General features: G+C 42.4%; 2 protein-coding genes across 3 annotated transcripts; one reads left to right on the forward strand and one right to left on the reverse strand.

Annotated features, from left to right (window-relative positions):
* Positions 1 to 21302: 21302 nt before the first annotated feature.
* Positions 21303 to 91843, forward strand: SLC7A14 (solute carrier family 7 member 14). Its single transcript, XM_022572440.3, has 7 exons — positions 21303 to 22375; positions 51869 to 52105; positions 53663 to 53880; positions 62507 to 62653; positions 65192 to 65400; positions 67575 to 68452; positions 90684 to 91843. Exons 1-7 carry the CDS (start codon positions 22072 to 22074, stop codon positions 91004 to 91006), a joined length of 2316 nt encoding a protein of 771 aa, XP_022428148.1. The 5' UTR covers positions 21303 to 22071; the 3' UTR covers positions 91007 to 91843.
* A 24491-nt stretch (positions 91844 to 116334) lies between these two features.
* CLDN11 (claudin 11) lies at positions 116335 to 130446 on the reverse strand. 2 transcript variants are annotated; one of them, XM_089910874.1, is made up of 6 exons: positions 129976 to 130446; positions 126262 to 126426; positions 125509 to 125511; positions 119796 to 119893; position 118582; positions 116335 to 117072 (listed from the first exon to the last, which is right to left on the reverse strand). In XM_089910874.1, exons 1-6 carry the CDS (start codon positions 130199 to 130201, stop codon positions 116840 to 116842), a joined length of 726 nt encoding a protein of 241 aa, XP_089767000.1. In that variant the 5' UTR covers positions 130202 to 130446; the 3' UTR covers positions 116335 to 116839. The 2 variants fall into 2 exon arrangements, with proteins under 2 accessions (XP_089767000.1, XP_022428179.1); XM_022572471.2 differs by lacking the exons at position 118582; positions 119796 to 119893; positions 125509 to 125511.
* Between the last annotated feature and the right edge of the window lie 13733 nt (positions 130447 to 144179).

Raw genomic sequence — 144179 nt, forward strand, 5'->3', positions numbered from 1 at the left:
AAAAATCATTTCTCCTTAGCTTAAAAAGCCAGGAGCTGCCATCTGACTCATGGTTAATTTCGTTCTGGTCATTCTGAATTGTGTTACTGACGTCACGGCTGTGCAGTGCAACATGTAATACAATCAATACTCTAATCACTCCTAGCCATGCCCAGCACAGTCCTTGGACAGAGGAGAAGAGTTTATCCTCTTCTTGCTCTTGTCCTCTTTTTTTTTTTCTTTTTTAGCTCTGAAATCTGCAGTTCTCCCCAATGACTGACTATCAAAGTCACACCACAGAGGGGTTAAAAACACCGGAGGGAAAGTTACTGGAAGCATGTGCACCAGGATGTTCACAGTGCCGTCTGTAGGCAGTGGAATTCATGGTGATGGATGTTGTTTCTTTTTATTTAACCATATTTCTTATGATTTTTCCAACTAGTGTGTATTAATTTTGGAATGAAAAAAATCTTTTAAAAATGTCAAATCATGCAAAAAAAAAAAAAAAAAACTTTTATCAGTGGCTTGGGCATCAGAACAGTAGCAGGAGAATTGGTGTCCAGGGTTGACTCTAGTTCCAATGTCTGCAAATAAGTAATTTAAACACAGCAGCTGCCACTTCAGACAAACTTATTCTTCCAACTGTTCCCTGCCCTCTGGCTGCTTTTAGTTCCCCAGAGCTTCCTCATCTCTCCATAGCCTCTAATTATTTTCCATCAGACATTTCCACTTTCCTTGAATATATCACATGGGGCATTAGGGTATTAAACCGCCTCTTTCCTAACGCAACAAAAAGGCTTTGCCCCATCATGGAATTTCTAGCATTTGGAAGACTTTCTATTGTTGTTGTTGTTGTTGTTGTTGATGATGATGAAGTTGATATTTTTACCTGGAAGCTTCCTTTCCTTACTCTCTTGAATTACACATACAGACCCCTGTCTGTCTTCTCAAATAAAGGTATATGTGTAAATAAGTGATAATAAATCTTTATGAGCTGCAAAGCTAATCAATGCCTCAGGAGAAACAGAGCAGTTAGTTTCCTGAGGAATAAGAACTTAGGGGAGTACCCTGAGAAAACCATAATTCAAAAAGAGTCATGTACCAAAATGTTCATTGCAGCTCTACTCACAATAGCCCGGAGATGGAAGCAACCTAAGCGTCCATCAACAGATGAATGGATAAGGAAGATGTGGCACATATATACAATGGAATATTACTCAGCCATAAAAAGAAACGAAAATTGAGTTATTTGTAGTGAGGTGGATGGACCTAGAGTCTGTCATACAGAGTGAAGTAACTCAAAAAAAAAAAAAAAGGGTCATGAAGAACCTAGGGGCAAGACACAGACCTACTAGAGAATGGCCTTGAGGACACGGGGAGGGGGAAGGGTAAGCTGGGATGAAGTGAGAGAGTGGCATGGACATATATACACTACCAAATGTAAAATAGATAGCTAGTGGGAAGCAGCCGCATAGCACAGGGAGATCAGCTCGGTGCTCTGTGACCACCTAGAGGGGTGGGATTGGGGGGCGGGAGGGTGGGAGGGAGATACAAGAGGGAGGAGATATGGGGACATATGTATATGTGTAACTGATTCACTTTGGTATAAAGCAGAAACTAACACACCATTGTAAAGCAATCATACTCGAATAAAGATGTTAAAAAAAAAATAAAAGAACTTATGGGAGTACTGAGGATTCACTCTTGCAACAAAATTCACTGATCCCAACAGTGTACCAGGCAGAGTGCTTCAGACTGAAGTGGAACCAGAGATGCCAAGATGAACAAAGCCCAAAGTCTAAGCATGTTCCTTGGGAACTCAAGGAAGGGCACCGCCAGCTGGACAGGGGACCCACAAGGCTTCCAGAGGAGCTGATAGAGCTGGTTCTGGAAAATGAATGTGATTTCCTAAGAGCTGTCAGTGTGCGCAACGGAGGGGCAGCGAGTAGTGGCAAGGCCAGTTCCGTAGGCCAGGTGGCGTGCAGGACAGGGATCTGGAGGGTAATCGAGCTGATGAGCTATGCTGGAAGGCTTGAACTTCATTTCACAGAGCATAAGGAGCTATTAAAAGCTTTTCAGCAAGGAATAACCTGGAAAGACTCATATTTTAGCCATGTGGGAGATGCGCTGGAGAGGCAGAGAAGGAAAAAGGCTGAAGGTACAGAAGGTGCCTTTAGAGAAGTGGTTCTCAATGGGAATATTGCTTCCTGAGGGATACTCTAGAAAGTTATGAGACATTTTAACTGTCAAAGTGACTGGAGGGCACACTGGCATGTAGTTGGCAGGGGCTAATAATGCTAGATGTACTGCAATGGGCAGCATAGTCTCACAGGAGGAAGAATTGCCCTGCTTCTCACATGACTTTCAAATGCCCCACTGGACAAACATACAGGTGAAAAACCTGTTGACAATTGTCTGAGCCCAGAACATAATACCGTTTTACATGCAAATACTATGCATAAATTTTATAATATGCCATAAAGACAGGCATACAGATCAATGGAACAGAATTGAGAGCCCAGAATTAAACCCTTACATTTATGGGCAAATGATTTTGACAAGGGTATCAAGACAACTCAATGAGGAAAGTATAGTCTTTTCAACAAATCGTGCCGGGGCAGCTGGATATCCGTATACAAAAGAATCTTATCTCAAACCATATACAAAAATTAACTCATAATGGATCAAAAAAAGACCTAAATATAAGAGTTAAGACTATAAAAGTCTTAGACAAAAACATAAGTGTAAATGTTCATGACCTTGGATTAGGCAATAGTTTCTTAGATATGACACCAAAAGCATAAGCAATAAAAGAAAAAATAGATAAATTAGACTACATCAAACCCCAAAACTTTTGCATTGTAAATGATACCATCAAGAAAGTAAAAGGACAGTCCACAGGATAGGAGGAAATATTTGCAAATTATATATCTGATAAAGATCTAGTGTTCAGAATATATAAAGAACTCTTAGGTCTCAATAATAAAAAGACAAATATTCAATTTTAAAATGGACAAAGGATTTGAGTAGACATTTCTCTAAAGGAGATATGCAAACAGATAATAAGCACATGAAAAGATGTGCATTAGTTATTAAGGAAACGCAAATCAAAACCACAATGAAATATCAATTTATACTCGCTAGGATGGTGGTAGTAAAAAAGATGCACAGGGGCTTCCCTGGTGGCTCAGTGGTTGAGAGTCCGTCTGCCGATGCAGGGGACACGGGTTCGTGCCCCGGTCCGGGAAGATCCCACATGCCGCGGAGCAGCTGGGCCCGTGAGCCATGGCCGCTGAGCCTGCGCGTCCAGAGCCTAGGTTTGATTTGGAAGTTCTCAGAAAATCACTTCACTCACAAACCCTCGTCGGTAGTATTTGGATCACCAACGGCCCACAACTTTGTTACTTGTGGCTGCTGAGATCACCCTGGGCATAGATGCAAGTTTGAATACTTCATTATATTGTGCTTGAGCATTTACAGTTTGAAGAGCATTTTTATTATAAATTAATTGCCTTCCAGTTCTTCATACTACGAGGGCATTATATTGATTTTTCTTAAATAATGTTTGTGGGTTAATTATATTACCTATGAATTTCATGTCAGTATAGGAATGGGTATGATTCCCCATCACATTAATAATGTAATGTGTGCTATAAAAAAGCTGGCACTGAGGCTAATAGAATTGAGGACCTTGACCTATTTTCAAATCAACCCCTCATTACACACATACCCAGTCACAACCATCATTTAATTATAACCCAAGATCTTCCTCTTTTCTTCATTGAAGCCTTCACCCATTAGGCCTCTGCCCTTGCAATTAAAAGATTTCCTGCAAAAAGCTTAAACTGCTTTTCTATCTTTGCTCTCATTCAGACTCCCCATGCCTCCATGGGTTTGGGGTAAGGTGATTTTTCCTGATTGATCTACATATGGTTTCTCCCCTGCTCATGTTTTAAAGTATAGTGTGGAAGTGACCACAGGCACCATTGTTTATTCTCAAAGGATGCAATCTTCATGTCACTGTTCAAGCCAAGTGCCCCTCTGTAGGATGTCAGGTGGGGATAACTGTTAGTATTCTTAATTTCTGAGATCCTAAATAAGTGTCACATTGGGGACATTTAAACAAATTTCCTCAGCTCTGGCTGAGTATAAAACCTGTAGAGGAACAGCCTGGAGAGGCAGAGAAGGGACAGAAAGCCAATGTCCAAATCTGGACCTAAGCTGTGTCATCATTAACAAGTCACTTTATGTCTCTAACCCTCTTTTTTTCATTTTTAGTTTAGGGATATTAATGCCTTACTTCCTGCCTTACGGACTTACGACAATTGAATGTGAAAATATTTACAAAGTGTTTTGCAAGGAATGTCAACTCATGTATCCATTCCTGTGTTGCCAGAAGTCCTGGCTTGGTGCTGGGGACACTACAGTGCCCAAGACAGATACAGCTCTGCCTTCATGGAACTCAAGAGACTAAAAGGGACAAACTCTAATGAATAATGACACAATTAATTCATTTATTCCATGGAGTGTTCAAAAGGAGAAGTGTGGGGTGCTATAACAGCTTATAGAGGTGGGGGATAGGAACAAACTCATTCATAGATCAGAAATGATGCTCAGGTGAGGCCTGGGGGTCAGTAGGAGCAACCTAACCAGAAGTTTCGAGTCTGGTCTGTGATTTTGTTTAAGATACGGATTCTTAGACCCTACTCCCAGAGATGTGGAAAAGCCTGAGGAGCTGTGTTTGTGCTTTTGGTTTTTTGAGTTTCCTGGGTGATTTCTCATGTGCAGCCAGATGTGGGAACAACTGACCTCAGCAAAGAGTGGGGAGGATCAAAGCAGGTAAATAGAACAGCTACTGCAAAGGCCCAGAGGTGGGATTGAGTCTTGCTGCTAGATGCAGACCAACTGCACAGGCAGAGGCATTTTCTGAAAGCTTCCAAGAAATGCAGAATCTCGGGCCCCATCTCAGACCTACCGAGGCAGAAACTGCATTTTAACAAGATGCCCAGGTGATATTTACATACATGTATGTACCCAGGAGCACTGGGTAGGAGAAGGCAAGAACTCTGGCTTATATATCTTGGTATTGTTAGCACCCAGTACACATTAGACACTCTGTAAATGCAGCCTGAATCAAGTTTTACTGATGCAAATTTTTATTTTATGGGAACTGCCAATTTCAGAAGCTGTTAATACTGGCGGGAAATGGGTACAGGCATATGATACTGAGGAGTGTGTAAAGTGCCACAATCTTTTGAAAGGACAATCTGGCAAAGGCACCAGAACGTAAAAGATGCATACCTAATTAACTGGGCAACTCCACTTCTAGGAACTTAGGGTAAGGGATTATATGGAAATGTCTGCAAAATATAGGTCCACTGTTGCATTGCTTATGAGAGGAAAATAATGAGAAGAGCTTCAATTTCTATTAAAAGAAGATTAAACTAATCGTTGAATATAGATGTTCCTCTGTGATGGAATTACATCCCAAGAAACCCATCATAGTCAAAAATGCATTTAATACACCTAACCTACCAAAAATCACAGCTTAGCCTAGCGTAGCTTAAATGTGCTCAGAACACTGGACTTCCCTGGTGGCACGGTGGTTAAGAATCCGCCTGCCAGTGCAGGGAACACGGGTTCGTGCCCTGGTCCGGGAAGATCCCACATGCCGCAGAGCAACTAAGCCTGTGCGCCACAACTACTGAGCCTGCGCTCTAGAGCCCGCGAGCCACAACTACTGAAGCCCGTGTGCCACAACTACTGAAGCCCGCGCGCCTAGAGCCCATGCTCTGCAACAAGAGGAGCCACCACAATGAGAAGCCCGCACACCTCAACGAAGAGTAACCCCCACTCACCACAACTAGGGAAAGCCCGTGTGCAGCAACGAAGACCCAACGCAGCCAAAAAAAAAAAAAAAAAAAAGTGCTCAGAACCCTTATATTAGCCTACAGTTGGGCAAAATCATCTAACACAAAGCCTAGTTTGTTATCAAGTGTTGAATATCTCATGTAATTTATTGAGTACTGTACTAAAAGTGAAAAATAGAATGGTTGTGTGGGTTCAGAATGGTTGTAAGTGTATCAGTTGTTTACACAGCGGCTGACTGCCACTGCTCAGCATCAAGAGACAGTGTTGTACCACATACCGCGAACCCAGGAAAAGATCAAAATTCAAAAGTTGAAGTATGATTTCTACTGAACGTGTATCGCTTTCACACCATCATAAGTCAAACCATTGTAAGTTGGGGAATGTCTGTACACATAAAATGAGCAAATCTTTGCAGCTCTTTAAAATGATGTACATCTACATTAACCGTCTCGATATCTCTGATACACTAAGTGAAAGAAGATCATAAAATCGTGTCTCAATTTTGTAAAAATATATACATATGTGTGCATGCATGTGTGTGTGGTTAAAAAGAAATAGTAGTAGTTTTAACTTTCTTTTTTAGATCTCTCTAAATTGAAATTATAATAGGTATATATTGTTTTGTTTCCAGGAGATGGAAAATATTATCACGTTCATAAAAGAAAACAAAACTCTCCACTTCAGAAAGTGGAACCGACTCTATCTGGCTTGTTGAGTCACCGCAGGAGATAGAAGAAGGAGCAGGACAGGGTTCTGATGTCCTGAGGTTGCTAGTTGCTCCATCCAGGGTCTTAGTGCATTGGAATCACCAGGGATCCCCCCATATCACTGATGCCAGGTTCCCAACTCAGACCAATTAAATAGAAATCTCTTGGGAGTTGGAACTGGCTATTGTTAGTTTTTGAAGCTCCCCAGGTGACTCAAATTGTTCTAAAAGATTCTAAGGCTGAGAATGTCTGGGGGTCTAACATGAAAGGCCAGGGAGATCTGTGTATCATCCACCTGCATGTGGTATTATTCATGGTGCTACAGCTCTCACCAACAATACTAGTTCAAGTCCAGCCTTTAGGCAGAAAAAAATGATTTGACAAGTAAAAGCCTGAACCAAATCACCTTCTAGAGCCAGCTGAGTATCAGTGTGAGGGGGCCCCCCTCTGATTGCTTTATTGGTGGACACACCAGGAAACAGCATGGTTTGACAGTGGAATTGCTCCTGGAGGTGGCTTGGAGGTCTGACTGGGAATAGAAAAAGCTTCTGTTTCAAAGTACAATGCTAGATTTCATATCTTGAGAAGTTATAAAATGCCTTATCCCTTTCTCCTCCTCTATCTGTACTACCACGTGAATTTGTTCCCTCTAAAGAAGTCAGTGGAAATGAGGACACTAATTGACGTCATTGCTCTGAATTTTTAAGTACCATCAGGTTGGCTGTAGTTGCATAACTCAGTCATCATTTGAGATCCACCGAGTCCAGGGTATGTCACAGGGGAACAGGAAGCATCAAGGAGACTCAAACACAGATGCCCTTCCTCCCCCTACCTCAATGTCCTAAGAGTCCTCCTCAGTCTCTTCTCAAGCTGCTTTCCAACGAACTCCTACTTTCCAGGTCATTGGAAATACTGGCTTGCCCCTCCCCACCAGGAAACATTAGATTCTGCCTCCTGTCTGGGAGTTGGATGAGTCTTGTCTCCAGATAAGACAGCGATCGCATTTTGTGATCAGATGGGCAGACTGTTATTTGAAAAAGTCACAGCATTTCTTCTCTTCTGGTGCCAGAAAGGATTGCCTGGGTGCTTGAGACCTGGGTGCACTAGTATTTGAATTTGGGCTTTCTTTATTGAATAGAGTTCTGTTTTCTCTGTTCATGCCCAATAGTTAAAGTGGGGTTTCCTATTCACATAAGTCCTAAGTCACTAAAGTAACGTAGAGGAAGGCAAATCAATGAAATGTTGTTAGTTATTGAGAGGTTACTGGGTACAAGACACGGTGCTTGGCTCACCATGGGTCAACATAAAGTTGATTTATTCAAAACTACGCTTTAGAAACATGACTGTCTCCCAAACCATACATGATTGTCTATCTTTTCTTTAATAATACTATTAGCTAATGGGAACCTAATCGAAAGAAGGTTTTGTTCTGTTTTGTTTTGGGGTGTTTTTCTTCGTGGGTGGGTGAGGAGTTCAAATTAAAGAGCAAAGCTGGAGGTTAATATAACTTTAGTACTTTTAACCAAAGGCTGTTTTGATTTAGGGGCATATATTTTGTTACCAATGGTAAAAGAATTAGGGTGGGTTGAAAGGAGGAATAACCAAGAAGAAAGAGACAACAAAATAATAATTTGAGGGAAGTCCTTACGAACGTTAAGAATGAGCACACTACTTATTACCAAGCTGTTCCAGTTTAGTCAATGAAACTCTACAGGGCCATGCCACATCCCCCAAACACGTTGCATGATGTTCTGTCTCAAAGTGCCGTTCTACTGTTACGGCATTAATAATGAAGGAAGGGAAAGAGAGACTCTTTGATAAGGGTGGAGGAAGAAAGATAGGCTTTCTGATCCGGTTTGGAAAGAGATGAAGAGCCAGGAGAGTGGATGGGGGTCAGAGGCGGGGGTGTATCTCTGGTGACCGCAGCACGTGGTTTTAGAGGCTGGCGGCCTGGCTCTTCCACGTTCCGGCTTCAGAATCTCGGATAAATCCTCAGCTTTACTGACACTCACTGTCCTCTTCTGGAAAGGATACCACCACCTTTCTGATGTTTTTTGGAAGTTATTAAACACAGGCTCTACAGCTATGTTTTCCAGTATAATGGCCACTAACCATATGTGGCTATCTAAATTTAAATCATTAAAATGAAATAAAAATTTAAATTCAGTTCTTCAGCTGTACTAGCCACATTTCAAACGCCCAATGGCCACGTGAGGTTATAGCTACCCTACCGGACATCACAAAGAACACTTCACCACCACAGGACTCTGCTGGACATTGCTGCTCTAGATGGGCCACTGCTCTGGAGATACAAATCCTGGGTTCAAATCCCATAACTGCCACTTAGTAGCTGTGTCACTTTGAATAAATGCCTTAACTGTTCTGTACCTCAGTTTCCTCATCTTTCATTTAGAGATGGTTAAAAATAAATCTCCCTCACAGGGCTGTTGTAAGAATAATATGTATATATATATATAAATCAGTTACAATTGTGCCTGGTACATAGTAAGCATCATATAAGTGGTGCTATTCTATAAGTGAATTGTTACCCAAGATAGGATATGGGCAGCATCTGGCACATAGAAGGAGATGGGCAAATATTTCTACCTGCCATGTGATGAACAGAAAAAGCAGAGAGGGAAGACCCTCTTTTTTAAGCACTATGTCTTGCATTTTAGACATATAACCATATGACCTCCCCGTTTTTAGCCTCACAATAAAAGACTCTCTTTTTTGTCTATTTTACCCTATATCCATTTGCAACAGAATGAAATCCAGAGTTCAAAATAACAAGGGGGCTGTTTTAATCCTTTTATGTGTCCCAAGGGGAGCTCACCCCTTTTTACTTGGAGATTTTCACTAACTAAATAGAATGGGGTCCTAGTCAGATGCAAACCACAGACAGGAAGGAATTACACTCTCAGCCCTTGCCTATGACAGGTGAGACCCATCAAGTGTTCGCAATACCTGGCTCTGAACACAGAGGCTCATTTGTTGGGGTACTCATCCGCTGTCAAAATATGACAGCGTTTGACCCGCCCTACCCAGCTTGGTGCTAGAGAGACTGTACTTCTTTATGTATCTCATTGATTCAGAATATAGTGAAATGGGTCTTCTGGGGCTGGGTCTGAACACCAGACACCATGGCCTTCTCTTCTGGGGTAGACAGAGAAGAGCAGGTCACATCTGGGCTGGCGTCTTCCGGGGAAAGGGGGGAGGTCAAAGGCTCCAGGGCAGCAGGTCCACCAGCCTAGCTTGGAAAAGGGACTTTACACTTTCTACCAAGCTTCAGATCTCAGAGAGGGCAACAGTCTCAGACACATCAGTTCCAAGTACAGGTCAAGGTGCATAGATGACCAATAGCCCAGATGGACCTGAAAGTCTGTAAACCATCTAATCCTCTACCTCAAGGAATATTTTTATTCTTGTTTATATTTGTTAAGTAGATTCTCCCATTTCTTTGTCATGTTGAATGAAAGGGTGTCTTTTCCCCTTCTAAATCATTCTTTCAGCCAAGACATTCCAGCATCATGGCATAATGGTTTCTTGATGTTGACTCACACTGACCAATACATGGTTACTTGTAAATATCATTCTATGATTCCATTTAACAGTAGACCCCATATTAAGGACTAAAAATGTACCAGCAGTGAAGATCTTCTAGAGGATGCGTTCTTCCTTTTAAAACCCCATTACACTAAAGAAGAAGAAAATCACAACAGCTTATTCCTAATAGGAGGTCACCATCAAGCTTGCACACTACTACACTCAACCCATGGCTCTCACTGCTATAAGATGAAACAAGAGTGTTTGGGGAGGACGTGAACAACAGTGTTGAAGGCCTCTGACAGCCAAGGGAGGGAGATGAGGGCTAGAATATGTCCATTGGATTTAGCAACACAGAAGCCACTGATTATTTCAGCAATGCACTTTTGGTGGCAGGGAACATACAGAAGGCAGAACAGAGAAGGCCAACGACTGACAAGATATGAAGAAGTGGGGACAGCCTGGAGGACAATAGCTGAAGTGTGGCAATACCTAAAGAGGGCACGGCAGTTTGGGGGAGAAGGGGTGTTTTTACTTGTTTCTTTTGTAAGATGAAACTATCGAGAATAATTTGAATTCTTAGAACAGTCCAAGAAATTATCAGAATTAGCTGCCTTTGGGGGATGGGGGATAGTCAACCTGGAAAGAAAGAAAACCAATCTAAGAGAAGCCAGGGTCACAGGACTGAGGTATTTGCTTTGGGGGCGGATTCTATCTTCCTGTATTGGCCTGAGCTTTGTGTAGCAACTGGGAGAATCCTGACTCCAGGCTCCTGGTAATTCCAATCTGCTGTGTAAGGATGATTCTGTAACCAAGTCGGAGCTTTCCTTGGAAATTCTCTGAAAATTCTATCTCCAAAGTGAAAAGAGTCATAATGATAATATTGGCTAATCTAATTCCATGAGGGAAACAGATCCTAAAACAGTTCCCCATAATGGAGATGCATGGAGACATAATTACAAAAACCAAGGATATATCTTCATTGCCAGGAACAGGAGCAGGCTGTTTTGATTTTCAATTAAACATTTTTTCCTGATTTAAAAAAAAGATACATGCTGACCACAGAAAAGATGAAAATAGAAATCATTCCTAATTCTACCACCTACTGATCCCTCCTTTTAACATTTTAACACTCTGCCTTCAGAAGAGAATGAAATTAAATCGTACACTGTACAGTTTATATCCGTTATTATTGTTATAGTTGTTTTAAATTAATATATTCTGAGTAATTTGTTATGTCATTAAATATTATTTTAGAACAATATTTTATTGGATGCTTAAAATTTTATTCTTTGAATGCCTTATAATCCATTTAACTCTGTCCCTATTTTTGGCATTTACATTGTTTCCAATTTTTACCACTATAAATGATATTGCAATGGCCCTTAAAAAAAAAAAAAAAAAGAACTTTTTTGCACCTGATTATTTTCACATGATAGATTTATTTTCCAAAAACATTTATGTCAGTTCACACTCCCACCGTCAGTGTACTGAAGTATCATTTCTTTGATCCATATTATTGAATATTTGTATTTGCATTAACAGTTGCTACTTAATGTGCTCTATGAGGAATACATTTGAATTCAAGAACTTGCAGTTTACAAAAATTTTAACTCAACAGCTTGGAAGCAAGCACTTTTAAGTCAAATAGCTTGTAGGTTGTAAATTCATTTAAAAGTCCCCAAAAGGAATCCGGCACTCCTCTGTGAGTTAAGTGCTATTGGCATTGAAATGTGCTCTTCCTAATGAACAGACATGCTGATAGTCAGGAAAGAAACCTGCCTCCAGAGAGGAGGTCTCTGGGCTGTGGATCCAGAGTATACCCCAAGGGCCTGCAGATCCACGAACCCTGAGTGGGTGCTATCTTCCAAGTAGACTCAGAAGCTAGAAATGAACAGTATACCCACAGGGCAAAGTGATCTCCATTTTCCAAAAACATATTAAATTCCAGGCTGTCAAGGTGCTCAACTGTTTTCCTCCCAGATGAAGGAAAAAAAAAAAAAAAAAGCAATGAAGCAAACTAAAAATTATACCTTCTCTTCTATGGTGCATACTCTATAATGTATGAGATATTTACTCCTCTGATTGGGTAAAAGACTGTTTGAAGTCTCCAAGGAGCTATTGTACATGAACCATCTATACCAAAAAGTACAACTGTAACCTTAACTAGACGTTAATGTTAAATTTTTTTTTTTTTTTTTTTTTTTTTTGCGGTACACAGGCCTCTCACTGTTGTGGCCTCTCCCGTTGCGGAGCACAGGCTCCGGACGCGCAGGCTCAGCGGCCATGGCTCACGGGCCCAGCCTCTCCGCGGCATGTGGGATCTTCCCAGACCGGGGCACGAACCCGGGTCCCCTGCATCGGCAGGCAGACTCTCAACCACTGTGCCACCAGGGAAGCCCATGTTAAATATTTTAATATTATAATATTGTGGATTTTTAATTCAGTCTTCCCTTGACTTAATTAATATTAAAGGATCAAAAACACAGAAATATAATTTATTTATAACTAGGTAATATAGATAATTTGGTTCTCCAAAGGGATTTGTGAAGGCAGTCAATGAGTTTAATCATTTGTAAAATCTGAGACTTGAATTAAATGGTTTCTGAGGTTTTGTGTTCTTTGATGTTATGCACAAAGGGTACTCAACAAAGGAAGTCATCTTACACTGTAATAGATGTCTCAAGAGAACACGGATTATTACAAACTCCTATTGTAAATTATATCTTTTATAAAGAAATATTTTATGCCAAATATTCTTTTTAGCTGTGGAAAAATCTTCATTCTACAAACAACTGTTGATTACCTACTGTTTGCCAGTCCCTGCTATGGTCCCTGGGGATTCGAGAAAGAAGGACACAGGCAAGTCCATACCTTCAAGGGGTTTACAGTCTAGAGAAAGGATACAGACAATGAAAACATAACTAAATAAATGTCAAGTAGGGATAAATTACTCAAAAATAAATGGATGGATAAATACATAAGTAGAGGACAGAAAGACAGATAGAGAGATAGACGATAGAACTTTTGAGAAAAAGTCTGAAAGAACAGGGCTACTTTTAGCCCAGATGATCCTGGAGGGCTTCTCTCTGCAGAGGTGACATTTCAGCTAAGACTGGAATCTGGAGAAAAAGAAAGCCATGCAAAGACCTGAGATAGGAAATTCCAGGTAGGGGAAATAAGTGCAAAGGCCCTGAAGCAACAGAGAATTTAGTGTGTTTCAAGAACGGAGAGGAGGTCAGTGGACCAAAAGGGAGGGTGGCAGGCAATGAACTCTGAGAGGAAGTAGACACCAGGCCGCTTACGGCCCTATAGGCCATTGTAAGGAACTTGGATTTTATTTTCTTTCCAAGACAAAACCATCTGGGGGGCTTTAAAGAGATCCAAGCCTTCAGGTGTATAACAATCTGTGGCAAGACACAACTTAACATATGCTGAGTTGGGGGAAGTCAGAGAAGAGGAGCCCCAAGTGGTTAACATACATTTAATGACAGATGAGATATGAGCTGAGTGCCAAAAGAACATGAAAATATGGATAGCTTTGGGGAGGCACAGATGGGGAAAGAAGCAAAGGCTAAGAAGTAAGATCTTGGTAGTCAGTGTTTACTTCGTCGTCAGGCCTGTCTTCCTGGCCAGCCTGGGAGCTCCTAGAACAAGGGGGGCATCTTCCTGCTCTTTCTGTCTCTGCATCTTGCACACTCGATGCCAGACAGTTAGTAGGTGCCCTGAACCCATTAAAGCAGATGGTGTGTATTGAAGACAGTACAAACCCAGAGCAAAGAGGGGCTGGGTATGTGGCGCCAGGCTTTGCTGAGAACCGGAAGTTCATGAGGCGTGTATAATAACCCACATCGATAAAATTAAGATCTGTCCACTTGTCTGTTTATTGTTCTATCACATACAAGCGGCCATTATCAAGACTTGAGGGATCTGCTTGAAATTATCTGACTTAAAATGCAGACTCTTTAGAATAGTAGAGATTTCCTTTGGGGGCACTGGAAGGAATCTCAGAGACAAGAATCTACAGAATAACTGAATCAAAGTACAAAGAGGCCTGGCTACGGGTTAAGACACAGTGAATAAGGAACACAAAAGGCGTTTCAAATATGGGCTCCAAACCCAAAGGCACAAAGGTATCCAAATTGCAGTTATGGATTTGTGAGGGAGCTTCTCCTATGGGCAACTCTATTTAGCATATGCAGGAAGAGAAGCTGCAGGGATGTATCTACTTAAGGATTTTCCTGAGCGATACTGAGGAAGCCAGCTGGTTAATAATGAAAAGTGTTGATGAGACTCCTACAAGACTCTTGCTTCTCCAGATTAGGATGAAGAAATTCCCACTGAAGCCAAGTCAATAGGAAAAGTTTTGAGGAACATTAAACACCCTCAGCTCCTTTAAAGGAACATTACCACATAGACAACTAGGTAAATGCCTCGCTTTCCTTTGGGGATCACCCCAAGCCTGGCATGACTGTGATATCATACAAAGAAAATGGAGGCAGCTCTGTCCACCTTCTTAAATATGGAGCAGTAGGAAGAGCACTGGCGTGACGTCAGGGGGAGGAAGGAGGGGAAGATGATGTCAGGTGGGGATATCCTCCCTGCCTGGGTGTTGGAGGAGAAAGTGACATATATATATATATATATATATATATATATATATATATATATGTACAACTGAATCACTTTGCTGTACACCCGAAACTAACACAACGTTGTAAATCAATTTAAAAGAATAAACATATATTTTAAAATATGTATCAGAAAAAAGACAGATGTCATTGTTTTAACACATTGAAATTTACGGCTGCTTTACCACTGCAGCAAAAGCTGATTAACACAGTCAATAACTTTTCAGAAACAGAAAAAGAAATAGCAAGCTTTGTAAAGGAAGCCGAAATGGTACCGCCTCTTTTGCATAGCTATTCAGTTGTCATAGATTCAAACTCTCCTTTAAAAAACATTCCAAGCAAAACAAAGCCAGCTGTGTCTGAGATCTCAATCAAACACTTAGCAAAGACATAATTGGGAAGGTTGGCAATCTGAAAATCAGGAACCCTGGTTTTAAAGCCAGTTGTACATCTGAGTGAATTTGTCAGGCACCAGCATTGTATGATTTAGGAGGTTCATGCGTGTGCGCGCGCACACTCACACACACACACACACACACACACACACACACACACACACAGGGCCAGACTGATCAAAAACATCTCCCTTACCACTCTTTTATGGTTCAAAAATGTCACCATGATAAACTGCAGCCTGCCCAAGAAGTACAAATCAGAATGCGATTGATCTAGAAGCCATACCATGTGAGACACTGCTGATCACTGAAGAAACTGAAGATGTTTAGTCTGGGGAAGATAAGACTCCAAGAGATATGTCAGTTGCTTTCAAAAACTTGAAGGCTTTCCTATAAACAGATTAGCCCTATTAATCAGAACAGATACAGAGAACAAAACTGGGGACAACAGGAGAAATTTACCAGGACACAGATCTCAATTCAATTTACTAGGGTGTTCTGTTCGGACGCCGCAGACCCTGGGATTCACATATATCTGACCTGTGTCTGGCCACCTCGTGTAAAATCATAGTGACTGACAGGCAAGTGACTCCACAGTTGGGAGACGAACTTAGAGCCATAACTGGCAAGTCTGGAAGAAACAGAAGAGCAACAGAAGCCAGGACCTCAGCAGAGAATCTGCCATCAAAGGCTCCGGCTAAGTGAGCCACCGTAAGCCACAAGCAAGAAAGTCAAAAGGAGGTCGTGCTTTCAGGGATAGGGTGGTGACTACAGGTGAATCCACCACGCCCTAGCCACCTTTGTGTGTGTGCATTTGGGGCAGAAGAGTCAAGGGTGTAAAGGAATGAGAGCAGATATAACATCCAAAGGTCCAAGCAAATCGGCTGAGGATACCCCTTTAGATAACAAAACACCGGAAAGGAGAAAGCCCTTCCCTAAAAGCATGAAGAAGGCAAGCATGAACACCTAGGAGTGAAATACCAGGGTGTACAGTCTGCAGCCATAGGATCCAGGGGAGCTTCAGCAGAGAAGAGCCCTGGGTAAGGGCTGGGCAGTAGGCCAAGGACCCTCTAAGAGCTGCCTAGGGAGGTGGGAGGGGGTGTCAGCAGTCAGGGACAAAAAGACCTGGTCATCGGCCAGAGGAGGGTGATGCTAGCAGGCTGCCACTTCCTGGCAGTCATGTATGCCAGACACTGTGCTAAAAGCTCCACACACGTTAACTCCTTCACTCCTAACTAGCCCTGTGAGCTAGTTAGCGCCCTTATTATCCCATTTTATAGATGGCAAAACTGAAGCATGGAGAGGCTCTTAGCAAGTAAGGGCAGAGCCAGACTTTGAACCCAGGGGACCTGGCTCCTGAATTAGGTTCTTAACCAGGAGCCAGGAGCTCAGCCCAGAGGAGAAGCAGCGGGGCTGGTGGGAAGGAGGGCTAGCACACGACCCAGGGTACAGGAGTTGGGGGCGGGGCCTCAGAAGGCTCCTTCAGATCCTGCAGTCACCTGGAAGGGCTCATCAAACCTGGCACTTTCAACTGCAACCTCCTTTTGCCTGGGGTCGTTGACTAGAAGAATTTTGTTGCAATCCTAACTGTTCAACCACGTGAAGGGGCAGCTTCTACCAGCCAATGTTCCTGCTGCTCCAGATGTTCCAGCAAAGGCTGGCCACCAGCTCACGGGAAGTGTCAGGAAGGGATTTTTGTAATCCCTTAGCGTATTTGCAAAATCAGGCAGGAATGATTTGAGGCTGTTTACTGTTTTGTTAGCCTTCGTTTCCTTCCTCTCTTCACCTCCGAACGCAGGCTCCAACCTAATTCAACAATCCTACCTAGTCGGTGAACTTCCAAGCCATAAAATTATTTTCACCCTCACACAAACCTGCTCTTTCTGTCATTATACTTGGAGCCCACTGAACCCTCAAACACCACAATGATGACTCCCTTCTCCCAGGGGCCCTGCAAGCCTTCCTTAGCTATAGCTGTGAAGTATTTTGAGAAACTTGAATGAAAGTGCTAGAGAAAGCACAACACACATTTATTGCTCATCTTGGAAAGACAAGAGCAATAAGCTTCCAAAACTCTCTTTGATTAACATAATCTGGGGGTAATGAATATGGATATTGTCAATAGTCACTTAGAAGCATGTTTTCTTTTGTACATTTTGTTCTCTCCAGTAAATTTCCAACCAAGAAAGGAAATGCCCCAAGCCCCTGTTTGCATCAATAAAGCAAGCACTCAGAGGAATTACATGGAGGGAATGGAGCCAGGAAGGAATTCTACCACCTTCAACTTTTATTCTAGTTGATTCTCTATGTTTTCACCATGATTTCTGATTATCTACCAAAGTGAAACTGTCACGTCCCTAACCAGCCTGGTTCTTTTCTCAGTGTCTCTGTGACAGTTTCTGATGAAGGGCTGATCAGGACAAATATCCCAAAGGGTATCTCCAGATCCACCATCACCGCCTGCAGAAGACTGCTGCTGAAAGGCCCAGTTACCTGCCCAGGAAGAGAAACAGGAAGTACCTGTCGGCCTTGGGACCCCACGTGGAAAATGGCAATGGGTCAGTCAAAGTTCTCCAGAGAAAGAGAACCAATAGGATTTATACAGATACATATGAGGGGATTTCTTACATGAGGAATTGGCTCACATGTTATGGAGGCTAAGAAGTCCCATGATCAGCTGTCTGCAACCTGGAGAACCAGGAAAGCTGGTGGTATCATTCAGTCTGAGTCGGAAGGCCTGAAAATCGGGAGGGGCAGGTGGTGTGAGTCCCGGTTTGGGTCTGAAAGCTCAAGAACCAGAAGCACCAGTGTCCGAGGAGAGGAGAAGATGGGTATCTCAGCTCAAGCAGAATCAGTGAATTCACTCTTCCTCTGCCTTTTTGTTCTATTCAGGCCCTCAACGGATCAGATGATGCCCACCCATGCTGATGAGGGGATCTTCTCTACTCAGTCCACCGATTCAGATGCTAATCTCTTCCAGAGACACTCTCACAGACACACCCAGAAATAATGTTTGACCAGCTATTTGGCATCACTTAGCCCAGTCAGGTTGACAAGTAAAATTAACCATCACAGGCAGTATCTGGTTTTCTACACCAGCACGTTAGTCATTACTCACAGGGCAGTGGACCCTAACCCTGCTGTGCTAGAATCACCTGGGGAGCTCTAAGGATCTAAGGAATCCCTATATCTATGCCACACCTCAGACCAATTAAATTGGGATTTCTGGGGCTGAGGCCAGGCACCATTGCTCCTGAAAGATCCCCAGGTAATTCCCCTGTGCAGCCAAGTTGGAGAACCACGGCTGCCCTCAGCAGCAGGTCCACACCTCACTCCCCTCTGTACTGATACATCTGTCCTGGCACTGACTCATCATCGGGCATGAGTCTTCAGTTAACTGCACAGCAGCTACAATGAGCTTTAAAAATGTAAATCATGTCACGTTGCCCACCTGAACAAAACCCTCCCATGGCTTCTCATGGCTCTTAGAGTAAACACAAACCCCTTGTCTTGGCTTGAGAGACGCTCAGCAGTCTGACCCTGTGCCCCTCAGGCAGGAAAGCCAGGAATAACAGCTTGGCAAGTGGAGCCAAGGCCCAGCTCTGCACTTATGGGCTCCATGACTTTGGAGAAGTTACTGGACCTCCCCGGCCTTCTCTGCCTCACCTGTAAATGCAGATTTAACTAGTTGACACATGTAAAGCTCTCACGTGGTACCTGAATCCTCCTCGTCACACTGTCCCAGTGTCACTCAGTTCCCAGAGCAGGCCACCCCATCTCCCCTCTGGCCCAGCTCTGCAAGACCCTCTCCCCTGACACCTGGCATGACCGGCTGCTTCCCGTCACTCAGGAGCCAATGCTGTGACCACAGAGACCCTCTCGCCCCTTCATCACCCTGTCTGACTTCCTTTATAGCCTGTATTCATTTGCATGGGCTGCTATAACAAAGTATCACAAACTGCAAGGCTTAAATAACAGAAATTTATTGTCTCGCAGTTCTGGAAGTCTGAGATCAAGGTGTCAGCAGGGTTGGTCCCTTCTGAGGGCTGTGAGGAAGGATCTGTTCCAGGGCTCTTTCCTAGCTTCTGGTGGTTTGCTGGCAATCCTTGGTGTTCCCTAGCTTGCAGATGCATCACCCTGATCTCTGCCTTCACCTTCACAGCTCGTTCTCCCTGTGTGTGTGGCTCTGCGTCCAAATTTCCTCTTTTTATAAGGACACCAGTTGTATTGGGTTAGGGCCCCATCCTACTGCAATGTGACTTCATCTTAGTTAATTATTCAGTACATCTGCAACGACTCTATTTCCAAATAAGGTCGCGTTCTGAGGTACTGAGGATTAGAGCTTCAACATATAAATTTTGGGGGGACACTACAACATACCCCTTATCCCTCTCTAGAATGATCTGGTTTTTATTTTTCTATCTGTGTGTTGAATTGTCTTATCTATCTTCACTGAATGTTATTGTTGATACTGTCTGATTTTTCTGCAATGGCCATGCTATAAACATTTGTAATATGAAAAATAAGTAAAGACAAGGTTTTCAGAAAAAAAAAAAACCAAAAAAACCTTCTCCCTTGCATTGTGATTTGGGTGACCATCATCTCCAGTTCTAGACTGGAAACTCCACGAGAGCAGGGACCGTGTCTTTGCATCCCTGAGCCTAACATCATGCCTGGCACATAACGGATGCTCAGTACATGCTGGCTGGGTTGAAATTAAATAGATATGTACATTGATTTCCCCACAAGAGCTCAAGAGCTCCAGTAGAGCAGTTGTTCTTGCAGCCTTCCTGGTATACATTTTCTCACAAATCTGGAAATCTTAAAAAAAAAAAATGCTGGCACTCTAGGCTTTTGAATGACTCTGGTATATACAGTGGCACTATCTAAATGTACTGATATCTAAGATGTCAAGAATTAACACACAGCATGAAGCAACGCTGCCAAATTTAGGAGGAAATTAAACCAGTAGGTCCATCACCCAACCCCTGTGAGCCAAACTGCTACATTTCACCTGATTCTTCTAATTAGGTTGTATCTACAAAGCTTTTAGAAGTGGACAAGTGTTACATTAAGTGCTAAGTTGTATTAATTAATAATATGGGTAGATTACACGGGCTGGAACTTGCTGTAAATGTAAATGTCCTAGGCTTATCGGCACAGTACTTGGAATCAATGTTCCAGATGTACTTTAAAAATTCTTTATAGAATTTTATGAAGCTTCTGGCTTCCAAAGAAAGTAACTTCATATAATCTTGGCATTTTCTAACTTGACAAAACTTTAGAAATCATCTAGTACAATAATTCTCAAGTCTATCAGACCCAGCACCTCTTTTTTGTAATACATATCTTGATACACCCCTCTTTAATATCCTAAAGCAAAATTCATGGGTAACCTGCCTGTATATAACATATTTCAGTATTTAAACACTCAGGCAAGTACAGCTGTCATCATGAGATGCTTGCACTATACGAAAAAGTACTGTAAACGTGCCACTTTCAAATGGCAGGCTGTTACAGGTGTGCTGAATGGGTGATGCAGCACCATAGGCTGCACTGAAAGGGTGTCTTCGTTTTCTAAAACAGTGATGAACTCCACTTAAGTTCAAAGCTAAAGAATTTACAATCTTCCTTCAATTTATTTATAATTGCCTTCCTGGAAAAGTCAAGGTACTTGTCTATTAAAACCATCCAAAATAATCTCATGTGCTTATATGTAAAACAGAGTTAGGTTTTAGCTTCAGATCATCATAACCAGAATTTTCACCTACAAGAATGTCCGGGGCTTCCCTGGTGGCGCAGTGGTTAAGAATCTGCCTGCCAATGCAGGGGACACGGGTTCGATCCCTGGTCCGGGAAGATCCCACATGCCGCGGAGCAACTAAGCGCGTGCGCCACAACTACTGAAGCCTGCGTGCCTAGAGCCCGTGCTCCGCAACAAGAGAAGCCACTGCAATGAGAAGCCCATGCACCGCAATGAAGAGTAGCCCCCGCTCACCACAACCAGAGAAAAGCCTGTGTGCAGCAACGAAGACCCAACGCAGCCAAAAATAAAATTAATTAACTAAAAAAAAAATGTCCGATATCTGAAAATGGTATGACACCATCCCACGCGTTTAACATCTCTGGGGCCCACCAACCAAATGCCATGAACACTCCCCCTACCCCAACCTCTGAGAGCAAAAAAATTCTCAAAACATTTTCATTTCATTTGAGAACAAAGTTCGAAGACAATCCCGTGGGGTGGCACTGCCCCTCTTGAGAGTCATAGATCCAATTTTACATCCTTATATAAAAAATGAGGATTTGTGTCCCCAGAGATTATGCCCAAGAATCACAGACCAAGTCTTGGCAGAGCCAGGTAAGAAGCACTTAGAGTTTGACAGAAGAGCATTCTCCACAGGCCAGGCATTGTCTTAAGCTCTTTTTAGACAAACACTAATTTAATTCTCACATCGACACAAGGCAGGAGGCTTGATTATCCCCACTACGCAGTAGAAACTGAAGCACAGAGACATGAAGTAACGTTTCTAAGTTCCCAGAACCGTAATTAGCAGAGCCCTGACTCAGACCACCCTCTTCATAACAACTATGCCACACAGTGCAAACTACGGACTGTCATTTAGGACTGGAGGCAAGACAAAGGGGGAAATGCAACCCTCCTGCATTATAAATACACAGGTTAGATCAGTTCTACCAGTTCAGTACACTGACCTCCATCAATGCCTTCAAGCCATAGTTTGTTTCCCACTTGGTCTCATCTACCTTTTTCTTGTGTTTTTCCTGCAGACATTCATTCCCAGGAGAAGTCTGCCCTGGGGACTTCTCGACCTTTCCTAAAAGGGAGATCCCTGGTCACTAGATGAGTTCCAGAAGCATCCACTAAGGCTTCTGCAGCCCTCTGCCATCAGTTGACCTTCACCACAACCCATCTCGCTCAGGATGAGTGGCTTCCTCGCCTCCCTGGACCCCCGGCGAGTGCAGTGGGGGGCTGCCTGGTACGCCATGCACTCCAGGATCCTGCGCACCAAACCGGTGGAGTCCATGCTAGAGGGAACTGGGGCCACCACAGCACATGGCACCAAGCTAGCCCAGGTGCTCACCACCGTGGACCTCATCTCACTCGGAGTCGGCAGCTGCGTGGGCACTGGGATGTACGTGGTGTCTGGCCTGGTGGCCAAGGAAATGGCGGGACCCGGCGTCATTGTGTCCTTCATCATTGCAGCCGTTGCATCCATACTGTCAGGTACGCATCTTGTGCAGGCGCAGGCCTGTGGAGAGCGTGCCTGCCGGCCTGTTACTGTTCGTCCCGCTCTCCTAGAGCATTTAGTGGTGAGATGAGCAAAGTGGTCATCATGCCCCCTTTTTGCCTTGACTATCAGGGAGTTCAGCGCTAGGTTTGGGCTCATTGTAGTAGCTTCCTTTTTCTTTGGTTTTTCGATCCAAATAAATATTCTGGTGCCTAGCCACTGCCCAACTTCTCATTCCCTGTCATGTCCTAATGGCTCTATTTTTATTCTGTCTCCCTTTCAGGAGAAGAAAGGTCAGTTCTTTCGTGGGGGGTGGATATAGCCAGGATATAAATAATAAATACTGGATCGGCAGAGTAGCAAAATGACAAGTCAGTAAATCTGATATGATTGGGATTTTATGATGTGGAGAGCGTGCCTGCCGGCCTGTTACTGTTCGTCCCGCTCTCCTAGAGCATTTAGTGGTGAGATGAGCAAAGTGGTCATCATGCCCCCTTTTTGCCTTGACTATCAGGGAGTTCAGCGCTAGGTTTGGGCTCATTGTAGTAGCTTCCTTTTTCTTTGGTTTTTCGATCCAAATAAATATTCTGGTGCCTAGCCACTGCCCAACTTCTCATTCCCTGTCATGTCCTAATGGCTCTATTTTTATTCTGTCTCCCTTTCAGGAGAAGAAAGGTCAGTTCTTTCGTGGGGGGTGGATATAGCCAGGATATAAATAATAAATACTGGATCGGCAGAGTAGCAAAATGACAAGTCAGTAAATCTGATATGATTGGGATTTTATGAGCCTCAAACTGGCATTGTGATCTCCAAGCAGGAGGAAAGCAAGTTAGGAAATAAAGCCATCGTGAGAATCACAAAGCACCATCTGCCACAGCATTTCAACAGACTGATGTTCTGCAGAGGTAGCTCAGCTAGCGCCTTCTCTCTCCTTGAGAAAGAATCATAAAACGCGTTTGCTTTTTTTAATGAAGTACCAGGACTTACATGTTGATAGTTTGTGAAATAGCTCTATTTCCTTTTCCTCTTTCCTCCTCTTCTCTTGAGTTGGAATCCACAGTATCTTCCCAGATGCTGGGGATGGGTCAATGGACACCTTGAAAAAGAAAGAAAAGGAAAACTTACTGCTTCTTGATGGTTATACTGCAAAAGCATGAGGCTTTGCTGGGTTTGGGCTTGGCAGATCACGTGCGTCAACTCATGTCTTGGCAGTGAATGTTGTGGCCTCTTCAAATGTTTCTGGAGAAGTAAAGATGCTAACCTACACTGGGAGTTCTGTGTACTAATGCACACCACCACAAGAAGAGTTCTACATTAGTATCGTTCATCCAGACTAAACAGTCTCCATCCATGTGGGATGCACAGACTAGGGAAACGCCATCAGAAAGTGCACTGGTTTATATCTGACATCGTTTTAATGTGATGAGGAAAATATTTCCAGGACCGATTTGATTTATCTCCTGTCATGGCTTATATCCTTGTTGGTCTTACCACTATCTTTTCCTGAAGTCATTCTCTAATATGCGTGAATATCCTAATATTTGAGATTCCTGCAGAATAGAGGATTTTTTCCTTATATATGAATAAATTCTGTGGATGCTCGAAATTCTATTAATATTAACCTGATTGCAATCATTTTCAAACTTGTTTGGCAAGGAAATTATTTGGGGGAAGGTGCCAGATTATTACTCACCATAAATTTATAAATCTAAAAATGTTAGCACATAGAACAGAAGAGCAGTGGTAAGACAAAAGGGAGGCATGTAACCAGGGAGTCCTACAGAGGATGTAGGGCAGACGGTTCAGAGTCCTGCCTGGTCAATGCAGACTGCACAGTCTCCTCTAGATCCCATCCTATTAAGGCCCAGTCCCCCAAACCATGACAATTCCCAAAAACGAATCCTTCCTTCTTATCCTTCAAGGTGCTTCATTACATTTAGAAATTAGAACAAGGCCCAGTCACATTCTGGTAGCCTGTCCCCCTGACGTCGTGCTCATGGGCGCTGTGTAACCTAGACTGGGGCTATGGAGGGAGTATTTACACCACAGAAATTTGCAAATGCTACAAATCAGAGTTTGTCTGTTTGCTGTTTGTTTTCAGAGAGTGAGTTGTTAAACATTTACCAGCACATCACTGAACCAGCTCCACCGAAGGCTCTGGTACTGGCCAGTAATCGGTGCCTTCACCACGGCACCAGGCACCAAAAGAAAGCCCTGCTTCTGTCCCAGTAGGGATGCCCCTCTCTGCACATGGCCTCGTCCATAACACTTCTCTACACTTTGTAACTGACATCTCCCAGCTGAGGCCAGCCAGAATCCTCCTCGAGCCCCCAGCCAGGGACAGGACCAAAATAACTGTGCCAAAGTTAGCATTTTTATATCAGGTTTCTTCAACCAGGCCTCTCACTCTATGATCCTTTGCCATTAAACCAAGGAAAGTCTCCCTCCACCCTCTTCTTTCCACTCCCACACCATCATCTCCATATAGCTTCTCTCTGGACCCAACTTCCCACTGCTTCTCCATATCTGCATCTATCTCCAGCAATAACTGCTGCTTGGTTGCAAGAGCAGAATAAAGAAAAAGTTGGGATTGACTAGATTTAGCTTTTCCTAGGCAGAGAGAGAGGGGGAAAAAAGCCATGGGACTAGGAATACTAGAAAAGGAAGAGGAAATACTGCTGGACCACACAACTTAGGTTGGATGAGAAAGGAAGTGAGAACAGGAAGGTAGTGGTGATTTACGAGAAGTGGTAGGATCGATGAAGACTGGTGTTCTCAATGAGGTCTGGAAATCACTGAAGTAAAAACAGCGAGAAAGTGAACTAGAAGATAGAAGTGAAGCCGAAGAGCAGGATGCCTGAAATTAAGATTTCAGAGTGGTAATCAGTAACGATAAGTTTAGACTTGGAACCTGCCTCAGCCACTGACCAGCTGTGAGACTCTGAGCAAGTTCCGTAACTTCTCTGAGCCTCAGTTTCTCCACCCTGAAAATGGTGACAATAATACCTACTTCATAGAGCTGTTGTAAAGACTAAATGAGGTATCTGTAAAATGCCATACAACACCTGGCATGTAGCACCTGTTAAGTGGTTATTATTATTTTGTGCCAAACCCTATATTAGGAGTTTGCCATACATCATCACGTTTAAGATTCATAATATCTCTTCAAAGTAGGTTTTATTATCTCCAGTTTTACATATGAGGAAACTGAAGTTTAAATAACAGAAACTAGATTTGAATTTATTACGCCAGCAATATCTCTCAACCCTGACTATGAATTTAAATTGGGGAATTTGCTTCTGAATAATGGATTGGGGGAGGGAGGCTCAGCTTTACTGAGTTATAAGTACATACAGTAAAGTTGACCCTTTTAAATATACAATTCTATGAGTTTTGACCAATACATACAATTGTGTAACCTCCACTACAATCAAGATACAGAAGAGTTCCATCACCCCCCAAATAATTCCTTCATGTTACCTCTTTGTGATTTTCCCCTCCTGCCACCCCCAACCCCAGGCAACCAGAGACGTTTTCTGTCTCTATACTTTCGCCTTTTCCAGAATGTTATATAAATGGACTCATTCAGTAGGTAACCTTTTGAGTTTAGTTTCTTTCACTTAGTATGATGCATCTAAGATTCATTCATGTTGTGTGTTATCAATGAGACATTACACTTTATTTCTGAGTAGTATCCCACCATATGGATATTCCACAGTTTGTTTTTTTTCTTTTCAATTTATTTTATTTTTTATTTTTATTTTCTGGTTCTGTTGGGTCTTCGTTGCTGCGCACAGGCTTTTTCTAGTTGCGGTGAGCGACGGCTACTCTTTGTTGCTGTGCGCGGGCTTCTCATTGCGGTGGCTTCTCTTGTTGCAGAGCAGGGGCTCTAGGCAGGCGGGCTTCAGTAGTTGTGGCAGGCGGGCTCAGTAGTTGTGGCTGGCGGGCTCTAGAGCGCAGGCTCAGTAGTTGCGGCGCACAGGCTTAGTTGCTCCACGGCATGTGGGATCTTCCCAGACCAGGGATCAAACCTGTGTCCCCTGCATTGGCAGGTGGATTCTTAACCACTGCGCCACCAGGGAAGCCCCACACAGTTTATTCATTTACTAGTTGAAGGACAACTGGGTTGATCCAGTCTGGGACCATTATGAATTAAGCCATTATAAATATCTGTGTACAGGTTTTTGTGTGAACACAAGTTGTCATTTCTCTTGAGTAATACCTAGGAGTGGAATTGCTGGGTTTTGTGGCAAGTATATGTTTAACTTTATAATGAACTGCCAGACATTTTCCCAAAGTAGCTATCTTATTTTTGATTCTCACCAGCTATACATGAGAGTTCCAGTTGCTCTGTTCTTTGCCAGCACTAAGAATTGTCAGGTGTGTTTTTTTGTGGTTGTTTTATTTGTTTGTTTGCCATTTTGGACGGTGTATAGTGATATTTCAGTACGGTGGAAATTTGCATTTCCCTAATTACAAATATTTTGAGCATCTTTTTATGTATTTATTTGCCATGCAAATATATTTTTTGGTAAAGTGTTCGAATATTTTTCTCATTATTTAATTGGAGTCTTCATTTTCTTATTAACTTTTAAGACTTCTTTATATATTTTGGATACAAGTTCTTTATTAGATATATGGTTTTGCAAATATTTTCTCTCAGTTTGTGACTCATTTTAAAATTTTTTAAATTTCTGTTTATTTCTTTTTTAAAATACTGATGCTCAGGCTCTATGCCCTAGAGATTCTAATTCAGTTGGGCTGGGGTAGAGCCCAGGAACTGGCATTTAAAAAAAATTCCCCAGGGAATTCTAATGTGCAGCCAGGGTTAAGGACTACTCCACTATAGGAACCAGGAGCTACCTCTGGAATAGCCATGACCTACAAGAAGAGGAAATGTATGTTAAGATAGGAACTATTTGGCCAGCAGATTTTTTTTTTTTAACATCTTTATTGGGGTATAATTGCTTTACAATGGTGTGTTAGTTTCTGCTTTATAACAAAGTGAATCAGTTATACATATACATATGTTCCCATATGTCTTCCCTCTTGCGTCTCCCGCCCTCCCACCCTCCCTATCCCACCCCTCCAGGCGGTCGCAAAGCACCGAGCCAATATCCCTGTGCCATGCGGCTGCTTCCTACTAGCTATCTACCTTACGTTTGTTAGTGTGTATATGTCCATGACTCTCTCTCGCCCTGTCACAGCTCACCCATCCCCCTCCCCATATCCTCAAGTCCGTTCTCCAGTAGGTCTGCGTCTTTATTCCTGTCTTACCCCTAGGTTCTTCATGACATTTTTTTTTCTTAAATTCCATATATATGTGTTAGCATACGGTATTTGTCTTTTTCTTTCTGACTTACTTCACTCTGTATGACAGACTCTAGGTCTATCCACCTCATTACAAATAGCTCAATTTCGTTTCTTTTTATGGCTGAGTAATATTCCATTGTATATATGTGCCACATCTTCTTTATCCATTCATCTGATGATGGGCACTTAGGTTGTTTCCATCTCCAGGCTATTGTAAATAGAGCTGCAATGAACATTTTGGTACGTGACTCTTTTTGAATTTTGGTTTTCTCAGGGTATATGCCCAGTAGTGGGATTGCTGGGTCATATGGTAGTTCTATTTTTAGTTTTTTAAGGAACCTCCATACTGTTCTCCATAGTGGCTGAACCAATTCACATTCCCACCAGCAGTGCAAGAGTGTTCCCTTTTCTCCACACCCTCTCCAGCATTTATTGTTTCTAGATTTGTTGATGATGGCCATTCTGACTGGTGTGAGATGATATCTCATTGTAGTTTTGATTTGCATGTCTCTAATGATGAATGATGTTGAGCATTCTTTCATGTGTTTGTTGGCAGTCTGTATATCTTCTTTGGAGAAATGTCTATTTAGGTCTTCTTGGCCAGCAGATTCTTAAGAGACTTTTGCCCTTGTGGCATCATCTCCCATGAGATGCAAACCAGCTTATAACATGAAACAAATCTAAGAGAGAGAGCCACTTTCTCTATAATTTGACAAGACCCAAAGTTACAAAAACTTCCCAGGGACTTCCCTGGTGGCTCAATGGTTAAGAATCTGCCTACGAATGCAGGGAACACGGGTTCAATCCCTGGTCCGGGAAGATCCCACATGCCGCGAAGCAACTAAGCCCCATGCACCACAAAAACTGAGCTCTGTGCTCTAGAGCCTGTGCGCCACAACCACTGAAGCCCACGCGCCTAGAGCCCGTGCTCCACAACAAGAGGAGCCACCGCAATGAGAAGCCCGTGCACTGAAACAAAGAGTAGCCCCCGCTCGCCACAACTAGAGAAAAGCCTGCGTGCAGCAACAAAGACCCAACGCAGCCAAAAATAAATAAAATTAAAAAAAGAAAAAAAAACTTCCCAGGCTCCTCCTACTGTTCCTGCCCCAACACCATAACTGCCCACAGCCCTATCACAGGTGGAGGGAAATTTATCAGAGGAAGCAGCTTGTGCTGTAACCTTTACCCTTGTCCAAAAGGTCTTATCTACTCTTAAATAGCTCAGCAGCCTACAACCAGACCCTGTGCCCATGCCAAACCTTAAAACCCTTTTGTATATACCAGACTGTATAAACCAGATAGGGGAAATAGTTTTTCTTCCTGGTTCCCACTGACAGCTTTGTTGCAAGATGAGGGATGGAAGGCGGGTAGTTTATAGAGGTTCTCTAGTTCACCGGCTTGGGATAAAACACAAAGCAAAGCCTCCGTGTCAGCGACACCTGGCCATTAAAAGTAATCTGCCCCAAGAGGCTCCTATGAATGGAACGTGAGTGGAGAAATAAAACTTATTTCCAGTTCTTTTAATATTAATAAAATTGAACCTCAAACAGAGTGTAGGTCTGAATGACTCCTAAGCTCTTGCACTGTCTACAACTACCCTTTCAGCCCATTTCTCAGGTGGTTTTGGTAAGGATTAAATGACAGTAAGCATGCATAGTATCAGTCCCCCGCCCGGTACACTGTATCAGTAATTTTTATCATCTGCTCATGAGAAATACTAGCAAGAATCTAATAAGATATGGTTTGGGAAAGCTGCATTGGGTACCTACCATATGCCAGTCCTGGAGCAATACCAAAAATAAATAAGAAATTGTCGGGGCTTCCCTGGTGGCACAGTGGTTGAGAACCTGCCTGCCAATGCAGGGGACACGGGTTCGAGCCCTGGTCTGGGAGGATCTCACATGCTGCGGAGCAACTGGGCCCGTGAGCCACAACTACTGAGCCTGCGCGTCTGGAGCCTGTGCTCCGCAACAAGAGAGGACGCGACAGTGAGAGGCCCGCGCACCACGATGAAGAGTGGCCCCTGCTCGCCGCAACTGGAGAAAGCCCTTGCACAGAAACGAAGACCCAACACAGACAAAACTAAAATAAATAAATTAATTAATTAAAAAAAAAAAAAAGAAATTGTCTCTACCCTAAAGGACCCATCATCTCCATTAATGGAGATGAATGCTAAACCTGATAAGTAATTATGGCAATAATAGTCATGATAATAATAATGATAGCAGCAGCTACCATTTATTGAGCACTTACTGTGTACCTAAAGAGTTCTAATTGCTTTACACATTATTTTACTCAACCTTCACAACAACCCCATGTGTAAGTGGCGTTATTTTCCTCATATTACAGATGAGATAAAGGAGGCTTCTGAAGCCTCTGGGAATTGGTTTAAGGCTCTTGTTTAAGAGGTGACAGAGCAAGGAACAGAGTGAAAGCAGTCTGACTCCAGAGCCCTCTCATAATCACTCTGCTACTGTATTAGCAGACTAGGATTAGGTTCAGTTGTTACAGCAGAAAACTAAAAATGAAAGATAATTTCACTTCTCTCTTGTACAACAGAAGTCTGGAGGGAGGCTGCTACTGCGGCTCTGCAGTCATGGGTAATCAGGCCCCTTGATCTTTCTGGTCTACCATCTGGATACTTGGCTTCCATCCTCAAGGTGACTGCAAGATCCACGATGGCTGCTGTAGCTCCAGTCAATTTGTCTGAGTTTTGGAAGGCAGGAAAGAAACAGGAAGTTGAGGCAGGTCATTTCCCACATTTCTGTCCCTTTTTAAAGAAGCTTTCTCATAAATCCTTTCCTCTAACTTCCATTTATATTGCTTAAAACCTGAACCCTTAAGATACAGCAAGTGAGATTGAGAAATGTAGTCTTCTGACTGGGTACATTACCCACCCAAGTATTATAGGGGTTCTATTGGTGGTAAAGAAAAGGAAAACTAGCTGTCACTGCCACATCTATAATCGATGCATAGCCCCTAAGCCCTCCAGTTTGCTGAGGTCAAGTTGTTCTGAAACATTTAAGTAAAATTTGTTCTGATTCCCAGTCATGTACAATCAGAAAATCTAGAGTCTCCCTCAATAAACCTAGAGAGTTGTGAAGCTTACTTCTTCCAGCTCTGAATCTCTGCTTCCATAGAGTCTCTGTCTCCACTCCATGTTTCATTGGCTTCTTCCCTTTTCTTCACTTCATCATCCAACTAGATGATACCCCAGTCCCTCCTGTCCTCCAAGTAACAGCAAGGTAAAGCTGTATGTGCAGTGAACTTTATGGAAAGTTTGGGCCAGAGATAGGAGATATAATGCAGTCCGTCCCAGCAGACAGCAAGCTTACGATGCAATACAGGCTACTCCAGTTGTCCCTGGCTTTAGAGAATGTCCACAAACCCTCTGTTCTTCTTGACTTCAGCCTCCAGCCCCATTGATGGGCAGCCTTCCTCCTTTAAACTGACCTTCTACTCCCTCACCTGCTTGCTGTCAAGCCCTAAAACTCTTGTTCGTATCTTATCCAGAGCAGTCTACATATCTTTCTATCGCCCTCCAAGTTCATCCTGGCCATTCTCCAAAGACTATCATCCCCTAACCAAAATGGTCCACCAGGATCATTCATTTAAACAAAGTGAGCTCTAGAAGGAGGGATTTGGGGACCAGGGCAGGAAGGTTAGAGATCATTCTGTAGTCATTGAGAAGTTCAGTGGTGTGACCAGATCCGTATTTTAGTAACACAGTGGGGAGAGGACAGAGGTGGGAATCTGGCTGTGTGCATATTGTACAGAACAGGCAAGAGACTACGGGGCTCTAGGCCCTGAAATGGAGGAAGCCTGGGATGGAGAAGAGGATTGGGGCATGGCTGGATGAGGGAGGGTGAGGGAGAAGGATAAATGCTCTTTCTAGCTGAGAAAAGGCACATAACAAATGAGAACGTTTTTGAGATAATGTCATTTGAACAATGGATTTACAATACCATCCTGGTGAAAGAAAGTGAAGGCAGAAACAGAAAACTCTAGTAAAGAAAGTGAAGGCAGAAACAGAAAACTCTAGTAAAGAGCCCCGCCACAGAACACCCCGAGGTACAGTAAACTAATCTTTGTGTTCAGAACACTGCATACGGTGCTCTAGTGTAGCGCCTCCTCTCCATCCCCACCAAGCCAGTGCAGGGCGGGGTGATTTTAGTTCTGCCCTCAGATGAGAAGCCAGGGGGTCAGAGGTTAAAGTAACTTCCTGAGAAGCAGGCAGATATTTCCTGGCAGAGCCAGAACTCAAATCTAAGATTGCAGGACTCCAAAACGCATGGTCCTCCATTTCAGCAAGCTGCCTCTGATATCTTTAAAGCAAAACACTCTTTCGCATTAGATGGGGATTAATAAATTGCAATGGGTGAAACGGTCTAAAAGGCAATAAAGGCCCATCACACCGAGTAGTACGTTTCTTGGCACTCTAAGCTTATGGTTCAGCACTAGGGTTGATCATTGTATGTCCTGCCACCCTCACTTGTTCTTTAGCATCTTCTCAACCAACATTAGGTGAACCCTGGTAACTGAATCCCTGGAGAGGCGGTAAGGGGAACAGAGCTCTTTCCCATAGACGAGGCTTCCAGCCGCCTCCCTGGGCTCGTTCTGCAGACCTTCGCAAAGTTTAAACAGAGTCTGCTCGTTCCAGTGTTCATCTCAGGTTGGATTTTCATGCCGAGGAAGATCGCTAAATATTTAGGATCTATTTAGATAGCCTGGTGAGTTTCTTTGTTTTGTTTTTCAGAACAGACCATTTTCCCCTCCCCAAATTGAAGCCAGACCTGAGAGGTGACCACCAGAAGGGTTGGCCCTTCTGCAACCTATTTTCAATGACCTAAGATCACTCATTCATTCCACAAACTTCCATTTATTTGTTCCCCCAAACATATCTGAGAGCTGCTCTTAACCACACTGGGGGGTGGGAGAGGCAGAAATGCAAAGTGGGTGAGAGGGTAGAGAGGAAATGCAAAGATGAACAAATTCAGGGCAGTCTCCAAGCTTATTGAAGACTAGCTCTCCAAAATACTGTCTAAATACACAGCTGTAGGTTGAAATCTTAAGAATGATAGCACCTGCCCCTGATGTTTTAAAGTCTCTAAGACAGAAGTTAGTAAACACTCAGTAAATGTTAGTCATTACTATTATTATTACTATTGTTTTTATTATCATTAGGCAAATTCTGTGCCCTGGGCACCATGCATATAGTACCTCATTTAATCCTCTCAGCCTCCCTGGTAGGTGATAGTAGCTTTCCTGTAGTATGCCCGATCATAATAGCTAAGCCACTGAGCACTGATAACATGCCTGGCACTAGCTGAACACCAGTTGCACAATCTTCTCAACAAATCCTACAAAATAAGTACCATTGTCAGATCCATTTAGCAGATGACAAAACTGAGGCTTGCGGGGGATGGGTGACTTGTCCGGGGCAACGAAGCAGTCAGCGGCAAAAGGCAAGTCTAAATTCGATTCTGCCTGCTCCAGAGACTGTTACCACCATGTTGCTCCATGCAGACACACCCCCTCAAAAAATTTAAAAACTCGCCAGAGAGAATCGAATGAATCAAGGAAACCCTCATTCTTATTAGGGTTTCAAAAGAGCCCGTAGCTCATTCTATTCCATTGATTAGGAGAGCACTTTTCTAGCTCAAAACTTCTGTAACCCAGGTCATGAAAATGACTTCTAAGCTCAGCGGCTTTCTGTCACCTGTCAGCCGTGAGAAGGGTGTTGTGAAGTGCATGTAGCTCTTCTATGTGGGGCTGGATTGACAGCCCTGTAGGAAGGATGTCAGTTACCAGTTCAGAAAAGGTGAGCACAATTTAATAGAAATATGCAAGTTTCTCAAATTGCTGATTGTGAAAATGAGTTTCCTCCAGCAAACCCAGGAGAAACTGGGCTTCTTTGACATCTTCTCCAGCACTTGCTGGGGTGGACAGGGCATACCGAGAGCCCCCAGCACAGCTGTGAGAGGGACTGGCCGCCGGCTCTGGGCTCAGCGTGGCAGGGGGCCGCAGAAGACAGGAAAGAACTCCAAGACAAAGGGCTTGGCATCAATCGATGCAAAGAAACAAGACAGGCACACGTGAAATAGTCATGAGAGCTGCAAGAGACAAAGCGTCTGGGTCAGGAGTCAGGACACCTGGGATCTAGTTCCAGCTCTGTCCCTCAGCAGCTCAGGACCCTGGAGCAAGTCATTCACGTCTCTCGACCTCAGTTTCCTCCTATGCACAATGAAGAGTTCAGATTAGATTGCCTGTGTGAGTTAGGGTGAAAAATAGAACTTAGGGAGTGGAAAGATTTGTAAAGAAAGGTCCAATGCCTCGACTCCCCACACACACATCCCAACACCACGTAGCAGAGGAGCACCAGGTAGCATCAGAGCAATTAGTCCCAGAGCTGATCTACCTCACTTCAAGCCCTGCTCGGCCATTTACTACCTGTGCAATTTGAAAAATGTACTTAACCTAGAGCTTCCCAAGCAGGTTGCCAAAAATTATAGGTGTGCCAAGGTATTGCTCCCTCAGCCCTCAGGGCAGCAGGAGGTGGGAGAGGCCCAAGGCTACTCACCGCTACCTGTGAACAGCCTCGTCCCTTTACACATGACCTCCTTCCCACATCCGTACAAACGTCGTCTTCTAGGTGTATTCTGTCAAGTGGAAAATACTGGGAGGTCCTGAGAACCTGTCTAGACCCTGGACTCGTTCTCTGTAATGGAATAATGATGGCCTCAGCATCCTTTCTATCCTGTGAGATTAAGATCGAGTACGTAAAGTGCTCAGTAGAGCTGGTGCACACAGTAAATGTTTAGTAATGTTTGCTCTTATTTTTATCCCTACTACCACTACTGCTGGCCAGATCTCCAACCTAACAAGGCTAGGTTCGTTCTTAGTGCAAATGAGCAGGCCTTGGTTCAGATTCTGAAGCCCCTCAGCGCACACCTAGTAAGAGACTCAGACCCGCCTCCTACTCACCCTTTCTCCAGATAAACCTTGGGCAAAAAGCGTACTTTTGTTCCTGAAGGTATTTGCCCAAGAGGAACTCTCATCTCTACAGGGACAGTCCCCTTCAAACAAGCTGTGCTGCAAAACGTACAAAAAAGCTGTGCCTCAGAAAACAAGTAAATAAGTACATAAGAGAATTACAAATTGTGGTAAGGGCTCCATGGAAATTAAACAGGGTACCAGTGCAAAGTACTCTCTCTCTCTGAACAAGTGATATTTAAGCAGCCTCCATTCTGTGCACTAAAACAGGGGCTAGAGGTGAGTCAGGCACAAGCAAGGATAAGCACCTGAGACAGGAGTGCTCATGGAAACTCACAGAGGAGTTACTCCTAGCACCAGCTCCTGCCCTTGGGGCTCTGGGGAAAGGCAGACTACGTGCAGAGTCTAACTGGCTGGCCACAGCAGCTCAAGAGCTCTGCATGCGCCAGCCATCAGCTCTGAACACCCTGCCCCACTCGGTGCCCCTCCTCACACTGCCAGGTCACAGAGGCTGGTGCTAAGGGCCCATGGCCAGCCGAGTGAATCAGGGAGGCCACCGCCCCGACCCCGGCAAATTCCACCAGCCCTGGCAAGGGGGTGAGGTCACCCAAGCAAAGGGGGTATGAAGAGAAAAGAACAAAGGGCAGAACTTTGTTAAACGGCTACAGTCAGATGGAGATGGAGAGATCAAAAGCAATAATGGAGAAAGAAAAATGCAGGCAGAGGGGGAGGAGTGAAACTGAAGGAAGAATATATTCCTACACATGGAGCTGAAGAAGGTGTAGGCACTGGCGTCCCAAGCGGCAGGGACGCTGATAAACGGCCTTTCGGGTTGACAGCCTGTGGACTGAAGCTGCCGATTTCTGGGGTACAGCATAGACAAACACCGTAAGACAAAGGGTAGAGCTGGCATGCAGAAGACAGAACGGCAAGCAGTAAAGTGAAACTCTGATTTAACAACCCAAGAAATGCTTTCATCCTAGACACAGTCTGTGCCTGTGTTTATTGAGTGTCCATGGGTAGCTGTATTTGCGTGAAAAGCAATGATTTGCTAGCACGCATCACAAACATTTCATACTCTACTTCACCACTGGCCGTTTACATAGACCTGGTCCTCAAAGTCCCTTGCAAAGTAGTTGAAAACATATAAATATATGTATACATTTACATAAATATGTACGTATACACATGCACACATAAATATATCTTTATATCCTATCAACTCTTCAGGAATTTCCTATTCTGTAATAAATTCAATAATAGTCCTTGGTTATTTATCTAGAGACTCTATTTACAAATACCCCAGTTTATAATTTCTGAGGCTTTTTAAAGAAAATAAACAATGCAATGAATTTCTCTTACGTATAAAACATAGATACAAATGCCTGCTCCTTTGCAAACACCTCTAAGCATGTTTTATTTATGAGAGCACTCGACACAATAAATCATGTCAAAAGCACTCAGTGTTTTCCTTGGAGGGCATGCCTCTGTCAAGAAGCCACCAACATATCCAAGCGATTCACTGTTCCATTCACCGGAGTTGTCTTGTAGAAAAGTCAGCTAAAATCCCACAACTGCTACTGCATTTGGTAGGGGCTGTCCAGTTGGAAGCAATCCATTAGGACCATCTAGGTGAGAATCTAGGAAAAACAGTTACCCCAGATCCTGGTCAGCTGTGCCCCAGTACTGTTTACCATGCACTCCATCCTTCCATCCTCATGGACCAGTAGGCAGCAACACTCACTCCTTAAAATACAAACTTCATACTTATGCCCTACAGAAGGCCAAATTCTTCTAGAGTTTGTGGGCTGGAGAGTAGAAAGGGCGAAGGAGAGGAAGAGAGGTGAAAGTGGTACATGTTTGTATCCCAGGAGGGAGGAGAACTATAATAGAAAGAATTAGGAGCTGTAACCAAATCCCCACACCCAGAAGATTCTCTCTAACAACTTCCTGAATCCTGAGTCTCTGGTCCTCCCTCTCTGCATGTTGGCCCATTTTGGAAAAAAGTCAAGATGGCACCCCTTTTAGGAGGGGTTTCTCATGTCTCTGGGAAGGTCCTCCACTGACAGCAGATCCAGGCCCACGAGAGATTCTCTGGGTCTCACCCTCCTGGGCATCTGCCAAGAACGCAGCCTGTCCCAGGGGAACCTGGTCCCACGTGATTGTCAAATGGGCTGAGGAGGCCACACAAGGGCTCAGGTGTGTTCTCTTAGCACTCTCTTTTAGTCCTGCCCACTAAATTCTCAGGGCAAGGGGGTGATGGCCTGGTCCCCTCACAGAAGCTTCTTAGGACTGTCATCTCTGTCAGTGCGACTTTCCTCTGCTTCAGAAACGGGGGCACTGCCTACTCCTGGAGAGATGAGCTGGAAAATCTTTGACTGGCTGTCACTTCAGTGCCTGCCCTCCTTGCCTTTCCACACAAAGCCTTTATGGCTCAGTCATCAGAGTCATCTGGACGAGGGGCAGTAGGTCTCATAAAGAAAGGTTGAACAAGAAACTGGGAACTTTCTCTTCACCCTCACAATTTCTAACAGGATTTGTGGAAAAGAACAGATGTTTCTAGATTAAAGATTAAGAACCTAAAAAGAAAATTATCCAGGTTTTGACTTAGAAGTGAATCAAGCACACATAGGGCTTGGTCTAGATTCTAGATGACTTCTCTGCCAATGCTGAGTCTCTAAAACCATCAGCCAACAATACTTGTTTCTAATCTCTTTTATCCCATCTACGAGGCAAAGGCTCCTGCATAGACACTCCAGAAGCTACTGCTAAGTAAAGCTCTCTGATATCCTTTTCCTCAACTGTAGTAACAGCCATAACTCCCGCTGGAGGAGTGCCTGGCCGTGACAACCTGCACAGTAGGCATCGCCATCGCCAGTTTCCAGATGGAGAAACTAAGGGTCAGTGAATTGGGTGAGTTGCTCAAAGCCACAGTTAGTAATAATTCTAGTTGCCATTTACCAAGCACTCACTTTGTGCGATGCACTGGGCAAAGTGATCTGTGTGCATTATCTCATTTAATTGTTATAAGCACTCTCTGGGTCTCTCTCCAGAGGCTGTGTGTCTTCTATGACACCTCACGGCTTCTCCTAAAGCAAAGAGGGGCTGCTGATGGAGGCCCCAACATTCCCTCGCACCTTACCTGAGCATCAGATGAGGAACCATGTACAATGGGCCTACCATAGGTAGATGCCCCAACACATGTGTCTTTCCCTTTTGTAACATCTTTTCCCCTGCAAGGCTCTCTTTGATGTTAACCCAAGGTCACCTACATAAAAATGTTATGAGCAGAAAAAAGGGCAGTTCTAGCCCACCTGCCATCTCAGCAATGAAGAGGGACCAATCTGGGCCAGAAGATGGACTCAGGAAAAGCTAACCCTGTGAATTTTTCAGTTGAAAGCAACCATATGATCTTTATTATTATTATTACCATCTTCATTATCACTGATAAAGCAATACAATTAATGTACACTAATGATGATATTAACAATAGCATGACCAGACAATATGATACTGGAATTCATCATGTTATGAAAACTGTACCTTCCAATAACCTCTAAAATATTTTCAAACGGGAGATCTAGACAAGAGAGTAAGCACATAGTCTGGTCTTATTTCATAAGTAAATTAATAAACCTCCTTGACCTATTTTGGGAGTCACTTCTCTGACTATGAGGACAGCTTCTTTCCTTCCTGTTTATATGTTGATATATTGGTGCAGCAGGTTGGGGAACTTTCCAGTTCTCTGCTTCCTACCCAACTTTAATTGGAGGCCTGTCAGGTTCAGTAAGTATAATAGTGTCACACACACCCTGATTGAAGATGCCACCCATTCCCTAAACACAGGCTTTTACTGTCCACCTGGGACCCGCTTTGGCAGAAAAATTATGGCATTCCCAGACAGACTGCTTTTCTTCCAGATGCATTTGTAAATATTGCCTGGGCTTCACTGACAGGTGATGGAGTGACCAAGGTTACTCAGGTAGAAGAGACGGTCGAAGTGGGAGGGAGAGAGAGCCTGATGGATTACTCCCTGAAAAAGAAACCCACAATTTTCTTGGCTGATCAAGAGCATTGGGAAGAGGACACTGGTGCAGGGTCGCAGGGGGCTGAACAGATGTTTCTCAGAATCCAGCAACGTGCTTCTCAAGGGGGACAGTGATGATGGGGATACTTCATCACCACCGTCTGGAGTTCAGTGCTGCAGGGAGCACAAATGTCTCCAAGAGAACTCACTCTACTTCCCTCTAGGGCCCTGTGATTTCTCCTTATACCCCACTCCCAACCTACTAGCAGTACTAGCAACCATATCAGTATATACAACACGTATAGCCCTGCTGTGAATTGATTAACGGAACAGAGATATTTTAAGAAGACTAAGAAAATGAGAAGGAAATGGGTAACAACGATCTCAGCAAAATGCCGTCTTTGGTGAGGACTTCCTTAAAGACATGTTTGGGTCTAAGTGGTGAGTTGCACTGGTGTCATCCAACAGCTGATTCCTTCCTGGGTCTATGAGACAGAGGATAATTGGCACTCAGGAGGAACTGACTTCATGGACAAGGCATCGCTGACCGATACAACACGTTCAAAACAACCAATCAGGCCTGTTATCTGTGGCCTGTGGCCAGTCACCCCAGGCAGGCTCCTCTGAGCAACACACAGGCTGGGACTGATCCCAGAGGCCTGAATGAAACTGCAGAGCTGGCTAATTGTTTTCCTGGACGCTCCTCTCCACTCCTTCTCGTACCTCCTGACGCCCTTTTCTCTATGGACAGTCCTTCTGGCTCTCTGAACACCTCACTTCAGAACTCAGGGTTGCAGTTCTTTAAAGCAGCCCATGCACTTTCCCCCACTCCCTACAACTAATATCTCCTTTCTTGTTTTCTTGTAATTGTTGCTTTTCTGGTCTGTCCTCGCCACTAGACTATAAGACCCACGGAAAAGGAACTGTATTCTTCCTATTCACCTTTAAGTCCCTAAAATCTAACATAGATGCATCAAGATGGCACCTTATAAATGTTTCAGATAAGTGAATGAATGAATTGGAAAGCTCCTAGAACTGGCTATCAGGAGACTTCCATTCTAGCCCCTGCTCTGTCATAACCTGAATATGCAGCTTCAGGTCTGGGGCTCGGTTGCATCCTCTATCAAGTAAGAAAGCCACCCAGATGAGCAGCTGATACCCCTCCCCCACCATGCGCTCAGTACAGCCTGTGGGTCCTCAGAGGATAGTCAAAAGCTCTGGGGAGGAGTGGGATGCGGGAGATCCCGGGCAGATCAGCCTCAGGTCTCCTACTCTCTCCTCAGACAGAGCACCCTGCTTTCACTTATTTATGTATTAAGCTCTCAAATAAGACTTTGTGGGCAGAGTGGGTTTTACAACCAAGAGAAAGCTTTACGACTATAGTAGATGAACCATGCGGTCCTTTTCTGCTAGATTCCCCCAACCTATTAACCAGGTCCCGCTCCCTCAACACTTGACCCCAGTCCATCTCTGCAGACCCATCATCTTCAACCCCCAAAGCATCCTATACGTCATTCCAGCTGTGTCCTTTCATCTGCCTGAGACCCCCCTTTCCCATTTTGTTCTGCCTGGGAAAGCCCAGCTCACCCTTCAAGATGCAACTCAACAGCCTCCCCACTTCGTTTCCCCGCTTCCCCGGCAACCAGAGAACCATGCTCCCTCAGAACCACACTCGCCCCACGGGGCTCCCAGAGCACCTCATAAATACCCTACAACGTTACGTACCAGCCGCGTGGAATCTTCCGGTTATTAAGCTCTTTCCCGATTAGAATATAGACGTCAGGAGACCTGCCTTACTTTCCGTTTAAGTCTCTGATACTCACCACAGTGCCTGATTTAGCAGGCACTAAAGGAAGGAAATTTAGGAAGTCCGAAGTTATTCAGGAAATCAGTAAATACGCTGATAAGTAAGTTAGGGAATTAGTCAGTATGTTAAACTACATGGTAATGGGAAAATCTCTCCTTATCTGAGTAGAGTAATTGGTGTTCAGGTGTAAATAACCACTAGATTTAATCTTCCCAGGCCCGAGTACACTTTTAAAAAGTACTTATTTGTCTGATGGCTTTCTTTGGTGGAAGGAAGAGGGAAATGTATTTCTCAAGTGGAGAAACCCTTCTCTACCTTTCACCTACCGCCAGCGGGATCTCTCTCCTTTACACCCTCTTAGGGTGGAGAATCTTTGCTTCCTGGTCCTGAGAAGGTACTAGAGAACCAGGGTGGGCAGGCTGTGAATGACAGGATGACATTAGACAGGGAGGAACATGTAGTGATCATCTTAACCCTTGGGCAGCGCTGTCTTAGGTACAAGTTTAGAAAGTTCAATATTGTTCGTAGGCTCCCTGGGAGTATCTAACCGAAGCCTGGCCTATTATACCTATATATGATAGGACCATAGACTCTTGGAGTTAAAAAGAAATTCACACTGAAAGGAACCAAACTTTTCTGAACCTCAAATCACACATTTGGGGTACTCACAAAGGGACTGATGGAGAATGTTTCAAATATGGAATCTTCTGGTATCTTGTCCCAATCCACTTTTCAATGTGTAAATCCTAAGTTTGACTGCTCTTCAGGCTGGGAATTACTCAATTTAAGCAAAAGTAGTTCTAGGTATGGAAATAAAACAGAACACTAGGGATATTACAAAATGAGAACAGGGGTATGTTTACAATATACTTAAGAGGTAGATAACCGAAAAGGATATCAGAGTTGCAGGCTATGAGGAACCATTCCTATTCTCTCTAGTCCTGCAGAAATGAATCCTCCATACTGCTCGAGGACTTGCCATCTCTGAACAACCTTAATGGGAAAACTTCCATCACGTTCTCTGCAGCATGCTGCCGCTCGCTGATGGCCATTTGCACCCCGACGTTGTACTCTCTATTGATTTTCTCCACCTACACGGTTATACTTTTGGAATCTATATGCCTCTCCCTCTCCAACCACTTGATGAATAGCCAAGGAATGCAAAGTCACTTTGATAATAGCATAAGGCAACTATGACTGGGAAGGTAACTCTGGGGCAAGAAATTTTTGAAATGCCTTACTAAATTGAGTAGAGATTGTTTATAGACTTCTCTCACATTTAGAATAGTGATTCTCCATCCTAGTACACCAAATCAACTTTAGATAATAAATACACTGCAATTCTTTTTCTACTGTTCTGCAAAGCAAACTAGAGATAATGTTACCTTCCTAAACACTAACTTCTTAAAAAAAAAATCACCATGTCCTCTGTATAGAAGACAAATGAAAGAAGAGTAATTTCTGATAAAAATAATATATCAGCATGTGAATGCTGGGGCATAAGTACGTTAGGGGACACAACAGAGTCATTGGTTGCCTGCCGTCATTTGTAGAACCACTATGAATGCAACTGCTACAAACGTACCTTCACATAGGTGTGCTGTTTGGTGCTCAAAGACCATGAGTCTTGAGCTGCTGCTGATGTGGTTTTCCCAAATGATGAGCAACTCCTGGTAAATTTTGAGACAAAACAAATTACGACTGTCCCTCAGTTTACCCAGTCGTTACATCCCAGGAAAATTCAATGTATATAAAACCATACCAAAAAAATGCTTTGTGTTAATATGTAAAATGAAGATAGATTCAAGCTCAGAAATCATAAACAGGTTTTGTCTTACATGAATGTCCACTGGGACCTTCAGAATCATGTAAGACACAGGACAATGCCTCATTCGGTGGGACAGTCCCACACACTGCAGAATGTCTAACAGCCCAGGCTCCCACCCATTTAATGCCATGAGTGCCCACAATAATCATGTGAACCACAGACACCCTCAAAGATTTCCAAAATTTCCCCTAGGAGGCAGTACTACCTTTCCCGAGACTACTGGCTTGCAATATTTCCTACAGGGTTTCCCCTATTGACCCAAATGATTAAGAGTTGCTTCTAGCTGTAAAACCAAAGAACAATAGCATGAGAAGGTAGCCTGAAGCTCATCTAGTTGACCCCCTCGTTTTACCCATGTGAGGTAAGTAACTTGCCTTTGGACACTCGGTTACCACATAATCTAGGATGAAAAACAAGGCTTCCCTTTCTGTTGTTTTTATTTCTCATTGAAATTAGAAAGATACCCTTGAATGTGTCTCATACCCTTGAATGTGTCTCTCTTACACATGAGATAGTTGAAACAAACATGAATGACTGACAACATTTTCCAGTTTTTTTCCAGGATACTTGGGGTTGAAATCACTCACTCCTCACCACTGAGCTTCAGTGACAAGCTGTAAACTTTCTAGTGTCCACCAAAAGCTTGGATTCCTGCATACAAATGAATCAGAAGGTTTCAAAAATAAAACCCCTCACAATGTGTTCAAAATGAGAATGTGTCCCAAAGAATGATTTATGGTAGCAGAAATTGTCTTACATGGTTAGTGGCTAATTGATTGTCCCACTGTTCTCCCCAAACTCTAGTCATCAGGATCCAATCAGGTTTGGGGAAATGAGTGACTAAGATTCTATACGTTCCTGCACCGTGCACAGCATAGGGCCTCTTCCTCCAATCCAGGAGATCAAGGGGCGGGTCCCTTCACAAGACCTAAAGAAGACTTGACTCTTCGCTAATTACTCTTGGTCAGTGGGTTCTGATGGTGAATTGGACGCTTTTTAATTTGTCAGATCAAATATTAAGGAGAGAACTTTGACTACCCAAACTTCATAATACTGGCTCTCCAAATTAAATTTGCAATCAAACTGATGCCCATTTCAAAAGCATTCCTTGCACAAATTCTACTTATAAGCCTTGTACATTATCAGGTGGTAAAGAAGGATGGAGAGAAGAAGCCCATAGAATATAAGAATTATTGGGTATACAGAGATCGGTTCAAGATGGCGGAGTAGAAGACCATGCTCTCACTCCCTCTATCGAGAACACCGGAATCACAACTAACTGTTGAACAATCATCGACAGGAAGACACTGGAACACACCAGAGAAGATACCCTACATGCAAAGACAAAGGAGAAGCTGCAATGTGACAGTAGGAGGGGCACTATCACAATAAAATCAAATCCCATAACCACCGGGTGGGTGACTCACAAACTGGAGAACACTTATACCACAGAAGTCCACCCACTGGAGTGAAGGTTCTAAGCCACACGTCACGCTTCCCAACCTGGGGGCCTGGCAATGGGAGGAGGAATTCCTAGAGAACCAGACTTTGAAGGCTAGTGGGATTTGACTGCGGGACTTCGGCAGGACTGATGCAAACAGAGACTCTACTCTTGGAGGGCACACACAAAGTAGTGTGCATATCGGGACCCAGAGGAAGGAGCAGTGACCCCATAGGAGACTGAACCAGATCCACCTGCTAGTGTTGGAGGGTCTCCGGCAGAGGCAGGGGGCAGCTGTGGCTCACCAAGGGACAAGGACACTGGCAGCAGAAGTTCTGGGAAGTACTCCTTGGCGTGAGCCCTCCCAGAGTCCGCCATTAGCCCCACCAAAGAGCCCGGCAGGCTCCAGTGTTGGGTCGCCTCAGGCCAAACAACCAACAGGGAGGGAACCCAGCCCCACCGATCAGCAGACAAGCGGATTAAAGTTTTACTGAGCTCTGCCCACCAGAGCAACAGCCAGCTCTACCCACCACAAGTCCCTCCCAAGGAAACTTGCACAAGCTTCTTAGATAGCCTCATCCACCAGAGGGCAGACAGCAGAAGCAAGAAGAACTACAATCCTGCAGCCTGTGGAACAAAAATCACATTCACAGAAAGATAGACAAGACGAAAAGGCAGAGGGCTATGTACCAGATGAAGGAACAAGATAAAACCCCAGAAAAAGAACTAAATGAAATGGAGGTAGGCAACCTTCCAGAAAAAGAATTCAGAATAATGATAGTGAAGATGATCCAGGACCTCGGAAAAAGAATGGAGGCAAAGATTGAGAAGATGCAAGAATTCTTTAACAAAGATCTAGAAGAATTAAAGAACAAACAAACAGAGATGAACAATACAATAACTGAAATGAAAAATACACTAGAAGGAATCAATAGCAGAATAACTCAGGCAGAAGAACAGATAAATGACCTGGAAGACAGAATGGTGGAATTCACTGCTGCAGAACAGAATAAAGAAAAAAGAATGAAAAGAAATGAAGACAGCCTAAGAGACCTCTGGGACAACATTAAACACAACAACATTCACATTATAGGGGTCCCAGAAGGAGAAGAGAGAGAGAAAGGACCCAAGAAAATATCTGAAAACATTATAGTCAAAAATCTTCCCTAACATGGGAAAGGAAATAGCCACCCAAGTCCAGGAAGCGCAGAGAGTCCCAAACAGGATAAACCCAAAGAGAAACATGTCGAGACACATAGTAATCAAATTGGCAAAAATTAAAGAAAAATTATTGAAAGCAGCAAGGGAAAAATGATAAATAACATACAAGGGAACTCCCATAAGGTTAACAGCTGATTTCTCAGCAGAAGCTCTACAAAACAGAAGAGATTGGCATGATATGCTTAAAATGATGAAAGGGAAGAACCTACAACCAAGATTACTCTATCCAGCAAGGATCTCATTCAGATTCGATGGAGAAATCAAAAGCTTTACAGACAAGCAAAAGCTAAGAGAATTCAGCACCACCAAACCAGCTCTACAACAAATGCTAAAGGAACTTCTCTAAGTGGGAAACACAAGAGAAGAAAAGGACCTACAAAAAAAAAAAAAACCCCAAATTAAGAAAATGGTAATAGGAACGTACATATCGATAATTACCTTAAACGTGAAGAGATTAAATTTGGCTGCAACCAAAAGACACAGGCTTGCTGAATGGATACAAAAACAAGACCCATATATATGCTGTCTACAAGAGACCCATTTCAGACCTAGGGACACATACAGACTGAAAGTGAAGGGATGGAAAAAGATATTCCATGCAAATGGAAATCAAAAGAAAGCTGGAGTAGCAATTCTCCTATCCAATAAAATAGACTTTAAAATAAAGAATGTTACAAGAGACAAGGAAGGACACTATGTAATGATCAAAGGATCAATCCAGGAAGAAGATATAACAATTATAAGTATATATGCACCCAACACAGGAGCACCTCAATACAGAAGGCAATTGCTAACAGCTATAAAAGAGGATATCGACAGTAACACAATGATAGTGGGGGACTTTAACACCTCACTTACACCAATGGAGATCATCCAGAGAGAAAATTAATAAGGAAACACAAGTTTTAAATGACACAATAGACCAGATAGGTTTAATTGCTATTTATAGGACATTCCATCCAAAAACAGCAGATTACACTTTCTTCTCAAGTGCGCACAGGACATTCTCCAGGATAGATCACATCTTGGGTCACAAATCAAGCCTCAGTAAATATAAGAAAATTGAAATCATATCAATCATCTTTTCTGACCACAACGCTATGAGATTAGAAATTAATTACAGGGAAAAAACTGTAAAAAACACAAACACATGGAGGCTAAACAATACATTACTAAATAACCAAGACATCACTGAATAAATCAGAGAAGAAATCAAAAAATACCTAGAGACAAATGACAATGAAAACACGATGATCCAAAACCTATGACGTGCAGCAAAAGCAGTTCTAAGAGGGAAGTTTATAGCTATACAAGCCTACCTCAAGAAACAAGAAAAATCTCAAATAAACAATCTAACCTTACACCTAAAGGAACTAGAGAAAGAAGAACAAACAAAATCCAAAGTTAGTAGAAGGAAAGAAATCATAAAGATCACAGCAGAAATAAATGAAATAGAAACAAAGAAAACAATAGCAAAGGTCAATAAAACTAAAAGCTGGTTCTTTGAGAAGACAAACAAAATTGATAAACCATTAGCCAGACTCGTCAAGAAAAAGAGGGAGAGGACTCAAATCAATACAATTAGAAATGAAAAAGGAGAAGTCACAACAGACACCACAGAAATACAAAGCATCCTAAGAGACTACTACAAGCAACTCTATGCCAATAAAATGGACAACCTGGAAGAAATGGACAAATTCTTAGAAAACTACAACCTTCCAAGACTGAACCAGGAAGAAGTAGAAAATATGAACAGACCAATCACAAGTAATGAAATTGAAACTGTGATTGAAAATCTTCCAACAAACAAAAGTCCAGGACCAGATGGCTTCACAGGTGAATTCTATCAAACATTTAGAGAAGAGCTAACACCCATCCTTCTCAAACTCTTCCAAAAAATTGCAGCGAAGGAACACTCCCAAACTCATTCTATGAGGCCACCATCACCCTGATACCAAAACCAGACAAAGATACTACAAAAAAAAGAAAATTACAGACCAATATCACTGATGAATATAGATGCAAAAATCCTCAACAAAATACTAGCAAACAGAATCCAACAACACATTAAAAGGATCATACACCATGATCAAGTGGGATTTATCCCAGAGATGCAAGGATTCTTCAATATACGCAAATCAATCAATGTGATACACCATATTAACAAATTGAAGAAGAAAAACCATATGATCATATCAATAGATGCAGAAAAAGCTTTTGACAAAATTCAACACCCATTTATGATAAAAACTCTCCAGAAAGTGGGCATAGAGGGAACCTACTTCAACATAATAAAGGCCATATACAACAAACCCACAGCAAACATCATTCTCAATGGTGAAAAACTGAAAGCATTTCCTCTAAGATCAGGAACAGGACAAGGATGTCCACTCTCACCAATATTATTCAACATAGTTTTGGAAGTCCTAGCCACAGCAATCAGAGAAGAAAAAGAAATAAAAGGAATACAAATTGGAAAAGAAGAAGTAAAACTGTCACTGTTCACAGATCACATGATACTATACATAGAGAATCCTAAAGATGTCACCAGAAAACTACTAGAGCTAATCAGTGAATATGGTAAAGTTTCAGGATACAAAATTAATGCACAGAAATCACTTGCATTCCTATACACTAACAATGAAAACTCAGAAAGAGAAATCAAGGAAACACTCCCATTTACCACTGAAACCAAAATAAAATACCTAGGAATAAACCTACCTAGGGAGACAAAAGACCTGTATGCAGAAAACTATAAGACACTGGTGAAAGAAATTAAAGATGATACCAACAAATGGAGAGATATACCATGTTCTTGGATTGGAAGAATCAATATTGTGAACTGACTATACTACCCAAAGCAATCTACAGATTCAATGCAATCCCTATCAAATTACCAATGGCATTTTTTATGGAACTAGAACAAAAAACCTTAAAATTTGTATGGAGACACAAAAGACCCCGAATAGCCAAAGCAGTCTTGAGGGGAAAAAACAGAGCGGGAGGAATCAGACTCCCTGACTTCAGACTATACTACAGAGCTACAGTAATCAAGACAATATGGTACTGGCACAAAAACAGAAACATAGATCAATGGAACAGGATAGAAAGCCCAGAGATAAACCCACACACCTATGGTCAACTAATCTATGACAAAGGAGGCACAGATATACAATGGAGAAAAGACAGTCTCTTCAATAAGTTGTGCTGGGAAAACTGGAGGGCTACATGTAAAAGAATGAAATTAGAACACTCCCTAACACCATACACAAAAATAAACTCAAAATGGATTAAAGACCTAAATGTAAGTCTGGGCACTATAAAATTCTTAGAAGAAGACATAGGAAGAACACTCTTTGTCATAAATCACAGCAAGATATTTTTTGATCCACCTCCTAGAGTAATGGAAATAAAAACAAAAATAAACAAATGGGACCTAATGAAATTTAAAAGCTTTTGCAAAGCAAAGGAAACTACAAACAAGACGAAACGACAACCCTCAGAATGGGAGAAAATATTTGCAAATGAATCAACAGACAAAGGATTAATCTCCAAAATATATAAACAGCTCATGCAGCTCAATATTAAAAAAGCAAACAACCCAATCCAAAAATGGGCAGAAGACCTAAACAGACATTTCTCCGAAGAAGACATACAGATGGCCAAGGGGCATATGAAAAGCTGCTCAACATCACTAATTATTAGAGAAATGCAAATCAAAACTACAATGAGGTATCACCTCACACCAGTTAGAATGGGCATCATCGGGAAATCTACAAACAACAAATGCTGGAGAGGGTGTGGAGAAAAGGGCACCCTCTTGCACTGTTGGTGGGAATGTAAATTGATACAGCCACTATGGAGAACAGTATGGAGGTTCCTTAAAGAACTAAAAATAGAATTACCATATGACCCAGCAATCCCACTACTGGGCATATACCCAGAGAAAACCATAATTCAAAAAGACATATGCACCCCAATGTTCATTGCAGCACTATTTACAATAGCCAGGTCGTGGAAGCAACCTAAATGCCCATCGACAGACGAATGGATAAAGAAGATGTGCTACATATATACAATGGAATATTACTCAGCCATAAAAAGGAACAAAACTGGGTCATTTGTAGAGATGTGGATGGATCTAGAGACTGTCATACAGAGTGAAGTAAGTCCGAAAGAGAAAAATAAATATTGTATATTAACGCATATATGTGGAACCTAGAAAATGGTACAGATGAACCGGTTTGCAGGGCAGAAATAGAGACACAGATGTAGAGAACAAACGTATGGACACCAAGGGGGGAATGCGGCGGGGATGGTGGCAGGGGTGTGCTGAATGGGAGATTGGGATTGACATGTATACACTGATGTGTATAAAATGGATGACTAATAAGAAAAAAATAAATAAATAAACATAAAAAAAAGAATTATTGGGTAAAGATGTGGATCCTGCACTACAGAGAATAAGTTAGTTACCTCCTAAGCCCTTCCTTATACTGCACTTAAAAAGAAACCTACTCTATGTGCAAACTCAACTCCCTTCAGGAGGAAAGAACACATAATTTACACAAGTCTGCCAAGCATCCAAGAAAATATCACCAGGTCTCACACTCAGCACTTACACACTCTATACTTTCCTTATAGGGTTCCTCAGGCCTTCCTTCTGACACCACTTCCTCTTAATTTTAGACTCACCCTAACAACTTAAACATCAGGTGTTGGAAGCAGCAATTTAGAATAGGAGGAGGTCAGACTGCTCCATGTAAGCCTTGTGACAGCAACAAGAAGAAACAACTGAGAGTCTGACCTCCAGGAAGTGGATGAAAACTATTTTACAATGTGGAGGGAAGGGGGATGACATAGAAATTCAAAGTAAGTAGCAGCCTAGGCCATTCAAGGTAGGGACAAGCAGCTTTGCTAGCCTTGAGAGCATCTCCATAATACAGGACAATACAGTAACTAAAAGAAAATTATGTTCAATATATTTTGTAGCAAAATTCCATATAACAATAGAATCTTAGATTGTCAGAGTAGAAAGACACTTAAGACAGCATCGCAGCCTAATTCCTTTACTTTACAAGGAAGGAAACAACGTTTAGGGGTACACAGGTTCAAGGTAGAGTCAAGACAAGAGGGCAGCCCAGCTGGTCCAGTGCTCCTTCCACATGGACGCCCTGACACTGATGCCACTGAGTGGAAGGAAAAGAGACAGTGCATCACATTTAATCATTCATTGTGTCCATGTTTTTGACATCTCTCTTTTTGCTTCCTTGCATTGATTTTACTCCCTTCAAAAGGAGAAGAGGGCTTCCCTGGTGGCGCAGTGGTTGAGAGTCCGCCTGCTGATGCAGGGGACACGAGTTTGTGCCCCGGTCCGGGAAGATCCCACATGCCGCAGAGCAGCTGGGCCCATGAGCCATGGCTGCTGAGCCTGCGCGTCCGGAGCCTGTGCTCTGCAACGGGAGAGGCCGCAACAGTGAGAGGCCTGCATACCGCCAAAAAAAAAAAAAAGGAGAAGAAACTTGTTCTCTTTAGTCACAAAAGAGTGGACAACTTTTCCCTGATTTGTGATGAGAGAACCTCAAGGTTGGCTCTTAACAAAATTGGGACTGAAAATAGAGTTTACTTTGAGTTCCCTTCTACCTCCTCCTATATCCCACTCCTGGTGTGTTTCCTCCAAGCTGTCTTATGTCTGTCCTTCCACTTGGTACCCCACCCACTGGCCCCAAATCCAGAGTTCCTAGTACAATGTAGAATATTCTCCCAACTTCCAGAAGTTTGGTGTATTCCCTGTCTCTTTCTAATTTGATCTCTAATTCTATAAAACAAAAAAATGAGGCAATATATCAGTGTTTCTCAAATATAAGTGGGGAGCTTGTTAAAATGCAGATTCCTGGTCTCCATCTCCCAAAACTACAATTCAACAGATGACTCTGGTGGAAGGCGGCCCTGACCCACTTTGGAAAACACATGACTTCTGCTTGCCTCTCCAGCCTCCCCAGGCACATCCCACTCCACCCAAAGCTTCATACGACTGTCTCTCCCCACCATGTCTTTGCCTCATGTTCTACCTTCTGAGTGCAATTAATTCCTCCGTATACCTCAAAACCAGCTGAGGCACGTGCCGTATCTCTGCTCCCCTTGTTCCTATACGTCTCTGGATTATTGAGCTTATACAGCCTACGATGTAAGCTGATTTCCTGGGATAGCTCCCCTTGAAGGCAGGGCCCTGCCTTACTTGTCTTTTTCTAGTCCCAGCACTTGGCACCTTCCCAAGCACACAGTAGGCACTCTAAAAGTGTTCATTAAATTATCTTTTGTATGTGCTGAATTTCCTAGTTAATAACTAGTCATTTATTTATATTTGCATTGTTATTACCCACCCACCCGCCAATATAGTACAGGATTTTCGAGGGTTGCTTGAGGCATCACTCTCAAATGAGGAACATCTTTTTTAACAGGTAAAAATGAAAGAGAAGAATGCTAGCATAATCTAACCCTGGTGCCATCAATTGTGGGGTCATAATGAGTTAGATCCATGTTCACTCGGGATATCTTGACACCTAAGGAACAATGACAGAGACACATACAATAACCGGGAGTTTTCCTAATGAAAAAGATCAGCTTCTAATAGTTCCTTAGAATTAGTTCTGGCATTCATTCAGGTTAAAAAGTTTTCCAGAAGTGAAGCTGGAACACATTAGAACTTTGAATTGATTCATTTATATAAAACTTTGCCTATTTGTTCTAAGATCCCAGAGATTTCCAGTATTTTCTACCCAATATGGTTAACCACCAGAAGTTTAGCTCATCTCCTGAAATCCATCATCCATGTGTGTGTCCCATGTGTCCCATGCAGGTGTCTGCTATGCAGAGTTTGGAGTCCGCGTCCCCAAGACCACCGGGTCGGCCTACACCTACAGCTATGTCACCGTCGGGGAGTTTGTGGCGTTTTTCATTGGCTGGAACCTGATCCTGGAGTACCTGATTGGCACCGCGGCTGGCGCCAGCGCTCTGAGCAGCATGTTTGACTCACTGGCCAACCACACAGTCAGCCGCCGGATGGCGGACAGCGTGGGGACCCTCAACGGCCTGGGTGAGACTGCCACAGACTCTAACCCCAACATGCAAACTTGCTGAGCCAAATAAATGGGTTCCTCTTTCAGGATGCAATTTGGCAAAATGTATCCAGGGCCTTAATACATCTTCTTTTGCCAAGTAATTCCCCTCTGAATCTATCCTAAGGAAATTATTCTAGTTTCCATAAAAGCTTTTTATGAAAAGATGTTCATCACAGCCTTATTTATAATAACAAAACATTAGAAACAGCTTAAATATTCTACAGTGATTACATAAACTAGGGCAGCATATTACAGAGCTAGCAATTAAAAGGAAGACCAGGAAGACTGCTGTAATAGCATGGAATATGTTTTTGATGCGATGCTGTATGACAAAGGATACAAACTGGACGTGCATCATGTTAATAACTATATAAAACTAATACAGGAAAAGGAACTATAAGGAACTTCTCCAGTGGTTTCCTTAGAACATTTTTTAAATTTTTCATAAATAAGCAGGCATTAATTTTTAAATAAGAAAATGTATTTCTAAAAGAAACAGAATGGATGAGTAACCGAAATGAGTGAATACTAAATAATCAGAAGCTCATGTAACAAATACCTTGACACTTCAGGCTCTGAGCCTCACTTACCACCCACTTTCCATCCTGATGTCTGACTATCCCTTTACATTCAAGGGAAGCTAAACAGTAGTTGAGGAGGCTTTGGGGTCTTGCCCCAGAACTTCCAGGGACTAATTCAGTGGCTGCATGCAAGTCATTTGACTTTGGTGCCCCTATCTCAGAAGAACTGACCAAAATGCTGAGCACCTAGATACCATGAGAAGATAAAAAATATGAAGACCACATTTTCTCAGTATAATGATTTCATAGAATCTTAGGTCTGAAAGTGTCCTCCAAAATCAGGTAGCCCGCCCTTTCACTTTACAGATGAGGTCCGGAGAAAGGAGGCACTTGCCCAAGGCCACACAGCTGGTTACAGGCAAGAGTTCAGCTGAAATCCAGGAGCGTGACTGCTGAGGCAGTGCCGTCTCCATTCTATAGAGGGCAGGAGTCCACTGGCCAACAGACATGACCAAAAAAGGCAGGGCATGTTCCCCGGCCATCTTCTCCACAACCACATTCACTCAAATGGAAAGAACACCCTTCTTCCAATAATTTTCAAAGACACGTATTTCTAAATTTGCTAACAGAGAAATTTATGGACTATAAACTAAACAACAATGAAGATAAAACAGTTCAAATAACATGTCAGATCCATATATACATCTGAATGTCCTGGGACAGTCCTGACTTTGGATGTTTCATGCGATGGTTCCATAGGCATTGCTGTAATTGTCATATCATGTGTCCCAATTTTTGGTCCAGGATATTAGGCCGCCTCACCTATATACCGAAACCTTCCCATTTGCAAATAGACACCTGTGGACCACAGTGGAGGCGAACACACACACACAGTTCCTTCTCCCTCCGTAACAAACTAACCACCTTTCTCTGAGCTGAGTGCAGATGCACCGGGGTAGGCCTGGGATTTTTTCTCCCTGGACAATATTAGCTCATGTCTTTCCACTCTAGGGAAAGGAAAACAATCATACCCGGACCTTCTGGCTTTGGTGATCGCAGTCATCGTCACCATCATTGTCGCACTGGGGGTGAAGAATTCTGTGGGCTTCAACAACGTACTCAATGTGCTGAACCTGGCAGTGTGGGTGTTCATCATGATTGCAGGCTGCTTCTTCATCAATGGGAAATACTGGTCTGAGGGCCAGTTCTTGCCCCACGGCTGGTCAGGGGTGAGTTCATTCCTAAATCCCAGTGTACCTGTTGCACGCTCTGCCTTCCACCCTGTGACAGTCTGAGACATACTTTCAAGAAAATGCTGCTTGTCTCATAACCTTCATGGCAATCTTTTCATCACCTTTTATCTGAATTTAATTGGAATGCTATGAAGAAGAGGTTTTTTTTTATTTATTTGTTTCACAAACATTTGAGATCCTATTTTATGTGGAAAACAATAATAGACTTGAAGTTTTGGTCACTTGCAATATACCTAATATTACGCTAAGTGTTCTGCATATAATATCTCATTTAACCTTCCTAATAACCTTGCAAGGAGAATATTTACATTCTCGTCTTACAGATGAAAAAAACTCACACTCAGAGAGGTCAAATGACTTGCTATTAAGCACACAGTGTAAGTGCTCAAGTCAGGACCCAAAGCCAGGACTGTCTGACTCCACAGCCTGTACATGAACAGCTCAGTCCTACAGAATCTCTCTACAGTCTATTCAGACAGTCCGTAAATACACAAGGCAGTAAAGGAGGCTGGGAGAGCGGGCAGGTGAGGAAAGCATGAGTGTTGCCTGGGTATGGAAAAAGAAAAGAACAGTTTTCAAATCTAATCCCAACATTTGACCTAAGGTGGAGAGTTCTGCTGAGGTCTGAGAGCAGAGAAGCCCACCTGGTGTGGTCTGTGGGTTGGCAAGAGAGTGCGCTGGACCAAAAGGACATTTTCAGATCTCATCCCTGTGACCTGATGGTGTGGTTTATGCTAAAGAAAGATGGGAAGGTCCGAGTGGCAAATTCTTTATACTGAGAAGTACTAGTTCTAAGTCGCACCTGGATTCTTTCTCTAGCACGACTAAAAATGCTTACTTTATGGATTTATTGGTAAAATTCACCAGCTCATTCTTCTTTTTTTCAAATAGAATATAAATCAGAGAATTTTGAGTTAGAAGGGATCACAGAGGTCACCTGGTCCCATCCCCTCACTTAACAGGTAAATAAACTGAGGCTGGGAGAGGCACACCCACCCAGAATCAGTGACAGAAGCAAGTCCAGGATTCCACCAATTTTGCTTTTGTAGATTTTGCTTACACTGGTTTTCCTCCAAGAGGTCCAGGGACCAGAAATAGCTCTTGGAGAACACTCAAAATAACTTCTGTGTATTCTAAACCATGCCACGCTGTTCAATGCAGAGAAACAAGCAAGGAAGCAATTTAAGCCAAGATTTCTAGTCTTCTGCTTATCAGTAAGAATTCTGCAGAGTTCATCCCTCCCTCTTGAAATGAATAAATCCTAAAACTGGTTAAAACCAGAAGAAGAGACAAAGAAACACTGTTAACCCCATTCTGGATTCCCAAGTCTATATTTTCTTATGATACAAATCGTTCCCTTCCTATCAAATAAGAAAACAACAAATTGTAATAATGAAAAAGAAAGAATGTTTTCCCAGAACTCAACTGCATTTTCATCATAGCACATGAAAATGTTCTCACCATTTTCTTAACAATGTAAGAAATTACTGGGTCATGGACCTACTACGAGACTTTGGCCAACAGTTAACTTCTGTGCTTTCAGGTTTTCTCATGTATCAAGCGGTAAAACTAATGACAACCAAATGTTTGCAAAAAAAAGAATAAAATCTTAGATGTTTTTATGTGCACATTGTGTGCTTAGCAACAGTGATCATGACAGGAGGAAGGAGTTAGAATTTACCCACTACCTGCTGGGTGCCCAGCATTCTGCTCTATGAATATTATCTCACTCTTAAAACAAAACTTTAAAGCAGGTGCTGCTATCCCCAACTTACAAATAGAGAATTCAAGGCTCAGAGAAGCTGGGTAACTTGCCTAAAGTCATTTAGCTAGTCGGTGCCAGGACTGAAATTCCCACCCAGGTGTGTGGCTCCAAAGTCCCTTCCACTACACTGAGTGCCTTATGTACGATGACCCCTCCCTTCTGAGCCTTCTTTAAAAAAAAAGTAAGAATGTAATTAATCTGACATGTCACATTTTCATTTCCTTTAAGCCTTCAAAAAGTCTTGGGGTCTTGGAGCTAGAAGGAGCATTAAGATGGGGGTATAGTTAAGCCGGCCCAGGCCAAATGTGCATTTTTACTAAGACTATATCATATCAAAGCAATTTGAAAACTCTTCTTAATTACTCAGATCATGTTTAATTTTCAAAATCTCCCTAAGAACTTATCTAAATGGCACACACTGTAGTCTAGGCCCCATGTGAAGACTGGAAATAGTCAATATCCTCTGTGTAAATACCCTTTGCCCATGCTGAAGAAGATGAACCAGTCTTTTAGCTCTTCCTTTTGTGCTTTGTTCTGGGGTCTTTATTCTCTTTAGGAGGATCTCCTCTCCCTGCTCAGGGGTTCCACATCCTTCCTCAGTCAGGAGCTGCCTCATCACGGAAGGAGCTAATCAAGCTAGGCTTAGGGGCTTCCCATTTACCCAATCCCAGGTCTCACTAGCTTCTACAGCAAGAAAAGAAAGTTGGAAATCAGGCATAAAAAAGAAAGGAAGGATGCCATCCCTAACAATTTTTTCCTTATGACATACTCTTTCATATACACTTTTCATTTAATCTTCACCACAGCCTTGCAAGATAAGTACAATGATCTCCACGTTTACATCAAAATAACTGAAGTTTAGAAAAGTTAAGATCACAGATCTAGACTGTTATAGAGTTGAAATTCAACCCCAGTCCTAGATGAGCCAAAGCCCTTATTTACTCCATTACACCCAGGTTTGCACGCATCGAACCAACTGTCTTTTTTGGCACCTTTGGCCACTGACCTCACTCCAACCCAAACGTGCTACCTGGAGTAGGCTTGTCATTGGTCACCAAAAAAGCTTGGCTGGGATTTTGGATTTTTCACTGCAAATCCATATTCCCTGCAAGAAATGCAAATATATGTCCTAGTGGCTGTGCCTAAAAACATCATCTGAGCACAAAGGACAGCCCAGTGTGAAGATGATGCTGACACATCCTCTCCGCTGTCTGCCTGGCCTTGGATTTCTGCGTTGTACATTTCCTCCACAGCCGACTGCCTAGACCTGTTCTTTCTTGACTTTGGTTTCAGGTTGCTTTTCCAGTCCAGCAAGGCCAGTTTGAATATGGAGGCTATTTTTTAAGATCTGACACCTTCTCACGAGCATGTCATCCACCAAGTGAATAAACACACTCCCTACTCTGTCATCTGACAATTGTCAACAAAATCGAGTTGCCTACTTGGCAGCTTCATGAACTTCTTCACTCCTTAAGGAAATTCTGACCCACCCCGACAAGGGAACTAGTGCAGAGTTCCAGTCCACTTTCTTCTTCAATCCTTTTAGGTAGGACAGGATGGAGGAAACCACTGTGGACAGAGTGGTTTATAAGGATACCATTACACGACTTGAAACACAATTTTCAAGGACTCTGAAAGAGTTAAAAAGCAATCCATCCTCTGGCCATGGACCCCTCAGAAGCCTACTCTTTCCCTGCTCCAACCACTTCCTTCCAAAGAAAATAGCATAAGGAATGGTTTACTCACTTACAGGTTCTGGGTCAAATGCTTCTTTGGTCTTGAAGAGCTTAAGAACAACAAACATTTTTTTTCCCTATATCAAGTAACTGCTGGCCCTCAGCTGAACCCCTGCTTCCATCTGCAATTCCTCAGCTCTTGAACATTGTTGGATGTGTATTCGCTATATGTTATTTGTTCTCGATGCTATCTTATGGTTTCTCTTTAACCAAATAAGACACTCTACCAGCACAAATAGCTCCCAGGAAAATGGTTCAGAGCAAGTATTTGTGGGGAATGCTGACAGCCTCCAAACAAAGGAAAACCTGTTTCCCATGTCTCCACATTTGAATCCACTTGTTGGAACGTATTAGCACATTCCACTGTCGCTGTGGACAGGCTGCTAATAGACCTGGAGCATGAGGGTGGAAGGAAATGCTGTTAAAGTTGGAGTTTTGTCTTGTGACCTTGAGAGTGAATTATAAAAATGTGCCTAATTATCTCCTAGGCACATCTGGCAGACACGCCAAGGCAGAATACAGAGAGCTGCCGCATCCTAATGCCTCTCAAATATCAGCAAGGCACGAGGACCAGCGTTTAGGGATCCCAGACGCTGAGTAGCAGGCCAGCAATGACATTCTTTTGTCAACTAATTAAGCAGCGGCCCGCCAGCAACCGAGGGACGTGCTGTTTCCCCACAAACCTCTGTAGAGGGAAGGAGCCATCTGGATCACCTGGCTGAGCAGCTACACCAGGTGGACTTTGGAAGACAATTTCCATTAATGTCATCAAATAAAAATCAATACTGTTTTTTTTTATTTATATAAAACATTAAAGGAAAGTTAGGATAAAGTACAGATGAACCCAGAAACACACACACACACACACACACACACATTCACCCACCAATTTAATTCACAGATGCTCACCCCTAGGTACCACACACATTCTTTCATGCATGGAAGTGTATCCTAATCGTAAATACCAGAGGCCGGATCTGAGATCTGGGCAGAGTGAAGTGGAAAGCAGTTTTAGTGGGTATTTGGGTAGAGACACACCCATACACAGTTTCATTTTGTGGTTCTTTTGTATTTACCAGAAATTATTTGCTTACAAGGAAGAAAAACTTATTCAAACTAACTCAGGTAAAAAGGTGACCCTATTTGCTAATTGTATTATCTTTTCTTACATAATCTGTTTATTTAATCTATATCTTGTTAGGCCAGAGTCTGTTTGATCTTGGCAGGTGCGCTGATTTTTCCCTATTTGCCCACAGTCCCCAGATCCATTCTCTACCCCTCATGCTCTGTTCTGTGCTCCAGAAGACCCCCTGCTGGTTGCTTCCTGTTGGTTTTAGCCAATGGGAGATATCATCAGATCAGAAGGTGAGAAGAGAACAAGGCCAGGGTATTTCTTCCTCACTTCTTCCCAGCCCTGACCCCTAGAGTGCCTTCACTGAAATCATTCATTTGAACCATCTGAGTTAAATTCCGTGTCCTGCCTATCGCAGTAGAACCTCCAGATGTCCTACCTTTGATCTGTTTAGTCTTTCTTCAACCATAATTTCTTTCTAGTTCTACACATGCAAGTTCAGGCTAATAGATATTCTCTTTGCAAACTTATTCTCTCTTCCCAACTTGATCATAGTTAATTTTCTGGTACCTAATCATTATCAGTAACTGCCATCCATTCTTTCATTCATCTGGGAAATAGCAGCATCCGTGTTTTACAAATAATATAGATATTTATTAATCTTGTTCAGTTTGTTACCACAGTCAAGGTAGCATTTCGGGTCATGCAGTGTCCTCTAGACTCCAAGCCCCAGGAAGTCAAGCTCAGAGTGCTTTTTGCACATAACTGCATCCACATCACCAAGCACAGTTCCTGGTTCTTGGGAGCAGTTAATAAAATGTGTCAAGTTCTAAAAGAAAAATAAGGAGGACGAGGAAGAGGAGGAGGAATTTGTGCCCTTGGTTTCATCTGTTCTAGAAAAACTTATAAAAGTAATAAAAATACTACTGATAAGAGGAATATTTATTAAGTACCTATTGTATTCTATGACTGTGGTTGACTGCATTATCTCATTTAATCCCTGGAACAATCCAACGAGCTAAACACAATTTTTATTTCCATTTAAGTGATAAAGAAAATGAGACCCCAAGGGGTTAGGAACTTGTTCTAGGTCACCAAGTTAGTACCTGGCAGAACCAACCTAGGTGTGCAGAATCTGCACTCCTAACCAAGTCCTATGCCACCCATTTGCATGGCTCTGTGATTCCCTCTGAAGCCTTCAAAATTGGAATGTGTCCCTCCAATTCTGTCTGGAGGTATCTTCCACTGAGTCTTCTTTTTCAGTTAGACATCCCCTGGTCCTCAGTTAATCTTCATATGGCATGGTTTACAGACCTCTCACCTTTTTCCAGGGTAGATTGGCCCTATAGTTCTTATTTAGGACCTTCCTACCCACCTATCCTCAGCAAGGAGCTCTTGCAGTATCTATGACCTTTCCATCCAGCACTGATCACACCAAGTGGGCATGGCACTGTAGCTGTGGGACATCCTAATCGGGAGCAATGCATCTTTAGACTGATTGTCAGAGAAGGTCACTGTATGATTTACAAGAGGGGTGTGTGTGTGTGTGTGTGTGTATGTGCGCGCGTGTGTGTGTGTGTGTGTGTGTGTGTGTGTGTGTACGGGAAGAAAGATGTTAAAGGAAGAGAAGACAGGACTGTTTTCTGGAAGCTGTCTTAAAGCAAGGCTTTCCTTGATTGGAGCAGCTTAGCGAGCCTACAGTCCCAATAATCATTCATCCCTGAACACCAGAGACATTTTTTAGACAAATGAAAACAAGCACGTTTCCAAACCTGTGAACCTCCATGTACGACGAGGTGAGATCTGTTTGACCTTCTTGTCTGGATGCCAAAGACACTTTCCACGTCCTCAAATGGAGGACTTCGCTGGTGTGAAATTGGGAGTTATCTCCTCTCCCAGAAAGTACCCCTCTGGTGACAACTGCTTGTTTGAGAAGTTCTTTCTATTAGAATAGATCAGGAGTTCTTAGATTTTTTTGTGTGCAGTGGACTCCTTGGCAGTCTGGTGAAGCCGATGGACCCCTTTTGAATTATGTTTATATTATGTATAAATTGTGTTTATAAATGAATAACCTAATTACACAGGAGTTCGAAAGAAATCAATTACAGTTAACCTATGAACAACACGAGTTTGAACCAAGCGGTTCCACTTAGGTGGATTTTTTTTCAAAAGTACATACTACAGTACTACACTGGTCAGTGGTTGGTTGAATCTGCAGATACAGAACCACAGATATGAAGGAACCGAGTACATGGGGGAACCACAGATACATAGGGCCAGTATAAGTTATACTCAAATTTTCAGCTGTGCTGTGGTTGGCACCCCTAACCCCCATGTTGTTCAAGGGTCAATTGTATATTGAAATATAGTTATAAAAATATTTTTAAATTGTGATATAACAATGTGCTTTGTTATCAGTGCTTTAAATATTAATATCTATGTCTATTAACTGACATAAATTGGAAGTCACAATGAGCACAAGTGGTATTTCAAGATCTCTGCAACAACTAATACGATGGGAAAATAGCTGATTGCTATTGGTGACAAAGTCACAGGTACTGTTAGTCACCTACACTCATAATTGAAAGAAATGATAACATTCAGTTGAAGGGTAGTGAAAAGAAAGATGTATTTTTTTCTCTGAAAAATTCTCAGACCCTCCCCCATGCGAATCGCATGGACCCCAGAATAAGAACTTCCAGTTAGATAACTGAAGCATTAAAGTCCTGACAGGAGAGACTGTAGAAGAGACCAACTCATTTTACGGATGAGCAAAGGTTGCTTTTGAAAGTTTGAGACAGTCTTCTATTTTGTGATGTTCCTTGTGGGTTCCAGTTCTCAGTATTTTGTCTTTTACCTATTGAGAAGTCAGTAGGAAAGGTAAGAGTGAAAATTTAGGGACAGGTGTCTGCTTGGCACATGTTTAGAATTTCATCATTTATAAACTGAATATGGAGAAAAGGAAAAAATGGTCAGTCCACAATGAGCCTCACTCCTGGCCCCCTGGCTAGAGCTTGCAGGTTGCCAAATGCCCTCACCCCATACACAAAAGCCCAGAAAAATCTCTTTCATCTTCCCCAAATGGGACACCCTCAAGCATTCAAAGAGGCACATTTCTTACTTTCAGCTGATAATGAGAATGCTAAGGTGGGAAAACATAATTTAAACTTCGATAGGTTCTTTGGAAGAAAGTCACACACTCCTCAATGGAAGATTTTCACTGCTTGACTCATCAAGTCACAGTCACCCTTGGGATCACACAGGCTCCTGTCAGACAGGCATCCAGCAGATGTCACTGGGTACCACCTCCTCAGCTTCACACTGCCTCACTCCTCCTCCTGCCCCTGCCTTGTAGCCCAACAAGGCCACTCAAGCCCCCAAAAGGAACAGTAAAATCAAATTGTCTCTACCTGTCTTCCCATGAAAGACACTACACGATTTGAAGATCTGAAAATCTTTTATATCGTTTCGCATCTGGAAGATGCCCTGGAAAGGATCTACCAGGGTCACTAATGGTAATCTGGGCAGGACAATTTGTGCAAAAGCATCTGAGCCCCCTACACCAAATGCCAGAAGCGCCCACCCCATGTCTCTGTGTCGGTCACAAGTACCTCCCTACATTTCCAAACATCTCCTAAGGGCAGTCATACGGACCCTGGTTGTGACTGAGAGCCACTGAATGAAAACAGAGCACAAAGAAGTTAATGAGTTCCCCAAGACATAGGGATAGCCAACTTACTGATTTATTTGTAACCCCACTGACTTCCAAAAATTATTTGAAGGTGTTGAATGACCTCGTTTTTATTTGGATATAATCCTTCTTATCTTCATTTTACACATGGGGGAATTTCCCAGTGTCACACAGCTAGAAAGTAGAGATCAGAACTCAAGCGTTGAGCACAAGTTCTACCATGTTACTCCTTCTACCACTCAGTACTGTTTGCCGGGCACCAGGCAATTCTGGGGACCACGTCAGGCCCCGGTGCTGCCCTGACACTCTGAGTCTGATAAATGTCTTCATCCCTATAGGTGCTGCAAGGAGCAGCCACATGTTTCTATGCATTCATTGGCTTTGACATCATCGCCACCACTGGAGAGGAAGCCAAGAATCCCAACACATCCATCCCTTATGCTATCACTGCCTCCCTGGTCATCTGCCTGACAGCATATGTATCCGTAAGTACCAAATGCTTATGTGACCCTCCTCATGGCCTTTTCATATTTGACCTTAAAATGTGGCTCTGGGACTGGGTTTCCTTCTGTCAGGAAGTAATCCTTTACTTGTGCCTTCTCGGTGTTTGTACACATACGTTTCGTGTTGCTCCCTCTTTTTACACTGGCTCAAGCTCATCCCACCCACCAATGACAAGGAGAAAATCAGGGCTCCAAACTGGAGACGGGAGAAGCCCCAGGTCCTCACTTCAGCCATGGCCCCCATCCCTGCTCCGTCCTATGCACAGGCTCTTGGTGTCCGCTGCTGCCCACGGGATAGTGTGCAGGGAGTGGGCTGCCGTCCAAGGAGCTCAGATCACAGGCTGGCAGTAACGGGTGGGTGTGCAAGCAGAGGCACTGTGGGCCTCTGCGCTCCCTCCTCAATGCCCTTCTGTCTTCTGGGAGCTTCCCGGCAGCAAAGAGACAAGGCTCTCCCAGGGTGGGGAAAGAGAATTCATCATCCTCTAGAAATGCTTCTCCCTTAAATCTGGTGGGTTGGGGGGTGCAGAGTGGGAGGAGATGTCATTTCTTTCTGCCAGTTGCTCCCTCTTTTTACACTGGCTCAAGTTCGCCCCTTCAGGTTTCCCTGCCAAGGGAAGTCCTTAGAATGAAGCCTTCAGGCTGTCTCCTGAGGATCACGCCCCTCAGACACTCCTCACACTTCTGATGTGTCATCTCTCAGCTCCCATCCCAGAATTTCTATCACAGAAATAGTTCAGCCACATGCAACATCCCCCTCAGCCCCTGGCAGTGGAGAGGACCAGCTGGTAAGCCGACAGATGTGTCGTTACACAAATCCCCCCAAGTCCTGGGGGTCCAACTCACTTCAGCCACCACAATTATCATAGAAAGAGCCAGCAGCCGGGGTGCACACGCTGTCAGCCCTGCCGCTCCTGCTGCCACGGCATGCGACAAGAACCTCTTCACAACCCCTACCAAAAAACCCGGAAAAACACCTTTAGCAACAACCTGAAGAAACCAGGCCAAGGGATCATTAAGGCACGCTGCAAAACAGGACTGTCCTGGAAGCCAAAGGAAAACATGAGAGCAGCACTGGATGTGGTTCGCCCCCCCAAATCTTTATGGATAGGTCAGTTATCAACCCCCTCCCCCCACCATGCACACACACGCAACTGGCTTCATCTTATCCAACCCTGATTAGCCCTGCAGACAGAATGTTCAGGAACAGCTGGGGGTGGGGGAAGCAGGCAGGGGTAGCAGCAGAGACACTCTGCTCTGCATTCCCCCTCCCTCGTACCTCCCCTCTTCCAGTAGTCAACCACTGTAGCACACGCAGTAAAGTTAATAATCACAGCTCCTTCCTTAGTATAGTGCTTTACAGACTACAGAATATGTCTACGCATCTACCAACCTTTGCCTATCCTAATCTAATGTGGGCAGGAGACACTCTGAGAGTTGCTGTAAGAATCTATCCCTCTCTTCTCAGGTCTATCCCAATGTTGCTGGGAAAGATTCCCTTTTACAATGCGTGGGCCCTAACCATGCCTCAGGGGTTGTTTGGTCTTGTGTTGGTCAGCAGGCACCCATTCTACCACCAGGAAAAAGTCAAATTGCTGGGCTGTGGTCATTCATCCTGCTGTCCTCCCTAGTGGCGCATGGCTTCACTGGAGGATCTTGGCTCCTGAGAAATAGGCAAAGAGGTGATCTAGAAATGAACCACTCTCTCCTTTTCAGGCTCTGGACTCCCTCACTGATGCCAGGATTGGCCTTCACAGGCCAGGGGGCACCTGGTCTTATGACTGGCGGCTCCATCACCTGGGGCCAATTATGACGGGAGGGATGTTACAGCAGATCTATGACATGTGAGGAGAAATAGGTCCTGGTTAAGCAAAGCCATAGTGGTCTTATAGCCCACAGTAGTACTGGATTCCATCCTGATGCCATAATTTATTTCTTGGCCTGCCTGGTTCCTGGGACTGAGCTACAGAGAGGAAATGGAAACATGAGTCCCGTCAGTTAATCGGTTGTGGATCTCCTACGTATTTATCTTTAGAGTTTTGATCTCTGGTCTTTAGGGTAAGATCTAGTACAGTTAAGATCCTGTAGGACCCTGAAAGTATAAAAGAAATGAGACTCTTGTCCATGTGGGCAGGGTGCTCATGGTCACTGCCAGGCCCTGGCTCTAGTGCCTTAGGCTGCAGCTCCTTCCATCGGATAATATCTGCCCTTCATTGAACTATCAGTGTAGCTCTGCTCTCATGGAGCTGAAATACCTGCAGACTTATCCCTCAGATACAAAAGGGTCACAGAGAGATATTACAAATGATTTGGTCTAGTCCACTAAATTCACATGTGGGGAGAAAATACTGAGACCAAGCGTTCCAAAGGCCAAATAACTGGTCTACAGTAAAGGCACGTGCCAAGAAGTGGCAGATCCCAGCTCCCATGCAGGACCAAGCCTCTTTCCTCTCCTATGGGACCTCCATCCATGCTTCAGACAGACCCCTCTACCTCCAGCCATGTTTCCTCTTGTTTTAACAGGTGAGCATGATCTTAACTCTGATGGTGCCATATTACACAATTGACACGGAATCCCCGCTCATGGAGATGTTTGTGGCTCGTGGGTTCTATGCTGCAAAATTCATAGTGGCCATCGGGTCGGTTGCAGGACTGACAGTCAGCTTGCTGGGCTCCCTCTTCCCAATGCCGAGGATCATTTATGCCATGGCTGGCGATGGGCTCCTTTTCAGGTAAGGACTATGCTCGGTGGCATTTATTCTATTCTTCCATGCCTGCCCAGGGAGACTGTCACCCCACTGTCAGCCTGACTGTAATTTTGATGTGAGTGCCTGTCACACAGACAATGGAACTTGTCATATATCTTGGCAAAGGGTTTGAGTGAAATTAGGTCCTAAAACAGCCCCTCCGTTTGACTCTGGGTCCCTCAATCTAGCAACAAACTAATATGTCCCCCCAATGGCCCTCTCCCCTCTTATTTGACATTGTATAAAGATGATGAGTGCCAAAATGCTACACTGGGTGGCCTCCAGAAGGAAGAACCCATCCCAGGGGCATCTGAGGCTTGCCCTCACATTGAGGCCTGATGACTGCCCTCTCTGAAGCTGATAAAGGTCACAGTTACAATCAAAGAGAGGATAAGACCCTCTGAACAGAGCCTAATAATAGTAGCAACAATCGCTACCATTTATTGAACATTTGTGTAGCCCAGGTATATGGTATCCCATTTAGTCAGCACAATAACTCTACTTTACAGAAGAGTATAGTAGATGAATACACTCAGAGAGGTTAAAAAAAAAAACTTGCCCCACATCCCCCAGCTGCTGGGTGGCGGGGTCAGGATTTGAACCCAGGACTGTCTGATCCTGACAACCAGACTTTTAACCACACCAGTACACTGACACTTCCAGCCCCCTAAGCTGGCTATGAAGTAGCCTATCTGCCCATGGTACAAAGGGGATGTGGCCCCATCTCTTGGTTCCTAGTGTCTACTGTGTGAAGAGCTTGCAGGGAAGGCATTCTTCAAGCGCACAAAACAAGGAGTAAACCTCCAAGGAGCTCTCAGGAGTGCAGAGGGATCCAGCTCAGGGACTTTATCTCTGCCATCGACTGTCACATTCTGTACCGTTTCCTCCGCATACCCCCTGAGGTCACCACCGAGCTGTGACCTTGGGGGAGCTGGAAAGATCAAGAAAAGGCTGACTAGCTATCTATTTTATATTTGGTAGTGTATATATGTCCATGCCGCTCTCTCACTTCGTCCCAGCTTACCCTTCCCCTTCCCCGCAGCCGCATAGCACAGGGAGATCAGCTCCGTGCTTTGTGACCACCTAGAGGGGTGGGGTAGGGAGGGTGGGAGGGAGGGAGACGCAAGAGGGAGTTGATATGGGGATATATGTATATGTATAACTGATTCACTTTGTTTTAAAGCAGAAACTAACACACCATTGTAAAGCAATTATGCTCCAATAAAGATGTAAAAAAAGATGTTAAAAAAAAAGAAAAGGCTGACCATAGTGGAGGTGTGACAACTTCACGCACCCAAAACGTTTTTCAGCTGTCAACGAAAACCGGGAGGAAAGATGCTGGGGCTCCGAGCACAGTTTATAGTCCTGTTTCATGGACTGAAACATGGAAATAAGGGAGGAATGGAAGAGGAGGGAGCAGGGAGTGCCAGAATGAGAGAGGAGGAGGGCGGGAACCTACCTAAGCCTCCAGGAACTGCTCAAGAAGGGTGCCATTCAGTCACCCTTGTTGGTCTTCTCTATCTTCTCCAGTTAGTAAGTGGCCGGATTTAGGTTTCATCCAGGAGCACATGTTCTCAACGACTGTACTACTTTGCCAACCAAGTCTCTGTACTTCTGTTGTAGAGCAAGTGCTTCTCAAGCTTTGGCATAAATCCGAATCCTCTGGAGGTTTTCTAAAGTGTAGACTTTGTTGGGCCCCACTCCCAGAGAGTCTGACATGGTAGGTCTCATATTTCTAACATATTTCTAACGAGTTCCAAGGTGATGCTGATGCTGTTGATCCATGGACCACACTTTGGGTAACACAGGTGTAGAGGACCCCCAAGCAGATGTATGACTTTGCCAAGTATCCCTTCTTCATAGCAAAACCTATGCTTCAATTTGGATTTCTGAGAACCCCCTAGATTCAATCAACCTATCACATCACATAATGAAGTAGGAACTTTAATAGAGAAGTTTGGCTCAAACTCAAGGAATTAAAGTAAATTCTGTTTAAATTCTATTCCGGGAACCGAGTCCTGGGGTAGGGAATAGCAGCTGTATTTAAAGCAGTGAATCCAGAAGTAAGCTGGAGAAACAGGACCAGGAGGTGTTAAACCATGTTGAATCAATCCCCACGTGTAGCTCACCGTGAACCCTCTGCTTGCCCCTCCCTTCAGGTTCCTGGCTCACGTGAGCTCCTACACAGAGACCCCAGTGGTGGCCTGCATTGTGTCGGGGTTCCTGGCGGCTCTCCTCTCCCTATTAGTCAGCCTGAGAGATCTGATTGAGATGATGTCCATCGGCACCCTCCTCGCCTACACCTTGGTCTCTGTCTGCGTCTTGCTCCTTCGATACCAACCAGAAAGTGACATTGACGGGTTTGTCAAGTTTTTGTCTCAGGAGCACACGAAGAAGAAGGAGGGCATTCTGGCTGACTGTGAGAAGGAAGTTGGCTCTCCTGTGAGTGAAGGGGAAGAGTTTTCCGGCCCAGCCACCAACACATGTGGGGCTAAGAACTTACCATCCTTGGGAGACAACGAGATGCTCATAGGGAAATCAGACAAGTCGACCTACAATGTCAACCACCCAAACTACGGCACCGTGGACATGACCACAGGCATAGAAGCTGATGAAACTGAAAACGTTTATCTCATCAAGTTAAAGAAGCTGATTGGGCCCCGTTACTACACCATGAGGATCCGGCTGGGCCTTCCAGGCAAAATGGACCGGCCCACAGCAGCTACAGGGCACACGGTGACCATCTGCGTGCTTCTGCTCTTCATCCTCATGTTCATCTTCTGCTCCTTCATCATCTTTGGTTCTGACTACATCTCAAAGCAGAGCTGGTGGGCCATCCTTCTGGTCATTCTGATGGTGCTGCTGATCAGCATCCTGGTGTTTGTGATCCTGCAGCAGCCAGAGAACCCCAAGAAGCTGCCCTATATGGCTCCCTGTCTCCCCTTTGTGCCTGCCTTTGCCATGTTGGTGAACATCTATCTCATGCTAAAGCTCTCCACCATCACATGGATCCGGTTTGCAGTCTGGTGCTTTGTGGGTAAGCAACTTCCTTTGAAGCCTTCAGAGTTCCCTTCTAAGACCTTGATCAGGCTTATCTCAAAATTACCTCCTAGCTGGACTGGGCATCACTATTCCAAGAGAAATCTGGCTGGTTCTGTGGATCCCTACTTCCTGCTTTAGAGTCAAAAAAGCCAGTTGTGCCCTTTCTGCCTGTTATGATCTTGGTTGTGAGTTTTGAAGAATGATACTGATCAATCCATCACTTCATTGAATCCTATTACTGGATGTTCTTCTGGTGGATAATTAGTATCATAGAAAGTCCACTTAAAATGAATCCACATTTTTAAAAAGGACAAAAATAACATATAAAAACGAGGGTGGGAAAGGCTGATTGGAATTCTTAGAAACTAAAAATTATGAAAAATTTTATTTATCTTACGTTCAACAAAATTAAAATGGCAATCAATCATGCCATGTTTTTTTAAATGAGCAAACTATGAATTAAGTATGGGGTTTTAGGCACAGTTTTTTGACAAAATTGTATCATGGCACCATTTAACAGCCCTCACTTTTTGTTGACTTTGCAAAATATTCAAGTTTTTCATTTTTTCCCCAAGATCTTTCTTCATCCTTTGATATTCCAATCATTCTCTTGGGAAGTACCCATCATACCATCATCCTTGTTGCTTTTCTCTCCTTCTATTGATAACTGATAGGACTCTGTTGGGTCATCAACGTCCACAGCTTTGAGTGAATTACTATTGCTCTCTCTAAACTCACTTTCACTGCCTTCAGGAAGTCCTGTATCATTCCTAAGATTTCTAGTTTTCCTTTGGGATCAATTTATATTATATTCACATTACATGTTTATCCTATATGACCATCACTGATGTTTATGAAATTGCTGGGGATTGGTGCTCATGATAACTTGAGAGGGATGTTTAAGTGAAGACTAATTTTAAAGTTCCTTAGTTATTATTTTTATATTTCCTATACAACTTGGTAACCCTGGGGTCTCTGGCAACAAATACTTAGCTAAGGAGAGTCCTTAGGTGCTCTGAGGAATAGGAAAGTAAAGAATAAGTAACTCAGCCTTAAGGGAGGCAAGACAAATATGTGTGAATCAACCAGCCTGGGCGAGGCAGCATAGAGAGTCATTGAGTTGTAGCCCATCCACTCCTTGAGGTCAGGGATATGGGTGTTCAACCCAGTGACCTCTGTGCCGGAACATAGTTCGTGCTTAATAAATACCTCTCGATGATTGTAAAGCACTCTTCAGATGAGAAAAAGGAAACTTCCAGTCAGAATAGCTGGAAAGGACTTCAAGGAGGTAGAATTTGAACTGGGCCTATAAGATAGGATTTCGGTAGAGGGAAGTGGGGGGAAACACAGGATTCAAAGCAAAGCACATACGTCTCCCAGAAGACTCCTCACATCCGAAGGCCATCCTATGCCTTCCTGTAAGCATTTTGTACCCATTTTTCACTACCCTAAGTCTCATCCCTTGTTAGACTTTAAGGGATCTCTTGAGAGGACCCCACCGACTCATGAAAATTCCAAGCGTTTATATGCTTCATTCACAATCTCTCTTTTCTGTTTAAACACTTTTCCACTGGAACAAGAAGCTAACCAATGGAAAGATGCTATTATGGGTAGAAATGAATGAAGTGGGTAGAAATATTAGAGTCATGTATTTGTCAAGTGAACGAAGGCACAAACACAAATACACATGAATCTATTCATCTTTTCCTGGACTATTTAAGCTAGAAGAAGCCTCCAACATCTAGTACAGTGTAACCCACAGTGTGGTGACTATTCCATTGTTAATATTTGGACTGATTTTAGAGAGTATATGAATGAACTTTTAAAAATATTATATGATTATGATTCACTTTCACAAATACTAGAAAAATATATACATTCCCATGAATCTGGTGATTATTTTTAAATTCTAAAAGTGAGTCAAGGAGATTCAAGATGGTGGAGAGTAGGTGGATATGGAGTTCATCTCTCTCCACGGATGCATCAGGAATACATCTGTAGATGCAACGATTCTCACAGAACACCAGCTGAAAACTAGCAGAAGGCCTTGGACACTGGAAAGGACTATAAAGATCCCTGCATAACTGGGTAGGATGGAAAAAAAGAAGGGAGGAGGAGGAGGAGAGGAAGCAGGACAGGACCTGCACCCCAGGGAGAGGAAGCTGAAGCAGAGGAGAGAGCCCTGAATTGGGGGAAACCCCCTCTCTGGCGGGGAAATAGACTGGGACAGAGGGGAAGCATTAGAGGCTGTCGGAAGACGGTGAAGTGGCCAGTCTGTGGCAGACAGGGCCGAGTGAGAAATACACAGACGGTCCATACTGTGGCCATACGTGCCCGGGACTGGGACGTGTATTCACAGGTGTGCAAAGGGGCTGGGAGCTGGTGCGTGAGGACTGGAGAACAGGCTCAGAGCGAGAACTGCTGTTGGCTGTGGGGAGACGGACTGAGGGGATGGGAGGGAGGAAATCTGCAGCAGGGAATGCCTAGGGAGGAAGACTGGACTGCCATGGAAGCAGGGTGCTATTGATCAGTCACACACAGGGGGAGAAGCCATTACTGTAGCCTCTCTCTACCTACATGCCAGCACCTGCCAGTGACAATAAAAAAAGCCCCCTCAGGGCTGGCCCTCATATGCCTTACGCCGGGAGGCAGAAAAGGCCCTCGCTAGGGCCATATCTCTTGCACCCGTGGTAGCCGGCTTCCCTGCACATTTGGCGCCCCTGGGGCTCCCATGGTCCAAGCAGTCATACCACCTCTGCGCCTGGTCCTCACAGGGGCAGACCCAAGAGCTCCAAGGCAGACTCAGGACAAGACTCCTGTGGGTGGACCACATGCAGAGGTGGGGATAAAACCAAAGCTGAACCCCAGGGATGGGGTGACTAAGGAGGAAGATGGAAAATCTTTCCACCAGCTGTACAAGCTGCAGATTAAATCCCCACAATCAGTTAGGTAGACCCTGCGTCTATGGAACATCTGAGTAGACACTGAGTGTTCCCACAAATGAAAACAGTCTAGGGCTTCCCTGGTGGCACAGTGGTTGAGAATCTGCCTGCCAATGCAGGGGACACGGGTTCGAGCCCTGGTCTGGGAAGATCCCACATGCCGTGGAGCAACTAAGCCCGTGCGCCACAGCTACTGAGCCTGCACGTCTGGAGCCTGTGCTCCGCAACAAGAGAAGGCCGCGACAGTGAGAGGCCCGCGCACCGCAATGAAGAGTGGCCCCCGCTCGCTGCAACTAGAGAAAGCCCTCGCACAGAAACGAAGACCCAACACAGCCAAAAATAAATAAATTTATTTAAAAAAAAAAAACAACAGTCTAGCTCTGGCAGCTGTGGACTTTGGGGGCAACACATGCAGGAACTGGGCCAGATCAGAGCCTGAGTGGTCCCCACAGTGCTCACAGCAGGTCCAGAGACCAGCCCAGAGGCAGAGGAGAGCCTCCTGGGTAGGCAGAGGGGGGCTGTGGCTCACGGCGTGTGCAAGGACACTTACAGCAGACACCCCACGGAAACATAATTATTACTGTTGACTTTATTATGTTTTGATTCATTCTGTTGTTGGTTCTAGCTTTTTTTTTGGTTTCTTTTTCTTTCTTTTTTTGTTTCTTGTTGTTTTAGGGGGGTTTTCTTGTTTTGTTTATTTAGTCTTTTGGGATCTCTGCTGTATAACTTTTAAAAAATTTTTTTATACATTTCTATTTATACTTTGCTTTTCTGTTGTCCTGTGTTTTTTCCCTTTTTATTTTATTTTATTATCTTTTTAATCATTTTTATCACTTTGTTGTCTCCTTGCTTTCTTCTTCAGTTGGCACACTGCTTTGGTTTTGTTTTTAGGTTATGTGTTTTTGTTACTTTTAATCCTAATGGTTCGATTTCATTTTTGAATTCTATTTGTCTGGTTGTTCTCTGGCTTTTTGTTTTATTTGGCTCTGTTTTTGTTTCTTTTATGTGTGTGTGTGTTTCCTTGTTTCTGTTTCTGTTTGATTTTGTTTTCACCACTTCTCTGGGGTTTTGTTTGTCTTTTTTTTCTTTAATATATTTTCTATTTTTTTAAATATTTGTTTCTATGTTGCTTTTCTGCTCTTCTGTCTTCCTTCCCCTTTCTCTTTTTCTCTTTTTTTTAATATCATTTTTGTTGGTTTGCTTTGTTTCTTTGCTTCATTCTCCAGCTGGCACTCTGCTTTAGTTTTGTTTTTTGGTTCGGGGTTTTTGTCAGCTTTCTTCTTAATTGTTTGATTTTCTTCTTGGGTTCTTTTGTTTGTCTGGTTGTTTTGCTATTTGATTTATTTTGTTCTGGTTTTGTTTCTTTTGTGTGTGTGCATGTTTCCTTGTTTCTGTTTGTATGATTTTACTTTTTACCATTTGTCTGGGGTTTTGTTAGTTGTTTTTTTTTTTTTTTTTAATCCCCCTTATTGCTGGGACGAGCGACTTGCGGGGTCATGGTCCCTCAACCAGAAGTCGAGCCTGAGGCTCTGGAGTGGGAGCACTGAGCCCGGGATGCTGGACCACTAGAGAATTTCCGGCCCCAGGGAAGATTAATCACCAAGGGCTCTCTTGGAGGCCTCCATCTGAATCCAAGACCCAGCTCCACCCAACTGCCAGCAGCTACCAACGCTGGACGCCTCACACTAAACAACAAACAAGACAAGAACAAAAACCCATTCATCAGCACACAGACTACTTAAAGTGATAGTAAGCTCACAGACACCCCAAAACATACCACATGACATGGCCCTGCTCATCAGAGGGAAAATACTCAGTTCCACCCACCAGAACGCAGGCACCAGTCCCTCCCATCAGGAAGCCTACACAAGGCACTGGACCAACCCCACCACCAGGGGCAGAGAACAGAAGCAAGAGGAACTACGACCCTGCAGCCGAGGGAAAGGAGACCTCAAATACTGTAAATTAGACAAAATGAGAAGACAGAGAAATATCTTATAGGCAAAGGAGCAAGATAAAAACCCACAAGGCCAAATAAATGAAGAGGAAATAGGCAAACTACCTGAAAAAGAATTCAGAGTAATGATAGTAAAGATGATCAAAAATCTTGGAAAGAGAATAGAGAAAATACAAGAAACGTTTAACAAGGACCTAGAAGGACTAAAGAGCCAACAAACAGTAATGAACAACACAATAACTGAAATTAAAAATACTTTAATTTTTTTAATTAAATAAAAAATAGCGGAAAACTGAGGCAGAAGAATGGATAAGTGAGCTGGAAGATAGAAAGGTGGAAATAACTTCCAGGGAGAAGAATACAGAAAAAAGAATGAAAAGAATTGAGGACAGTCTCAGAGACCTCTGGAACAACATTAAGCATACCAACAATGAATTATAGGCATCCCAGAAGAAGAACAAAAAAGAAAGGGTCGGAGAAAACATTTGAAGAGATTATAGTTGAAAACTTCCCCAACATGGGAAAGGAAATAGTCAATCAAGTCCAAGACGTGCAGAGGGTCCCATACAGGATAAACCCCAGGAGAAACATGCCAAGACACATATTAATCAAACGAATAGAAATTAAACACAATGAAAAAATATTAAAAGCAGCAAGGGAAAAACAACAAATAACATACAAGGGAATTCCCATAAGGTTAACAGCTGATCTTTCAGCAGAAACTCTACAGGCCAGAAGGGAGTGGCAAGATATATTTAAACTGATGAAAGGGAAAAACCTACAACCAAGATTACTCTACCCAGCAAGGATCTCATTCAGATTTGATGGAGAAATCAAAAGTTTTACAGACAAGCAAAAGTTAAGAGAATTCAGCACCACCACACCAGCTTTACAAAAAATGCTAAAGGAACTTCTCTAGGCAGGAAACGCAAGAGAAGGAAAAGACTTACAAAAACAAATCCAAAACAGTTAAGGAAACAGTAACAGAAACATACATATCAATAATTTCCTCAAATGAAAATGGATTAAATGCCCCAGCCAAAAGACACAGACTGGCTGAATGGATACAAAAACAAGACCCATATATATGTTGTCTACAAGAGACCCACTTCAGACCTAGGGACACATACAGACTGAAAGTGAGGGGATCGAGAAAGAAATTCCATGCAAATGGAAATCAAAAGAAAGCTGGAGTAGCAATATGCATATCAGATAAAATACACTTTAAAATAAAGACTAGGGCTTCCCTGGTGGCACAGTGGTTGAGAGTCCGCCTGCCAATGCAGGGGACACGGGTTCATGCCCCGGTCTGGGAGGACCCCCCATGCCGCGGAGTGGCTGGGCCCGTGAGCCATGTCCGCTGAGCTTGCGCGTCCAGAGCCTGTGCTCCGCAACGGGAGAGGCCACAACAGTGAGAGGCCCACGTACCACAAAAATAAAATAAAATAAAATAAATAAAATAAAATAAAGACTATTATAAGAGACAAGGAAGGACACTATATAATGATCAAGGGATCAATCCAAGAAGATATAACAATCGTAAATATCTGTTCACCCAACAAAGGAGCACCTCAATACATAAGGCAAATGCTGACAGCCATAAACAGGGAAATGAACAGTAACACAATAATAGTAGGTGACTTTAACACTCCACTTACACCAATGGACAGATCATCCAAACAGAAAATAAATAAGAAAACACAAGCTTTAAATGACACATTAGACTAGATGGACTTAATTGATATTTATAGAACATTCCATCCAAAAACAACAGAATACACTTTCTTCTCAAGTGCACACGGAACATTCTCCAGGATAGATCACACCTTGGGTCACAAATCAAGCCTCTGTAAATTTAAGAAAATTGAAATTGTATCAAGCATCTTTTCCAACCACAACACTATGAGACTAGATATCAATTACAGGAAAAAAAACTGTAAAAACTACAACACATGGAGGCTAAACAATACGCTACTAAACAACCAAGGGATCACTGAGGAAATCACAGAGGAAATCAAAAAATACCTAGAAACAAATGACAATGAAAACACGATGACCCAAAACCTATGGGATGCAGCAAAAACAGTTCTAAGAGGGAAGTTTATAGCAATACAATCCTACCTCAAGAAATAACTCAAATAAACAACCTAACCTGACACCGAAAGCAATTCGAGAAAGAACAAAAAACCCCAAGTCAGCAGAAGGAAAGAAATCATAAAGATCAGATCAGAAATAAATTAAAACGAAATGAAAGAAACAATACCAAAGATCAATAAAACTAAAAGCTGATTCTTTGAGAAGATAAACAAAATTGATAAAACATTTTTCCAGACTCATCAGGAAAAAAAGGGAGAAGACTCAAAGCAACAGAATTAGAAATGAAAAAGGAGAAGTAACAACTGACACCGCAGAAATACAAAGGGTCATGAGAGATTACTACAAGCAACTATATGCCAATAAAATGGACAACCTGGAAGAAATGGACAAATTCTTAGAAAACTAAAACCTTCCAAGACTGAACCAGGAGGAAATAGAAAACATGAACAGACCAATCACAAGTCTGAAATTGAAACTGTGAATAAATATCTTCCAACAAATAAAAGCCCAGGGCCAGATGGCTTCACAGGTGAATTCTATCAAACATTTAGAAAAGAGCTAACATCTTTCCTTCTCAAACTCTTCCAAAATATAGCAGGAGGAAAAACACTCCCAAACTCATCCTACGAGGCCGCCATCACCCTGATACCAAAACCAGATGAGGATGTCACCAAAAAAAGAAAATTACAGGCCAATATCACTGATGAACATAGATGAAAAAACCCTCAACAAATACTAGCAAACAGAATCCAACAGCACATCAAAAGGATCATACACCATGATCAAGTGGGGTTTATCCCAGGAATGCAAGGATTCTTCAATATATGCAAATCAATCAATGTGACACACCACATTAACAAACTGAAGAATAAAAACGACATGATGATCTCAATAGATGCAGAACAAGCTTTTGATAAACTTCAACACACATTTATGATAAAAACTCTCCAGAAACAGGGCATAGAGGAAACCTACCTCAATATAATAAACTCCATATATGACAAACCCACAGCCAACATCATTCTCAATGGTAAAAAACTGAAAGCATTTCCTCTAAGATCAGGAACAAGACAAGGGTACCCACTCTCACCACTATTATTCAACACAGTTTGGAAGTTTTAGCCATGGCAATCAGAGAAGAAAAAGAAATAAAATGAATCCAAATTGGAAAAGAAGAAGTAAAACTGTCACTGTTTGGAGATGACATGATACTCTACATATATAACCGTAAAGATGCCACCAGAAAACTACGAGAGCTAATCAGTGAATTTGGTAAAGTAGCAGGATACAAAATTCGTACACAGAAATCTCTTGCACTCCTATACATTAAAAATGAAAACTCAGAAAGAGAAATCGAAGAAACACTCCCATTTACCACTGCAACAAAAAGAATAAAATATCTAGGAATAAACCTACCTAAGGAGGCAAAAGACCTGTATGCAGAAAACTATAAGACACTTACAAAAGAAATCAAAGACGATACAAACACATGGAAAGGTATCCCATGTTCTAGGATTGGAAGAATCAACATTGTGAAAGTGACTATACTACCCAAAGCAATCTACAGATTCAATGCAATTGCTATCAAATTACCAACGGCATTTTTCACAGAACTAGAGCAAAAAATTTTACAATTTGAATGGAAACACAAAAGACCTCGAATAGCAAAAGCAATCTTGAGGAAAAAAAAAGAAAAAAAACAGAGCTGGAGGAATCAGGCTCCCTGATTTCAGACTCTACTGCAGGGCTACAGTAATCAAGACAGTATGGTACTGGCACAAAACAGAAATATAGATCAGTGGAACAAGCTAGAAAGCCCAGAGATAAACCCACACACATATGGTTACCTTATCTTTGACAAAGGAGGCTAGAACATACAATGGAGCAAAGACAGCCTCTTCAATAAGTGGAGCTGGGAAAACTGGACAGCTATATGTAAAAGAATGAAATTAGAACACTCCCTAACACCATTCACAAAAATAAACTCAAAATGGATTAAAGACCTAAATGTAAGGCCAGACACTATAAAACTCTTAGAGGAAAACATAGGCAGAACACTCTTTGACATAAATCGCAGCAAGATCTTTTTTGACCCACCTCCTAGAGTAATGGGAATAAAATCAAAAATAAACCAATGGGACCTAATGAAATTTAAAAGCTTTTGCACAGCAAAGGAAACCATAAATGAGATGAAAAGACAACCCTCAGAATGGGACAAAATGTTTGCAAATGAAGCAATGGACAAAGGATTAATCTCCAAAATATACAAGCAGCTCATGTAGCTCAATATCAAAGAAAACAAACAACCCAATCCAAAAATGGGCAGAAGATCTAAATAGACATTTCTCCAAGGAAGACATACAGATTGCCAACAAACACATGAAAAGCTGCTCAACGTCACTAATCATTAGAGAAATGCAAATCAAAACCACAGTGAGGTATCACCTCACACTGGTCAGAATGGCCATCATCACAAAATCTACAAACAATAAATGATGGAGAGGGTGTGGAGAAAACGGAACCCTCTTGCACCACTGGTGGGAATGTAAATTGGTACAGCCACTATGGAAAACAGTACAGAGGTTCCTTAAAAAACTAAAAATAGAACTACCATATGATCCAGCAATCCCACTACTGGGCATATACCCTGAGGCAACTATAATTCAAAAAGATACATGTACCACAATGTTCACTGCAGCACTGTTTACAATTTCCAAGACATGGAAGCAACCTAAGTGTCCATCGACAGATGAATGGTAAAGAAGATGTGGCACATATATACAATGGAATATTACTCAGCCATAAAAAAGAACAAAATTGAGTTATTTATAATGAGGTGGATGGACCTAGAGTCTATCATACAGAGTGAAGTAAGTCAGAAAGAGAAAAACAAGTACCATGCTAATGCACATATATGTAATCTAAAAAAAAACGGTACTGATGAACCTAGTGGCAGGGCAGGAATAAAGACGCAGACATGGAAAACAGACTTGAGGACACAGGCAGGGAAGGGGAAGCTGGGACGAAGTGAGAGAGTAGCATTGACATATATACACTACCAAATGTAAAATAGTTAGCTAGTAGGAAGCTGCTGCATAGCACAGGGCGATCAGCTCAGTGCTCTGTGACCACCTAGAGGGGTGGGATAGGGAGGGTGGGAGGGGGGCTCATGAGGGAGGGGATATGGGGATATATGTATACATATAGCTGATTCACTTGTTGTACAACAGAAACTAACACAACCTTGTAAAGCAATTATGCTGCAATAAAAGTTTTTTAAAGAGTCAAATTGAAGAAAAAATTAGTACTAGTACATGTGCCATATGATTCAAAGTAATAATTAACACTTATATAGCTCTTGATACTTATTAGCCATCATTCCAAGGACTTTACTTATGTTAACTTATTTAATCTGCACAGCCACCTGCATTTCACAGATGAGGAAACTGGGGCACTTGACTGAGGTCACACAGTTAGAATACAGCAAAGCCAAATTAGAACTCAGGTGTGTGGGTCCAGAGTCCATGATCATAACCACTATACTAAAAATGTAGTATATGAATATAAATAACATATAAATAAAGTTTGAGAAACACTGACACGGTCCACCACTTCCCCACTTCTCCCTCTCTCAACCTTACAGATAAGCAAACTGAACCTCCAAGAGGTTAAATAACATGCTCAAGGTCAACAGGAATAACAGGAAGTTATTCATAGAGCTATTACTACAATCTAGAATCTCCATGCTCAGATCTGGGGCTCCTACCTCTCCACCAGGGTGCCTCTGAACAGACCTTATTTGCTCAGAACGTTTGATGTGTAGTCTGTGCAGATTAACACATAACATCAGGGGTGGCTCCATGGGTGGATGATCTGTGCAGTCACACAGGGCTCTGCACTTGGCTTAATGCTCTGCTGCTGTCTTCTTGAATTCTTAACAATTTTTTAACAAGAGGCTCCATGGTTTCATTTTGCACTGGGACCTACAAATTATGTAGCCAGTCCTGCATAATATCTGTTTCTGGACAACCAGAGGAATTTTGCAAAAGTGATGAGGTGACAGGAACCCCCTGCCTATGGTTTTGTTTTTTTGTTTTTTTGATACAAAGCTAGATTTTACTTGAAAATTTTTTTAATGTTAGCATATCTAAATTCATATATGTAATTGGTTTACAGTTTTTGTTTTTGTTTTAATTTTTATTAGAGCATAGTTGCTTTACAATGTTGTATTCGTTTCTACTGTACAGCAAAGTGAATCAGCTATATGTATACATATATCCCCTCTTTTTTGGATTTCCTTCCCATTTAGGTCACCACAGAGCATTGAGTAGAGTTCCCTGTACTATACAGTAGGTTCATTAGTTATCTACTTTATACATAGTATCAATAGTGTATATATGTCAATACCAATCTTCCAATTCATCCCACCTCCCCCTTTCCCCCTTGGTATGCATGTTTGCTCTCTACATCTGTGTCCCTATTTCTGCTTTGTAAATAAGATCATTTATGCCAACTTTTTCAGATTCCACACATATGCATTAATATACCATACTTGTTTTTCCTTCTTACTTCACTCTGAATGACAGTCTCTAGGTCCACCCACATCTCTATAAATGACCCAATTTCGTTCCTTTTTATGGCTGAGTAATATTCCATTGTATATATGTGCCGTATCTTCTTTATCCATTCATCTGTCTTTGGACATTTAGGCTGCCTCCATGTCCTGGAAATTGTAAATAGTGCTGCAGTGAACATTGTGGTACATGTATCTTTTTGAATTATAGTTGCCTCAGGGTATATGCCCAGTAGTGGGATTGCTGGATCATATGGTAGTTCTATTTTTAGTTTTTTTAAGGAACCTCCGTACTGTTTTCCATAGTGGCTGTACCAATTTACATTCCCACCAGCGGTGCAAGAGGGTTCCCTTTTCTCCACACCCTCTCCATCATTTATTGTTTGTAGATTTTGTGATGATGGCCACTCTGACCAGTGTGAGGTGATACCTCACTGTGGTTTTGATTTGCATTTCTCTAATGATTAGTGACGTTGAGCAGCTTTTCATGTGTTTGTTGGCAATCTGTATGTCTTCTTTGGAGAAATGTCTATTTAGGTCTTCTGCCCATTTTTGGATTGGGTTGTTTATTTTTTTGATATTGAGCTGCATGAGCTGCTTATATATTTTGGAGATAAATCCTTTGTCCATTGCTTCATTTGCAAACATTTTGTCCCATTCTGAGGGTTGTCTTTTCATCTCGTTTATGGTTTCCTTTGCTGTGCAAAAGCTTTTAAATTTCATTAGGTCCCATTGGTTTATTTTTGTTTTTATTCCCATTACTCTAGGAGGTGGGTCAAAAAAGATCTTGCTGCGATTTATGTCAAAGAGTGTTCTGCCTATGTTTTCCTCTAAGAGTTTTATAGTGTCTGGCCTTACATTTAGGTCTTTAATCCATTTTGAGTTTATTTTTGTGAATGGTGTTAGGGAGTGTTCTAATTTCATTCTTTTACATGTAGCTGTCCAGTTTTCCCAGCTCCACTTATTGAAGAGGCTGTCTTTGCTCCATTGTATATTCTAGCCTCCTTTGTCAAAGATAAGGTAACCATATGTGTGTGGGTTTATCTCTGGGCTTTCTAGCTTGTTCCACTGATCTGTATTTCTGTTTTGTGCCAGTACCATACTGTCTTGATTACTGTAGCCCTGTAGTAGAGTCTGAAATCAGGGAGCCTGATTCCTCCAGCTCTGTTTTTTTTCTTTTTTTCCTCAAGATTGCTTTTGCTCTTTGAGGTCTTTTGTGTTTCCATTCAAATTGTAAAAATTTTTGTTCTAGTTCTGTGAAAAATGCCGTTGGTAATTTGATAGCAATTGCATTGAATCTGTAGATTGCTTTGGGTACTACAGTCACTTTCACAATGTTGATTCTTCCAATCCTAGAACATGGTATATCTCTCCATCTGTTTGTGTCATCTTTGATTTCTTTCATCAGTATCATAGTTTTCTGCATACAGGTCTTTTGCTTCCTTAGGTAGGTTTATTCCTAGGTATTTTATTCTTTTGTTGCAGTGGTAAATGGGATTGTTTCCTTAATTTCTCTTTCTGAAGTTTCATTTTTAATGTATAGGAGTGCAAGAGATTTCTGTGTATTAATTTTGTATCCTGTGAGTTTACTAAGTTCATTGATTAGCTCTAGTAGTTTTCTGGTGGCATCTTTAGGATTTTCTATGTATAGTATAACGTCATCTGCAAACAGTGACAGTTTTACTTCTTCTTTGCCAGTTTGGATTCCTTTTATTTCTTTTTCTTCTCTGACTGCCATGGCTAGGACTTCTAAAACTATGGTGAATAACAGTGGTGAGAGTGGATATCCTTGTCTTCTTCCTGATCTTAGAGGAAATGCTTTCAGTTTTTCACCATTGAGAGTAATGTTTGCTGTGGGTTCGTCATACGTGGCCTATATTATGTTGAGTTAGGTTCCCTCTATGCCCACTTTCTGGAGAGTTTTTATCGTAAATTGGTGTTGAATTTTATCAAAAGCTTGTTCTGCATCTATTGAGACGATCTTATGGCTTTTATTCTTCAATTTGTTAATATGGTGTATCACATCTATTGATTTGCCTATATTGCCTTTGGAGTCAGACAGCCCCAAGTTCACTCACAGCTCTGCCACTTCCTTGTGACCTTGGGAAGTTCACTTAACTCCTTTGGGCCTCAGTTTTCTCATCTGTAAAAATGCAGATAATTCTTTTAGCCTTGATCTAGTTGCTGTTTGGGGCTTAAATAAGAAAATATCAGAGAAAGCAGTAAGAAATATTGTTTTGCTGCCTTTCTTTTAAAAAGATAGAATGATTCATTGTCTCCCAGACTAGCTATCACATGCCAAAGTACAACATGAACCTGTTCTGATTCAGGCTGCCTTCCCAGTTATCAGGCAGAAGAAAACTCCCAGAGAACCTTCTGTAATCTTGCTGATAGCACAAACTTCAAACTAGCTCCAGGAACTGATACTCCTTAGCATGGGAGGATGCCACCCTGCAGCTTGGGCTGCCCAGACAGAGGGCAATGAAGCCTGCAGTTTAAGAAGCACCCAACTGCTAGCTATTAACTGCTTTGGTATCATGATCTTTGAAGGCTGGAATATAAGTAAGTTTCGCCTAGAACAATGATTCTCAACCTTGACTACACAACAGAATCGTGAGAGTTGCTTCTGAAACATTCTATGACCAGGATCCTCTCACAGAGATGTTCTGATTCAATTGGTCTGGTATGGCCAACTATTGGGTATTTTTAAAACTCTCTTAGGTAATTTTAATGTGCAGCCAGGTTTACAATGATCTAGAACAGTGGTTCTCAAAGTGTGGTCCCAGACCAGCAGCATCAATATTATGTGGAAACTAGTTAGAAATGTAATTTCAGAGCCCATCCCAGACCTACAGATAGAATCAGAATCTCTGAGGGCAATTTAGATTTTAACAAGCCCCCCAGGTAATTCTGATGCATGCTCAAATTTGAGAGCCACTGATCTAGAGAGAAGAATAAGAAGGTATTAGCAAGAAGGGCAGATAATTTAATTACAAAACTCCCTATTTGGGGATATATAAAATATATCCATACCACAACCCCAAATTGGCTTGTAAAATTTTTAACTATCTTGTAGAATAAATATCCTATCTTGTAGGATAAATATCCTATCTCTAAACATCTGAGCCTCCAAAATGTCAGATTATTCTTCTTAATCTCTCTATTCATAATATAAGTTTCCTGGGAAGAACAGTAGAGAGGTTTCTAAATGGAGCTTCTTATGAAACTTCTGATACTTTTTTAAAAGATTTACATGGTTAGGCTGAGTCATAACTTGATAATCTTCTTAAACACATTTTTTTTACCCAAATTTCTCTAAATGAATCTTAATTACAGCATTTTTGTAACAATGTTTTGCTAAGCTTTTGAGAGCACAACTCACAGCGAGAAATGAGGCACAGTCCTAACTAGACACCCAGCACTTGTTTATTTTCCTTTTGACAAGAGAAATAACACAAATAGCAAATGTTTAATAATCCCCAACAAAATGACCACAAAGCGGCTTTCATCTACCTTTTCTCTTCGATGATGCAGTTTTGTAAAGGAATACCTCAGAGGTTGGGCAGGGGCTCAGGGAATATGAAACTAGGAGGGACCAGTAAGAACACTATACAATGGTATTTTCCAGGCATGTGTCAGGTCTACTGGTCCCTGTGGACCTTTACTGTAAATGAATCATCTGTTAGACCAGCTGTGGGTGCCCTTACTCTGGAGTCTGTCAAGTTTTCATCTGGAATTTTTTCAGTCCCTCTGAGGAAAACAAATTACCGCCTATAGCTTTAGAGAACAGATAGGACTTGTGATTTGCGCAATGGCCCTCATAAATCCTGTACTAAACCACCACTATCCCAAAGAGAAGGCATACTTTACGGTCTTCGCCTGGGCTCTCATCTGAAATCCTATTGGAAACTGACCCAAAGCAGCCACTGTGATGAAGGGAAGAGGAGGGAGAGAAGGGGGCCATGAATTCGACCTGACAGGGCAGCAAGATAAACAAATTCCTGATGATATGTCCCATAAATAAGTTTGAAATTCTCCTTGAAGGAAACAAGAAAACAACTCGCAGCTTCCACATCAAAATCATGCTCAGAAGAGCAAGAAAAATCACGGAGGCCAGAGTGAGGACGGCCACAGGGCCAGGGTGATTCCAAGAGGGAGGGAGGGAGGAGGTGAATCGTTCAGCAGCTGACGCTGCCTGCTGGCAGAGATGCTGGGATACACAGGGAGACACCTGGCCGAGAATGAAGGGAGAGGAGACCATGGCAGTGCAAGGCCCTGGAGCGGGTGTGTGCCGTGCACCCTTAACAGACAGCGCTGTGGAAGAGTGGGTGATGGGCTTCTTTCCCTCAGCATTACATTTGTGAGATTCATCCAACTTGTGCTTCTAGTTTTAGTTTGTTCATTCTCCTTGCTGTCTAGCATTCCACTGTGTTGATATACCACAATGTATTTATCCATCCTGGTGTCCATGGATATTTAGCATGTTTCCAGTCAGGGCCATTAGGAGCAGAGCTGCTAAGAACATTCTTGTACATGTTTTCAGTGGACACACAGACACATTTCCCTTGGGCTTCTGTTGAGTTAGAGGTGGAACTGCTGGCTTGGATTACTGGGCTTCTTAATATGTCTTTAGACAAGACTGCATTCTGTCTCACAGCCATTATACTCAACAAATAACATGAGGGTCTCCAGCTCCATTTTGCAGGTGGGAAACTGAGGCATAAAGAATGTGACTTTACGCTAGATCAGCTGCAGGGCCAGAAGAGAAGCTCCCCCGGTCCCTATTCCATCCTGAGCCTGCTCTTCCTGGCCACACCATGTTAAACAAACCTTACTGTTATTACAATCAACAGGGCTTGTATTTAAAAAATAACCAGCAAAGTGGGAGCTGGTGGGGACTGTGCTGGACGGGAGGCCACCTTCTCATTACCATCTTCATTTCTGCATTGGCAAGTGTCTGTTTTGGAAAGTTGATCCCAGAGTAGTAAAAATAAAAAAGCCTCCGGGCATAACAAAGCGCCTCGTTACCTTCAGCGAGCAGGGCTTCCTGCTGGAAACCGTGCCCCAGGAAGAGGCTGTTCCACCCAGCCTGAGGTCAGGTGGCCCGCCTCTTTTGGCCCTGAGCGTGGAGCCATGTTCAGAGGACAGGCAGCTCCTGGGGGACCCCAGAGGTCAGGGACCTTCTTCATAACCTGAGCTTGTTCCTGCAGGATTGGAAATCTGTCTAGACCCAGGTCACCTGGGCTCTTTTCAGCATTGAGCTTTTGTTCTGGATTTCTCCCATATGATTCAGAGGAGCCCCTACCCCTACCCCCTCACTTGTAGGTTTGAGGTCATTTGCTTAATTTGCACAGGATGGACAGAGACAAGTGGAGTAAGTAGGTGTTTCACCAGCTGACACTGAGGTGCCCTGATCTCATGAAGGCAACCTGACATCCCAAAAAGCTCTCTGGAGGCCCCTGGGTAGGATGGGAGCGGCCCTCCATTTAGACTCAAGAGATGTGAGTTCTGGTGCCATTTCAATCCCTGCATATTGCACACTTCTTAACTTCTCTGGGATGATGGACGAGGAAGTGTGTTTGTATAAAGGGCCTTCTGATCACAAGGTATTGTTACATAAAGAAAGCCCGTTCAATTGCTGAAGGCATGATTCTTCATCTTGTCTAGCCCGAACCTCTCAGGCTAGACAAGATGAAGACAATATGGCAGGCGTATTCTCCACCCGGGAACTTCTGTCCGGAAAAGAAGCCAGAGCCTCCCTTTGAATATGTCCCTTCAGCGCAAACAGCCTCTCACGGGACTCATTGCCATTACTGGGTGCCCAGTACAGCCGTGTCTGCTGTTAAAATACTGAAACACGTCTGTGCCTGCTGCCAACTAGTCACTACCTTGAGTGGCCCCTCCCCTCCACGATCCAGCAAGTAAAACAATAACTCCAGCCCAGCAGGGGGGCCTCCAAGACCCTGCTGCAACACAAAAGCTGATTCCCTTCTGATTTTTAACATCATGCCTGCCTTTCATTCATTCAGGTATCAGATGTATAACTACAAAGCAGTGGATCTAAGTTTTTATGGAACTGGAGAATTAAGTACCCAAATAGAATAAGTAATATTATTTATCAATCAGCCATCTTATTCTTGAGGCTTGGTTCCAAATGACTTCTGGCTTATGCTAAAAGCAAATCTACTTTCAAAAGATAAAACTTTGCCATCTGTAAGGGTTTACAAAAGAGTAAACCCAATCCCAGTGACAACCTAAATGACAGGACCCAAAAACTATTTCAAGCAATGATAGCATCATTGAAATAAGTGTATAGCTTCAATAAGTGAAGAGTTGATCCAGACATAATAATTTGGGGAAATTTTAATGCTGCTGGATATCAGATGATATTAAGGAATTTTTAAAATAAATTTCTTTTTTTTAATAAATTTATTTCTTTATGTATTTTTGGCTGCACTGGGTCTTCGTCGCTGCACGCAGGCTTTCTTTTTAGTTGTGGCGAGCGGGGGCTACTCTTTGCTGCGGTGCACGGGCTTCACATTGCGGTGGCTTCTCGTTGCAGAGCATGGGCTCTAGGCACGCGGGCTTCAGTAGTTGTGGCATGAGGGCTTCAGTAGCTGTGGCTCGCGGGCTCTAGAGCGCAGGCTCAGTAGCTGTGGCGCACGTGCTTAGTTGCTCCACAGCGTGTGGGATCTTCCCAGACCAGGGCCCCGTGTCCCCTGAATTGGTAGGCAGATTCTCAACCACTGCACCACCAGAGAAGCTCCATATTAAGGAATTATTATCAGTTTTTAGATGTGATAATGATACTAAGTTAAGGTTTTTAAAGGAGTCTATTTTACAGATACATACTGAAACATTTACAGACGAAACAGGATGAAACGGATTTGTTTCAAAATAATCTAAAGACAAAGTGGTAGGGGGGAGGGAGCGGGCTAGCATGAATACATAGGCTTTTTTATACTATTCTCTCCACTTCTGTATGTTTTAAATTCTTCAAAAGTAAAGTTCAGCAAAATTGCTTCCAATTAGTCTATACCTCCCAGCCACCCCTGGTAGGTGTGAGAAATAACAATTGAAAGCAGCCTGGATTATGACATGGAGGACCCGGAAGGATCCACAGTCTGAACACTACCTAAACACTGACTGTGTAGCTGTGGAAAGTCCTGTATTTCGCCTTGTGCCGCAGTTTCCAGCCTGTGAAACGCACATAACCTTAACCTACACACACACACACACACCCCATTCTGAAACAGGCCAGGAGGAGTCTAAACAAGACAACATTTGTAAAACATTTTGCGTTCCTTGGGAGAAAGGTGTGACATAAAGGATGCATCACTGTAGGACCTCAGCACCCAGAGGGGTTGTGTGAAGTTTTGTTCAGATGATTCAGGATTCCCAGAAGCTCCCCACAGATTTTTCAGAAACGACCTCATGCTTCCTTCTCTAGGCCAACTGAAAAAAGGAGCAGAAACAAAACACCCTGCTTCTACACGGAGGCTTTTAGCAGCTCTGTTTACTGCTCCAACACAAAGCCCTTGTTTATGTGTGACAGATGGTAATACATGTTTCTCTCTTCTCTCCGCCCCCGCTCATTTGTTCCCCTCTGTTCCTTTGTCCCCCTCCATTCTTCCTTTTCTCCAGTCCTTCTCTGCCTCACACCACTTTTCCTGAACTGATTCAAGGGCCAGGGAGAAGGATAAAGGCAGACAGAACGCCAAGCCCTAGGAGAACGCATGTGCCCAAGCCGGCTGTTCATGCTGTCAGGCCGATACACACAGTCGATTCTTGGTTCACAGCACTCATATTTGAAATGTATTTTTGAAGACAAAGTGACACACCTTTGAAACTGTAGGGGGCTCAGAGCAAACATTAGAAGGCCCATAAATATTTATGTAGTAGGTTTCCATGGATTGCTTTCCCAAAGTAATCACAGTCGACACATTTGCGCACAGACACACACACACACACACACACACACACACACACTCATGTTCCTTCCAGGCCCAGCCACTCCCCAGATAGAACCTAACTTGTACCAGATATTTTTGCACTAGGCACAGTCTATAACAGAGCAGTGGAGGGGGTGTGAAGGGGTGAATAAGCTAGAGCCTTCTCTCTATCCTCATGGAATGCTACTGCTGTGACTCAGTCTTTCCCAGCCTCCATTTCTTCATCTGTAAAATGAAGGTATTCACATAGGTAAATGACATAGACTCTTTTCCAGCTCTAAATATCTATGATCCTATGAGTAATCACACCAAGGCTCCCAGAGAATTCCCATAAACCGATCCACCTGACACCCCAATACTTGGTGGGGACAGGGGAAGGTTTGTCAGAATAGGTGTCAAACCAGTGCTCGAATGATGACTCGTATAGTACAGAAGAGAGAAGCTAGGGGCAAAGGGGGAAAGAAAAAATGGTATTAAGTTTAGTAGGGAAATAACATGCTTATAAATAGGATCCGAGAAGGGGATCAAAGAGGACAGAATTGATGTAATAGATACCAAGCTGAAGGAGAAGACAAGCTTTGGCACCTGCCTGTATGTCTAAGGGAAAAGATAGCAAGAAAAAAAAATTGGGCATAAGGAGGTGTGTGCCTGACGATAAACCTAGTCTCCTGAAACAAACATGCTTCCAACAGAGGCATTCTCCAAGAAGCAGCATGCTGGCCCTTTTAAGAGAGGCCTCAGTTTGGTGCCTTGTTCTACACAAGGATAATAACTATCCCCCATGGCCACACCCACCCCCAGACAAGAAAGAGTAAAGATCCATGCTCAGAAAAAATGAAGTCGCTATTTCAGAATAGCTACCTCTGCAAATGATTAACTCCAGGACTTATTACCAATTAGGACTATAAATCTCTGCTTACTTTGGCTCCTGGAAAGTTGATTTCACTGGGGGATGGCGGGGGGAAATCCAAGCTTAAAAAGACACACTGCAAATTCAAAAGGAAGCAGGATACCTCAAGCACCAGAGCGGAAAGCAGGCCTCACCTTGTGGTTCTAAGCAAACAGCCCAGCAGATGCCCACAGGGTTAGCAAAGTCAAAGAGGCTAGTGCCACCGAGAAGAGGGCGTTGGGGCCTGGAAAGAGGGTGCATAACCGAGGGGCCCCCAGCGGCCAGGCCACAAAATGGCCAAAGTTGGCAGTGAAGCATGCGCACCAGGAGTTGTTTTTTTGTTTGTTTTCTGGCCACGCCACGCAGTTTGTGGGATCTTAGTTCCCTGACCAGGGATCGAACCCGGGCCCATGACAGTGAAAGTGACGAGTTCTAACCACTGGACCGCCAGGGAATTCCCACATCACGAGCTTTAATGTTCCTGATCTCAGCGGTTCTCAGCCTTGGCTGACCACTGGAATCACCTGGGAAGCTTTAAAAACACCTATGCTTGGGTCACACTGCAGACCAATTAAATCAGAATCTCTACAGAGGATGAGGCTCAGGTATCAGGATTATGCAAAAACTCCCCAGGTGGCCCTCCAGGTGCAGCCAGGGTTGAGAACCACTGCTTATCTCGTTTCCTCCTCACAGCAACCCCAAGGTATAGGTACAGTACTCTCATGGTTTCCTAGAAGAGAAAGCTGAGGCACAAAGAGGCTCAGTAACTGGTCCAGGGTTACACAGCTAATAGTGATAGAGGCATGATTTGAACCCAGACCTCGCACTCTTAACCATCATGCCCCATGGCCTCCAAGGCTACGGTTCTCAGCGTTCCAGGCCCTGAGCCTTCATGGGCTTTTCAAGGTAGAAAATGGGGTCTCTCAAGCTATTTTCATATATCTTTTCCTAGAAATTCTAATAGAAATGAAACATTAGCCCATATTAATGCTACATATTAACTAGGAAGGCAGGTTTCTTTCCTTCGCTTGGAATGAGAAGGTTGCACGGGACACTGCATGCGTATCAGGAGTTCTCATTCATTCCTTCAACAAACATTAAGTGCCAGTTTTCTGCAGAGTCTATAAAACAGAAGCACCCTGTGCAGATAAGCACACGACAGATACCCTAAGGGCCGAAACAGTGGCATGCACTAGACACTGTGAGAGTCCACAGATGAAAGTGGACAGCTGAGTGGCAGTAATGTATCATGACTTTGGTGAGTGAAAAATGGCAAAGTAAATCATAGGATCATATATGCATGTTGCTACGTGGTGAAATAAAAGATGGAGTCCCTAAGTGCAGGTATGGGATAATAAGATGCTATGAGAAGGTTGGGAATACACCGCTGGTGATCCATAACTATTTAATCCAGAGTAGAAAATGCAAATTCCTGGCGAGCACCTACATGAGTACAGTGAGCTAGATGTCAACGGGGGAGGGGGGGACTGAGGTGACCTCAAGAGCCCATATCCTAACTAAAGAGGCAGCCAGTTCTCATCTCCAGCCAAACGTTTCCATATCGGAATGTGGGTACAGTGTTGTCAGTCCTTCTGACTTTTTTAGGGGAAGCTGTAAATATGGGTTGCTTAATGCAAGATCTCCCAATTTTTAAACAGCATCTAATTCGAGTCTTTTCAGTACACTGTACAGACCAAAGAAAACACATCCAGCACCAGCTCTGCTTTCACGACTGAGAGTGAGCTCCCTGCTTGACCCATAGATCCCAAAGCAACTGCTTATCCCACTTGTGCTTCCCCCCACCTCCCACCTACAGGTATGCTCATTTATTTTGGGTACGGCATCTGGAACAGCACCCTGGAAATCAGCGCCCGCGAAGAAGCCCTGCACCAAAGCACGTACCAGCGTTACGACGTGGACGACCCCTTCTCGGTGGAAGAAGGTTTCTCCTATGCCACAGAGGGTGAGAGCCAGGAGAACTGGGGCGGGCCTGCCGAAGACAAAGGCTTCTATTACCAGCAGATGTCAGATGCACAGGCAAACACCCAGACGAGCAGCAAGGCGAAGAGCAAAAGCAAACACAAACAGAACTCAGAGGCCCTGATTGCCAATGATGAGTTAGATTACTCTCCAGAGTAGGAGCAAACACACAAGAAATATGTAGAAATGATGGTGATTCATTTTCAGTAACTTAACCTGTGGGCTAGAAGGTGGAAACGTCTTTGGCTCTCATTGCAAAAACCCAGCCTTCCCCAAAGTCAGTCCCCAGTCATAGCCTGTCATTCGCCACTTCTGCTCTTCAGAATGGTTCTGTTGAAGGGCTTAACCCAGGTCCCATAGCTGGTCCCCTTGTAAGAAACAAAAACAAAAAAGCTAAACAAGAAGCTACAAGAAGTTCTACCTTAGGTGCAACCATCAGAGCTGATGGCAGCAAACGTTTCCCAGGCCTTCGCTTTGCTGGTTGAACCTTTTCGCTTCTTACTAAGGCCCCAAGAAGCAGGGAGTAAACTTCTTGGACCACACTGAGGCTGCAGCTCCTCCTGGAGATGTGCCAAAGCAGGCAGGGGTGGGCACAAGGCAGCATTTCAACCACCTGAGACCACAAGGGCAAAGCTCTGTTTCAGCGTGCTGGGCTGAGAGCTGCTCCCTGAGGCTAGGTGGCACGTGGCACTTCCTCAGCAAGCCACATTTTGTCCTGAAATCTCACAGAAACAAATTCATGGAGATGCATGCCTCTTGTCCTTCGCCAAGGTTCTCACAATCTCCCAACTAGAACTTTAGGACACAGCAAAGGTCAGGGACTCTGAGACCATGACCCCAAAGATTTCAGACGCACTATAAAGCGGTCATGCAGACCCAATAATATGGTGAGAAGCACCATCAAAGCTCTACTTAAATGCCCAGAAAAAAAAAAACAAACTGAATAACCATCTCTTGCAGTGAAGGCCAGAAGGGCATTGGCAAAAATTAACTCTCTGTCATGCCTTCTCTTATACCAGACTCTAAGCTCCTGGTGATATGATGAAAGAGGGCAAAGTAGGAGCATGATTTCATGGCACTAGTATGCCTTGAAGAAGTCGGCTGTTTGTCTCATGATCAGATAAAAAAGCTTTACAAGGCGAAGTGACCCAGCCACTGAGATCACATTGCAAACTCTACTTCAGATTTCTAAAATTATAAATTCTGTAGTTTTGTGAGATATGCAACCACTTGATTGGTGGGTGCTGCTCTGAAAACAAAAATATTGAAGCACAGCTACTTAGTAACTGCATTCCATGAGGTCACATTTCACTTCTGAACCTTATTCCTCTGGAGTAACTCACTTTTAGATGTGTATTTTTCCTGTTATTTCCCAAAGTAGTTTCACTGAAGCCCAGAGAAAAATCTGGTAAGGTCTAAATCTGGGCCATAGAGGGGCTCTTAAAGGTATTTTCTCTGAAACAAGCTGGAAGAGAACATTTGCAACAAGAAAAAAAACACATGGTCTATGCATTCTAGTCCTGGGTTACAGGGATTCCAACACTGCCTTGAGATGTGCACGCATGTATGTGAAGGCACAATTTGGATCAAGCTAAAATCTTTGTGAGAATTTCCCGAAAGGGAGGCGCAGTAGCAAATTCTTTGCTCTCTCTGTCTCCTGGATCTAGAGTTATGCCAAAAGTTTTCCAGAACATCAACTAATGTTTAAGTCTATTCTTTCTTAAAGCTTGAGGTTTGTGCCACCTTGGCATGTTTCAGGATTATAAACAGGAGGCAAAAGCACATTTTTATGCAAAACTAACACTGATCAAGAATGTATCAAGTCTTAAGCAATGCGAATAAAAAGAAATGTAACATCTGTCCTTGGAGGCTCACAGCCCAGGGAACAAGCAGCACCAGAGCCTGATAAATGTAGATAAAACAACCGAACCTGACAAGTCCTCTTGGTTGATACCCTGGGCTTTAACATAATATTTTTTAAAAGATCAACTGAAACTAGTTTTTTTTTTTTAATAAACTGCATATCCCACCCATAGCCAATGTATGCCATTTAAATTCAAATAATTACTGTTTCCAGATCTTCTTTTTCATTCCTCTATATTAAGTGTTTAGAGCTCTGGTTTCCTGAGGTCATTTTTTCATTTTAACTTAAGGCTTGGCAAAGCCATTTTTCTCTCGCCTAAGATTAACCATAAAGATACAGTGCCTGGTGTGTGAAATACATCCTTGGGGATTAAATTCGCTATCAGTAATTTTTGTGAAAACAAAGTTTCGAACTGGTCTTAGGACTCAACAAATCTGCCTAGTTTACATATAACCTGTTAAACCTGAGACACATCCAGACAGATGGGATGGGGCTGTATTCCTTAAAAGTGTTCAAAGAGAAATATGAATACAAAAATAACAAAATCCTAACGTGAGTGAAAGAGCTTCCTTTTACTAGTAAGGTGTAGGTACTAGCGTAACCATTGTCTGGTGGCAGATGTATGCAGTTTCTGCAGCATGCGAAGAGAGAAGGCATGCTTTGGTAAACCCCGTTGGTACTGATTTCTTGAAGGCCTTCTCTAAATCATTCTCATTCAGGAGTCATTTCTCACCAGTAGCATCTCTATATTTTTTTAAGCTTTGCTCTCCTTATTGCTCTAAAGTTGATTAGTCATTTCACCAGTGACCTTGGCTTTTAAAAAAAATCAGTCAATATGATAGAAAAAGTTTTTCAAGATAAATAGACATGTTTTTCCCTCATGTTTCCCAGCCTCTGTGAAACAGTCCTAGATTTCACAATGCAGTTTTCAAATACCATAAGCCACCAGAATGATTATAGTAGCGTTTCCTAATTAATTTTCTTAAGACCATATCTGTGGGACCACGTTATAAGTAAGATCACCCTATAATTACCTCAGAAACTTAGCCCCTTGAACAGAGTCCAAGAAAGACCTCTATTTTACTGAATCCTCTGTAGCAAGAGCTCTTTCAGTGAGATTTCATCATGTGGATTTATGATTTGGAGGCAATTACTTGATTTTTTTTAATTGTATGCTCTTTATTAGCACTCTGCTTCATTTCAAGAGGACTTCAGGTGGCTATAAAAATACATACAATACAGAAAGATTAAGTGAGGAACTGAGGCAAATAAAAATAGAAAGGATAAGACAAGGTTAGACGTGTATTTAGTGCACAAATGCAAAACTCTGACATGCACTGCTAGATTTGCCAATGAGGAGGCAACTTAAGACATAATGGAATTGTTGGTAATGACAACAAGAAGTGTTCCTGGATGATAAGAATATATCCTTCCCCATGAGGGCAGAGAACCGCAATACCATAATAAGCTTCAGAGCTAGATTTTACCAACTGCATGTGCTTGGCATATACTGGATGTTCAATAAATATCTGATCGGATGGATGAAGGGAAAATGAAATATCATTTATTCAACAATTTTTTGTGGAGAGCTTATTATGTGCTGTAGGGGTTCAACTATCGAAAAGACCTCCCTCCATTGGAAAGATCATAGAGAATGCAGCCCCTGTGCTGAGGCTTGTGGGGTGGGGAGGCTTTTGCCAGATAGAAATGAAGGAGATGCTTGCCAGCTGGGGGATCAGCATGAGGAAGGTGTAGACTGTGGCTAACAGCTGTCTCCTGACTAATCATTTGTACTGTGCCTCCTTCAAGGGAAAGCAAGAAGCTAGTCTGACAGGAGCACATGATTTGTATTTAGAACTGTAGTTAATAATGCTGAGAAGGCAAGTCAGGGCTCACGCACAGATAGACGTGAATGTTGAACTGAGCTGGCTGGCTCTCCTTGGGTGGGGTGGCAATGAGGAAATGATGAAAGTATGAATCAGGGAAGGCTGGACTTAAAGAAGCTGGGGCAGTGGCTTCACCTGCCTAGCAAGGAGCTGAGAAATTACATACACACTCCAAGTTGATTTAACATACCTAGAGGGGGAAAATATCCATACTTAAAACAATGTATGATTCTTCCTTTAAAATCCTGTCTGATTTCATCAACTTAGGAGAAGTATAGTCATTTAACATGTGGACAGACAACACAAAGTTATTCCCAGCCACTTTAAAATTTTCAACAGTAAATTTAAACAACCAAACCTAACAACATTTCGTATCTATCTACCCTGAACAGTAAAAGCACAGCTCAAGATTTTACTCAACTTGAGTGTAAAGCCACTTTGTGAAAGGAAAGGAATGATAGAATTAGGTCAAGAATCCAGTTCTCCTTCTTAGTAACAAACTAATAGCTAATCAAATGTCAACATAATGGTCATGATGTGCCTGTTTAATAAAAAGGGGGGGAAAGGTTGTTGAATTTAATGATCCATCTTTCTCTAGAACCTGTGGGTTGGTCAGGATATAAACCTAGTAATATCGGGGAAACAAAGCACAAACTCCTTCAAAGAAATGTATTTCCCCCATTCTGAAAAGAGTTGATGAACCTGAATTCCTTTATATCCCACTTGTAAATCTACTTTACAAGGGGCTACCTCTTCTCCGCATTATAAAGAGAAGCTACAGGAGTTTGAGGATCTGTCTAAAAGACTAGAGGAAATTGCTGTCCCCTTTCCCACTGGATTTTAGCAGGGCCGAGATGTCAGTGGAAGCCCACTGAGGGTCAGCTGCACGTTTACTAATTCTGTGTCTCAGATTAAAATGTCTTGTTGGGTGGAGATGTCAGAATGTGTCTGAAGCCACAGTTGGGGTCAACTCACCGAGTCCTGGCGGCGGTTAACAGTCCACTCTGGGATTTAAGCCCTCGGGCTAGTGCGCACTCGGAAGACCAGCTTAATTTCTTATGCTGGAGGAAAGGGCGGAGCAAATTCGCCGCCCTCCAAATTCGCCACGTCGAATTCGCACTCCATGGTGTTTAGAACAAGACTTGTCCAGGAAGGTTTTTCTATCTCAAATTTCCACGGAGCCTCAGTTTCTCCCATTATGCATGCACCTTCCGCACGCTGAGGACCCCCTGGCCTACTGGCAAAGACAGGCGCCAACTGGTAACCAGTGATGGCGCCGTCGTGAGACAGCCAATAATGTGTAAGTAAACAACGCGCAAGCGCAGGACAGCGTCCCAACCCGCAGGTCCCGCCCCAAGCGGGAACTTGGATGCTGTTCCCACAAAGGAGTTTGTATTTCTCAACTGGAGTGGTGATGGCTAGCAGAAAGCCGCTTTCGTGTACAAATTTGTTAGTCCTGTGTCTACTTTTATTGTCTGTAAGACTTTTGAGGAGAGGCTCTTGTAATTTTTCCCCCCTCAGGAGCAACTTTGTTTCTTAAAGGCTTTCCTCTTCTTGCCCGGCTTGAGTAACTCACTCGTCGTTCTGAAATACCTAGGCACTTGCCTTGTGCCATAACTACTTCTCTGAGAAAATGTTTTCGTTTTTTAGGACTTAACGCCCAAAAAGGATTAATGGAAGTTTTGAAGACCATCAAAAGTGAACATATATTCTGTAGCATCAACTAAAATAGTGTTAGAAATCATTAAACAGTATGCTACGTGCATGGAGTTACAAAATTCACATAGGACCTTCACAAAGACAGCTTTGGGCTTGAAGTCTTCTGAAGGCAGGTAGCTGTAATTTCTTATTCTATGAGAACGTTTAGTGCATTTTGATACAATAAGGAAAGAAAATGGCTTGATATTAGAACTAGGAAACAGGGGCAGCCTGGATTTTTTCATTAGGGACTCCCTCTGTGCTCTTTTTTCCCGTTTTCCTGACATTGACATTGGTGGCTTTGACTCACGGGAATCGTGTGTCATGTGAATTTCCCAGGAAGTGCAGACTATGAAGGACTGTATTCATTCTGAGAAGGCTGTTCCTTGTGCATCTCCTACTAATTGGTCGTGGCAGTTGCAGGTACTTCGTCTCACTCACTCACGCTTCCAGAGGCTAGACTCTACCCTGGAAATCATAAACACCCACCTTCCAAAGCAAAAACACAGTTAATGCTATGATGGTGCATAAATACCTCAACCATCTGGGCTGATAGAAGGGGCTGCAGGTCTTTTAAAGAGCAGCTATAGTCCTCATCCCATATAGGCACACCATCTAACCAGGACTCACATTCTAGCTTTTCTCACTGTGGAAAAGAAACGTTACCGTTTAATTCATATCCAAAGTTATACATAGAGCTTGTAAATTTTACTAACGTGTTTCATTTTTGTTTGGTCCTTGGGAGCTACAACTTGCTTTTTTGCAGATGGTAACTTCTGGTGTTGTTCTCTGCTTTTTTTTTTTTTTTTCTGGTATGAACTTGCTGTATTTGTTAAAGTTTGTCTTGTGGTTTCTAATTCCCATTGGTGCACTGTACAATGGGGTGTGTAGTGTCATGAAGAAAGAAATAATATGCAGCTATGTTATGAAGTGTGTTTTATTTTTAAATGACTGTGATGTTGACAATATATTGATTTATCAAGACACTAAGGGAAAATTCTAAATTTACCAAAATGTGTATATTTTAATAAATGCATAAAGCTTTATTGTGTGCCTTTAAATTTAAAAATGGGTTTATAAAGAAAGTCAGAAACAAGTGTCTTACTATAAAATATTCATAATAATGTAAAGCTCTTACACAGGAGATGACCAATAGAAAAAAGAAAAGAAAAAGGAGCTTTCCCATAGTTTGTTACCTTGACCAGTATCTGAAGTCTGCTACTTTCTTTCCAACCTAAAATGGAGACGAATAAGTGAATCTTGCCTTAAATGTTTCAATTGTCCTTTGTAGAAAAGCCAGATAAATGAGCTCATTTTTTGGAACTAATTGCATTATTGTGGAAAATTCGTTTTCAGAATAAAAATATTTTAAAAATTACAGCTAATCGACTATTAAAATTTTAATTAGAAGAAAATGCCATCCTACCTTATAAAGTTCACTTTACTTCTGTGAAGAAACTAAAATCCGCTTTTGCAGACTCTTGGGAGAATATGACGTGATTCCATCTCCCTCTCACCATTTTCCTCCAACAAGGTACAGGGCTCTCCCTGGGACCCTGCTCACTACGCTGCCTCACGAGTTACCCCATTCCCAGTTCCAACTCCCAGTCACAGCCGCACACCGCTCCACCCTCAGCACCATGGAACATTCGAGTCATTGCCCTCCTTCATTTTTTGGACAAATTGCAGGAACATTACCTGCCTATAGTCTCAAATCCAATTCATGACAGTAGCATTCATTTATTTTACTTTTTGATGGCACAGGTAGTGACACCTGGAGAAAAGGTAGAGGGGCGTATCAGGGTCACATATTGCCCACACCACATGAGATGCGAAGAACCTGCCATGTCTTTATCCTACAACTCCTTAATCTCCCTTGCAAAGGTTCACACCCCTGGGTGGCAGGGGAGAGAAAAACAAACTTTAAATATATTAATTTATGGAATCACAGTTGCCTTCCAGTTTGGCCTCTTTTTAGATGACCTAGTCTCTTTGGGATAAATTCTCCATCTTCTGGATTCCCTCCATTCCTCCCCCTTGCTTCTCTCCAAAATGGCATCTGGGAACAGAGCCTATGAGATCTCCTAAGAGGGGGGGAGTTGGGGTACAGATGAGAACTAGGGTGCTCTGGACCCTTAATGGACGCTGCTGAAGAATGGTTACCAGGATGGCTCCCTGGACAGATGACCACTGAAGAACGACTGGCCATGGGGGTTTCATGATGGCATTCATTTCCAAAGTCCATAGGCCTGGCGTTTAACTCCAGAAAAGTTCCTGCACATTGATGCCTCTTCATACGGACTCCAGGCCTTTGCTGGTCCACTGAGGCCTCAGCATTTCCACATTAGAACCCACTGCATCGCACCCCACATACCCTCTGGGCCTGGGGAACCAGGAGCATGACCTGGGGCTCAAGTAGCAGCCACTCCCTTCACTAATGACGCACTATCATTTCTGGGCTGTGTTCACGGAGGCTTACAGCCAGTGGTGTGCAGCAGCCTGCACATAAGAATGACTAACTTTCCGTGACTTTTGTGAGTCAGTTCCTGAAACAACCATTATTTTATTTTGAATTTTATTTTATTTTTTTTTATACAGCAGGTTCTTATTAGTTATCCATTTTATACATATTAGTGTATATATGTCAATCCCAATCTCCCAATTCATCCCACCACCACCACCCCAGACCCACCTGCGCTTTCCCCCTTGGTGTCCATACGTCTGTTCTCTACATCTGTGTCTCTATTTCTGCCCTGAAAATCGGTTCATCTGTACCATTTTTCTAGGTTCCACGTATATGCATTAATATACAATATTTGTTTTTCTCTTTCTGACTTACTTCACTCTGTATGACGGTCTCTAGATCCATCCACGTCTCTACAAATGACTCAATTTCATTCCTTTATATGGCTGAGTAATATTCCATTGTATATATATGTGCCACATCTTCTTTATCCATTCACCTGTCGATGGGCATTTAGGTTGCTTCCATGTCCTGGCTATTGTAAATAGTGCTGCAATGAACATTGGGGTGCATGTGTCTTCTTGAATTATGGTTTTCTCTGGGTATATGCCCAGTAGTGGGATTGCTGGGTCATATGGTAATTCTATTTTTAGTTTTTTAAGAAACCTCCATACTGTTCTCCATAGTGGCTGTATCAATTTACATTCCCACCAACAGTGCAAGAGGGTTCCCTTTTCTCCACACCCTCTCCAGCATTTGTTGTCTGTAGATTTTCTGAAGATGCCCATTCTAACTGGTGTGAGGTGATACCACACTGTACTTTTGATTTGCTTTTCTCTAATAATTAGTGATGTTGAGCAGATTTTCATGTGCCTCTTGGCCATCTGTATGTCTTCTTTAGAGAAATGTCTATTAGGTCTTCTGCCCATTTTTGGATTGGGCTGTTTGTTTTTTTTAATATTGAGCTGCATGAGCTGTTTATATATTTTGGAGCTTAATCCTTTGTCCGATGATTCATTTGCAAATATTTTATCCCATTCTGACAGTTGTCTTTTCGTCTTTTTTATGGTTTCCTTTGCTGTGCAAAAGCTTTGAAGTTTCATTAGGTCCCATTTGTTTATTTTTGTTTTTATTTCCATTACTCTAGGAGGTGGATCAAAAAACATCTTGCTGTGATTTATGTCAAAGAGTGTTCTTCCTATGTTTTCCTCTCTGAAACAACCATTATTAACACTTAACTTCTACAAACTTACAATTAGTTATATTAAAAATAAATGTGATAAATACTCAAAACTAATTATTTTATTACATGTAACCATTATCTATGCTCTTGAGGTTATTTACAACTGTTACATGTGCATGGGGGAAATACTATATAATGATATGCTATTACACATTTCTTCCCAGCTCCATGTTCAATGAGTTCACATTGATAGATTGAAATCAGCCATGGTGGAAGTACTTACACTGTGCAAATTGGCACATGCTGCAAAATCAGGGTTGGTTTTGTTTTTTGTTTTTGTTTTTCCAGAGAGCTGTTAAACATTTATAAGCACACCATGGCTTATATCCTTTCCAGCTAAGTATACCATAACCCTTCTGATGTTTTCAGATGTTCTCACTTCTATCACACCCCTGCACACAGAGCGGGGAAGGCCTGCACAGGTATTTTTCCCTCTCCGTCTTATCTCTATTTCTCCTCCTCTCTCCACCATCCAGCAAGACCATCAGGGGCTGGCTTTCCACTCTTTTTTCCATCTGACAAGGATTCCCCTACATATTATCCTCCTTCCTGGGGGGAATAAGCCTTGTAATTTACTCTTACTGGTGGGAGGGTTGTTCATTTGCCTGTTTACAAATAGTATCCAAGAAGAGCCACAGGGCAACCTGGAACTAGGGATTATCAGGATCAAAAATAATTGAGTTGGGCTTCCCTGGTGGCACAGTGGTTGGGAGTCCGCCTGCCGATGCAGGGGACACGGGTTCGTGCCCCGGTCCAGGAAGATCCCACATGCCCGGAGCGGCTGGGCCCGTGAGCCATGGCCGCTGAGCCTGCGCGTCCGGAGCCTGTGCTCCGCAACGGGAGAGGCCACGATAGTGAGAGGCCCGCGTACTGCAAAAAAAATAATAATTGAGTTGATATATCAAAATACAACCTCATTACATGGGTCTTAAAGTTGAAATGTTATTTAATAACAACTACTGGCGACTATGTGGGGAAAACCGAACCCTTGTGCACTGTTAGTGAGAAAGTAAAATGATGTAGCTGCTGTGGAAAACAGCTTGGCAATTCCCCAAAGTATTAAAGATAGAACTACCATATGATCCAACAATTCCACTTCTAGGCATATATGCAAAAATAACGAAAGTAGATTCTCGAAGGTATTTGTTCATAGCAGCATTACTCACCATGGCTAAAACATGAAGGGAACCCAAATGTCCATCAATGAATGAATGAATAAAGAAAATGTGGTCTCTACATACTATAGAATATTATTCAGCCTTAAAAAGGAATACAATTCTGACACATGCTGCAACATGGAGGACATTATGCTAAGTGAAGTAAACCGGTCACAAAGAGACAAATACTATATGACTCCACTTATATGAGGTACCTAGAGTAGTCAAAATCATAGAGACAGTAAGAAGAATGGAGGTTGCCAGGGGCTGGGGGAGGGGAGAGTGCAAAGTTATTGTTTAATGGATATAGAGTTTCTGTTTGAGTTTGGGAGAGGATGGGGTTGATATTTGCACAGCAATATGAATGTACTTAATACCACTGAACTGTACTCCTAAAAATGGCTAATATAGTAAATTTTATGTTATGTATATTTTACCATAATTCTAAAAATTGAAAAAAAATTAAAAGGTTATTCTAGAGGCATCTTCTCCTTAGTCTGTAACTCAAAACCATTTTAAAAATTAAACACCCCATTAGAAATTTAAGAAATCCCTATATCCCAAACATTAAGTTGACAGCTTTTCCACATGTTATTTCCAACTATTAGCAGTTCACTGACTGGCAATGAGAGTATCTTCCTCCCCTTAGCCCACATGCATCTACCTGAGGATAAGTTCCTTGCATTCTCATATTGGCCTCAATCAAATCGAGAAAAACTCTAAGCTATGATGCTCAGAGAGAAAAAAAAAAAAATGCACACCCGCATTTCTATGACCTAGAAATTTGAATTCTCCAAGCTTTTATTTCATATATGTGTAAGCCTGATGCTTACCCATCAGAGCCGTTTAAGGTGCTTTCAGGAAGGGATGAGCCCTCTGGAAGTCAATTAACTGGACAGGATAAGCACTGTGGCAGGCTTTCCTCCAGAGAAGGGAAATACAGATGATTTGTGACACTAATTAACTTCAAACCCAGCAACAAGAATACAATTTGGAACAGAATCCAAAGAGGAAATAGTCCATCCAAATTCAATTCTGGTGACTGGAAGACTGTAATTGAATTTCCTTCCTAGAGGAGACACTCCTCACAGGGCAGGTGGGGAGGGGGAAGGGGGTTTCCTAGCAATGAGTTTCCCTGTTCTCTGAAGCTCTGTGTTCGAAGCAGCCCCTCTAATATCCTGGAAATAAATTCAAGGTGTGGATACAATGTCCTCAGCTTTCTTGCCCCGCCGCGTTGACCTTGTGCTTAAGGAGGAGGAGATTGGGCTAAGCAGCTATGGTGGAAATGGTGTGCAGGAAGGTGCGCTGTGAGCTTTGAGGACCAGCGGAGGACCCTGTGTGCTCCCTGATCGCCCAAAATGCTCCACTGGAAACCGGGTCTGGCATTCCTCAAGAAGAAAGAGATCTTCAGATGCCTTCACAGTTAACGCCCCTTGCAAGAAAAAACACAGTGTCTTAATTCATCCACATTGACATATGAGTGACTGATATCCATTCCTTCCCAGAAAGCAGGCTTTCACAAGTCATGAGAAAAGATTATGAGGTCTCTGGATGCCTGAGAAAGGGCTAGGGGACTCCAGGAAGGGAAATGGCACAGAAGGGGGAGGCCAGGGCCCCAAAGACACACATGGCCCCATTCACTTGACAACCTTGCCAAGAGTTAGATCTAAATACAGAAGATACCATAAACCAGCCCTGATCTGATGCCCTCAAGATCACACTGAGGGGAGAGATGGCTGGTGTGGCGCAAAGAGGCTTGAACTTCAAGAGAGAAACCTATATTCCAATCCTGGCTCTCCACAGCCGGCTAGGTAAAACTGGGCAAGCTGCTTCCCCTGTTTCCTCATCTGTAAAACAAGAAGTTGACCCACGATCTCTAACTTTCCAGATCACTGCCATGAGCGCAGTGAACACATCTTTCTTGCTTCCTGCTGCACCTTGGCACCTAGTGCAGAGCCTGGGATTAGGAGGCATTCAATGAATACTTGTTGAAGGAATGGATGAATAGAAGTATTCTCTCATCATTCAGAGGCCCTCCCTATGATTTTGCCAAAGTAGAGAACAATTTCAATCACCCTGTTTAAATATTCGACAGTTCACTTCTCTGACAGATTTCAGATCTTTTCAGAAATTGAGCCCACAAAAATAAATAATCAGAGATACGGTCAAAGATCTATGCCAAAGAATACCTCTGTAATTACAAGAAAAAATAACAAAAAATTGGAATCAACCTCATGTCTCAAACTGCAAGTTGTTTAAATAAATTACAGTGTAACTTTAGAACTCAGTACTGCGCAGTCATATAAAAATGTCTTCAAAGAATGTTTCATGCCATGAAAATATTCACTAATTACATTAAATTTTTAAAGTAAGATGCAAAGATTACATATAATGTCTTTAGTTTTGAGAATGTATATATTTCATATATGCATAGAAAAAATATTTAGGAGATTATATAAAGTATTAACCATTGTTACCTCTGAGAAGTCTGACTTGGGGTGGCTTTGCATATTCTTCTTTATGATTTTCTGTTTTTTGCAAATGTTCTTCAAAATATATTTTACTTTTATTTTCAAAGATACAATGTAATTAATGTTTATTCCTTATGACATAAGGGCCTTTTCAAATATTTGCCACATCCTAAATGGCAAACCAACAAGGCACCTTGGCATGTCTTCCCAACCAACGACACAAATAATAGAATCTCAAAGCCATACCGCAGACAGATTTCTCTCTCTACATTGGCACGTGTAAATGTAGGATGCTTACATTTCTTCAGCAGAAGGAATCCATACTCAAGTGGAGTTCATAAGCTTGGATACTTGGCTCACATATGTATTGTTAAGTATTAAATACCAGTGTTAATTTGTTCCAAGTGTCAAGGGTATCAAAGAGACATCACAATGCTAAAGGATAAATGCAGATATGTGTGTATTTAGTTGTAAATATTCAGTTTAATCCTTCTACCAAGTAAAATATGCACCATTATACCTTTGTGTTGCCTTGGGGATACTGCCTGTCACACAGAATATGGTCAATAATTATTTGTTAAATTAGATTGAACAGAATTTCACCCACATCTGCCAAAAATGTAATTATTTTCAAAATGTGCATATTGTTCATGATTTATAAATGAAATACATCCTTCACTGAGGTCATTCCTCTACTTCAAATCTCCAGTGGCTCCCACTTGCCAACAGAACGAAACCCTTCACTGCCTGAACCCTGTCCATCTCTCCAGTCGCATGTCTAACTCTCCCCCACGTCCGATATTCAGACCACAGCAGACTCCTCGGGGTTTCCTGGGCACACTCTCCTGTCTTCGTGTATCTTCTTGAATGTCCTTTACCCCCTTGTCCACTCAGCAATCTCCCATTCATCCTTCAAGTTCCTCTCAAATGTATCTCCTCTCTGAGTTTCTGGAATTTAACCTCTGCCCTACCCTCTCCGCCCAGACCACATGATCCCATAGCATTTTTATTTTTTCATTTACATGTTGAATACAGTTATTTGTTTATATGTCTCTCTCCTGCTATAGATCAGAAGCCTCCAAAAACTACAAAAAAAATATTACAACTATTTTTCTAAAATATTTTTAGTCTAAAAATTAAGAACAAAATTAAGCCTTATATTCAGTATATTATATAATATTAATATATAGTATAATGTATTGATTATAGTATATATTAAAGTATTAATATAATATGTTGATTAAAATATATTAACATTGTTATAATAATATTTTCAGTGTTAAGTACAATGCATAATTTGATTTGTATTGTATTGTATTATGGAGCTTATTATGGATCTATTGAGCCACATATTCATCAGACCATTCCTCTGAGGGTCTAATGATCATCTGGGTCTTCAAGAGCTCCTGAGGCCAGAGGACCCTCTTCAATGAGGGAGGGTAGGGCTTCCCTGGTGGCGCAGTGGTTGAGAGTCCGCCTGCCGATTCAGGGGACACGGGTTCGTGCCCCGGTCCGGGAAGATCCCACATGCCGCGGAGCGGCTGGGCCCGTGAGCCACGGCCGCTGATCCTGCGCGTCCAGAGCCTGGGCTCAGCAACGGGAGAGGCCACAGCAGTGAGAGGCCCGCGAACAACAAAAAAAAAAAAAAAAAAAAGAGGGAGGGTAGACAGCACCAGCCTCACTATTTCATTCAAGTTATGATAGTTTGTATAATACAAATACCTATTTAAGTGGATTTATAGATTGCATTATCTGTTTTTACCAAACTAACCTCACAAAAAGAGCTGGTCATCTAAAAAGACTCCTGCAAAGAAACCATAAAACAGCCTTTGCAGCAAAAACAGTGAAACTAAAAAGTACAAAAGTTTGCTATCTGAGAAGGATTTAAAACAAAATAAACATTGTTAATCTATGATCTTATACAATTCATGAGAAAGCAATTTCTTTTTGAAGGAAATTAGTGCAATGGAGAAGTCATTTTGAAAAAAGATGTTTGGACACGTGTGTGATTTTCTTACTGAAAATAATATGTAACAAATATAAAAACAGGTCTACTGTACATACAGAAAATTTTTAATTTTAAAATCTGATTAAGAAATTTTACGGAGAGTCTCTATGGGTTTTCAAACAATTTTTTTAGAAATAAAAACATGCAACCTACCTGATTAGTTTGAAAAAACAACTGAAAGGCATCAAGGAAGATGGAGAACAGCCGAATTTTAATACAAATCTTTGCAAACTTTGTGGAGGAGGTTGACACGAGAGTATAATGATTGAGGAAGACAGTCAATGATGTACTTCTTCTATATGGTTCTATGTATTCATATGAAGTATCTTTTTTCAGCCAAAGCAGCTATTAAAACCAAGTAGTATAATTAACTGAACTAAGAATCAGACTTCTGAATATTTTTATCCCAGTATTAAATAATGAAGTAGGTTCAACTCATGGCTCTCATTAAAATATTATTACTAGTAAAAAGAAAAAGAGTTTGTATCATTAATAAATTAATAAATAATGTGAAATAAAATTAAAATGTTTCATTTTTCCCATTCTTTCAACTTTTTGTACATTTTGTACTGTACATAATACATTAATACAGTTGCTCATCTGTAGAGGTAAGTAAATAAACATACATAGGTATATCTAGAGACAGAAGAGATAGTTAATAAAAGTTTGCAGAGTGCAAATCTTCTTATAAGATTTAATAGCAGAGACACAAAAAGTGCTCATGGAGCCTGTGCATAAAATGTGAAAAAAACATAAAATGGGGGGGGAAATACTTTTAGGTAGGCCATGGTCTATTTACTTTGTAATAATCAAGAGGAGAGAAATCCTCTCTAAAAATTTGGGTGTCCTAGAATTTAAACTATGGCACTGAGTAAAAGATTAGAATGTAAACTACAGCACTGTATACAAGATAAGAATGTGAAACCGTGTATTCAGCTAAGAAAATGTATCAGAGAGGAATTAAATATTGAAGTTTAGTGGCATTTTCTGACAAACTCTCAAGATCTCATCATTAAATAAATTCACTTGACCAAACAAAGACACATTCTAGTATCTTTCCTCAGAGCACACTAATTTGAATTCATGAACATAATGAAAGTCTGTTTCCAGAAAATGCCCAGAGGGAAATAAGAGGCATTTTTATCACTTATCATTATATAGCAATATAGTGCTTTGAAAATGAGATTCAAACATGTTTCGTTTTCTTTTCCTAAACTCTGTGGAGTTTTGCTTCCATTTAACAGATTAGAAGATGCCTGCATTTGAAGCTAATTCACTTATTGCTGTGCCCAGATCTTCAATCGCTACAGAATATTTACCCCCTCTTCCTAACCAGAGTTGCATCTCAAAAGCTGCTCAGTTGCTGAGATCAGCTTATTGATCTATGAAAGGAGGTGAACAAACTTTGTGGCAACCAAATGGACTCTTGTTGAGACAAAAGCAGCCAGCTTACTGGAGACAATTTGAGGACAAATAAAAGGAATAACTACTTTCACCATGGGTGGTAAACATATGGAACTTGTTAACTCCAAGTGACAGTGCTAACTCAAGCATAAATGGGTTCAAGGAGGGTTCAGATGCATTCTGAGAGAATAACTCTCTAAAGGGTTATTAAATGAAAATTAAGTTTGTTCGGGGAGAACTCCATGCTCTGGAGATGGACCTCAAGGAGAACATGAATCCCACTCCTCTGTCCATCAAAAGCACTGCGGCTACTCCGGCCTGACACAGAGCAAAGTTCTTTTGTTCTTACCATGACATCAGAAATAAATTCCAGATCCTATTACACAGAGGGCGTCTTTGATAGCCTCCCAGGTCTTGGCACTGCCCACCCTCCTTGGGCTGGGGAGGAAAGTACGTGACTAAGAAATCAGAACTGTTGCTCTCTCTTTCCCATCCTGAAGCCAAATATACTTTTTAAGCAAAATCAAGGCCCTACTTCCCTTCAAGGGGCCTTTTGGAATCAAAAGTAGCTCAGAAAGACCTCCTGACCAACAGTGCTCTTTTTTTATTTTCAAATTTTAAGCCAAAATTGGTTAACTTCAAAGAGGCTCTGTGCAAAAATCACAGCATTGTTTTCCTAAGGAGGCCTTATTGAATGATTGATATTTTTAGGGTTTTCCAGCCCAATGATCTCTTTGCTAAAAACAGCATGTACTGACTCATCTTGGCATTTGTTTGCAAACAAAACCCACAGTCTGAACTCTGTTTATCAACCCCCAACACTGGAGTTGCTAACAAGTAGTGATCACAGTGGCCCATGCCTAGCAAAAGGTGCTCCCCTGTGACTTTACTTTTTACATACAGATTATAATCTCTGTCCTTCGTTGGAACTTCAAAGCCTACGAGAGACTATACTCCCTTCAATAGCTAATTCCCCTTATTTCCTGAAAATCTGTTTGCGGAGAACATGAGTCTACATTTCCTCTTTCAGAGATATAAATATTCACTAGCCCTTGTACTATAGAGAAGTTTGAGCTTCCTCTACTTTCCAGGTGACCACAGATAAATGATCCATTTCTAAGAACATTTGTTTTGAAGACTAACAGGTCCAGAATTTAAACCTACCCCTAAACTAATATTTTCAATTGGGAGAATATTTATGTTAAAGAATCTTAAGCTAATTTTGAATCTGTCCTTTCATTAAATGGCTTTCTGTAGTAATTCATTCCCCTTTCTTTTTTTTTTTTAATTTACTTATTTTTATTTGTTTTTGGCCGCATTGGGTTTTCGTTGCTGCGCGCGGGCTTTATCTAGCTGCGGCAAGCGGGGGCTACTCTTCATTGCAGTGCATGGGCTTCTCATTGCAGTGGCTTCTCTTGTTGCAGAGCATGGCCTCTAGGCACGCAGGCTTCAGTAGTTGGGGTGCATGGCTTAGTTGCTCTGTGGCATGTGGGATCTTCCTGGACCGGGGCTCAAACCCGTGTCCCCTGCAGTGGCAGCCAGGTTCTTAACCACTGCACCGCCAGGGAAGTCCCATTCCCTTTTCTTAGGGAATAAATTCCACTTGAAGGCTAGAGCAGTGGTCAGTACTTCAGGCTTTACAGTCAGGCTTGCAAGGCTGTGGAACCTTAGGCAATCTACTTAACCTCTCCGTGCCTCTGTTTTCTCATCTGTAAAATGGGTATACGATAGCCATTAACTCATGAAATTGTTGTAAGAATTAAATGAACAAATACATGTATGGTGCACTCTATGCTACTATCGATATTTCAAGTAAAATTTATGCTTATCTTTAATAGCCTATGAGAAAGAGGCATACTTCTGACATTTTTATTCTACTGTATTTTGTTAAACATAATTTAGTTTCATTTCATAAATTCCAAGTATGCTGTAGCAGTATGAGAACTGGCCTTAGCATTGGAAGACATGGGTTCAAATCTTGACCTGATACTTACTAGCTTGTGGCCTAGACTCATTACTTCACCTCCCTGAGCCCCAGTTTCTTCACATAGATAAAAGGGATGATACTGATGGCTGAATGGACTGAATACTTGTGTGCTCCCCAAAATGCATATGCTGAAGCCCTAATCCTCAATGTGATGATATTTGGAGGTGGGCCTTTTAGGAAGTAATAAGTTTAGATGAGGTCATGAGGGTGGGAGCCCCTGTGATGGAATTTGGGTCCTTGTAAGAGGAAGAAGAAAGACTAGAGCCCCCCCTCCCTCTTTCTCTCCCCACCAAGTGAGGACACAACAAGAAGGCAGCTGTCTGCAAACCAGGAAGAGAGTCCTCCCCAGACACCAGATCTGCCGACACCTTGATCTTAGACTTCCCAGCCTCCAGAACCATGAGAAATAAATGTTGACTGTTTAAGCGGCCCAATCTATGGTATTTTGTTATAGCAGTCTGAACTGACTAAAACAGATGCCCTCTTCATAGAATGTCAGAAGGTATGACATAGGCTACAAGTTTCCCTCAAAATCCACTCTTTTCTTCTTACAGGCTTAAACAATTAACCAGGCACACAGCCAGATAGAATAAAGGCCACATCCAGCTTCACAGACATGCCACCTGTATAGTCTCACAAGCCCCACAAGCAGAGCGACCATTAAACCCTGGCTTAATTCTCTGCTGTTGGCATCTCGGATTCTTAATAATTTTATCATTGAACTTGTGTTTTGTAAGTGAAGTCTAATGGGACCATGAAGCATGCGTGTGAGCTGAGATAATATGTGCAATGCATGTGTGCATCACTTCTTGCCACTTTATCTGTGTTCGTGATTCCCATGAGCACAGATTTCTGATGGACCCATGATGTATGGGAGCTCAGCAGGACTCAAAGCAAGTTCAGAGGTGTTTGTTATGCCTATGACTGAGTGCCATGGTTTGAATGTTTGTATCCTCCCAAAATTCATATGTTGAAATCCCAACACCCACAAATGATGGTATTAGGAGGTGGGGCCTTTGGGAGGTACTTAGGTCATGAGAGTGGAGCCCTCATGAATGGGATTAGTGATTTTATAAAGGAGGCCCCACAGAGCACCCTCACCCCTTCTACCATGTGAGGACACAGGGAGAGGGTGCCAGCTATGAAGCAGGAAGAGGGTCCTCATTAGGTGACCACGCTGGTGTCTTGATCTTGGACTTCCCAGAGCTGTAAGAAATAAATTTCTGTTGTTTATAAGCTTCCGGTCTGTGGTATTTTATTATAGCAGCCTGAACAGACTAAAACTAGGTAAACAGGTACACGGACAGTCCCCAGAGGCCACACTTACCATTCAAACAACAACTTTCTTCAAATAGAGAAAGAAGACAATGAAATTCTAAGAAACGTGAATGACCAAGGAACATTATCTTTGTATTAATTCCTTGTATTCACCAACCACTTTACACTGAAAATGATGACATAGAAGGAAAGGGAAAAAAAAAAAAAAAAAAGGAAAGGGAAAGATAGGGCAACTTATGGGTCATATTCATTTCAATCCTTCCTTACTCATCAGTAAGCTGAAGGTAGAACATGTTGGCAGAATGTGTGCATATCAAGAAGTAAAATTAAAAATGAGTTACTTCTGTGCAATGTTTCCACCGTTCTAATAAGAAATACTAATATGTGTGCATGCTACCAAATAGAAATTGTGGAATTTTAGTGTTTCCATGTAAAAGTGAACTGTTCTTTTATTTGCATTTAAAACAGACGTTGCACAACAGAAATAAGAATGGTAAAATTCAGGCTTCTAATTTAAAATTTTCATTTTTCTTTACTTAGAACAACATTAAAGAGCAAAAAAAAAAAAAAAAAAAAATCCACCATGACAACTCAAGAGAGAGACCACAAAAAAAAGGAAAAAGCTTTATGTTTTAAATATTTTTAACCACACTTCTTCCCTGCTTTTTGTAAAAGGAGCTACATATTTCCATTTTATCCTGGGCACTGCAGATTATGTAGCCAATCTTGATAAAGACCATACTTCCCAGCCTCTCTTGCAGCTACATGTGGCCATGTGACTTACTGCAAGCAGATTCCTGCAGCAGCTTCAGGGAACTATCTTAGGAGATGGTGGGCATGAGCCTTTGGCCCTTTTCTTTGATCCTTTCTCCAGCTGCAATGTAGATGCTGCCATCTTGCACCATGAGTTCAAGAGTCACCCCCTGGGGCTAGCAAAGCGGTGAGTTGGAAGGAGCCAGGGTCCCTGAGGGCTTTGTGAAGAAGAACCATCTAATAGACCAAGACTGTGAATTGCTCAACTTTTACCATGTGTAGAATGGATTTCATGAAATGACTTGGTAATAGTGTGCGCCTGTATTAGTCACTCGGTGAATGCCTAGATTTTTATTTTTATTGTTTGTTTTTTAGTCAGCTAAAAAAAGAAATATTATTCTTCATATTTTTCTTGGGAACAGTTCAGCACCCTTGGATCATCTACAATCCCCAGCATGGGGTCACTGCTTCAAGTTTCCACTTTGCTCACTATACCTGGCCGAGCCTTCTATGACAAGTCAGTGGCAGCTGACTTCACTGTTCTTGTTGCACCTATCGTAATAAAAGCTGAGCTCTGGCACCTGGAGTGGAAGTTCTTATATCATTCAAACAAGAAAAGATTGACACCTTCAACTAAATTCCACCCCTAAAAAACAGCATGCTCCTCTGTGGAAGGTCTCAGCAGGACACGGTGCAGAAACCTGGAGAAGGCCTTCTCTGCCCATTCCTCAGTCTTCTGTGCATAATTAAATCAACAGAGTTTGGGGATTGGCTGACTTTCAACACCCATAAAAAAGGTGCAAAGTTGGGAGAAGGTCTAGTCAATATGCCTTTATATATCAAATATTCTGTAAACTCTTATCTTTAATCTGTGCACTAATGTGCTTCTGCTGGTATTTTGTTTTCTCCTCTCAGTCAGGTGTAAATTTCCAAAGTAGATCAAAGATGGCAATGATAAGAAGCCAATGGCATCATGACGTTCCTGACTACACCACTAGGCTGTGAGTTAACTGAGGGCTGGGATTGACTTTGAGATTCTTTTTCATATCTGGTGGCTAATGCATGGCTGGCACATAACAAGTACTCATCAAATGTTTGCTTAATTAATTAACAAATGAATCAATTAATGAATAAATAAATACTTTTAACAGATGCTCTTAAAATCCATTTTACGATGACTAAAGTTCTAAGAGCTTGTGACTTGTCTTTTTCTAGTGTTCAAATTTTCTTTAGTGAGTGTATACGACTCCAGGTATGAATCTAGACCAAAAGCATCAGCATCCCCTGAGAGCTGGTCAGAGATGCAGAGTCCCAGGCCCCACCCCAGACCTGCTGAATCAGAAGCTGCATTTTAACCAGACCCCTAGGTGATAGGTATGAACACCACAGTTTGAAAAGCAAAGTTGAACGTAACTTGACATAACATTTTAATTAAAGAAAGCCCCAGACTGTGACAACTAGGTGCTCTTTGCCATTTGGAAGGTAATTTTGCTATAAAGCAGAAGCAATTCTTACCTTCTACAATCCTCTAGAAATGGCTTACGGTTTCCATGTTTTTCATTTCAGCAATGCGGCATGGAGCAGTGACAAGTCCCTCCATCTCCACTCCCTCCCCCAGCCCCAGGGCCACAAAGCCTGAGCTCTGAGATTCTGCGTGAGGTAAAGAAATATAGATTCCTCAAGAGCTGCTATTCAAGCCATAAGCAGCATGTGCCAATGTTCCACCCACAATTCTGGTTTAGTCTCCTTTAAGCTGCACATCTGGCTGTCACACACTCTTTTGTGGGGACATCTCAATGGCAGCACTGATGCTGCCTTTGCCCAAAGCCAGCCCTACAGTGGCTTCCCTGTCCTCCCAGCATGTGATGTCATGAGCATGAATGTCCTGCCAAACATTTAAGATGTTGCAGTTCACATTGTGTACATTGTATAGAGAAACACTGAAACGCAGATTTGAAATTAAACAAAAACAAAACTACAGGGCAAGATACAACCAAACCTTGTTCTATTGTTATCCCTAACCACCAGTTCAGCACAAATATGTAACTTGTATTCTTAAAGTAGACAATCTTCTCTCTCTCTCTCTTTTCTTTTTTTTTCTGTCATTGTAACTAGCATCTGTAGATTCAGAGATTTCCTTGAAACATTCTTTCTCTAATGTGGTTTCTATCAAATTCTTGGAAAGCTTGAGCAGAACTGGTTCATTTCAAACCAAAGGTCCCCTGCATGTGGTCCCTTCAGAACAGGCCAAAGAGTTGGAGGGAAGCTGCATATAACTGTTAGAGTAATCTTGCCTCCGAGGACCATCTAAGAGGGATGAAGGATGGGATTAGCTGCACTACAAAGAGGCAGGAGGAACAGGTCCTTCCCTTCACTGTTTAACAAAGTGTGGCGTGGGAACCACCTCTTCAGAATCACTGGGGATGCACAATAAAAATGCAGCTTCTTGGGAAACAACCCATATCTATTGAGTCGGTGTCCAAGGTGAGTGCAATTTACCTGACCTCCTGTAGTGATCCTTATCTTGAAGAACAAGGGCTTTAGAGCTAGACTTGAATCCAACTTTAGTGCTCTACAGGGGCGATCTGACCTTGACAAATAACTTAAACTCTCTACATGTTCTTTTCCTCATCTATACAACAGGGAAGGATTGAGTGTGTGAAGCTCCTGGCACAAACAGGTCTCAGGAGCAGGACTTCCCTTTTCCCTGTTATTCAGGTAGAGCTCTTTGGGTCTGCCTTTTTACCTGTGAACAGGGGTCACTGTCTTCCCCTGAGTGACAATTACTATATGTGCCAGGTTCTAACGGAGCTCTAATGAAGGCAGCTAAAATCATCAAGACTGAATCCCCTTTTGTTGCTAAGGGAGAACTGCTGTTCTCTAGCTGTGCTGTCCAATCCAATAGCCATTAGCCATAATTAGCACTTGCAGGATGGCCGGGACAAATGGAGAAGTGCTATAAGTGTAAAAGCCACACTGGAATCCAAGACTTAATACAAAAAGAAGAGCATAAGATATCCCATTAATAATTGATCACAGGGAATCCCCTGGTGGTCCAGTAGTTAGGACTCCGTGCTCTCACACTGCCAAGGGCCCGGGTTCAATCCCTTGTCGGGGAACTAAGATCCCACCAGCCGTGTGGCACAGCCACAGATAATAATAATAATAATGGATTACATAATGAAATGATAATATTTTTGAGGCATTGGATTAAAATAGAATATATTAGAATTAATTTTGCTTTACTTTTAGCTTTTTAATGTGGCCCCTAGAAAATTTTAAATTACACACGTGGCTCATATTACATTTCTACTGGACAGTGTTGTTCTGGAGGAACAGCTATACCCCTCCCTCCCTCCCTCACACTGATAATAAAACCCAATGCCGGAGTTATGACCTACAATATGGGATTCCCTAACTAGGCGGGCAACGGTCACCTTGGAGAGACTGGGGTATCTCTTCTCCTGCTGTAGGGAAAAGTGGGGCTCCTAAAGCATACCCCCTCACGAGAGAAAGCAAGCAGCAGTCTCAGGGAGGGGTGTGGGTCAGTGAGCGCATGCATCCATAAGAGGACACTTCTGATTCAAGCCGGTGGTTGTGACAAGGGGGACAAGGGCCTTCCTTGTCCACGCCCCCTGAGAGCCTCCTGCTCTATCCATGTTCCCAATCATTACTCCCTGGCAAGTTTTCATGAGGTAGGGAGCGTCCTCCAATATAATCACACCACTTGTGTCCTTACAAGACTGTATCATAGGGCTTCCCTGGTGGCGCAGTGGTTGAGAGTCCGCCTGCCGACGCAGGGGACATGGGTTCGTGCCCTGGTCCGCGAAGATCCCACATGCGGCTGGGCCCGTGAGCCATGGCCGCTGGGCCTGTGCGTCCGGAGCCTGTGCTCCGCAACGGGAGAGGCCACAACAGTGAGAGGCCCGCGTACCACAAAAAAAAAAAAAAAAGACTGTATCATAACTAAGCAAATATTTTGGTCAACAAGAAGATTATCTTTTCTCCATAGGTAATTTAGAAATAGTTTCCACCAGGTTATAATCTGATGTACACAGATCTCTACAAAAATGAATAGCCCAAGTGGATATTTCCAAAGAGGAAATGTTTGCCAATCATTATACTATCAGCTAATGAAATTAGTATTTTTGGAAAAATACGGCCAAAACAGACTGTAATCTGTTTTTGTACAGCAGACTTGTAACTTGACAGAGTTTCTGGTATAGAAAACACACATAAATCAATTCAATGTATTTGTCTTTGTTCAAAATTACCAAATATATACATTCATATGTTTGAACGAAATACATTTAGATATTATGACCTAAAGACCCAATAAAATGGGATTGTTTTATAGCTCCCTTTATACCTAGCCAATCCCTTTACTAAGCACTTGACGTAGATAAAGGAGCTTAACTGTGTGATACTTGGCATCTGACGGCTGCCTATTTATATATGACTTAAAGAAGCCATAACATCCCCACTTAAGAGACCTAGAGAGCATCTAGGTTACATGTCTACTACCACACATTACCACCACGATACAGTGAATAAAATATAACTTTTCAATTATTCATGGCAGTGCAGAATGACTGGTTCTTGAATCCCTGACCAGGTTCCCTATAAATTACTAGCAGAGATTAATGAAAAATTTTTCAGTTGATGGATGAATACCTCTGGATACGACAGAATATTAAAGGCCGGTTTTGCAGACAGTCCGTTATTTTATTGCACAGATTTCATTTAAAGAATAAAATGCACCATCAATGTTTGGAGAGTTTGGGGTCCAGATACTGATACACCATCAGTGTTTGCACCCATAAAGCCAAATTCAACAGTACAATTTATGTTAAACAATATTGCTTCAAGGCAGCTAACAGAATGAAAATAGAGAGAAATGGGGAAAAGCTTCTAAAATGTGTTAAATGGAAGCACATGCAGGTGTAGGATTCAAAACTACATCATACAAACCTGGAAATCAAAAACGTTTTGTGGAATGTCAGTTCGAGTTATACTCACTTGTACGGTTATTTATGGTATCATTAAAGTCTATCTGGTTCATTTCCTTCATACTGATGAATTGAGAATTTCAGGAAAACCATGGTTATAAAAATGAGCAATCTTGAAAAAGTATGTACAGATAAATGTAAAATCACAAACTAAAAAATATCTCCACCCCTTGCCCTCAACTTACAAAAAGGAAACTTTCCCATGGAGGGAAAGTTCCACAATTCCCCTCCCTTCCCCACCCCATGTTCCCAATTCTATCTTTTTCTATTGGTTATAACTAAGTGACCTTGGAGCTGAGAGAGGAGGGAGGAACAGAGAGGCATGTTTATGAGGCTCCCATTGTCATCTGTAACAGTTTGAAAGTGTCTTTTATTTCTCTCCCCACACCCAACTCAGCAATGTTTGCAAGATATTTAAAAGTTAAAGAGAGAGGGAAATTTTTTCCCATATATATGTGTGTGTGTGTGTATATATATATATATATATATATATATATATATATATATATGACAAAGGAATGCCCAGAAAAGAGCTAATAGTGGGCAAAACCATGGAAAAAATGTGTGGCATCTGAGCTAAAGATTTCTCTTAAGGCAACAAAAGGAGAGGGGGTGTTAAGACTACAAAATGCCAGACAGGATGCTTTTCTAGACCGTTGGCTTTGGATCCTGGCAGAGGAGTGGGCTTCCCACCCCCTCACTGTGGCAAGCAAACCTAGGGCCATGGGCCCAGCATCTATAGCACCTCCATGGGCAGGCTGGTAGCTCTCTTATACATGGGCGCTCTTGGCATGAGTGGGGGAACTGGAGCCCGAAGAGTAGTAGAAACGGTTTTCACCAAACGACTGGGCATCTCCGGCGCAGCAGACGATGACACAGCCACCCACAAGGCACAGCACAGCACCGATCCAGCCCGCGTACAGGGAGTAGCCAAAGCTCACGATGGTGGTCTCACGGTGGGCGCACACAGGAAACCAGATGGTGGCGACAATGGCACAGAGAGCTGGGGAGACATGGAGAGGGCTGTGACTGGGCATCCCCATCACACACCAGCAGCGGGCAGGCTCCCCTTCACTCCACATACACACCCCCTCTGGCTTCCAACCAACTCCAAAAACTCAATACACTCAGCTCTGCTCCCACAGGGGCAACCTGAGCCTAAACGTTTGAATCTATGGAATAAGCTGATCAAAAGCTTGTACCAAACTGCTAGGTCCTAATTTTTTCAACAGGTGGCGGAGACAAAAGAACTCTGATGTAAAAACCTAGAAATAAATCATTTAAGTCCAAAAAATATGTATTTGTATTTATTTATATATCTTGACTTTATATACCTATAATTATAATTCTACTCTTACACTTACCTAATTGCATTATAATGATCTCTTTACATGTCTACTTCCCATTCCAAGTTCTGAGTTCCTTGAAGGCAGGGCCCATGTCTTATGTTTGTAAAGTCAGAGTTTAGCTCAGTACAAAGCACAGAGTATGTGCTCAATGTATACCAGTTGAATGACTGGATGACCTGAGCTATTCAAAAATGAGAAACAAGACAGTGCCCACTCCAATTTCCACTCTATTCTTTCAGTTTGGTCAATTCATAGTACAAAGACCGGAAGAAGCTATGAAAATTCTCTTGCTGTGGTGAATACTGCCAGACCTCAGTGGAGTATCGGCTAAGAGTCTGAGTTTGTATTGTGCTGCTTCACAGTCACAAAATCTCCATACACACATGAACAGTTCTCAGAGTAAAAGAAGTTACCCATTCAAGGGTTGTGACCCATCACAACAAATGTCATCACCATAAGAAATAACCTCTACATCATTTAGTTCTTCCCCTCCTCCCAAGCAAAGTAACAAAACAGGGCAGGCAGGAGCCTATAAAGACTTGAAAAAACATTTTAAACCTCTACACTAGCACTGTCAAATAGGGTAGCTACAAGCTACATGGGCTATTGAACATTTCTTATGAGGGCAGTGAGACTGAAAACCAAATTTTGAATTTTAATTAGTTTAAATTTAAATGAACACATGTAGCTAGTGGCTAATGTACTACACAACGCTCTAGACAAAGTAACTCCATTCTTCTTTTGGTATCATCTGATCTCTCACAACTACAGCAGGACAGAAATTTGAGTTAAAGATGTAGGTTGGGATGGCACATTAAAGTTGACAGACCAAAAAGTAATAATAATAATAAGGTTTCTAATTGTTAGTCATAAAGCCTTTGATACGTTCACGGCAGGGCATTGCACTGTTTGCTACAAGGGGTACCCTTGTCACTTTCAACTCAGCAAGCTTTTTTCTGCTCATACAGAGTAATTTTCTAACTTACTTCTATGCCCACAGAGAAAACAATGTAATTTTTCTTTAACATAGCACTCAAATCTAACGGCCCTGTACATTAGTTCTAAACTGAAGAAAAGATTTAAGTCTTACGCATTTTGAAAGACCTTTTAGACTATCTCATTGCACTTGTGTAGATTGTAACATGGGGTTTTGTTGACAACACACTAAGCCCATCCCCACAAGGTGTGTATAGATATATATAAATAGATGTGATTCATGTCCTAAAAAAGTATAGATCCCAAGTGGAGGTCAGAAGTAAGAAAGTGAACTTGGGGGCTTTGAATTGCTCCAACTGGCTTTCTAACAGCCTAAATTCATTCCGTTAACTGTGAACTATTCATATATTTAAGCAGTTTATATATTGATAGATTATCTAAGAAGCTAAAATCTGTCCATATGTTAATAGCTTCACTTAAAGAGTAAAGCACCATCATGCCAGCTTCTGTAATAGTTTTATATGCGATATCATAAGAAGATGTATTTTCCTTCTGTGAATAGAGTATTCTCAAGAACACCAGTTGATCTGGTCGATGGAACCTTCCCTTTCCAATGCAGGGCTTTGAATACTTAAGATACAATTTTTTTCTTTCTCTTCCTCTGGCCACAGATTCCAAATCTGGCACTCTTGGAGAACTGCTTGGCTATTGTCATAGTTATACTCTCAGTGAGGCACAGAGAAAAGCCTTTTCTCTATCATGAAAGGGGCACAAGCTTTTTCTAGAGTGTTTGAGCCAGAAAGAATTGCTCTAGATTCTTCATATCAAGACACAATCCAGCTACACACCCCTAGATGCCAAAAAGGGGCATTCGTTCTGATATGGGCAAAAACAGCAACCTAGCAAGGGCTTCCAAACACCCAAGCTTGATTAGAGGGAAAGGTGGGGAGGGAAAAGCCGAATTCCATAGGAAAAAAAAAAAAGATTTGATTCCCAGTTGATTTGGTTCAATCCAGTTGATCTTTCCTATAAACTATTAACTGGATTCAAAACAGGTTATGGTTCAAATTAAGTTTTATGTTTTTCAATTACTTTGTATTTATATATACCACACACACACACACACACACACACACACAAACAAAAGCATTCTCCACATTTCATTTAAACTTCACTTAACTTGCAGGTTGGTTTAGATTTTATAGAATAAGATTTAAAGTTTGCCTCTAATTTCACTGAATTCTTTCCCTTTTCCTAAGCAAAGTAATAAAGCTAGGTTATCTTCACGTAGGGAAAGAATCAGGCTCACTATTCAAAAGTAATTACCACTCTTGATTTTGAATGTTTTAGAGATTTAGTTAGATTTTATTCCTATATAATTCACCAGAAAAAGGAAAAATCATTAAAATGTCTGAACATTTAAATAATGAACTTATAGGACTGGGTGAGTGAATGGGTGGATGGATGGACAGACAGATGGAGAGATGAGAGGTAGATTCATTTCCAGTCTATTCTCCACCTCATCCACACCAAAACTGACTTCCAAAATTATAAAACTTTAATGTGACTTTAACACACTCAAAGCTACAAGCTCATGATTTACCTCATTAAAGATTCCCTTCTTTTACAATCCATGCAAAACAAAGCAAATGAGCACCAGCAGGCTCTTTATTTCCTAGTAGATAATTGAACCCTGGGTGGAATTCCTGTGGCTCTCAAAGATGGACCACATCAAAAACCACTAGAAGATGACAGACTGCCACACAACATAAAGAGAATGAGAGGTTCACTGTGACCTTCAACTGAACTCACAACGAAGAATGTTTAAAAACTAAAAAAGGAGTTTACTCAATTTCAGCATGGTTTGAAGGGAAAGGAGATTTACTGATTTACTAGTTTTAATCAGTAAAGTTAAAAATGCAAGTCATATCATACTCAACCGAAAGATGTGACACATTAATAGAACTGGCAGTAATTTTTGGCTTTCTTAAAGACATAGGAGGCCTGCTAGAATTATTGCTATTTGCAGACACACACACACATACAAAGAGTTTGTAATGATGCTCTCCATATTTGGGGAAAATAAAGAAAATGTTTTTCTTAAAAAGTCACAGTTACCCATAAGGTAAAGAACATTGAAGGAAGATAAAGGGAATCTTCATTTCTTTTTATGTCATCAGAATTTATTTTTAAATTAAGTCTCTAAAAATAGGACAGGGGGAATTTTTTTTTTTTTTTTTTAATTTGCGGTACGCGGGCCTCTCACTGTCGTGGCCTGTCCCGCTGCGGAGCACAGGCTCCGGACGCGCAGGCTCAGCGGCCATGGCTCACGGGCCCAGCCGCTCCGCGGCATGTGGGATCTTCCCAGACCGGGGCATGAATCCGTGTCCCCTGCATCAGCAGGCGGACTCCCAACCACTGCGCCACCAGGGAAGCCCAGGACAACGGGAATTTTAACACTTAGATTTTTCAATTTGTTCCTCTTCTTCTAACTTCAGAAGATGCAATAGTTAACTGCACAAGAGGAAAAAAATTCTGCCACTTGTGGGGGACTAGAAAGTGAAAATTAGGGATATCTTCATCTGAAAAAACAAAAGAAGGAGAAGGGGAGAAGAAAGCTTCACTGTGTAGATATAGATTCATCTGGACTTGGTCCTTTCACAAGCAGAATTCCTTGCTCCTCATAGAATAAAATTGTTTGCCCTTTTGGATAAATTTCAAATAATTTAATACAATCAGTTCTTTAGTTGATAGGAAATACCCTTATCAAAAGTTAGCAATGATCTTGATGTAGCAAAACACAGAAAATATTTGGGAATGCAGTTTAAGAGCAAAAATGAAATGTAAGTGTAGCTTTTCATCTATTTAGGGATTAGATGACACAGGGTAATACATGGAGTTAAATAAATGTGATGAAGTTAAATAAAATTGGTACAGGTGTGTTTGGCTTTGGAGGTAACAGCTTAGAGAGAGAGAAGGACAGACAGACAAAGAAGCCCAGAAGGACAGAAGAGCAGCAGACCCTGACATTTCTTCCTTCCTCCAATGAGCACCTCTGTTTTCAGGCTTCGTCACTTTCAGTACTAAGCATTGAAACAACTTTTAAAGGCATCATTTCCAGCACAAAGCAATATTTTCATTAAAATAACTTAAATTACTCTGACTTACATTAGTAATACTAGAAAAAATCTTCCTTGATCTGATATCTGAGATTTGCTTCAAAAAAATCTGGGGACTGGGAGAAAAGTAGACGTACAGAGACGAAGCAGATTGAAGGTGAGTTGATCATTATTGGGAATGAGTTTGGGTTCATTACACTAGCCTCTACTTTTGCGTATGCTTCAAATTTTCCACAACACCTTTTTTTAAAATCCCCTTCCATTTAACATTTTACAGTGCACCGAACGCCATCTTCCGCAATTGATGCTATTATCTCATATGATCTAACTAGCAATTCACTTAAGCTTTTCACAAAGAAGCCAGTTAACTCAAGACAACAAGTAATCAGATTTCTAACCAGCTGTTGGTTGGAGTCATATGTATTTGTTGTTTCCTTATAATTTGAAACCACAAAATGTTTTGTCTTTCCTTTTTTCATTTGTCACTGTCTAAATTTTGACTTAAGAAAACAGCTGCCAAAGGACACAGGCCTCTATGCAATGACTTTTATGAAGATCTAATATTTACAACAATCATCAAGTCAATGGAATATCTGAGTACATTATTTTCCTGGCCTGCTTTCAGCACTTCTTTCCCTTTATTTCTATTCCACACATCGTTATCTCTTTTTTCCTACAACCTTTTTTTAAAAGCCAGCTTCGTGGTTATTTGTTAAGTTTTTAAAAAACACTGAGGTTAGAGACAGGAAAGACCTCATAAAGCAGTTAATTCCTCCAATTTTACTAATAAGGTCATTTTAAGCCACAACCACACCAAGATGCTACATCCTTTCTTCTACCCACATGAAATTTGACTTAGATTAGGAACTTTGTGTAAAGTTAATGAGTTTGAAAGAAGACTTTTTCTATTATCTCAGTACTCCGGGATTAAGGGCATCACTGTTTATTTCACACCCAAGGATTCCCAATCCCCCTAGGACATCCGATTCCCTGTGTGTGACAAGCTCAATTTTTCCCACATTTGCATATACCCTTTATTTTACGGCACTTTCATTATTAGCCTATAAGTTCCAAGTTGAAAACTTCTTTCCAATACAAATATTGGATTCCTGAGGCCATGCTTTTGAAAACTTTTTTCCAATACAAATATTGGATTCCTGAGGCCATACTTTTTAAAAGGAGGAGAGAAGACGAAGGATTCCACTTAGGAAGGAAAATACATTTCCTTTCCTTCCATTCCCTACCCCATCTCCCCAAGACACACCCAAATCAAGGACTTTGTAACTTATAGTGAGATGAGAATTAGACTGAATCAGAACTAAGCTTGAGCATTTTCAGTTGGGTAGCTTATCAGGACTCTTCATAATGGAATAAGACCAAAACTCAAACTATTGATCCCTACACTCTGGTTTTTACAAAGTAAGCAAAGAAAATATTTCCATTAGACCAGGATGTGACCTGGTGTTTCCAGGAACAGCTCGTCATCTCTCCTTACCAGTTTCACGTGTGGAGATGACCCTGCAGAAATTAGATGTGATGGAAGGAATACCCAGTTACCTTCTAGGTTAGCTCTCTATTTCCTCTAAACAACAACATCTATAAGGTAGCAACCAGTTGTTGAGCACCTACTAGGCGCCAGACACCATGCACGCTAAATAACTTGCGTACGTCATTTCACTATTCTTACCAACCTCAGAAGTAGGCAGTATTGTCCCCATTTTATATAAAGCCTCAGAGACATTAAGTGACTGGCCCCATTCACACAGCTAGAAAGCGGTAGGTCCAAGATTTAGTACACTTGCTCTGACTCCACATGATAAGATGAAGCATCTCAGGGCATAGATGCCTCCTGCCTCAGCGGGGGTTCTTGAAAAGCCATAGGTTAGAATTAGATTTGCCTCTGCTCCATCCTGGATCTGAGGCGCCCACTGCGCCTTGAACTACTTATCTAGCTTGAGAAGTCGGCAGCTTCAGGCTCCCATTCCTTCCCCCACAGCAGGAACCAAATCCTCACAACGCTGAACTCAGACTCCTGAGAAGATAAGCTGTTGTACCACAGACATAATTTTTTTTTAAGCTTTCTGAAAAATAGAGATTTTCAGAGTCAGGAAGAACTGATTTTCATTAAAAGTGCTTACAGTTTTCATCCCAAGATTAGCTTTGACACTGTTTCCGGTTCCCAGGCTCCCACACCCCAGTGTGCCTGGCCCCCGTTGGAAGGGGACCGCACCTCAACTGGAGCGCCTCTGGTGACCCCTAGGACAGAAGCCCATCCTGAGCCACACAAAGGGAGGCTTCACTCTCTCTTGTTCCTCCCACCCACTGCCCAGCAGGGGAAACAAGGCACACGGTCTCCCTGCCGAGAAGACCTAGGGGAGGCCAGCAGGTGCCACACTTGAGACAATGAGCTTTACATTTCCAGATCTAGCAAGCAAGGGAGCTTGTTCCAGTCTAAACAACATCCAACCCAAAGGCAAGCCGCGACCCACTGAGAAACAAATCCGGACAGGAGCCATCAAAGAGGACGCAAGTACCACTGGAGATACAAGGCTACAAGAGGGCAAGGGGCAGCCTCCCTGGGGGAAGGGGTGTCAGATCACTCAATGCCCCCTCCATCGTCTCCCTCTGGGCAGCAAACAAGGACTGAGGAGCTCACAGCCATACCTGCCCACCCCTCTCACTCTCCTCTCTATGATTCTGTCTGCATCCACCAACCCACTTGAAAAAGATGAAGAAAAACAGTATTTAATTCGTCTAGGAAGTTTCAAACGACGGGTTGTTATTTTTTAATAATCATTATATTCAACTGGACAATTAAGTTGTTTTCAGGGGTTTTTTAAATGCCAATTTGTCTCTGTGACTGTGCTTTTATATCTTTATTTTCTACAGGGTTTGGGTTTGGGGTTTTCTCATGTATTCTCTTACTTGTGGATATTCTGTGACTCTCATATGGAAGGCTAGGATTTCTAAAGATGAACACTCAACACAATGGACCCATCCTTTGGTTTTGGGATCCTCAGAGCTAAAGAGAAAGCCTTCTGGGGCTTCTGTAAGAATGTGAGGAAAGTTACAAACAACCGCAAATATCTAGGATGAGAAGGGTTTCACCTGGATTCTGCAAACCAGTTTAATTGTAGAGCTTTTGTCAACATACTGGAAAGGGAGTTCAGGTGCAAAGATCTGGCCATCGAAAAGCACTACAAGGAAGGACCCTGTGAGTTGAATGAAGCACATGACGCTGATTTTGTGTTCCGTGTGGCACTCCCACACAAATTCTTTGTGGCGGGAACCAAAATGTCCATGCCCAAATTCTTCTCTGGAAATTACAGAGGTTTTCTGGTCTTTTCACTCCTATTAACACACACACACACACACGCTCACACACACACATGCACGCACACGCACACGCACACGCAAGCCCCTCCTCTGAATTCTCCGTGGCTTCACAAGCCTCTAAAAACCTCCAACCCTTTGCAATCAAGGGAAACCTTACCCCTATGCCTCATGTCTCCTCACCTCACCGGTGTCACTGTGGGTGACCATCACTAACTGGCACTGATCCACACAGAACCCTGGCTCCTTACCTTTCCCTCTCAAACACATGGTCTGATACCAGTTTGGGGATGGGAATTTCCTGTCCCAGGAGAACATGATTTATATCTAACTCATATCCAAACCAATGTCTCGGGACACTTGGCAACAAGAGCTGCTGTTCTTAAAATGCATGTCAGAGAGTAGAGCTAGAAGGACCCTCCCTAGGCTGTTAAATCAAGACCCCCGTGTGCAGGTGTAGTCAGGAACACTGAACAAGCACACGTCGTGTCCTTGGCCTGAGCTGTCCCTCTCTCCAATCCATGACCTGATCACCTTCTATCCAGCTCTCAAAATTCATCGCTAGGGTCCTCTGCTCTGGAAAACTCCTCCAATCTGGATCAGGTGCCTTCCTATGTGTGTGCACAGCCTGTGTACCTTTTTTAGATGAGCAAGTATACCAAGTACATCAAGATGTCCAAGTACACTCAAAGCACAGACTACCTTCTTTTCTCCAATATCCCCAGTGCCTACCATACTGCCCGGCACTCAGCAGGTGCTCAGTGAATGCTTACTGAATAAAAGATGGAATCATCACCTGGTGATCTACCACCCTCAGCATCTTACTTTTATCTTGCCCTCCTCTTTCTCTGGTCTTTCTTTATATGTTAACTGAAGTTCTCAATCCTGGTTGCACTCAAGAGTCACCTGGGAAGCTTTCAAAAAATATCTTTGCCTGGTCTAATGCCCAGAAATTCTGACTCAATGGACCTGCAGTGGGACCTGGACACAGGTGTTTCCAAAAAGGGATTCTAGCATGAGGCCTGAGTGGAGAGCTGCCCTGTAACTCTCTTCTGTCTTCTGTTCTCTCTCTTAGGTATACCCTCAAAATCCTTTTTGTTTGTTTTCTTTAACTTTTTTTTTCCTTGGCAGTGCCGAACAGGCTGTGGGATCTCAGTTCCCGGACCAGGGATCGAACCTGCACCCCCTGCAGTGGACGTGCAGAGCCCTAACCACTGGACAGCCAGGGAAGTCCCTTAACTTACTTTTATGTTCAGTGATTCCCACAGACATTACTTATCCCTCTGCATCAACTGCCCAAGAAGCATAAAGGGATACACATTGTGGGGGGCTTTTCCCCCAGTGGATTCACATGCCTTCCTTGCACACGTCTCTTGAACTCGATGAAGCAGCAGCAAGACCCGAGATTCTTCAGGTTCGCTGGGAGTTGGGGTGCTCTACAGAAAGCTGTCTTACCCACAAGAATGAGCATGACGCCAGCCAGCTGGGCCCGCCTGTACTTGGCCACGCCAGGCTCATGGCCCATTCGGATGCAGGGGAGAACGGTCAGCAGCAGGAGAATGGCCGGCAGACCCAGGACTGAGGCAGCGATCATCAGGGCTCGGCAAGCCTGCACGTAGCCTGGGAACAAGAGTGCAGACAGGGTGGGTTAGGCCATGGGTCCCCGTGGATCCTCAATCCTGCCTCACGGGAATCCAGCACCATCTACCTCTTCCTCCCTCTTGTCCCACTCCAGGACTTATAATATGTTAAATGTTGTCCAAGATCACTTTGCATGTTCAATTTTTAACGTGACTCAGTGACAAAAAAAAGGAAGGTTGGGGGCTGGAGAGACTGAATGGGGATCCCTTGTTTAGACCACTCATCCAAGCTTCCGAGATGAAGAGGCCAAGAGAGTACAATTACACTGTTCCATCACCTTGTGAAAAATTCAGATTAAAATTCAAATCTTTGAAGAATTCTTCTGTGATGGTCTGTGTTGATCCCAGCCTGCTGTTGATATGTTCTACCTGTGTGACCTTGGGCAAGTGTCTTGACACTCGCCTCACCTACAGAGTAAAAATAATAATAGTACCTACATCTCTCCAATGGAATTCAACTAAGATTAAATTCGTTAATTCCTGAAGTGCTCAGAACAGTGCCTAGCGCATGCTAAGTACTGCAAAAAGGGTCAGCTATTATTACCGGTATTCCTAATTTTACTCTGTGTCAAGGCAGTACTTTTATCTCCAGGTGTACTAGGTGATTTTGTCCCTAAATCATGTGCTTTTAATTCACATTGTATATAAACAGTATGTGGCCCTAACTAGACTAAGCTAAGACTCAGGCTTCCTCTCTTGATATCTCCCCAGATACTGCTTGCTCATGAATCCTGTCCCTATAGATGGTCAGCCTCCATCTCCTGCCTCCCCGACTGTGCCCTGGGCATGCTTCCACAATGGTCCATTTTCCATAAAGGCATCTCTCCAGCCCCATGGATTCCTAGAAGACAGACACCTGCCTTGGTCTTCATGGAGTTAACACAGTGCCCACAACAGATGATGTAAACATACAATTATGAATGAAGGAATTAACGAGTTGAATGATAAGAGTGGAGCAAAGCTACCTGAACTTTATACTGTCAAATAAAATGCCAGGTAACTACTTTATTAAGAAACAGATTATAATATGTGCAATATTTATGTAAAATAAATCTGACAAGATGCTGGGAGAATATGACACACTTAAATGTATCGTTTCTCACTAAAACACTCTCCCTCCTTCAAAAAAGGGGGTGGGGGAGTTGTAACTCTCCCTCTTGACTCAGAGGAAAGTAGAGCTAATGACCTGGGGGAAGCAGAGTTAATGGCAAACCCAAAAACAAGTCCCAGCTTCTGCCTCACGTGGCAGGACCCTCACACCAAATGTGGCCAGCCTACCCGTGCACCAAGACCCAACTGCAAGATTGCCTCTTAACAAGTTGTGTTTTGCCAGAATTCAGACTCCACAAGGGCACGTTCCCAACAATTGCCCAACTCAGTTTCTTCTGAATTAAGGGTAATAAATCAATCAAGTATCTGTTGACTTGAAGACCCCCAGATAGGAGCCACAGGAGGTCTGAGGCAAGACCTCTGACCTCAGCCCTAAGCCCCTGCGACTGGTCAGAGAACCAGGGCTGACATAAAGGAGAGTCAGCTAGCCACCCGGATTCTGAAATTCATGGCACGGTCTGTGAACATGCTAGGTGTCAAGGCCACATTTGAGAATCTAAAGATGGAGACTGAGATCTGTCCCTGTCCCCACCTACAGTGTGAGGGAGGGGACCACAGGAAGGATTAGGCCCTCCCTAAAGTGTACTCCATCTGTAGGATGGTCTATGTTCTCTAAAAATAAACCACTTGTCACTGAATGCTCAGCAAATTTAATTTCAGGAGGAAGGAAGAAGAGAGTAATTTTATGCTTCAAGTCAGATTCTTAAAAATACCATGCCTGGCTTTTAATAAAAAATATAGCTACCATTTATGGAGCCTCTACTACATCTAAGGAGGCTTACATTTCTCATCTCATTTAATCCCCAAAACAACTCTGAAAGATAGGGGGTTGGTTTCATTTTAATTTTTAAAAGAAGACAACTGGGGTTCATAGAGGTTACGAACTTGTCCCAAATCACTCGGATTGTGAGCACTGCATCCCAGAGTCTGATCCAGGTCTACCAACGGCAGCTTTAACTGAAGGTGGGTCCACATCTGGGTTCCCCGGACCTCTGTCATTCTGAAAGTCCAAAATGGAGGGCAGGACTGGCACGCACTGTGCGTACCTGCTGTGTGTCAGGGGCAGCGCCAGGTGCAGGGGAAGATGCAAGGAGGGTAGGATGCTATCTATATCTTTGAGGAATTTAAAATGTGCTAGGAGAACTTGACTCACAAACAAGGAACAGAAAAGTCAAAACGTGCACTGACGGGGATAGGGGTCAAATACCAGGGTGGCAAGGAGGAAGGGCGGATAGATTCCGACTACAAGGACCTGGAAATAGGAAGCACTTGAGGTGAGGCTTAAAGAGGGACAGTCTTCAGGAGAGAAAAGCTCATCCAGGAGAAGGCCAAAGCTAAAGTCTCCCAGACTGGCGGCCTTGGGGGCCAGTTACTCCGGCCTACCGCCCAGTTACTCCACTTGTTAAGGAAACCGGGATAGGCCTTTAAAGGCGCACCATCCTCAAAGGCTAGCGAGACAGCCGTGCTTAGGCCTGGGCCGGGATAAGCCAAGATTCCGAGCAGAAAACCTGAAGGGGCTCCGAAGACCTTGTCAATCATCCAACTGGCTCGAGGTTTAAATCTGAATTGAAACTTGCCCAGAATTTTTCAACGGGGCGGCAAGTTAAGATTCGGCACCGGCTGGCGTCGGGGAAGGTGGAAACTAGGCAACTCTTCCCTCCCCTCCCCACTCTGAGGCACAGCCGTAGGGGAGGGGGCGACCCGCGGAGTTGCTCCTTTTCCCAAGGCGAGTGGGCCCTCCCAGGGGCGCCCGTTCTTCCCTCTCTGACCCCAGGGTGCGGAGACTGGGAGGGGAATCTCGGCAGGCCCGAGGACCGACGCCGTTCACTGAGGGGGCAAGGGGTAGGGGAAATGGGACAGGCCCCGGGGCCTGTGGGAACCGACTGGGCGCAGGTAGGAGGGCCCTAACTTGGCCAGGACACCTCGGCCGTCCCACAAGGACTGGGAAACTCAGCCTGCGCCTGTTCGGATAGCTGGAATGCTTTTGTTTCTCTCTTTCCTCCTCCAGCCTCTGCGGGTGGATTCTAACAGGGAAAGCAGGGCGCCTGAAGGAGGAGGCCAGGGGATGAAGTACTTCTGATCCACCCACAGTGGGAGCACGCGGCAGGTGAGGCTACGGTAATACGTAGGGAGTTCCAACTATGTGTCTATGTCTCAGTTCATTACCTTCTCAGGGTGACTCGGCCAGTGGCCACCACTGTCATCCCAAATTCCAGATAAGAAAACTGAGGCTGAGAGAGGTTAAGTTCAGGGCTACCTAATTCCTCCTCAACAAAGTAGGACTGAAGGTGTCAAAAGATGCCCCAAAGTCTTCAAGCCCCCAGATGATTCTGTGAACGCTGCCTAATTCTCCCCTCCCCCGTCTGCCCGGAAGGAAAGGGTTTATTTAGGACAGCCACTTGCAAGGCAGGGTCCTTACCCGGCAGGATGAGGATGTCCACCAGGGGCTTGCAGTGGTACAGCCCCGTGGCCAGGACGCAGTCGGCCCACAGCCCCTTGGAGCCCAGCTCGTCCAGCTTGCGGCAGGTGGGGATAGTGTAGCCGCAGGTCACCACCCAGTCATTGGTGGACGTGGTGACGATGATGCCGATCCAACCCACGAAGCTCGTGACGAAACCCACTATCTGCAGGAATGTGGCCACCATCGTGGCCGCCCTGGAGTCCCTGCGCCTCGCCCCTCACTAGCTGTGCCCGCGCCCGGGCTCGACGGCGCCTGCCCCGGTCCTCCTTGTCCCGCGCTGGCGAGCCGCTGGCCTGCGACGGCGAGATGCGGGATGCTGGAGGAGGCGGGAAGCCACGAGACGCAGCGAGCCCAGCTGCACGACGGGCGCGCGGCGAGGACAGCAGCGCGGCTGGGCAGCGCGCCCCCGCCCCCCTCTTTAAACCCCGCAGACCCGGCCGGCGAGCTCCAATCCGCGACGGCCCCGGGTCCAGCAGACCAATCGCCGGGCGGGGTCAGGAGTGGGATGTAGAGGGAAGCAGAGTTAGGGAGGGGGTGATCCCGCCGCCCCGCCGGCGAGCGTCGCACGGTTAGTGTTGGAAATAATAAAATTTCGAAAGAAAATAATTCGATCCAGGTCCAAGTAATGGACAGTGACAAGAGAGCCTGCGTCAGGCGCGAGTTCTATTTTGCTGCGAATTCTTTCTCTTCTTGCTGCCCCTCTCTCATCCTATCTCTGGGTCTCTCGCTCCATCCCTCCTCAGCTTCTCCCTATTCCTTCCCAGCTGAGAGCAAGGACCGTGGTACTCCCAAGAGCGCCCAGTACAGTTCCTCCTTGGCCCAGGAATGTTTTTTGTTTTTGTGTTTTAATACATCTTTATTGGAGTATAACTGCTTCACAGTACTGTGTTAGTTTCTGTTGTACAACAAAGTGAATCAGCCACACGCATACATAAATCCCCATATCCCCTCCCTCTTTAGCCTCCCTCCGCCCTCCCTATCCCACCCCTCTAGGTTTCCCAAAGCACGGAGCTGATCTCCCTGTGCTATGCGGCTGCTTCCCACTAGCTATATATATATATATATATATATATGTGTGTGTGTGTGTGTGTGTGTGTGTGTCGATGCTACTCTCACTTCACCCCAGCTTCCCCCTCCCCGCCCCCAAGTCCATTCTCTATGTCTTTATTCCTGCCCTGCCACTAGGTTCATTAGTACCTTTTTTTTTTTTTTTTTTTTAGATTCTATATATATGTGTTAGCATACGGTATTTGTTTTTCTCTTTCGGACTTACTTCACTCTGTATGACAGACTCTAGGTCCATCTACCTCACTACAAATAACTCAATTTCATTTCTTTTTATGGCTGAGTAATATTCCATTGTCAGCCCAGGATGGTAACTGATGAGCTGAGAATTGCCCTAAGAAACAGACTTGAAGCATTCAGCATACCATAGTTACTGGCAGAAAGAAAATGATCCTTTGCCAGTGGTCAAAAAGCCATGGCCAGAGTAATGATAACAACAACAATAGCAACTCACATTTATGCAGCTGTCATGTACCATGTGCATGCATTTATATTTTATAAATTATCTCATTTAATTCTCTTAGCAGGCCTTTATGGTAGGAATGATTGTTTACACATAATACTCATGAAGAAACAGCATGAGAGAGGCTAAGTTGCCCAAGTTCACATAACAAGGAAGGGGTAGCCTGCATCCCACCTCACTAACCATTCCTGGGAACCTGTCCTGATTGTCACTTTCTGAAAATTCCTAAAGGGCTCGTGTCTCTCTCTTTTTTTTTTTTTTTTGCAGTACGCAGGCGTCTCACTGTTGTGGGCTCTCCCGTTGCGGAGCACAGGCTCCAGACACGCAGGCTCAGCGGCCATAGCTCACGGGCCCAGCCGCTCCATGGCATGTGGGATCTTCCCGGACCAGGGCACGAACCCATGTCCCCTGCATCGGCAGGCGGACTCTCAACCACTGCGCCACCAGGGAAGCCCTCGTGTCTCATTTTTGACATTAAAAGCTAGGCTGACAGCTCCTGCTCACTGTAGATAAGTTAGTATCTGCACTCCACTGAGAACACTGCCTCGTCTAGAGTGAGTGCTCTGCAAGTGTAAGCTGTCATCAACATCATCACCATCACCGTCATCAACATCATCACCATCACCGTCATCAACATCATCACCATCACCGTCACCAACATCATCACCATCACCGTCACCAACATCATCACCATCACCGTCACCAACATCATCACCATCACCGTCATCAACATCATCAAGCCACCTTCCCTCCATGCATTCAAGTAAGACCTATTATATGTACTTTTCTGTCATGTAGAGAAGTTGTCCTTGGGCTGTATTTACATTAAACAGTTTTAAGTCCCTTTGATACATTTGGCTTATTATATTCCTCTATCAACAATCATGAGATTTAAAGATGAGAAGGATCTCAGTAAGCAAAAACTTCCTACTCAACACTCTAAGATATAGATCGTAAGTCACAGGTACTAAGCTTTCCCATATCTCTGCTGGGCAAATCACCATGTCTTCTAGAGAAGACTTGCCTCAAGGAGACCCCAGAGGAATCAACTGCACAGACAGAAAAGGCTCTGTAAGAGATGAGAGCGTGTCAATTAAAAAGCTGCAATAATCACCCAGGAGAGCACAGTGGGTAAGAATGCAGGCTGCCTGGCCTCGAATCCTGTCTCCACCATTTCCTAGCTGTGGATTCAAGTTACCTCACTTCTCTGGGCCTCAGTTTTCTCATTTGTAAAATGAGGGTTAAAATAGTGCCTAACTCATAGGTTTCTTGATGATTATGTGAGTTAATATACATACCGAGCTTTAAACAATGTCTGGTACAAAGTAAGGCCTCAGGGAACCTGGGCTGCTATTATATATGATATATATAATATTATTTTATATATATATATATACATACATACACATATATTTATATAAAATTCAGAACCCTTGCTTTTGCACTCTTATGTGTTCTCCTTGAAATCATACAAGTTTGATTTGTAGGAAATACTATATTATAGGAATATGTCCCTTTTTTGAGTGAGTCATTGTGTTTGGGGCATTTCATCACCAGGGTCTATTGACCTGGATGTTTTCAGATATTTCCTTATAACATAAAAAAGAGCTTTTGTAAGAAGTAAAACATAGAACCCAAGCAACATCAATTCATTAAAAAAGAAGTTATGCAATCTGCACTCTTGCGACTCCATGAGCATTTGACATTCTAACAATAAAAATTCAACCAATCATAATTCAACAATGCCCAGATCACCCAAAGTTCTCACAGACACACAGAGACACCTGTAAAGGCAGATTTCAGAACTCAGGCTCTAACTGGTAGACGGAGTTGTGAAGTTAAGATCTTGGAATGGAACTTCCTGAGTTCATATTCCAACTTGATTACTTGAGCTGTCCCTTATCCTATGCAACTCTCAGGTTTTTCATCTATAAAGTGAGACTAGCAGATGCCCCGATACATTTATTGCGAGGATTAAGTGAGATAACTTTTACGAAGTACATAGCACAGTGCCCGGCACTGATGGGCACTCATAAATGTTACCTACTTTTAGTATTATTCACAGGCAATATTGATCGATTGGAAATATGAGTTGCCTTTGATAAAGACTAAAACTAAACTAATTAGGTTATTGCTATTGTTATCTATTAATGGGAGAAAAAAATCCTAAAATGAATGTTTAAATGATCACAGCGCAGATGTACAAAAGGCCACTCAAGGGAGGCCAGCAAAATATAACCTATTTGAACGAATTAGCCATAAATAAAGAGTGTGTCCCTTGAAAAGAAAGTTGGGCAGCCATGGAAGAATAGAGAACTGGGAACCAAGAGGCAGAGAGAGGCCGTGAGAATCTTCCACTATCCACAGGAGATGGAAATGGCATGGTGGCCGCAGAATCCGAGGATGCGGTCCCTTTGGCAAGGCCCTCTGTAAAGTGGGGAATTCCCTCAAGCTCTCTTGGCCAAGGTACTTTTCCTAAAATCATCTGCACTCTTTGGCTGTGACTCTACTCCCCAGGCCCCCCTCTTCATTAGAATCTGCCGTCCTACATAGCATAACTTAATAAACTGACATTCCGGGTCTACCACAGTCCCAGGTACCCTTTTAGTTGTGAGAAGCAGTCTTTCAGGGTCCAGTCACCCCAGATAAGTGAGAACAATGGATCCCCAGACCTCCCAGATGGAGGTTTCTCCAGTTAATTTTCTCCCAGAAAATTTTGCCATGCCATCTCTTCACATTTCTATAGTATGTAACAGAACTGGTAAGGTATAGCTGAAATCTGATTCCCGGTCTTCTGACCCTAAGTCCAATATTCTATCCATTATGAAAAATGTAAGGGTCTTTCCTATGGTCTGAGCATAAGTTCCTCAACTTATTCGAAGATATTTAAAGGGGAGGATTAAAGAGATGGTCAGTGCCCTAAACCCCAGATGTGTACTGAACAAAGGAAGCAGCCTGGTTAACTTTTCTTCTACCATTTGTACCTAAAAGTAGTTAATCAAACTAAGTGTGATTCAGTTAGAGTACAAATGCATATCGTACTGGCAAATGTATTTGTTGACAAGCATCGAAAGCCCACATTGAAAGCAAAGCTTGGGCCAAAGGAGTGGGCTCGCGGCGCCTACTAGTGGTTGTCTTTTATCATTGCATAGCTGGTAAAAACATTTTCTGTGTAAAGGAGCCTATGACTCGTAAGGAAACATGATTAACCGCAAATTCCAAATGTGTGATCATTAGATCCAAGTGGAATGTACACTTATTTGTGAAAGCTTTCCTCATATATTAAAATGTACCTCTTTAGGAAACCAAACATGAAAACATAGGACATATATGAAATTACTTAAGTGAGATTATTCATTTAAAAATACTTTTAATAAGACCCCTTTTTAAAAGGAGAAATTTCTCTGGTGGATTTTGCTATTTGGCAATGCAAAAATTCCACATACACACACATTTTTAGAAACACTGTAGTACCAATTCATAGTGTAAAATAATGTATCAGACATAAGCTTTAAAAAATGAAATGCCATTTACAATAACTAAGATATGGAAACAACCTAAGTGTCCATCAGCAGGTGAATGGATAAAGATGTGGTATATATACAGTGAAATACTACTCAGCCATAAAAGAAGATGACATCTTGCCATTTGTGACAACATGAATGGACTTTGAGGGTATTATGCTAAGTGAAATACGTCAGACAGAGAGACAAATACTGTATTATTTCCCTCATATGTGGAATATAACAAACAAACAAAATAAATGAACAAACCAAACAAAAACAAACATGTAGAGAATAGAGTAGTGATTATCAGAGGGGAAGAAGCAGAAGGAAGGCAAAATGGGTAAAGGGAATCAACTGTATAGTGATGGATAGAAACTAAATTTTTGGTGGGGAGCATGCTGTAGGGTGTACAGAAATAGAAATATGATGTCATACACATGAAACTTATATAAATCCAAGATCAGGACACCAACTAGCAGATTCGTGTCTGGTGAGAGTCCTCCTCCTGGTTCACCGATAGCAGTCTTCTCACTGTGTCCTCTCAAGGTGGAAGGCACAAGGGAGTTCTCTGGGGTCTCTTTTTATAAGGGCACTAATCCCATTAATGAAGGCTCCATCCTCATGACTTAATCACATCCCAAAGACCCCAACTCCAAACATCATCACATTGGAGATTAGGTTTCAACATATGAATTTTGGTAGGACACAAATATGCAGTCCATGACAGATGGGAATCTGAAGACAGCGCAGAAGAAATCAGGAGATGGGGATTATAACTGGTCTAGGGAGTGGGCAAGAGGCAGAGTGAAGGCCTAAAGTGGAGCTCTCTCCAGTAGGAGGAGGGGATGTGTGCTACTCAGGTCTCAAGCAGGAAAATCTCGATTATCGAGAGATGCTGGCCTCAGTCAAGGTTTCTCCATCAAGAGAAGAGCAGCACCTTCACAAATTACTTCCATCTAGAATTTCAAATTCAACTAAGGAAAAATTTGCATTTTCAGGGTCCCATTTCTTGGCCTTCGTGGTGCAATTAAAATACTGTTCCTTCAGAAGCCATTTTATTCCAAATTTCCCCTTTGTCCACTTGGAGATAAAGCAAAATAATGAAAAGCTTGTACCTGGAGTATAAGGCTTGAGTCCTTTCCAAAATGTTTTCTCTCTTCTGCTTTCTAACAGCCAATTCTATTTATCTGCTTCTCTACCAGAAGTTTCAGAATACATTGGATGAAATCACGTCTAATTCAACCAATGAGATCATACTTCCTGAAGAGCAGTAAAAGTCCTTAGTTTTAGCTCTAACTGGGGATCACACTTACTAAAATATAATAGTAATAAAGTATGGAAGTATGGAAAGGGAAAATAAGAAAATTAACTAGAAAGCCACACTATTAAATTTGCTTAGAAATTAAGAGCAGGGGACTTCCCTGGTGGTGCAGTGGTTCAGAGTCCGCCTGCTGATGCAGGGGACACGGGTTCATGCCCCGGTCTGGGAAGATCCCACATGCCGCGGAGCGGCTGGGCCCGTGAGCCATGGCCGCTGAGCCTGCGCGTCCGGAGCCTGTGCTCTGCAACGGGAGAGGCCACAACAGTGAGAGGCCTGCGTACTGCAAAAAAAAAAAAAAAAGAGCAGGTGTTTGCATTTAGCTACCTAAGGCAACAAAGTACAGAGCAATTTGTCAAACTTTGTCTTTTACTGAAAATGTATGAACTATAAAGTGATCAAAACTATCATGTGTCATTACTCATTTAATATATAATATAAAGTCATAGATTATGTTATCAATACTATACTGTTCCAATTTAAAAAGTGGCTAGAAGAGAAGCTTATGCCTCAATCTTACTAATAGTTTTTGTTGTTTGTTTCTTACATAAATAAAGATCCTATTTTATGAAATTATTCTGAATGGGAACATTCTTGGACACCAAAGTCCCAGGGAGACGTTAGAGCAGGGAGGTTAAGGGCCCTGGTTGGAATCTTGGCTCCAATACTTACTAGCTGTGTGGCCTTGGGCAAGTTATTTAACCTTTTTGATAAGTAACTCTGGTTAGAAACTAATATTCTATTTCCTGCCAGTAAAATGGTATTTAAAATAGTAATTATTTCATAATAGCCATGAGAATTAAATGCATTGCTACATGTAAAATGCTTGGAGCACTAACACATAGTAAGTACTCAATAAATATTAGCTTTAACACCAAAAAATAATCAGTTGATATTAAACCTGTTTGAAAGTACATAATCTTTCTTTAATTTTTTTTATTATTTATTTTATTTTTCGCTGCATTGGGTCTTCATCGCTGCTCACGGGCTTTTCTCTAGTTGCAGAGAGGGGGACCACTCTTTGTTAAGGTGCACGAGCTTCTCATTGTGGTGGCTTCTCTTGTTGTGGAGCACAGGCTCTAGGGGTGCGACTTCAGTAGTTGTGGCACTCAGGTTCAGTAGTTGTGGCTCACGGGCTCTAGATCACAGGCTTAGTAGTTGTGGTGCTAAGTAGTTGCTCCACGACATATGGGATCTTCCCAGACTGGGGCTCAAACCCGTGTCCCCTGCATTGGCAGGCGGATTCTTAACCACTGCACTACCAGGGAGGCCCTGAAATTAACATAATCTTAACCTTCATATTACACAGCAGTGAAATTCAAAGCATTTCGTAGTCTGATGAACAAGAATTTGAAAGGAAAGCAAACTGCACCTCTTCTCTAACTATAGGATAAGGCCTTTAAAACAGCTAAGATATTTCTAGCCACTCCCCTCTTTTTGCCATTAAGATTTAACAACTAGATACAATTCCTTTTTAATCAACTGATAATGTTTTTGCAGAAATTAGCTTGGCCACTGGGGGGCTCTCACAGGCTCTCATTAATGCTATTTAAAAGTGATTCAATAAAAATAACTAACACAAAGAATGAACATCACCAAACACCAATAACACAACTGATAAATCCCGTTTCAAAAGTAATTCAGCAATATATATCAAATAGAATAAAATATGCATATTCTTTGATCCAGCTTCTAAAAGTCTATCTAAAAAATTATGATGATGATATCACTTATACATGGAATCTAAAATACAACACAAATTAACTGAGTCACTTTGCTATACAGCAGAAACTAACACAACACTGTAAATCAACTATACTTCAATAAAATTTTAAAAAATAAAATTTAGTATTAGTTACCTACAAAAAATAAAATAATTATTATGAAAGTGTTCAATTAACTTTTTCAATTTACATTTCAATTAAGTGTTCAACTAAGAACTAGATGATAGCGTTATAAATATTAATTTCAAAATGGAAATGGCTAAATTTTATTTCAAAATACCTGTACAGTTGGAGACTAGTTATTAAATATAAATATATTTGGAAAATATACACTGAAATATTAACAAGCGTTCCTTGGAGTAGTGAGATTGAGGGGTTTTACTCTCTTTTATTCTTTAGGCATTTTCCAATTTTCCATAATGAACATGAGTTGATTTTATGATGAGAAAAAACTGTTTAATTTTTTAATTTAAAATGTTTTGGGAGAATTCCCTGGTGGTCCAGTGATTAGGACTCCACACTTGCACTGCAGTGGGGCACGGGTTCAATCCCTGGTCTGGGAACTAAGATCCCACAAGCCACACAGCATAGCCAAAAAATAAATAAATAAAATAAAATATTTTTTAAAATTTTAAATATTCATTATTATAAGGGTCTACGAAGAGTACTCAAGTCCCTATACACTATGTGACCCTCCTGATAATTACGTGACTACCTCACCAGCAGTCCTCTTTACCTTCAGAACATAGTTCAAGCCCTTTAGGATATAGGCTCACACAGGCCCTTTATGACACAAACCCCTCAACAACACTTACATTTCAATTAAGTGAAATCCCCTCCACTGTGCAGCTCCCTACCCCACGCTATGTCCACACCAATCATAATGAACTCCTTGGACGTTCCTTGTAGCAGAACACCACACTTTCTGGTCCCCTATGCTTTACACCTTCATTCTGCAAGAAGTGACCTCTCCACCCAGCTACTTTGCAGTCACCCAAAATTAGCCCAAGAACCTCCTATGACAGGACTTTCCTACCTCTTCCTATGAAGCTCTGAAGGGTCCCATAAGACCTTGTGCATGCTTTTATCAAAACATAAATTACCCATACTATGCTGTCTAGTTTCTAATTTAACCATGTGGATTGTTTTCTCAGCAAGAATAATATTGCATTCATTACTAGCCTCCAACTTGTCCTCATGCAGATCCTTCTACCTAGAATGCCTTCCAGCACAGCCACAGCTCACATCTCTCTAAGTTCCATCCAGGTGTCATTTGGAACAGGAACATCCCTCACCCTCCAGGGTGAGCGAAGTCTACCCCTCAGGTTCCCCTAGCCCTCTGTATAGGACTGAGTCATGCTGCTTTCAAATTATCTGTTCAGCTGTCTGGGAGTTCCTCAAAGGCAGAAGCTGTGTCTGACTCATTCCCCTAAGTCCAATATCTAGTAGAGTATCAGTGTCAGGCCAGGGCAAACAGTAATCATTGTTATCTGAGCTAAACACCTTCTCTTAATTCTTTCCAAACTAAAGTTCTAGCTTAATGTCTAAAATGCTGTGGTAGGGAATTCCCTATCAGTTCAGTGGTTAGGACTCTGAATTTTCACTGCCGGGTCCTGGGTTCAATCCCTGGTCGGGGAACTAGGATCCCACAAGCTGCATGGCCAAAAAAAAAGGGAAAAAATAAATAAAATAAACGCTGTGGTTTCAACCAACATCACTTTAGAGGAAAGTTCTCGTCCTATGCTGTGGTAAGCAATCTCTAAGACGACTCCCAGTGATCCCCACCTCCTGGTATTCACACTCTTGTGTAGTTCCTCCCACATTGTTCCAGGGTGAGTCTGAATGAGCAATAGCACATGACAGAAGTGATGGTATATCACTTGCAAGATCAGGTTATAAAAAGACTGGGGATAAATAAAAGAGTGGTAAGACAAATGATGAACTAGGAAACTCCAATATGTTTGATATTGGATAAACACTGATATGTTTCCACAGAAACATCCAAAGAGGGAGAGAGAGAAGAAAATGTCAGGACCAACTTTGTTGATGCTCTGAAAAATAGTCAAAGGTTTATAGCAACAAAACAAATACCCAATCAAGAAAAAGCCATCTTCAAAATGATAGGAAAGTTTGGGGGCATTTTTATTCACCCTTTCGCCTTCCCACCCCAGTGCAGCAGCAGTCTTGATCTTGAAGCAGCAGCAGCCCAGTTCCCAGTTCTGTCCCTTGAACAAGGGAACAGAGCAGACTTTATTTGAAAAGCATCATGTACATCTATTCTGACATCTCTGGGGTATACTTGAACTATCGACACAAGACTCTCATCTTCAATTTGCCTAACTTGGAACTTGGAAAAAGCAGTGGGCACTGTTTGTAAAAGATGCAAGGTAGACTACAGACTCACAGATGCCTGGGACAAAAGATTACAGGTATAGGAATTTTCCTGGCAGCCCAGTGGTTAAGACAACGCGCTTCCATTGCGGGGAGCGTGGGTTCATCCCTGGTCAGGGAACTAAGATCCCACATACCACACGGCCAAAAAAATAGAAGAAGAAAAAAAAAGATTACAGGTGTAAACAACCAATAGATTGTCTAAGAACTGGAGGATGAGTTAGGATGAGATTCTTTGGGAAATTAGGACATTCAAAAGCAGCTGTCTATAGGGGGAATTTAGAAAGCTACACACATGCCCAGGCAAGCTGCATACCCAGGAAGACCTGAAAAGGCCTTAAGTTTTCACTTTGGGCTGATTCCTAGGATCAGAGAAAGCCTACTGTAGTATTTGAAGGAGTGTTTTAACATACAGCCAAGATGCAGAGACTGTGAGAAGTAGTTGGATTTTTTTGTTTTTCTGCTTCTTTTTAAAATTTTTTGTGAGTTTTTGTTGTTGTCTTGTTTTTTAACTCCTGACATTCAAGGAAATCTGTCAAAACATTAGCTGAACATGAGCTAAAGGAAGAGACACATCCATGACCACACACAATAAGGAATAGTCTTTGCAAAATAGTGTGGAAAAATCTCAAAGCATGTGGACTACCACAGCCTACAGCACTAATAATTTAAAAAAAGAAAAAGCAAACCCTGGGGAAGAAGGAAAATCTGATTTCGAGAGTTACCGCATTATAATTGCCAGATGCTTAACTTTCAACAACAAAAAAATCACAAGGCATACAAAAAAAGTGAAAAATATAATCCATCCAAAGATCAAATTGATAGAAACCACCGTTGAAAAAGCAGACATTGGACTTGCTAGACAAAAAATTCAAAACAACTGTATAAAATATACTCAGAAAGCTAAAGGAAAATCTGGACAAAGAGCTAAAGAAATCAGGAAAACATTTTATGAACAAAATAAGAATATTAATAAAGAGATAGAAATTATAAAAATAAACCAAACAAATTCTGAAGCATTATGGGGGTGTCCTAGAAGGAGAAAGGGGCAAAGAGATTATTTGAAGAAATAATGTCTGAAAACCTTGCAGATATGATGAAATGCTTAAATCTACAAATCTAAGAAGCTTAATGTATTGCACATAAGATAAACTGACACATTATAATCAAACTGTTGAGAGACAAAGTCAAAGAGAGAATCTTGAAAGCAGCAAGAGAAAAGTGACATAACAAATAAGGAATCCTCAATAAGATTTACTAGCTGACTACTCAGAAGAAACCTTGGACACTAGAAGTCAGTGGAATGATGTAAAATGTCAGAAGAAAAAACTTTCAACCAACAAATTTATATCTGGCAAATCTGTCCTTCCAAAATGAGGGAGAAATTAAGACATTCCCAGATAAACAAAAGCTGACTACCGCTAGACCAACCCTACAAGAAATGTTAAAAGGAATCCTTTAGATTGAAACAAAAGGACACTAGACAATAACTTGAAGAAGTAAGAAGAAATAAAGATCTCCAGTAAAGGTGAATACATAGGCAAATATAAAAGCCAGAATTATTGCAGTTTTGGTTTGTAACTACTTTTTATTTTCTAAGATGGAAATTTATAGCTTTAAAGGCATGCATTAAAAAAGATCTCGGGGGCTTCCCTGGTGGCGCAGTGGTTGAGAGTCCGCCTGCCGATGCAGGGGACACGGGTTCGTGCCCCGGTCCAGGAAGATCCCACATGCTGCGGAGCGGCTGGGTCCGTGAGCCATGGCCGCTGAGCCTGCGTGTCCGGAGCCTGTGCCCCGCAACGGGAGAGGCCACAACAGTGAGAGGCCCGCGTACCGAATAAAATAAAATCAAAAAAGATCTCGGGCTTCCCTGGTGGCACAGTGGTTGAGGGTCCGCCTGTCGATGCAGGGGACACGGGTTCGTGCCCCGGTCTGGGAGGATCCCACATGCCGCGGAGCGGCTGGGCCCATGAGCCATGGCCGCTGAGGCTGCACGTCTGGAGCCTGTGCTCCACAACGGGAGAGGCCACAACAGTGAGAGGCCTGCGTACAGCAAAAAAAAAAAAAAAAGAAAAAAAAAATGAAATAAAAAGGATTTTGAGAATACTGTGAACAATTGTATGCCATCAAATTAGATAACCTAGATGAAATTGATAAATTCCTAGAAATACACAATCTACGAAAAGCAACTCATGAAGAAATAGGAAATAGGTAAACCTATAACTAGTAAGGAGATTAAATCAGCAATCAAAAACCTCCCAACAGAGCAAAGCCCAGGACCAGATGGTTTCATTGGTGAATTCTACCAAATATTGAAAGAATTAACACCGATCCTTCTCAAACTCTTCCAAAACAATCAAAGCAAGAAAGAACACTTTCTAGCTCATTCTAAGAAGCAGGATTAACCTAATAACAACAACAAATACACTACAAAATAACAAAAAACAAAACAAAAAACTACAGACCAGTATCCCTTATGAATATTGCTGCAAACATCCTCAACAAAACCCTAGCAAATCAAATTCAGCATATTAGACTATATATAAATGTATAAAATGAACATGTATACCTTAAATTTATAGAATGTTATATGTCAAATTATTTCAAATAAATAAATAACAGCATATGAAAAGGATTATACACCATGAGCAAGTGAGATTTATTCTTGGAATGCAAAAGAAATTTCAACTTATGAAAACTAAGCAATGTAATATATCACAGCAATAAAATGAAGGGAAAAAACTACATTATCATCTCAACTGATACAGAAAAGGCATTTGACAAAATTCAACACCCTTTCATGATAAAAAAAAAAAAACACTCGGTAAACTAGGTATAAAAGGGAACTTCTTAAACATAATAAATAGGCCATATATGAAAAAACCACAGCTAATATCATACTCAAAGATAAAAGACTGAAAGCTTTCCCTCTGAGAACAAAACAAGGACGCCTGCTTTAACCACTTCTATTCAGCATAGCATTGGAGGTTCTAGCTAGAGCAATTAGGCAAGAAAAAGAAACAAAGGCATCCAAATTGGAAAGGAAGAAGTAAAATTATCTCTATTCACAAGTGATGTGATCTTATACACAGAAAACCCTAGATTCCACACACAAAAGCTGTTAGAGCTAATAAATAAATTTAGCAAAGTCCCAGGATACAAAATCAACACCAAAAATCAACTGCATTTTCTACACACTGGCAATGAACAATCTGAAATGGAAACTAAGAAAACAATTCCAGTAAGAGCTAAAACTATAAAACTCGTAGAAGAAAATACAGGGGGAAAGCTTCATGACATTGGATTTGGCAATGATTTCTTGGATATAACACTAAAAGTACAGACAACAAAAGAAAAAATAGAAAAGCTGGACTTGATCAAAACTTAAAACTTTTGTGTATCAAAGGACATTATTAAGAGTGAAAAGACAACCTAAAGAATGGAAGAAAATATTTGCAAATCATATATCTGATAAGGGATTAATATCTAGAACATATAAAGAAGTGCTACCACTCAACAACAAAAAACAAACAACCCAATTTAAAAAAGGAACTTGGATAGACATTTCTCCAGTTGTATACATACAAAATGGCATATTATTCAGCCATAAAAAGGAATGAAATTGATACATGCTACAACATGGATGTACCTTGAAAACATTATGCTAATTGAAACACAATGCTAAATCAGACACA

This window comes from Delphinapterus leucas, chromosome 4, assembly GCF_059928025.1.
Source record: "Delphinapterus leucas isolate spDelLeu-1000000601 "Yukka" chromosome 4, BTC_Dleu_Yukka2, whole genome shotgun sequence".
Lineage (NCBI taxonomy): Eukaryota > Metazoa > Chordata > Mammalia > Artiodactyla > Monodontidae > Delphinapterus > Delphinapterus leucas.

Coding starts and splice junctions, on each gene's coding strand:
- SLC7A14 (XM_022572440.3), top strand. CDS start 22,072: ATGAGTGGCTTCCTCGCCTCCCTGGACCCCCGGCGAGTGCAGTGGGGG. Junction 62,654..65,191: donor GCCTGACAGCATATGTATCC/GTAAGTACCAAA, acceptor TTGTTTTAACAG/GTGAGCATGATCTTAACTCT. Junction 65,401..67,574: donor GGCGATGGGCTCCTTTTCAG/GTAAGGACTATG, acceptor CCCTCCCTTCAG/GTTCCTGGCTCACGTGAGCT.
- CLDN11 (XM_089910874.1), bottom strand. CDS start 130,201: ATGGTGGCCACATTCCTGCAGATAGTGGGTTTCGTCACGAGCTTCGTG. Junction 126,427..129,975: donor GGACATCCTCATCCTGCCGG/GTAAGGACCCTG, acceptor TCTTGTTCCCAG/GCTACGTGCAGGCTTGCCGA.